The 144,179-nt window shown below is 44.8% G+C and overlaps 1 protein-coding gene and 2 pseudogenes across 1 annotated transcript; all 3 read right to left on the bottom strand.

Moving 5' to 3' along the window:
- Positions 1–2,957: 2,957 nt before the first annotated feature.
- LOC136457997 (large ribosomal subunit protein uL3m-like) lies at positions 2,958–7,567 on the bottom strand. Its single transcript, XM_066458008.1, has 5 exons — positions 6,983–7,567; positions 5,505–5,714; positions 4,456–4,560; positions 3,630–3,743; positions 2,958–3,424 (listed from the first exon to the last, which is right to left on the bottom strand). Exons 1-5 carry the CDS (start codon positions 7,337–7,339, stop codon positions 3,254–3,256), a joined length of 957 nt encoding a protein of 318 aa, XP_066314105.1. The 5' UTR covers positions 7,340–7,567; the 3' UTR covers positions 2,958–3,253.
- Positions 7,568–8,109: 542 nt separating this feature from the next.
- LOC136455876 (protein TRIGALACTOSYLDIACYLGLYCEROL 4, chloroplastic-like) lies at positions 8,110–15,168 on the bottom strand (annotated as a pseudogene).
- A 30,670-nt stretch (positions 15,169–45,838) lies between these two features.
- On the bottom strand, positions 45,839–121,935 carry LOC136457996 (uncharacterized; annotated as a pseudogene).
- Positions 121,936–144,179: the final 22,244 nt, after the last annotated feature.

The raw sequence follows: 144,179 nt of genomic DNA, 5'->3' as shown, positions 1-144,179 counted from the left end.
CCACCAAAATCTGCCATACCACCAAAATCTGCTAAACCAAAGAAAAAAGGAACAAAGGTATGTTGCAAACTTGCAAGCTACATAACGTATGCATGCTGTTGTCATTCCAATCAAAACTAATTGGTTGAATTTTTATTAGCAGCCACAAAACAAAAATGAAGTTGTACAACCCCAAGTTGAATTGGAAAATGATGGCAGCAACAGAGATGAAGTTCAGGAGTCTCAAGATTACAATGTCATTGGTAGTTTTACTCAGCTCATAACAGCTCCAACTTATGCCGAAGAAAACCTTCAGTTCTAGTGTGTATAGGCTGGTTAGATAGCATTTTGGACAGGGCTAACTATAGTCTTTTGGGGTCTAATTATAGTTTTTTGTGGCCTAACTGTATATCTAAAATGGCCTATATAATTTCAGTAGAAGCACATGTGTTGGTTCAGTAATAGCATAAGTTGCTAGGGTACACAACCTGAAGGTGCTTTAAATAATTTTGAACTTGTGGACTTGTGCTTTGGAAGTGGAGCACACAAATCTCCAGGTGTGCTTGATCTGTCTAATAATTATGTGCTTGTGAAAATGGCTTTGTTTGTGTGCAAGTCTGATATATTTTGCCATCAGTGAAAATTTGGGGCTAAACATATACTCAGTGTATTTACTGAATAAGTGTCACTGTGTCTAAACACACACCAACCAGACATCAGTAGAAACAAAATCTTGCATTTTCATTTCCATATTAGAATAAAAATCTCTTGATTCATTATATATAGACCAGAAGGATCTGCCATGTTTACAAGAAGTGGTTTCTATCCAAAAGCTAATTACATTAACCATGGGTTCATCAGAAACCATGGTGGCAGCATGCCTGCCCAGTCCATCTCCATGACAGCAAGGACCTCCACGTCGGTGTAGTGCTGTTGAGTTAATCCATGGAGTCTGGGCCCGAGCTCCATCTTTCCTGGTCGGCACGAGCTCCATCTTCTCCTGACCGACGCGAGTTCCGGCCCCTCCGGGGAGGCGTAGAAGGGTTGTAGTGGTGCGGGACGGGCGAGCTTGCGGTGACATCCCGAGCTGCGGTGGCGTCAGCAACGGGAGGGCTGCGGGGGTGCGAGGCACTGCGTGGGGAGAGGGAGGAGCAGCGGCCGTGCGCGGCATTCGGCGCGGCAGGGCGGCGGCATACAGTGCGGAGAGATGTGTCCTTGTGGCCCGACCAATGAGGAGAGATGGAATTTTTGTTTAAGCCGATGGATTTTCTTTGAACGGTGGATATGAGGCTGAAAGGTATGCGGTGCCTTGCTAGAGGAAAGGCACCGAATCTGAGTCCGTGCAGGGGGCAGCAGGCAGGTGGGGGACCATGTGGAGCACACGAGATCAACCGATCAAAGATCGAGCGCTCAGCAAATCGAGTGAGCGGAAGGAGAAAATCACTGGAGCATCAAATAGTTTTCCGGTATATTTTGTATGTAATGGCAGAAAGTTCTAAAACCTGCTAATTATATATATATATATATATTTAATTTCTGTTCGAACAATGAATGTGTTTATCCAGGTGTCATGTGTTTTGTACATGTGTTGCAACTGTTGTGCATGTTTGAAGGGGGTAACATCACCAGTTTGGGTAGGTGGTGACTGCATGTTCCTTGTCCATCCTTGTTCATCCAACCAAACAAAAAAAATGGCTCGTCTCGTTCAATACATATCCATCGAACCAAACAGAAAAATGATTCGTCCTATCCGGCCAACCAAATAGATAACATGGATATCCACATCTCGATATCCATGGATATCCATATCAATCCACCCTGTCCTCGAACAAACACACCCTAAGAGCATTCTGGTTCGATCATTGTCCAGCGCCTTCAGCTTGAGGATCGTTCTGCTAAAAAAGACATGCAATCGCAAGCTCCAAATGGTTAGGAACTTAGGATGAATGGATGATCACTGAAGCACTCCCTTTCCACATTTTTCTTTGATGAAACAGGAGGCGACTGGGCCCTACTGGCTATATTTATATTCCATTAAACTGAAAACAGAGGAGCAAGCAGATGAACAAAAGCAAAGCAGCAAAATTAAAGGAGTGCATAAAACTGCCTCATGTTATGATATACTCCCTTAGTCTCGTCCCATAATAGATGACGTTTTAGCTCTGGGCATAGGAATCAAGAGGAGTGAAAAAAAATATAGTACACAGAAAATGACAAAGAGAGAAATAGAAATAAAGATGTATAGAAAAAGAGAAAGTTGCATTGGAAAGTCCGAATGACAACTAATTTGGACCGAGTGTAGATGGCTAGAAGGTCACCTACTACGAGATGGAGGAAGTGGAGAAGATTCTTTGGCAGAGACAAAGCCGTTTTGAAAAACGTTTAGTAAAAACAGCTTTAACAGTAGTTTTATAATATTTTATACCAAATTTGTCAGAAGCGAAAGAAGTTACCCTTTTGTGGCTCCAACTCCTTGGCCCTACATCTCAAAATAGAAGGCGTGATTTGACTTGTGTGGATGTGGTCATTAAAATCATACTTTGACCGTTAATTTCTCTTATAATATATCTTGTAGTATATAATGATTTGTGGCAACAAAATATTATTAGAAAACATTTCTGAACACAAATCTAATATTACTGCTTTTGTACTTTCAATTTTATATATGATTAGAGTAGTTATTGATTAGAGATAACAAAGTTTGAATTTTGAAATACATGTGTATTACATTTTGACATGGAGAAGTACAAAAATAGCTCCACGGCAAGAGCCACAAGAAGCCGAAGCCATGTCAAAAGGGCCCTATATATACATGATAAAAAGGAAGGCACCATGTCCATGGTAACGCTAAACACATGTTTTCAATAAAAAATATTAAAATTGAAAAGCGCAACGCATAGGTTCATGTGCAGGTAATAAACTAACAGCTGTCATTAATATAAGCAGCTCGCGCAAAGGCAGAACACAATCTCAGGAGTGAAAATATTCCGATTTTATATACTACCTGTGGCTTCGCGTACAACTTATTAAAAAAAAAGGTTCCATTCAGTCAATCAAAACAATCATCTAAAAACCCTAACTGAATTAAGGCCCTGGTATACTTGCCAGGTAATGTACATGGAACAACATTGATCAGGCTAGCCAGTAACCTGATGAAGCTTGTGATTCAGGAACTGCTCACATATCCATCAAGAATTTGACAATCTCGTGGAATGGACGAGCTCAAGGAGTGCATAAAACACAAAGGGAGTTAACCAGCTTTGTCCATTGCCTTTTAATCAGCTGCCATGAATGGGTCAACATCACCAAGATCAGCAATCAGGGGCTCCAAGTCTTCAGGCTCGCCTTCTTGCATGAAGTATGTAGGAAACGGGAGCAAAGCCGTGTCAGGTTTCTTGTATATAGAATCCTTAACAAAAACAAAGCTACCTTGAGGACCAGGAACCTGCAAAAGGGGCAACGAAAGATACATAGAACACCTAACTTTCTATGGTTGAACAAAATGAATTATTTACATATTTACCATCATTATGATGTGAGTGGTATAAAAAATACCATGTCAGTGACACAGTGTAAGATGTCATCCGTAATAATGGTAAATATGTAAATGCCCCGAACAAAATATGCTGTGACATCAGAAATCAAGTCACCTGCCCCTTCAGATATAGCAAGTTCCTGGCTGGGTCTATTTGGTAAACCCATACATTCTTCACTGTGCGTTGCACACCACCCATGCGTCCAGGCATTTTTCTGTTTTTGAAAACCTGAAATTTTCCAACTGTTATGTCATTACATGTGCAAGGCTGGCTGCTGCAGTACCTCTTTGTGCACACATTAGCGAGCTCCTATCATATTCCACCAACGGGCGCGAATGTAACAAAAAACTAATCCCTGCTATGGAATCAGTTTGTAATCGGACCGTTTCTATCTGTCAATACTCAATACAATGATATGCAGTTCTCCTGTGTGTCGAAGGGGAAAAAGTACACTCCTATGTCCTATCAAAACAATTTAAACCAAGTGCCTTCCTGCATGACAGATATCACAGTCTGGTTTCAAAGCACTAGTTCATGGGCTCTGTGTTCGAGACAAAAAACAGTTCATGAGCTTTGTAATTGTAAACATTACATCTACATTTTTTTTCCAGTGAAGGCCCAGATCTGAACAAAAAAACATACTTCAGGAGGCAAACCATGTACGATGACATCATTTAACAGACTCATTGTTCATACCAAGTAAAAAACATTGACAACATACCAACAATACATAAGGTCTTATCATCTTAAGTATTGAGGAACACGAAAAAACCTGTGAGTAAATACTTAAAATCTATAGTTCATCTTGTTAAGAGGAAATGTAATTCATAGCAAAACCTTACTATTGCCTATCCTATGGAGAGTAAAATGACACTATTGCGAGAAGGGAGATGCATAACATTTTTTCAATACATAAATGTGATACTGTTATATAACGTACCCTTCCAGGAGCATCTCTTTGACCAGTAGAGCCACCACTGCGATGCGACTTAGATGCCCCATGTGATGCAGGCATCCCACTGAAATCATATTTTTTCATTACACCCTACAAGATTAAAAGAAGGTTAAATTGTTAAACATTGACAATCAACACATTATTACTTTGTTCTAGAAGGGAAAGTAACAATCAGCAGAGTCATATTACTTCTGTAATCACAATATTTAATGAAGAATTGACCAGTTTTGCCGAGTTCTGTAACACTAGCACATTTCCCCAAGAAAATTAATCTAGGATCTTGGAAATCATGGGAGAACTTGCACTACCATGCAAAGAAGTCCTCAAGAGCTTGGCCATTTACCAAATATTGGTCCTCCTAGTTTCTCAAACCTCAATAAGACTTTTCCCTTGTGGATGGATGTTACCAGCTAACAAAGCAGCACAATGCACATAAAAATAGGATCACTCACACTGCCTTGCCCTCTCACATGTCCAACCAAATCCTGCTCTTTTATGTTCTAAGAGTTTATAGAAAAGCTACTCAAGATCTGAAAAGACACTGATCCCACAATAGCACTTAGGATAACTATAGTTTCTAAGATGCACACTACTTTGGACATTATGGCATTTAATTCTCAGAAAAAAATCAGTCAGAATCTAATATTTGAAAAAGTGGAAATTTTCATTAACCGGTCAAATTTTAAGTTTTTAACACTACAGCACTCGGTTTGAATATTCCACCAATTGTAAGAAACACATACAGTGTTTGCTTTTATTATCAGAAAGCTAACATATAAATAGCAAGAGAACAATTTTCATCAAATACATGTTTGAAATAGAGCAACTTAAATTCAGGGCATAAACTAGAGACTTAACTATTACAAATATCTGCATAATCCCCTCTGGATTCATTTCAACTAATCAAATAGAGGTGTTGCTGAAAGAAACACAAACTAAAACCCTGGTGATAGCTTAGCTGGTTTACAGCAATATAGTGAATTGTCTTGACAAGTGAAATCACAGAAAATAGATTGGACAGGAAGAATACATACCGCAAAACCTTTCCCCTTCGTGATTCCAGTGACATCAACAAATTGTCCAGGCACAAAGTGGCGAACTGTGATGGTTGTGCCAACAGGAAGAAGTGCATCCTCAGTGACAGGAAATTCCCTTAGCTTTCTCTTCAGAGGCACTCCCTGTGCTCTAAAGTGGCCAACTTCAGGCTTTGTTAGGTGTTTTTCCTTCTTTTGACCTGCGCCAAGCTAACAAACACAAGAAGAATTTAGGAATTTAGCAATACTTTTTCCTTTTGCAAAGTAAATATGAATGGAACAAACAAAGAAACAAATATATAAGTTAACCACTCTGCATTGCATTAGGTCAACTAAACAAAAAAAAAGGCAGGGTACTTCTTACTAGTGTCTTATTCATGGTGCAAGTGCATGAGATGCTTTATGGTTAGTGGTTACCAAAACTTAGCTCCAGTAAATTGTCACAATTGACTTGTGAACCCCTTAGCAGTAAAATTGATCAATTGATACAATAACTTGCATTTACCGATATTATGTTGCTGAAGAGAGTAAAATGGCACAAGAACAAAAGAAAATTGGACATCGACACACCAAGATAACTACCCTTGTACCCATTTATCTTCCTTAATTTTTTATAGTTCTTTCTGCAGGTACTGCAGGAAGAGCCATAACCAGAGCATTGCCGCATGAGTTTAGAAACATGGAAATTTCAAAAACAACCCCACGTCTCTCTTTGGTTTGGAATACCACCACATAAAACGTTTTGTTCCAAAGACCCACCACTACCCAACTCGGTTTTGTAGCAGAAACCGTCCCACCAACATGCAACAATCTGATTTCACCCGCTTTTCCATCCTAGAGTGCCTGATGCATTCTTTAAAGTTAGATACTCTAAAAATACAAGCCCTGCATTTCATTAAATCCATCGATTTATGCTATTTGCAAAATTCTTCACCACAACATGATCCAAGCACCAGAGCAAGCTTTACTCAGTTAGCATGGACTATAGTGGCTCCACACGGGCAAAGACAGGCGGAATCTGCTGAGCCTATGCTCTGTAGGATGGCTTTTGCAACAGAGTCAACAGGGGCTAGGCATTTGCAACAAAAGTCTTATGGGGGTGGAAATCAAAATACAAGTGAATGGGGCGATTTGCAAAAATGGGACTCAAACATCGGTCGTTTGCAGATTTGACACTGGACCCATATTCATAGACACAGATGGAGCCACTTGTCATCCACTCGAGTGTCATCGTAATCAAGGAGTCAATCTTTGGAGTGTCATTTTTGCAAAATGTGGGAAATATTGAGATATACTGTATCAAGAAGATATTATTGAACCCCAACAATACAACATCTCAGCCATTATCATCCAGGTTTAAGCGATATGATTGCTTTCGAGTCTAGCAAGTGAATCGAACCAGCAGCTGTTCAATACTTCATTTGTTTCGGTGGAACACGTTTCACAGAGAGAACTCAGGGAAATTTCGTGTAGCACACCTGTAGGGCGAAGAAACCCTCCTTCTCGGCGGTCTTGACCTGGGTAACAACGTTGTCGTCGACCCAGAGGACGGTGATGGGCACCTTGGCGCCCCACTTGTCCCACATCGCCGACATCCCGCACTTGACGCCGATCAAGCCGGTGCGCTGCGATGTGGGGCCCATCACCCCGGCCCGCGCCTCGATGATCCGACCCCCGCCGCCGCCCTCGCCCCCAGCGTCGTCGTCGTCGGAACGGGAGACGAAGGCCTCCGCGGAGAAGAGCCGGGAAGGCGGGAAGGGGAGGCGCGGGCTCCCGCCGGCGGAGAGTGAGAGGCCGCGGAGGCGCGCGAGCAGGCCCCTCGAGGCGGCCGCCATGGTTGCGCCTGGGCGAGGGCGGGGAGGCGCGACGGCGAGATGGGTGCGGGCGGGGTTTACGCGGCGGCGCGGCGAGATGAGTGGTGCTGCTGGGCAGTAGGGTTTACTGAGCTGGGAGCCCGCGAGGGGAATGAATGGCCCAATGGGGGCAAAGCGAGCACGCGCGCAGGCTCATTTACGAGTGGGCCTGAATTCTACTGGGGTTTCCGCTTTTACGATTTTCTGTTTTTCAGTGCTGCAACGCGAGAATCCAAATTCAGCTAAAAACCAGACACATTTACATGTAGAAATACAATTGCATCGATTTTAAAGTTTTGAGGGCAAGTCACTTTTTTTTTTTTTGAAACAAAGGGCAAATCACTAGAATAAAGAGAATACAAATTCGCTTCAGCATTTGTGACGCATAGCATCCCTCCTGGCTCCTATGAGGGCTATCACAAACAAATGCTAACGCTTCAGGATTTGTTGTTGCATGATTCAACTGAGTCTTGAGTTCTGTCAAAATGATGAACAAATGGATGTCTCAAAAAGGCTAATCCTTTAATTAGCTTATCCTAAACTTCATATATTTAAAAATTAAAAAAATGGAGGGAACATGACTTTTGTAAACCGACAAAAGGCAATCAGAAACATAATCTCACATAGGCTCACCTAGCAAGTTCACTACTCTAAAGACTCCAAACAGTATAACTTCCTTCGTAGCAAAAAAATTGATGACTCAACCGGTAAAAGCAGGTCATAAATAGATTTTACAAGGGGGTCGATTCATCTGACCATCACGGCGTCAACCATTCATTTCATATGATCTGATCCTAGTGAAATCAGCTAACATAGCGATCATGAAGTCCAGGCATTATTTTACACAACGTTCATGATGAACAGCTTCAGGCTTCGTAGAACCGGAGCTCCACCATGGCCTCCTGATGCTTGGGTGAATACCACGCTGTGGCCTTTGCTGAACCCAGGACCTTGAGAGCCCAATCAATTGCAAAGATCGGATCATCCACTCAAACAAAATGGTCCTGGCTTCTGGGGTCAATGGCAACAGAGGATTCAACACGAAAACTGAAGGGCCCAACTATCTGCAGCAAGAACAAAGAAGAGCTTTATTAAACACGAGAAAACTTCCATATGATACACACAATGATCATCTTGTCTATTGTTCTTATAATTTATTGATGGTAGGCAATCAGAGAGAAATGGCCAAAAGATAACAAATCCTATGTTCTAAACTGATACCATCAATTAATACCATCATCATTGGCAATGCTGTATTCATCATAACAAGTTTACCCCCTGGCATTTCAGTAGATGGAATTTGTTCATAAACAAGTGTAAACAGTAGCTGAAGTCATAAGCACTAGTACTTGCATCAAACTGTAACTAATAAACCATAATTTACATTACGGCACAGAAGATAAAGAGTCAGGGTGTTTGCATATCTAAGCATAGCCTAGAGTTCAAATAAGATTAAGCTCCCCTGCAAGGCAGTCATTAATATTATTAATATATAACGAAACTTTCCTGAACCTTAGCCTACCCCAACTTGCTTGGGACTGAAAGGCTATGTTGTTGTTGTTGTTGTTGAAACTTTCCTGAACCATCGTGGTTAGTCCCAAGTACCTCAGTTTTTTTTCATAACTTTCAAGTGCAATAGATTGAGATGTAAGCAGTAGCTACCAAAGCACCCATAGGAAAGAAGACAACACCCCAACCAGTGGTTAGAATTTCTAGTTAACAGGTATCAGAGAACAATTAAACAAAAAATATATGAATTACCTGTTATTGAAGGGAAACAGTCACATCAGGACAAATATCGCAGAATGTCTCTACATCAGGTCTTCTAGAGAAGAAGAAATCTTGTGCAAGGCGAGAAGCACCACATAAGAACAAGGAGCCAGAGGTGATATCAAATCGGGCACTTGCCCTAGTCAAATCCAGAAAAAGCCTCTGAAAATTCCCATATTGAGCAGTGAAAGTAACAGAAGCAAAGAGGTCTACAAAGGCAGCACATCTATTCCTTTCGTCAAACATTCTAAAAGCATTACTCTTGTGTGTTTCATCTCGTATAGTCACTCTCCTTGAACAGTAACCCAAATATCCACTAGCTACTGCACCTGAATAAAGGAAAGGAAGGAAACTTGAGAAACATTGCTGATTACCTATAAATCCAATACAGTGCTACTAAACTGATAACCATTTCACATAGCCATGCAGAGATGCACTAGATGTCAGCACCAACAGAAAACTAGGCAGTAAAGCATATAGGGAAATCAAGTCGTTCATGATACTGTATACCAGCATCTATATGAAGTGAAGGATATTATTGGCTTCCAAAGTCTTGTAATATCACAACAAAATTTTGAAAAGGCGCTAGGCACTGGTTGAGTGGCAAAGTATCGGGCTACTTGGACCCCTAAGCAGTCTAGGAAGCAATTAGACACTAGGCTTGAGTGAGGTGTCTAGTACAGTAGTACCTAGGTGCCACCTAGCCACCTAGGCGAGGGCTAGGAATCCAATTTTTTATACAGTGAGCTCAGCAATGGGAAACAGAAGGACTAAGCTACAATCAGGTTACATTCTGGATATCCAGGAAATGAATGGTGTGTCAATGAAAAGGTTTCTGAAGCAGTTTGAGGGGCAGCAACAGAACCTCCAAAGTCCAAGCAAGTGGATGCAAGGAATTTTCATTAGGAGTATCGACATCAAATGGAAAGTGGACACTTACCAACGATACCAGTAAGAGAAACATGTGAATCCGAGAGAAATATATCATATGGCTGAACGTTTTTTAGCTTATCTTCTTTTTTCCTCCAAGCATCAATGCTTTTCTTGATGGAAATAGCCGCTTTAGCACATAGGCCAGGTAGCAGAGCAATAGGAACATCATCTGTTTCATCACCACCAAATCATTTTGGTTCCCCACTATTCTGCTGCAATAATAGATGATAACTCAATCCAGAACTGGAGCCAACTGAAGCAAGGTCAGCCGATAATGACAATGGCACATCCCAATATGCTCCCCTTTTATCAACAAATAATCCAGGTCAAGATGCTTGGAATGTAATATTATGATGAGGAAGCTGCAATAGGTAAAGAGGTGTCCTTTAATCCAAGCATTTAGAACAGTAACAACATAAACTAGTTAAGTAAACTAAACATTACAACAACAACAACAACAAAGTCTTTAAATCCCAAACAAGTTGGGGTAGGCTAGAGTTGAAACCCAGCAGAAGCAATCAAGGTTCAGGCACGTGAATAGTTGTTTTCCAAGCACTCCTATCTAAGGCTAAGTCTTTGGGTAAATTCCATCCTTTCAAGTCTCATTTTATTGCCTCTACCCAAGTCAACTTCGGTCTTCCTCTGCCTCTCTTCATGTTACTATCTTGGCTTAGGATTCCACTACGCATCGGTGCCTCTGGAGGTCTTCGTTAGACATGTCCAAACCATCTCAACCGGTGTTGGACAAGCTTTTCTTCAATTGGTGTTGCCCCTAATCTATCACGTATATCATCGTTCCGAACTCGATCCCTTCTTGTATGACCGCAAATCCAACGCAACATACGAATTTCCGCGACACTTATCTGTTGAACATGTCGTCTTTTCGTAGGCCAACATTCTGCACCATACAACATAGCAGGTCTAATCGCCGTCCTATAAAGCTTACCTTTTAGCTTCTGTGGTACCCTTTTGTCACATAGAACACCAGATGCTTGGCGCCACTTCATCCACCCTGCCTTGATTCTATGGCTAACATCTTCATCAATATCCCCGTCTCTCTGTAGCATTGATCCTAAATATCGAAAGATATCCTTCCTAGGCACTACTTGACCTTCCAAACTAATATCTTCCTCCTCCCGAGTAGTAGTGCCGAAGTCATATCTCATATACTCAGTTTTAGTTCTACTGAGTCTAAAACCTTTGGACTCCAAAGTCTCCCGCCATAACTCCAGTTTCTGATTCACTCCTGTCCAACTTTCATCAACTAGCACTACATCGTCCACGAAAAGTATACACTAAGGGATGTCCCCTTGTATGTCCCTTGTGACCTCATCCATCACTAAGGCAAATAGATAAGGGCTCAAAGCTGACCCTTAATGTAGTCCTATCCTAATTGGGAAGTCATCCGTGTCTCCATCACTTGTTCGAACACTAGTCACAACATTGTTGTACATGTCCTTAATGAGTCCGACGTACTTCGTTGGGACTTTATGTTTGTCCAAAGCCCACCTCATAACATTCCTTGGTATTTTGTACATAAGCCTTCTCCAAGTCAATAAAAACCATGTGTAGGCTCCTTCTTCTCCCTATACCTGCTCCATAACTTGTCTTATTAAGAAAATTGCTTCCATGGTTGACTTACCGGGCATGAAACCAAATTGGTTCATAGAGACCCGCGTTATTGCTCTCAAGCGATGCTCGATAACTCTCTCACATAGCTTCATAGTATGGCTCATCAACTTAATTCTCCGGTAATTAATACAACTTTGAATATTCCCTTTATTCTTGTAGATCGGTACCAATATACTTCTCCTCCACTCGTCAGGCATCTTGTTCGATCGAAAAATATGATTGAACAACTTGGTTAGCCATACTATAGCTATGTCCCCGAGGCATCTCCACACTTCGATTGGGATACCATCCGGTCCCATCGTCTTACCTCCTTTCATCATTTTCAATGCCTCTCTGATATCAGATTCTTGGATTCTCCGCACAAAACGTCTATTGGTGTCATCAAAAGAGTCATCCAACTGAAAGGTTGTGTCCGTATTCTCACAATTGAACAATTTGTCAAAATACTCTTGCCATCGATGTCGGATCTCATCCTCCTTCACCAAGAGATGTCCCTTTTCATCCTTAATGCACTTAACTTGGTTGAAGTCTCTTGTCTTTCTCTCAGGAACCATAGTCATCTTATAAATGTCCTTCTCTCCTTCCTTCGTACCCAAATGTTGGTAAAGATCCTCGTACGCTCTACCCTTTACCACACTTACAGCTCGCTTTGCAGTCTTCTTTGCCACCTTGTACTTCTCTATGTTGTCCACACTCCTGTCATGGTACAAGCGTCTATAGCATTCTTTCTTCTCCTTAATAGCCCTTTGGACTTCCTCTTTCCACCACCAATGTATCTTTAGCCTCGTCTCCACTTCCTTTGGTTACTCCACACACCTCTGAGGCCACCTTTCGGATGTTGGTTGTCATCTTCTCCCACATGTTGTTTATGTCATCTTCTTCCTTCCAAGAGCCCTCTTTGATAACCCTTTCCCTGAATACCACTGACGTCTCCCCTTTCAGTTTCCACCACTTTGTTCTTTCAATCTTAGCTTGTTTATCCCTATGGGCACGCACATGAAAACGAAAGTCTGCCACCAAAAGCTTATGTTGAAAAACAACACACTCCCCTGGTATCACCTTGCAACCCAAGCATGCTCGTTTGTCCTTTCTTCTTGCGAGGACAAAGTCAATCTGGCTAGAGTGTTGTCCGCTACTGAAGATCACTAGATGAGATTCTCTTTCTAAAGAAAGTGTTGGCTATCATCAGGTCAAAAGCTACCGCGAAGTACAGAACTTCCTCCCCCTCCTGATTCCTACTACCATACCCAAAAACCTCCATGAACTGCCTCGAAACCTGCGCTTGTAGTACCTACATGCCCATTAAGATCTCCTCCTATAAAAAGCTTCTCACTGCTAGGTACAACTCTAATCAGGCCATCTAAGTATTTCCAGAACTGTCTCTTAGCACTCTCATCGAGCCCTACTTGGGGGCATACACACTAATTATGTTCAAGACCATATCACCAATGACAAGCTTGACTAAGATAATCCTATCTCCTTGCCTTCTCACTCCCACCACACTATTCTTGAGGCTCTTATCAATCAAAACTCCTACTCCATTTCTATTCGTGACTGTCCCTGTGTACCTTGTCCACCTCCTTCGCCTTCTGACCTTTCCATTTAGTCTCTTGAACGCATAATATATTTACACGCCTCCTAGTCGCGGTATCAACTAATTCTCTTAACTTACCTGTAAGCGGCCCTACATTCCAACTACCTAAACGAATCCTAGTTGGTTCGACTAGCTTCCTTACCCTTCGCACCCGTCGACTCAGATATGAAGACCCTTGCTCATTTTTCACTACACCCGGGCGCCGATGTAGCGCGCCGCTAAGGATGCGACGACCCGATCCTTGCTCACTTGACACCGTGCCCAGATCGCGACACGGCGCGTCACGGGGGTGACGGCCCGGCCCTTGCTCATTTAACACCATACCCGGGTTCCGATATGGAGCGTCGCTAAGAGGGTTACGCCCCAACGGTTTTCTTTCGGGTTTCATCTCCATTAGAATGGCTAGATTTAACGTTGGCTTGCCACGCCTATCACAACCCTCCTCCTTTACCAGAACTTGGGACCTGCTATGTTGAGACAACATAGGCGGAGTTAAGTAAACTAAACATTCACAAAAGATAAAAGAAAGGGAAAAAAACAAGATAAAACTTCCACAAGCCATTATCAACAGCTAGGTGTTCTAATCAATATACTGAACGGAACGTGATTTATTGAGAAACCATAGTGCAAGCAACAAGAATACCCACAAATAACTAACTGTATACCAAATAGGTTAAGAGCGTCCAGATTTTTTGCCTCGTGGTGAAATATCGCTTTTCCTCGATTGCCTTTCTTGATATCAAATAACTCCAGCAGCAAAGTGGTGTCTGGTGTGATCAAGATTTCCGTGCCTACACCTAGAGACATAACATCATGCAAGTGCTTCTTCAATCTTTGGTCCAAGAGGCCTCTTCCTGTCGATTTGCAAATTTCTCTTTCACGACAGACACAAGCTTGTTAACATTGATTTTCTCCAAGATGGTAGAAGACCTGAACAGATCACAACAGATTGTTCGTTAACATGAGTTTGGTGAGAAACTTGTTGAACATTAAGTATAACCTCTACTAGATACTCCGTATCTACATTGGGCAGGCTATTTAGTCCATTAAATTAACAAAGGAGAAAACAAAAAAATTGGATGGTACTCTCCTCTCCCTCTAAGCCGACAATGCTATACATAACAAACAAGAGACAGAAATGATAGCCCATTTCAGGTCACTTAAAATCAACTACTAATCGAATCGACTCGCATTTCATCCACTGAGACATCAATACCAACATATATTGATAAGGGGGGCACATAATCCTAGTGCTGACATAATGATCCAAAATTAACCAATCTAAATTCATATATGTATCAAATCCAGGGTTATCCAAATCACACTATGCACACCAAGCCTGCATTATCGTTGGCGTCGGATGCTACAAGATTGCACGCAAAAAATTGAGTGCTCCCAACCGCAACATCCTCGGAGCAGTACAGACATGTAATGGGTCTACGTAGTCCGTCACCATACCAGTTGTCCGTGATGTAGAGGATGTGGGCGTGGTTGACGGAGAGGCCGTCGCGGGTGGCGGAGAAGGTGGGGACCAGAGGGGACGCCATGAAGCGGTGGAAGAAGTCGAGCTGCTTGGGGCGGGTGACGCGGTAGCCCCGTGAGAGCCCCAGCGGCAGGGGGTCCCCCGGGACGGGGCGCACCGTGCCCTCCATCGTCACCGGGGTCTCCGCGTCCAGCTCCCATCGCCCGTCCTCGTCCGACATCCATCGCATCCGCCGCAGCGACATCGGTGCCGGGCGGCGCTTTCTGGAGCTGGTGGCCCTTCCGATTTCGCGTCGTCCGGCGTCGGCGTCGGCGTCAGGGTGTGCACACACAGTTGGTGGGCGAGGAGCCGGATAGGGGCCTAGGTGTAGGTGGGTAACGTTGGCTGGCCCTGTTTGGCAGACGCAGATGGCCGGGGCGCCGGCCTGACTGAATTTTTTTAGTATTTGACCCTTTTTTTTCCGAAAGTATCTTATAAATAGACCCTTGATGAGAAGAATTTTAGAAATAGATTATGGGCTCGGCGCCAGAGTGATTGGCGCCGAGCTCGACGCCACGGTCACTGGCGCCGAGCTTCTGGGCATGGGGAAATGGCCTACCAGGGGGCTCGGCGCCAGAGTGACTAGCGCCGAGCTCGGCGCCGTATATCTTGGCGTCGAGCTCGGCGTCAGTCACTCTGGCACCGAGCCTCCTAAATATTTGTCGCCCCACCTTTCTTCTTCTCCATCTCGCCCTACCTGCCCCTGCCGTCGTCGCTCCACCGCCGCGCCCGCCCATGCCACCGCGCCCGCCCGCCCGCCCGCGCCGCGCCCGCCCACGCCCGCCGCGCCGCCGCTGCTCCTCCCTCGCCCGAGCCCGCACCGCGCCGCCGTGCCCTCACACCGCCGTCCTCGCCTTAGCCTCGCCTTGGTCTCCACCGACGGCCTCGGCCTCGCCCTGCCTTGCCCCCTCCACCGCCGGCCTCGTCCCGCCTTGCCGCCGTCCACTGCCAGCCTCGCCTCGCCCCGACTCCCGCGCCCGTCGAGCCGGACTCACCGCGCGGAGCGCCGGGCACCCCGCGGCCGCCGCGCGCCACCTCTGTCGTCGAACGCGCCACCGCGGGCCCGGATCTTCGCCTTGACCTACGCCCGTCGTCCGTCGACCCGAAAAGGTAAAAATTATGAATATGCAATGTACCTATTTAGTTGGTGTTTGTTATTTACTAGTTACTGTGATGACTTAGTTAGTTGATTTAGTGAGATATATATGTAGATAGATAGAAACATAGATACATTGGTAAATAGATATAGTTAGATAGCTACTTAGATATGTAATTATGTTTGTAGTTAACTACATATGATCTAGCTATTTAGTGAGTACACTATAAATATATACGTAGTTATTATCTTGATTACTTAGTTTGTAGTTAGAAAGTACTTGTTAGCAACATGATTATATTACATTTAAAACTAGGCAATGAAAAAAGGTTTTCAAGCACTCACTGGCACATAATGTAGCAACATGCTCGTTCAAGACCTGCATCTGTACTCTTGTCTGCTCTCTTGCCTCATTCCTTGCCCTCTCCTCCTCTAACGTCATCCGCCTCTTCAATCCCCATTTGTTAAGCCCAACATTGATCGGGTTACAAATATAGCGTTGTCTAGTAAACTCATGTATCTTTTCTTTGTGATGTTTAACGAATAGGTTGACGTAGTCAGGTCCATATCCCCTTTTCCGTGCAATTAGTTGCCTCTTCTTCAGTTCATCAAGAACTTAGCTTGACCATCATAACATTCCCAACTGCATTTCCTAGTGCTCTGTTCAAAAGAAATATTATATCATATATGTCTTAGCAAAACAAACAAAATACGATTTCATGTTTACCAGAAAAATAACGAACCTCATCATACTCAATCATATGGCCGTAATAATGACCTATTCCAAGCTCCGAAAGGACTAGGCCATAGTTGGATTTTACACCACATTCGCACATGACAGGAAGTGCTTTGTAGATTACCAGTTCTTTCTTCTTTTCCTTATCCCTCCGCGGTTCTTTCAGCCATTGGTTCTTAGAACCACACAACCACTCCTTGAAACGACACTTCGCCATTGAATACACCTAAATAATGAGACATTAGTACATGAACACATATAGCTCAAGATTTTAACACATACACTTTGCACTTACTTTATGCTTGTTTGGACACACAAACTCCAACGTATTCTCAGGGTTTATCACAGCTCGATCTCCGCAATCGCACAAAGGAGGTTCATCGAGTCGTCTAACTGTGGCTAGGTGCTTCTCCTTAGCCGTAATTGCCGGAGGGTTAGGGGGGGTGGAACCCACCGCTTGAAGTGCTCACGTGGATGTCTCCCTCTAAATCAATCATCGAAAAAGAGGTACCTAGGATCAAACTTGTCTACACCATCGATCTACTAAAAGAAAAAGCACCTTTCATGGTCCTACACAATGAGATTCCAATAAAATATTAGTACCATACTTAAACAAATAAAGAAAAAGGATAGTACAAACAATTTCTTACATTAAACCGACTACATGTGTAGAAGCAACGTGCGGCTGTGTCCGGATGTTTCGATTGAAAAACATGGGCCGGGAAACCACAGTCACAGTTAGGGACAGAAAGGTCAAGAGGGACGGGGGCATCTTTGCTAGACGCGTCGGGGTATAATTCTCGAGGACGACCCCGTTTTTGCCAAAACTCCTCCCGAAATATTTCTTGCATCTAACAAAACGGATGTAATTTAACAAACATAAATAAAAGCATCACAAAAAAATATCAATGAGAACAATAACTACAATACAACTAATTTCATTCTAAGAACCAAAAGCAGTTAACATTATACCATAAACCTAGGGTTTCTTATTTCATCCACAACAATGAACCCATAACATAACTACATGCGCCTTGGTTTACTAGCTTTTTTCATGCCTTGGAATCAACCTACGGTTGTATAATACATATATTGAGGGATACAATGAAACCCTAAGTGATGACGATTCTTAGGTTCAAAAATCCAACTAATATGTACCGAATCGATGCGAAAAAAATAAGGAGGTGAGCGAGTATACCTTGCTCTCGAAGATCTACGGATCAAATCAAGGTTTTTAAGGTCCAATATGTCGATTCATGAGGTAGGGTGAAGTGGCGAGAGAAAAACCCGAGAGGGAGGAGAAAGAAGAGGAAGAATGCTCGGGGAAGAAGGGTGGGCTGGGTTAAATGCAGGTGGCTCGGCGCCATTCACTCTAGCGCCGAGCTCGATGCCAAGATCTACGACACCGAGCTCGACGCCAGTCACTCTGGCGCCGAGCCCCCTGGCAGGCCATTTCCCCGTGCCCAGGAGCTCGGCGCCAGTGACCGTGGCGCCGAGCCAAGGGTCCATTTTTGGAATTCTTTTCGCCAGGGATCTATTTGTGAGAAACTTTCAAAAAAGAGACAAATAGTAAAAAATTCTGCCGGGCTGAGGGCTCCCCTGCCTAGCTTCAGCTCAAGGTTCTCAAACTATAAAACCAAAGTTTTTATCCTCTAAACTTTTTAAAACCGATCAAATAACCCCTAAGGCCCTATTCGTTTGGCAGGGAATCACCCACCAAAACTAATCCTGCCAGGAATACTTCAGTAATTTATATAGCAAACTGTCACCAGCATTGAATCCTGCCAGGAATAGAGCTAAACGAACGAGCCCTAAGCGATTTTGAACGAGGGTTTTACATGGTGGTTTTGTCTTTTTCTTTTTTATTTAATTTGGTTGAGTTTTTGAAATATCATAATAAATCATAGAAAAAGTTATAAAATAAAAAATCTAATTTTGTTGGACTCCACGTAAGTAGATCTACATAGTAAACATATAATATGTTATGCTTTAGTACAAAGTTTTTCTGTAACTTTAGATCAATGCTTTTATATAATTAATTCATAGCTGCAGCTACTATGGTCTAATTATGGTAAAATTTTTATGGTGAGTTAATTATTGTATGCTTGAACTGTAGTAAACATTTTATACTCATTGGATCATGTATAACTTAGTTATAGATTTATTTAGGTTTATGCTTGTTAAATCTATGCTTTATCTATAACTAAGTTATACATGATCCAATAAGTATGAAATTTTTACTATAATTTAAGCATACAATAATTAGTCTACCATAAAAATTTCACCATAATTGGATCATAGAAGCTACAACAATGAATTATTCCATTTAATTACAAAAAACATAAATCTAAAGCTACAACAAAAACTTTATACTAAAGCATACCATATTATATGTTTACTGTGTAGATCTACTCATGTTCAGTCCAACAAAATTGAATTATCTATTTTATGATTTTTTATAATTTACTATGATTTTTTAAAGATTCAGCCCAAATAAATAAAAAAGAAAAAGACAAAACCATCGTCACAAAACCGCTTGGAGTTATTTGACCGGTTTTGGAAAGTTAAGGGGGTAGAAAATCCAGTTTTATAGTTTGGGAGGGGTGAAGTAGTCCACCCTGAATAGTTTGGGGGTTATGTAGACTTTTTCCTTTTTTAGAGGCTTTTCGATCAACTTAATTAAAAGTCCTATCAAATGAGCATAATGACTTCTGAAACTGTCGGTGTTTCGAGTAAACACCAATGAGTAAATTTTTAATATTGTGCGTCTGGCTCAGATGGTGTGCTAAGAGGACATGAGGTTTATACTAGTTCGAGCGGAATATCCCTACGTCCAGTTCATTGCTGCTACTCATGTTACTAGCACTGAAAGTTTATAGTAGGGGTTACAAACGGTCGACAGAGGGATAGGTCCCAAGTCTTTGGTGAGAGGAACGAATGGGTGCCGAGAGCTCGGTCATTGCTCGCCTATGTGTTCGAGGTTCGATGCTAGTAGTTTTTGATCTGATGTCCCTTAATGGGGTGCCCTGCTTTCTTTTTTATAGGGCAAGGGAAAGCGCATGTTACAGCGGGAGAAAAAAGAGGAGAACGAGAGAGAGAAAGTCCTTCAAGGTCGCCAGGCCTTTCTTTTCCTTTGTGCGGGTCCCACTGACACGACAGGTGATGACAAAGATAGCTCCACATCGGGCGCCTGTCCACCGATGATGCCATGCCCTGGCGTTGTCAGCGGGTCGTGACGTCCCACTCCGCCTCGGCGGGCGGCGCGGTGAACCAGCGTGCTGATCAACGGCTACACAGGGAGTAGGTAGCATAGTGACCACGCGTCCATCACTGTGGGCGATGTGAGTTCTCTGGAATGACATGTCACGGGGATAGGTCGTGTTGAGATGTGACCGCTACCTGCACGATGCCAGAAGTTTGACCTTGGGTTATACTTTTTGGCCCGTAGTGGTTGGTGGCGGCATGAGCTTCCGTTAGGAGCCGTGCCCGAGGGATTGAGCGAGACAGAGCTCGTGGTCTCGGTGTCGGGCGAGATGGAGCCCGTCCCCAGAGGTCGAGCAGAGACGGATCGCACGGCCTTGGGGTCGTGCAAGGCAGAGCCCGCGGCCTCAGGTGTCGGTTGGAGCTGTAGTCGCACCCTTGAATGCCTGGATGGATTAACGTATAACGACCATTAGCCTCTCCTCTTCGGGTACCCTAGTATTGGTCTCCGACAGAAAAAAAAAGTTAAACTGAAGTCTGTTTTGGGTTAGAAAATGAAGCCATTAGAATATGATTTTTCCTAGCTTCTTCATATTTTGGAGAAACCCAAGCCCTAGTGGCTAAAAGTTAAGCTAGCCATCCTGTCAAATCAAATGTGGAGATTCTCATGGACTTCAGGTCCTTGAGACTTTTCTACTCTTACCTTTTTAGCTCTGCTTCACCTAAAATTCCTTATGGAGCAATATAGTTTAAAGTAGGTAAATATATTGGCATGCAGCCTAGCCCCATATCTAAAATAGGAGATTTTCTAAGAAATGTCTAATATGCTCTTGGATAATGTTTAGTTTTTGGCAATATAGTTTAAAGTAGGTAAATATATTTTAAGTGAATATATTCATTGCTCTTGGACAATGTTTAGTTTTTGGGCAATGTCTATATTTACCTAAACTATATTGCTCGCGGATTCACATGCTAGTCCACTTGCATCTCTATTAAGCAGGCTTACTTCCTCCGTCCAAACAAAAACATATCTCATCGCTTTGAAGAAATCAAAGAAGTACGAGCATTTATGATGAGTAATGAATATTTTTAGACGTCTAGTAAAATACATTCTTATAATAAACATATTTAGATTTATAAATATTGGTACTATTTTTATAAATCTACTTAAACTTAAAAGAATGATTACTCAAAAAGCGAGATGTGCATTTGAGTCCAGGCTCAACCAACCAGGAGCCGGATTCAATGACTTCACATATCAAAGTCACGCTGTAACTTTCCCTTAATCTCCATCCTCCATCTAAGATAATACTCCGTAGTTCGTAGATTGAAGCAAACATGCCTAGCGGCAGCTCACACTCATGATGACTTATGAGTAAAACTGGCAACCAACATAGTAATATTGCTAAACGACACAAATAACTCTATACTAAATTTTTTGGGCATTTTGTATATACACAAGTACACTACCCTAGCTTTTTGCAGTCCAATGCAGTACATTTTAGTTCACAGCATGCAATAATCTACTGCATGCAGCCATGGATCTTTCACATTTAAAAAGTAATTAGAGTGTAAACTACACTTGTTTGCATACACATAAGTGTGCGCACATGTCTTGCTATTTTCTTCCTCGCCTCAAATTTAGATTTCAATTTCTTAGTTTTTTTCCTTCCACTGTCTTCTCAAAATTCATTACCATGAGAGGGTAACGAAAAAGAGATTTTCTGACTGATGATGTTACTATTCAAATGAACTTGCACTTTTTTGGGTTTCTAACTTATTTTGAACACCTATGAGGTGATAAACACCATAACTACGGACTAAATGTGTGGTTCACTCAAAATTGCTCCGAATTAAAATTTTGCATATGTCCATCAGACTATCAAGGCATCAAATGAGACTCATCCATTTGATATTCGATCCTTATGAACAAGACATGTTTAGTACTCTCTCTATTTTAAATTATTAAGACGTTTTGACTTTTCTAGATTCATAGTTTTTGCTATACGCTTAGATATATAATATGTCTATATTTATAACAAAAACCACGAATCTTGAAAAGTCAAAACATCTTATAATTTGAAACGAAGAAAGTAAATAATAATTCTTGGTCAACAGGCATTTCAAAAGTTTCTTAATCAACTCCTTGCACACCAAAAAAAGAAAGACGCTACATCAGTTCAATAAGTAAAGATTGTCGTTTATTCGCTTCTTAAGATTTTCAGGTCACATAGCGCTTCTCAGTTCCGATGGACGAGTTCATCTATGTTTTCTAATCTTTGTCATTAGTAAATAAATTAATAATTCAATATGTTATATTATTACTTAGTAATTACAATGACAATATTAGTTTTGATAAGTGTTAATATGGTGACTAATATATGTTTTGTGTGCCAATTAGGGTAGTAGTAATGCTAATTAACATATTTTATGTTTAATTAGTGATTATCATATGACATGATTAGTGTTAGTGCATAGTTATTACTCTCTTTATTCCATTCTAAATTGCAAGTTGTTCTAGCTTGTTTTAGGCTCATAACTTTTCATATGCATCTAGACATACATCACATCTAGGTGCATAGTGTCGGTGCAGAAAGTGACCAACACGTAAATATTTGTAGTTTTGCTGTACGTTGTGATCGGAGGTAGCCTAGCACTTAATGACACAGGGTTTATACTGGTTCAGGCAACGTGCCCTATGTCCAGTTTGAGTCGGATCGGTGACTTTATTCCTGAGCCTAGGTGCTCGAAGTTTGCTGTGGGGTTACAAACGGAAGAGAGAAAGATGGGGGGTACAAGAGGTCCGGTCGGGCTCTGGTCTGAAGGGCCAAGAGTGACTGGGAGCTCCGCTATGTGCTAAGTGTTCGAGCGTGTGCTCAAGGTTTGAACCTAGTGGTTCTGTTGTTGTATGCTAGTGAACTAATCCATCCCTCTATTGGGAGAGAGCGCATCCCCTTTTATAGATGAAGGGGGTGGCCTTACAAGTGAGAGAGGGAGAGTATACGTATGCCAAGTCTTGTTGCCCACGTCGTCGGGTACAAAATGATTATAGGCGCCCATAACACTGTTAATGTCAGATGCACGTGGGAGGTTGCATCATCTTCTTTTGGTATGGCAGACGTCGGTGCCTGCCATACTGTTGATGCCGAGAGGCATTGTAACACCTCTGGTGTTTAAACACTAAAACATGCCATGTCATCATATGTATTGCACATCATTCATGTGTTAGTGAAAACTTTGATATGCATCCACTAAAACAAGTTTACTTTTATGTTATATGTGTTGACTTGTATGGTTTGAATCAAGTTCAAAATCTTTGTATTGATTTGGAATTTCCGAAAACCCTAATTTTCAGCATTTAAATTCTACCTTGAAAACCTAATTCAAAATCTAAGCACATTTTGGGGTTAAGCCTAAAAGGAAAAGTGTAGAGCTTGTCATTTTGTAAAAAGTTGGTTTTTGGAGTTTTCAAAGTTGTTATATAAATTTTGAAGTAATTTGAAAAGGCGATATGTTCTCAAAGTGTCCCCTTTTGATTTTAAACTTGCATTTCAAAATGTAGACATAATTTGGGTATGGTTATTAAAGCAAAGTTGTAGAATTTTGAATTTGGAACAACTTTTATTTTTGGAGATTTTTGAGTTGCAATACAAATTTGGGAGTAATTTGTGTTTTAAATCAAGTGGCAATTCGGTAATTACCTAGAACAGTAACCGCGGGCGACACCTCACCGTCGGTGAGCTTCCTCAGTGTTCCAATCACACCCGTGGTCGTCTTCGGCTTTACGCTGGTAGGGGAAGGCTGCTGCATGGCTTCTTCTTGCTTCTGAGCCGCTCTATAAGGCCTACGCCGTCGTCGTTCTTCTCCGTTTTCTTCCTCTGCTTTTCCCGATGCCGCCGCTGTTGCTCCGACGAGCCCATGCCGTCGCCGTAGCGCCTTTCCAGTCATAGCAAAGCCTATCCTAGCTCTGCCTACTCCTTGCGCACCCAGCCGACCAATCCTTGAAGCCTGACTCTGTCGAGAAACGCCGAGCATTGCCTTTCTTCCTCGCGGCTGGCAGCATCGCCGTTGAGTGCGCGTCACCGTGGCCAACACTCTACGGTGCGTCTTTGCTTTTGTTCAGCATGGTTCTAGCTTCGCCATGTTGCCGTGATGCTTTGTGCCCTGTTAATTGATCTTTTTGTCCACCGCAGCAAACAGAACACCACCGTCGACGCAGCTTGCTCCGCCGAGTTTGCTCTGATCGCCGACCGCTTCTTCCGTTGCTCCTCCGGTTCAGCCATCAGCTCAGGCGTGTTTGGGGTGAGCTCCTGAGTCTTCCCGAGCCTTGTGTTTAACCGCTACCGGCCTCCCTTCACCGGCGTGCCGTAGCCACGCCGTCGTGGCCGCCATGGCTGGCGTCGTGCTCGGACCAAGCCGTAATTGGTCTAGCTAGTGCCACCAATTGACGCGCTATGATGTGAGGAATGTGGTAGTACCTTGGCCATCGCCGGAGACCTCATCGTCGGTGAGAAATCGTTGGTCAGCGAGCTTCATCGCCGTGGTCAGCGCGGGGTACTGTGCTGATGGGTGGGGTCACCCTATCAGTGACTGTGTATTTGAAAAATGAATTTTTCTATTTTGCAAAATTGAATGAATAGTGATGAGATTTGTTATTTCAGTGGCAATCAAAAGAGACAGAAGATAATCTATCATCTAGTGAATCACTATCATCCTCCTTATCGCCCGCCGCAGTTCCAAGCCGGTCAACAACCAAATGTTCGTCCTATCGTGACATCCAAACTCACAATAGTTAAATGTTCCTGGTGTTCGTGCTCCAACACCCTAAGGCCATAATTACCCATGTTTCAATTGTGGGAGGTCAGGTCATTTCTCAAGGGAATGTCTATATCCTAAGCAGTATAATCTAAATTTCCAGAAGGCTCCTAGAAATCAACAACAGGGTCAAGCTCAAGACAAGAACAACAACCAAAATGCTCAGAAGGGCAAAAATGAAAAAGAAGATGGGGCGGGTTTTCTATATTCAAGCTAGGGAGATTCTAGAAGGGGAACCCGTGATGCTGGGTATGTTTCCTATCGCTGATCATCCTACAGTTATGCTTTTTTATTCTGGTGCATCTCATACATTCATCAATAGAACCTTTATCATAAAGCATGAAATTCCAATTGGGGAAACAAAGGAAAGTTTCTATATACAGTCACCTGGGGGACATCTGTGTACTAAGGAAATGGTGTACCAGGTACCTATAAACCTGGGTGGGCACATTTTTCCCACCACCATGATTATTCTAAAGGATCAGGATATAGATGTGATCTTGGGAATGAACTGGATGTATCAGCATAAAGCTGTTGTAGATACTTTGAATAGGACAATAAGAGTGAGTTTGCTAGATAGTAATTCTCAGCTTTTTATCCAACTTCCAATCTTAAAGAGATCAGTGGAAAAAGTTTGTGCAACTTTTGTCAAGGAGATTAGAGATATCCCTGTAGTTTGTGAATTTCCAGAGGTTTTCCTAAAGATTTACCCGGTCTACCACCTGATAGGGATGTTCAGTTTAACATAGATCTAAAACCTAGAACAACTCCGATCTCTAGGAGAGCTTATAGGATGCCTCCCAAGGAATTAGCCGAGTTGAAGACTCAGTTGCAAGAGTTGATTGACAAAGGGTTTATCCAACCTAGTTCATCACCTTGGGGATGTCCTACAATTTTTGTGAAAAAGAAAGATGAGACCCTGAGATTATGTGTTGACTATCGTCCATTGAATGAAGTGACAATTAAAAATAAATATCCTTTACCTCAGATAGATTTACTTTTTGATCAAATGGCTAGAGCCAAGGTTTTCTCCAAGGTTGATTTGAGGTCAGGTTACCATCAAATAAAAATTAAGCCTAAAGATATTCCTAAAATGATATTTACCACCAGATATGGATTATATAAATACCTGGTAATGTCTTTTGGTTTGACGAATGCCCCAGCTCATTTTATGTATCTGATGAATTCAGTATTCATGCCTGAGCTAGACAAGTTTGTAGTGGTGTTTATTGATGACATCTTAGTATATTCCAAGAACAAGAAAGAACATGCGGAACATCTCAGAATTGTTCTGACCCGCCTGAGAGAACATCAGTTATATGCCAAGTTCAGTAAGTGTGACTTTTGGCTAAAGGAAGTATAGTTTTTAGGACATGTCTTGTTAGCTGAAGGAGTTGCAGTGGATCCAAGCAAAGTTAAGGATATACTAGATTGGAAACCACCAACCACTGTTCATCAGGTTCAGAGTTTTCTGGGAATGGCGGGTTATTACCATCGTTTTATTCTAGATTTCTCTAGAATATCCCAGTCCATCACGGGGTTGTTGAAGAACCAAGCCAAGTTTGTCTGGTCACCTGAATGTGAAGAAGCTTTCCAGACTTTAAAGAGATTATTAACCACTGCACCAGTGTTAGCACGGCTAGATATTGAGAAGCCGTTTGACGTTTATTGTGATGCTTCGGGTATTGGTATTGGATGTGTATTGATGCAAGAAGGCCGAGTCATTGCCTATGCTTCCAGACAACTTAAACAACATGAAGAACATTATCTAACTCATGATCTGGAGTTAGCAGCAGTTGTCCATGCTTTGAAGATTTGGCGGCATTACCTACTTGGTAATACTTGCCATATTTATACAGATCACAAGAGTTTAAAGTATATCTTTACTCAACCGGAATTGAATATGCGGCAAAGAAGATGGTTGGAATTGATTAAAGATTATGACTTGGAGGTGCATTACCATCCTGGTAAGGCAAATGTGGTTGCAGATGCACTTAGTCGTAAGAGTCATTGCAGTTGCCTGACAATAAAAACAATGGATCTAACTTTATGTTAAGAAATGGAAGAGTTGAATATGGAAATAATTCAACAAGGTAGTTTGACCGATATAATTGTTGAATCAACTATTCAGGACCAAATTATTGCCGCTTAGAAAGAAAACAAGGGTATAGCCCATATCAAAGAAAGAGTCAGGAAGGGAAAAGCAGCATGCTTCAGAATAGATGATGTAGGTGTGCTATGGTTCAAGAATCGTTTAGTGGTACCAAAGGTTTCTGAGTTGCAACAGTCAATTCTCGAAGAGGCACATACAACTAGGTTATCTATTCATCTAGGAAGTAATAAGATGTACCATGACTTGAAATAGAGATTTTGGTGGACCAAAATGAAGATAGAGATTGCTCGATATATAGCCAAGTGTGATACATGTCAAAAAGTAAAAGCTATACATTTGAGGTCCGCTAGAGAGTTACAGCCATTGCCTATTCCAGCTTGGAAGTGGGAGGATATTAGTATGGACTTTATCATCGGTCTACCCAAGACATCTAAAGGTTTTGACTCAATATGGGTTATTGTAGATCGACTAACTAAGTCAGCACATTTTCTTCCAGTCAAGAGTATATATCCTACTATCCAATATGCCAAGATGTATTTAGCAAGAATCATGAGCTTACACGGTATACCAAAGACCATTGTGTTAGATAGAGGTACACAATTTGTCTCCAACTTTTGGAAACAATTGCATGCTTTGTTGGGTACCAAACTTCTGTATAGTATAGCTTATCATCCACAGACTGATGGTCAGACTAAAAGAGTAAATCAAGTACTTGAAGATTTGTTAAGGTATTATGTCCTTAACTATTCCAATAAGTGAGATGAATGTTTGCCTTTGGCTGAGTTCTCATACAACAATAGTTATCAAGAGAGCATTAAGATGGATCCGTTTGAAGTACTCTATGGTCGTAGATGCAGAACATCACTAAATTAGTCTAAACTCGGGGAAAGATGGTTCTTTAGAGTTGACCTTGTGAAAGAAACAAAAGAGAAGGTTAGGCAGATACAAAGTAATTTGAAGATAGCTCAGTCCCGACAAAAGAGTTATGCGGATAAATGATGTAGACCTTTGGCGTTTAACAAGGGAGATTTTGTATATCTGAAGGTATCACCAATGAAGGGAGTTACCCGTTTTGATGTTAAAGGCAAGTTGGCACCTCGTTATATTAGACCATTTCAAATTTTGGAGAGGTGTGGAAGGGTGGCATATCGCTTGAAGTTATCAGAACATCTCTCAGCTGTACATGATGTGTTCCATATTTCTCAATTAAAGAAATGTCTTCGAGTGCCTGATCAGAATGTTGAGGTTGAAGGAGTAGAACTTGAACCTGATTTGACCTATTCTGAATATCCTATCCAAGTTCTAGATCAGAAAGACTATGTCACATGAAGGAGAACAATCAAGTTCTACAAGATACAATGGAGTCAACATTCCGAAGAAGAAGCTACTTGGGAATCCGAAGATTTCTTACTAGAGCGGTTTCTAGAGTTTCTTGCGTCAATATAGACTAATGTTAGTTGAGCTCTGTCGTTGCAAATCAAGTTTGTAAAGGGACCCTAGCTATTTTATGGATAGGTTTTGAATTTTTTGATTGACACATTTCCTTTTCCATTATTTACCCTCGGACTTTAAATCTCGGGACGAGATTTCTTTTAGGGGGAAAGATTGTAACACCTCTGGTGTTTAAACCCTAAAACATGCCATGTCATCATATGCATTGCACATCATTCATGTGTTAGTGAAAACTTTGATATGCATCCACTAAAACAAGTTTACTTTTATGTTATATGTGTTAACTTGTATGGTTTGAATCAAGTTCAAAATCTTTGTATTGATTTGGAATTTCCGAAAACCCTAATTTTCAGCATTTAAATTCTACCCTAAAAAACTAATTCAAAATCTAAGCACATTTTGGGGTTAAGCCTAAAGGGAAAAGTGTAGAGCTTGTCATTTTGTACAAAGTTGGTTTTTGTAGTTTTCAAAGTTGTTATATAAATTTTGAAGTAATTTGAAAAGGCGATATGTTCTCAAAGTGTCCCCTTTTGATTTTAAACTTGTATTTCAAAATGTAGACATAATTTGGGTATGGTTATTAAAGCAAAGTTGTAGAATTTTGAATTTGGAACAACTTTTATTTTTGGAGATTTTTGAGTTGCAATACAAATTTGGGAGTAATTTGTGTTTTAAATTGAGTGGCAATTCGGTAATTACCTGGAACAGTAACAGCGGGTGACACCTCACCGTCGGTGAGCTTCCTCAGTGTTCCAGTCACGCCCGTGGTCATCTCCGACTTTGCGCTGGTAGGGGAAGGCTGCTACGTGGCTTCTTCTTGCTTCTGAGCCACGCTATAAGGCCTACGCCATCGCTGTTCTTCTCTGTTTTCTTCCTCTGCTTTTCCCGACGCCGCCGCCGTTGCTTCGATGAGCCCGTGCTGTCGTCGTAGCGCCTTTCCAGTCCCAGCAAAGCCTGTCCTAACTCCACTTGCTCCTTGCACACCCAGGCGACCAATCCTTGAAGCCTGACTCCACCGAGAAACACCGAGCATTGCCTTTCTTCCTCGCGGCCGGCAGCATCGCCGTCGAGTGCGCGTCACCATGGGCAGCACTCTACGGTGTGTCTTTGCTTTTGTTCAGCATGGTTCCAGCTTTGCCATGCTACCATGATGCTTTGTGCCCTGTTAATTAATCTTTTTGTCCACCGCAGCCACCGGAACACCGCCGTCGACACAGCTTGCTCCGCCGGGTTTGCTCTGATCGTTGACCCGCTTCTCCGTTGCTCCTCTGGTTCAGCCATCAGCTCAGGCATGTTTGGGGTGAGCTCCTGAGTCTTCTCGAGCCTTGTGTTTAACCGCTACCGGCCTCCCTTCGCCGGCATGCTGTAGCCGCGACGTCGTGGCCGCCATGGGCGGCGTCGTGCTCGGACCAAGCCGTAATTGGTCTAGCTTGTGCCACCAATCGATGCGCTGTGATGTGGGGAACATGGTAGTACCTTGGCCGTCATCGGAGACCTCGCCGTCGGCGAGAAATCGCCGATCAGCGAGCTTCGCCATCGTGGTCAGCACGGGGGTACTGTGCTGATGGGTGGGGTCACCCTGTCAGTGACTGTGTATTTGAAAAATAAATTTTTCTATTTTGCAAAATTGAATGAATAGTGATGAGATTTGTTATTTTTGTATAGAACTAATTATAGATCCAAAAATTATGAAAATTTTTGTGTGACCTCTCTAAGATGTAAGCTATTTAGGAAAATATTAAATGTTATTTTTTAGTATATTTTAAATGTGATAAAAATTGCTTAAATTAATTAATAAATGAGTTTCCATGATTTTTCTAGGATTATATAATTATCCAAAAATTATGAAAATTGTTTTGCCACTTAGTTATCATATGATGAGTCTTAACAAAAATTTTGAGCTCATTTGGAAGAAGTTGATTTATTTCATAATTTTGAATTAAATAATTAATTCATAAAAGCAAATAATAAACCTTAATGACTTAGGTTTTGTTTGAATTTTTGGATTGAGCGATGACCTTGGGTCATTAATATAAAATAATTCTTGGTATGTATAGTAAGTGTTTGAGTTTATAAAAGTGTTTAGTTAGTTGTTGGTTTGCAACTGTACCATGAAGGAAAGTTGTATTCCAGTTATTAACTTTTGCATCCATTGTCAAGCATCATGTTTTATATCGCGCATCATTTTAAACATGGCATTGTTACTACGTGTAGTGAACGAAAGTGAGAATGTGGTAGTTAACTAAGTTGTTGAGGAAGTTAATCCACCTGTTGTGGTCGGGTTTGATATCTGTGGAACATCCTCGGAACCTGATATTTTCATCAATCAAGGCAAGCCCCGGATGCATTTAAATCTACCTTGTGTTTTACAAATTTATATCGCTTTTGCTTTTCAATACTACATTAAGTGATTAGGAGTTGAGTGAAAACCTAATTGGTGCATTACCAACCTTGTTTTTCCATATCAACCTTGTTACCCGTTTCAATCCGAGAATGTCTAATTATGCTTAGCCATGCTTAGAACGATAAAAGTCGGGTGATTACCGGTCACCTGCGAGATATAAATGGTTTCCTGGATACGACTAGTTATTTATGTTATCATGAGATATGAGCATGTGGAGTAATAAATCTAGACTGGGCGGACTCGGTGTATGGGAGCCACAAGACATGGAGGTCTTGTGAGCGGGTTCTTTCCACCTGTGTCGATTAAGACACGTTCGTTGTTGAATTGCATGAGGTGAGACTTTGTAGTACTGATCACATACTCTGGTAAGACTTAACTTGGCTATTCTATTACGAGAATGGCTACTCGCGCACTAGAAGTAGAGAGATGGCGAGAGTAGCGTGTACCCACATAGCAATGGGCTGGAATGGTGGAGTACTATATTCTCGGGTGGCGCGGACCCATTCTTGTTTTAGAGGATCTGAGGGTGGATTGGTATATGTAGGTCAGGGACCTGTATATGTCATGTGGTTGGGAATCCCTAGCTGGGTTATAATTGGTTTGAATCATCGTTGCTCCTCGATTATGGAGACTCAACTCACTGTTCATCATCGTAGTTAACAAATGAAACTTGAGCTAGATTTGAGAAAGGGTTTGATATGAAGTTCATGATTTCAATACGGATCATGGTAGATTCATATATAGTCTTGAGGAGGTTCCTATGTTGAAAGAAAGAATCTTGTTGAGAGCTTTTACGCAAAAGAACTTTGAGTCTTGTTATAGCCTTACCTTGAATCCCTGAGCCTGCATTCCTGAGTCTTATTAGTTTTTATTTTGGTTTAGTCTTGTTGAGTACTTTTGTACTCAGGGTTCGTTAACCCTTGCTGCAGGCGAGCCTCATGGGCAGGTCTGTCTTGGACCGTGCTGCATGACGGTTGTTCAAATCGAAGATGATAAGTAAATGTGTGGCCCTTGGGCAGGGCACTTTCACTGTGTGTTATGTTTATGATACTAATGCCACTCCACTACTATGGTTTGTAAAAATAATCATACTTAGTTTGTGAAACAACTGTTTTGTAACTAAGTTATTGTAAGACTTCCGCTATTTCACTCTGATGTATATTAATGAATAAACTATTGTAATACTACAATGACTCTGTAATGGGATCATGCTCAAAAAATCGTGGATGATTCGGGGTTCTCCGAGGACACCTAATAGTCTTCTTAAGTTACTAGGAACATATGCATAGTCATCAGAGGTTATTGGACAGTGACAGGTGCATATGGGCCCTATAATTTAGGAGGTTCTGCCATAGGCATGCAGGAGGTTTTACCATGTTCGTCTGGTATGGTAAATGCAGGTGCCCACAACACTGTTGATGCCTAGAGGCATGTGGGGGGAGCCTTACCGTGTTTGTCTGGTATGGGAGTTGATGGCGCCCACAACACTATAGGGAAAATGTCGGCGCCTACAACACTGCTTGGGAAGGTCGCAGGGCACTGTCCTACAGGTGTACATGGTACGGTCCTTGGTATTGCGGTTGACTTGAGTGCCCTATCTTACTTTCTCCATCCGTTTCCTAGTCCTTACCAAGTAGGCGTCCTCGGTTAGTTGGTCCTAGTTAGCTTTGATTGCGCTAGTTGGAGAAGAGCTATGAGCATGGGTTTGGCGCATCCCTGGTCGAGGACATGGATCAGAGTCGAAAGTGGTGTTTAGCTAGGCCTTCCGGTCAAATACGCCATCTGGAGGCAGGCCAGAGTCGGAAGCGAGGCCTTCTGGTCAGAGAGGCGGGCTAGAGTCAGAAGCGGGCGCTGTTCCTTCTCGGCTAGGCCTTTCAATCGGAGACTGGACCGCCCTTCTGACCTATCGTTTTAGGTATTTGGGCCGGCCCATGAGTTAAGTGTCGTTCACGACGTTGTCTGCTGGGCCGAGCCTTTTGTTGGGAAACCGGTCTATGAGAGACCCTAGGTTTATGAACCCGATAGGAGCCCTCGAGCCCCCGAGCGATTCAGGTAGAATCATCTGGGGGATTTTTGTCTTGACGTCGGGTGTAGCCCCCGAGCCCTCGGGCGATTCGGGTAGAATCATCTCAGGGGTTTTTTCGTGTTGCCAGTGGGGGAAGTTTTCTCCCGTTAGTGGGTGCGTGCGAGCACACCCACGGTTGTAGCCTCCGAGCCCTTGGGCGATTTGGGCGGAATCGCCTGGTGTGTTTTGTCAGCGAGTGTGAGTGTGTGCACTTTGGTAGGTGTAGCCTCCCTTCTCAGTTTCTAGCCCATCGTTTCTAGGAGCGTGGTCCTAGGTGTTTGGTTGCGGTCGAGGGATGGAGCGAGATGGAGTTTCGTCTGTCAGGGCATCGTGGGTGCCAAGGGATCGGATGAGACGGACTCATGGATCCAGGCGTCGGGCACAGCCGAGGTAGTTTAAGGATCAGACAAGACAAAGTTTCGCGGATCTTGGCGTCGGGCATAGCTGAGGTAGTTTTAGGGATCGGGTGAGACAGAGTTTCATGGATCCTAGCATCAGGTGTAGCCAAGGCAGTTTAGGGATCGGGCGAGATAGAGTTTCATGGATCCTGGCATTGGGCGCCGCCGAGGCAGTTTTAGGGATCAAGCGAGATGGAGTTTCGTGGATCCTAGCGTCAGCGAAAGCTCTAGTTTGGTTTTGGTGAATTGATGAAACCCTAAGTGCTAACCTAGTTTATCAAGTGATCATGAGATAGGTAGCACACTTTAAGTGGAGAAGCTAATAAAGATCATAACATGACAATGGTGATGGCATGGCGATGATCAAGGGCTTAAACTTGAAAAGAAGAAAGAGAAAAACAAAAAGCTCAAGGCAAAGGTATAATTCATAGGAGCTATTTTGTTTTGGTGATCAAGACACTTAGAGAGTGTGATCACATTTAGGTTTGATAGCCATACTATTAAGAGGAGTGAAACTCATATCAGAATGCGGTTATCAAAGTGCCACTAGATGCTCTAACTCATTGCATGTGCATTTAGGATCTAGTGGAATGCTAACACTCTTGATAATATTTGTGAAAATATGCTAACATATGTGCACAAGGTGATACACTTGGTGGTTGGCACATTGAGCAAGGGTGAAGAAGTTAGAAGTGAAAACAGAGGAGATGCCAGCGTCGGTCATGTGACCGGACGCTGGATCCAAAAGCACCGGACGCTTACTGCCTGCATCCGGTCGCGTTGACTAGTGGTACAGAGGCTAGGGTTTACCACCGGATGTTGGGCTGTGTCTGGTCAAGGTGGACCGGACACGTCCGATCGAGGAAAACTGGTTTTAGACCCTTATTGTACTCGATCGGACGCTGTGGCTCCAGCGTCCGGTTAGTTTTGCCGGAGCGTCCGGTCAGCTTCATAGCCGTTGAAATCTGACGAATAGTGTTTGAAGCTGGTGACACATGGCATCCATCAGTGGACCAGACACTGAGTCCAGGGTCTAGTCAGTTGGACCGGAGCGTCCGGTCAGAGCGTAGTATGCCCAGTAAAGGGGTACAATGGCTCTATTTTGTGGGGGCTTCTATTTAAGCCCCATGGCCGATTGTGGCTCATATCTTTGGCCATTTTCATTGACATAGCAACCTTGTGAGCCTAGCCAAAGTCCTCCCACTCATTCCATCATTAATTCATCATCATAGTGAGATTGGGAGTGATCCAAGTGCATTGCTTGAGTATTTGCATATAGAGGCACTTGGTGTTCGTGTTTTGCTGCGGATTTTGCTTGTTACTCTTGGTGGTTGCTGCCACCTAGATGGCTTGGAGCAGTGAGGATCGTTGAGCGGAGGGTGGTGATTGTCTCCGGCTCCGATCGTGGTGATTGTGAGGGGTTCTTGACCTTTCCCCGGTGGAGCACCAAAAGGTACTCTAGTGGATTGCTCGTGGCTTGTGTGATCCTCATCTTGTGTTGATTGTGTGGTACCTTATTGAGGGTTTGGCGTGTGATGCCAATTAGCGCGTGAACCTCCAAGTGTGTGAATCGCCATAACGAGGACTAGCTTGCCGGCAAGCAAGTGAACCTCGATAAAAATCATTGTGTTCATCATTGATTCTGAGGCGATTGGTCTTCATTGTTATTCATCTTTGTGATTGATTGGTTCTTCATCTACACGGTGGTATAACCCTCTTGATCACTCTCTTTACTTTACCGCAAACTAGTTGACAAGCTCTTTAGTGTAGCTAGTTGTGAGAGCTTACTTGCTTGGTTGGTGTGGCTCTTTAGTTAGCCTTTGAGAGCACACTAACATAGGGTAGTGTAATAGCACTTGTGTGAATTGACACTGTCTAAACTAGAATTATGGTAGGTGGCTTGCATTTTGAGTAGGCTAGCGCAACACTTGCTTCGCCTCATAATTATCTAACCATTTTGTTAAGTGTTGTTGTAGAAATTTTATTAGGCTATTCACCCCCTCTAGCCATTAGGGCCTTTCAAGTCATATTGGAGCCGAGGTCACCGTTATTTGAGGCTTAACAACCTTCGGTGTTAAAATGGCTCAAATCAACAATACCAAGAAGCCACCCCAATTTGATGGCACAAATTATCCTTATTGGAAGTCAAAGATGACCACACATATCAAGTCAATCAATAGAAAGGTGTGGAAGATGGTAGAAACCAAAATTGAGATTGGTGATCTGGAGAATCCCACCGCCGCCGAAGAAGTGCTTCTCCAAAACAATGACATTGCTCTAAGTGCCATTCATGATGCAATTGATGAAAGAACATTTGAGCAAATCAAGAATATTGAGATGGCACATGAAGCTTGGAAGAAGTTGGAAGAATCATTTGAGGGCACTCAAGCCGTGAAAGGTGCAAAGGCATATATTCTCAAAGAGAAGTTTGCAAGCTTCAAGATGAAGGATGATGAGAGTGTGCCGGAGATGTTCCATAGGCTTTAAGTGCTTATCAATGATCTCAAAGCACTTGGAGAAGAGGTGAAGGACAAGGACTTCTCCCACAAGTTCTTGAGATACTTGCCTTCAAGATTTGGTACATTGGTCACCATTCTTGTGAGAAGCGGTTTGGACACCATGACACCAAACCAAGTATTGGGAGATATAATGACTGATGATACCTATAGAGATGATGATGAGAAGGAAGAAAAGAAGGAGAAGAAAGATGAGAAGAAGAAGAGCGTGGCATTCAAAGCCACATCATCTAAGGGCAAAGCAAAGCAAGAAACATGAAGTGAAGAAGATGAATCATGGGATGATGATGATGATGAGAAGATGGCTCTATTTGTCAAGAGATTTGGCAAGTTTATGGTGAAGAAGGGCTACCGTACTAGAAGAAAGAAGTCTTCATCCAAGAACAAAGAAGTGTCAAGAAGGTGCTTCAAGTGTGGAAGCAAAGATCATTTTGTTGCTCAATGCCCATACAATAGTGACAATGATGATGACAACAAGAAGAACAAGAAGAAGGACAAGAAGGAAAAGAAAGAGAAGAAGGACAAGATGGCCTTCAAGAAGAAGAAGAGTGGTTCATATGTAGTCACTTGGGATAGTGATGACTCCTCAAGTGATGATGATGATGATAGTGATGATCACAAGACCACCAAGAAGAAGGTTCTTGCAAGCATTGCCATCAATGAGAAGCCTTCTCTCTTTGAATCTTCATCATGTTTCATGGCTAAGGCCACTAAGGTACAATCTTGTGATGATGAAAGTGATGAAGAACATGTTGATGATAATGAACATGAAAATGAAAATGATAGTGATAGTGATGATGATGAACCTACTAAGGATGACTTATTTGACATGCTAGAAGATGCTAAAGAACACTTTGACATTAAGAGAAGAGAATGCAAGAGCTTGAATAAGGATGTAAAAGCCCTTAAGCAAGCCCTTGATGAGCTCAAAGCAACTCATGAGAAGCTAGAGGTAGCCCATGAGAAGCTTAGCAAGGCTCACAAAAAGCTTGAAAAAGCTCATTCCACTTCGCTTAATGAACAAGATAAAAATAAGCATATTGAAACTTGTGATGTAGGTGTAACTTGTGATTTAATTGATACATCACTATCTATGCCTATCATTATTACTTCTACTAACCCTTCTTGTAGCGCTTCCACTTCTACCTCATCTAGTAGTGATGGTCTCACTTGTGATGCCTCACTAGTGGTTGAGAATGAGAACCTCAAGAAGGAGGTCACTAAGCTCACTCACACCTTAGCTAAGGCTTATGGTGGTGAGGACCGCTTGCTTATGTGCTTGGGTAGCCAAAGAGCTTCTCTCTACAAAGAGAGATTAGGCTATACCCCCAAGAAAGGCAAGGCAACCTTTGCTCCTCACAAGACTAGTTTTGTGAAGAACAATAGTCGGTTTTGCACTAGTTGCAAGCAAGTTGGTCACAAAGAGCAAGAATGCAAAAACAAGAGTAAAAATGCTAATGTATCCTTCATTAAGCTTGATTCATGCTATATGCTTACTAAGGGTACAAATGGTGTAAAGGCTAAGTTCATTGGCAAACCATGGATGAGCTCAAAGAAGAAAGCCATTTGGGTTTCAAAGAGCTTAGTAACTAACCTTTAAGGACCTAAGCAAGTTTGGGTACCTAAAAAGAATTGATCTTCTTTTGTAGGTCAATTACAAAGCCGGAGGAAGGCATTGGGTTCTTGATAGTGGGTGCACTCAACACATGACCGGTGATGCAAGAATGTTCAACTCAATCAATACCAATGGCAATGATGGTTATGATAGTATCACATTTGGTGACAATGGCAAAGGCAAGGTCAAAGGACTTGGTAAGATTGCAATATCCAATGACTTGAGCATATCCAATGTGTCGCTAGTAGAGAGCTTGAACTTCAATTTGCTATCCGTGGCTCAATTATGTGATCTTGGATTCAAATGCATATTTGGGGTAGATGATGTAGAAATCATAAGTGTAGATGGCTCTAATTTGATCTTCAAAGGCTTTAGATATGAGAATCTATACTTGGTTGATTTCAATGCTAGTGAAGCTAGATTATCTACATGCTTGTTCACTAAGTCTAGCATGGGTTGGTTATGGCATAGAAGGCTTGGTCATGTTGGAATGAAACAATTGAATAGATTGATTAAGCATGACTTAGTAAAAGGCTTGAAAGATGTTGTATTTGAAAAGGATAAGCTTTGTAGCTCTTGTCAAGCCTGGCAAACAAGTTGGAAACACCCATCCTAAGAAAAGCATGATGAGCACTAGTAAAGCATTTGAGTTATTGCACTATGGATTTGTTTGGGCCTAACACAATACACTAGTATCGGTGGTAACAAATATAGATTTGTGATAGTGGATGACTACACTAGATACACATGGGTATTCTTTCTAGTGGACAAAAGTGATGTATTTGCAACATTCAAATCATTTATCAAAGGCATTCACAATGAGTTTGAAACAACCATCAAGAGAGTTAAAAGTGATAATGGTAGTGAGTTCAAGAATACTAGAATTGATGAGTTATGTGATGAATTTGGAATTAGGCATCAATTCTCGGCCAAGTACACACCTCAATCAAATGGCCTTGTTGAGAGGAAAAATAGAACACTCATTGATATGGCAAGGTCTATGCTTAGTGAGTACAATGTGAGTCAATCCTTTTGGGTCGAAGCTATCAACATGGCTTGCTATTGTAGCAACCGCCTCTATTGTCACCGATTGAAAGAGAAGACACCATATGAGCTCTTGAATGGTAGAAAGCCCAACATTGTATACTTTCGGGTCTTTGGTTGCAAATGCTATATCTTGAAGAAAGGCACTAGATTGGGCAAGTTTGACAAGAAATGTGATGAAGGATTTCTACTTGGTTACTCCACTACAAGCAAAGCATATAGAGTTTAGAATTTGGATAGTGGTACTCTTGAGGAAGTTCATGATGTTAAATTTGATGAAACCAAGGGTTCACAAGTAGAAAATGAGAACTTGGAAGATGTTAGATGCATTCAACTTTCAAATGCCATGAAGAACATGGATATTGGTGAATTAAGGCCTAGGCAAGTGAATGATGATGAAGATGATCAAGTGCAAGTGCTCTCCAACTCAAATGTGCAAGATGATACAAATTAAGCTAATGCAAGAGACTCTCATGACATTGATCAAGATCAAGTGGCTAGTACATCATCTCAACCCAATGATCTAGCAAGTGCAACCAATCAAGTTCCATTACTCCAACCAACAAGTATTGCAAGAGATCATCCTTTGGATACAATCATTGGTGATATTTCTAGAGGTGTACAAACAAGATCAAGATTTGCATCATTTTGTGAACACTTCTCATTTGTGTCATCCATTGAACCAAAGAAGATAGATGAAGCTTTGAAGGATGTTGATTGGATCAATGCTATGCATGAAGAGCTAAACAACTTCACAAGAAATCAAGTATGGGAAATGGTAGAAAGACCAAAGAGACACAATGTGATTGGAACCAAATGGGTCTTTAGAAACAAGCAAGATCAAGATAGGATAGTAGTAAGGAACAAAGCAAGATTAGTAGCACAAGGATATACACAAGTTAAAGGTCTTGACTTTAGAGAAACATATGCCCCGGTTGCTAGATTGGAAGCAATAAGAATCTTGCTAACATCAAGCTCTATCAAATGGATGTTAAGAGTGCATTTCTAAATGGCTATATCAATGAAGAAGTATATGTTGAGCAACCTCCTGGTTTTGAAGATGATAAGAAGCCCAACCATGTGTACAAGTTGAAGAAGGCTTTGTATGGCTTAAAGCAAGCACCTAGAGCATGGTATGAGAGATTGAGAGATTTTCTACTCTCTAAAGGGTTCACCATGGGTAAGGTTGACACCACTCTTTTCATCAAGAAGATTGGAAAAGATCTATTTATATTGCAAATCTATGTTGATGACATCATATTTGGATCAACCAATCAAGAATTTTGTGATGAGTTTGGAAAGATGATGGCTAATGAGTTTGAAATGTCCATGATTGGAGAGTTGAGTTACTTCCTTGGTCTTCAGATCAAGCAATTGAAAAATGGTACATTTGTGAGTAAAGGCAAATACATCAAGGACATGATCAAGAAGTTTGGCATGATTGATAGCAAAGTCATTAGCACACCAATGGGAACCAATGGCAACTTGGATAGTGATGCAAGTGGAAATATGGTGGATCAAAAGTTGTATCGATCTATGATTGAAAGCCTACTCTATGTGACCGCATCAAGGCCGGATGTCATGTTTAGTGTATGCATGTGTGCAAGATTTCAAGCCTCACCAAGGGAAAGTCATTTGAAGGCTACAAAGAGAATTTTGAGGTACTTGAAGCATACACCAAATGTTGGTTTATGGTATCCCAAAGGAGCAAAGTTTGAGCTAGTTGGTTACTCTGACTCGGATTATGCGGGATGCAAGGTTGAAAGGAAGAGCACCTCAGACACATGCCAATTGTTGGGAAGATCACTTGTTTTATGGTCATCAAAGAAGCAAAATAGTGTTGCATTATCAACCGCCGAAGCCGAATACATATCCACCGGTAGTTGTTGTGCACAAGTACTTTGGATGAAGGCCACCTTGAGTGACTTTGGAATCAAGTTCAAGAAAGTGCCATTGCTATGTGACAATGAGAGTGCAATCAAGCTAACTAACAATCCGGTTCAACATGCAAGAACAAAGCACATTGATGTCCGCTACCATTTCATAAGAGATCACCAACAAAAAGGGAACATTTGCATTGAGAGTGTAGGCACCGAAAGATCAACTTGCCTGATATATTCACCAAGCCATTGGATGAGAAAAGGTTTTGCAAGCTAAGGAATGAGTTGAACATATTGGATTTTTCAAATATGTGTTGATGCATCCCCATTCATATGATATGCCCTCTCCTTCGAGCAATCAAAGGTAAAAGTTGATTGGCATGGCATACATCCTTGCTAAGGACATGTTTAGTGCATCTAGTCATATTTTCAATCTTATTAGGACCTTTCAAGTGGTTCTATTTTATTAGGCTCATTCATGAAAATCAAATGATTTTGATGTCTATATGGTATCACTATTGCTTCTATGCTTGACTTGATCTAGTGATAGCATATAACATGTTTGTGGGCTTGTAAACCTAGTGTTTAATCTAGAAAATGAGCTCTAAGTGTTTAACTCAATATGGTACAAGATAACCCTTATTTAGAGGTGTGAAGAAGCTTGTCCTTGGATCAAACCGAGTTAAATATCTTTGGCAAATAATCCAGAGTGGACCACATTTGGGAAAATGATCCTCACCCCATTGATTGACATTGATAATCTCAACCCTACAAGTAATACTATCTATATTTAGAACATTTGTGGTCATTGATGACAAAGGGGGAGAGAAAAAGATAGTAGTAGAAATAGTGAAAAGGGGGGAGAAATATCATAAAGGGAGAGAAACATAAAGATATCTTGATATATGGCATAGGGGGAGAGATATGACAAAGGAAAGGGATCAACGAAAATTTTGAGCACGCAAGTAGGGGGAGCAAGCTCATGAACTTGTATGGTGCATTTGAATGTGCATTTTATATGTTTGCTTGCATGGCATAAGTATTAAATTTAAACATGTGATGAATGTTAGTTGTAAGAATGAATGATGAAATGAAATCACTAGATAACTTTCATTTCCAAGCAAGTTTTTACAAGTGGTATCTTTTCAAAGTATGTTTCCAAGTGATATAAAACTAACCATGGTGCTAAGGATGGTATATTGGTGCACTCCGATTGGTATCACACTTCAAAGGTCCATCTTTTATACCTTAGCATCATATGGTAGACATTGACTCCTACATTTCCTATCTAAGCATATGTGCAAGCTATAATCCAAACTCTTAGCACATATGTAGGGGGAGCAATTGCTACCATTTAGGGTTCATGAAACTTGTCCATATCCTTTTACAAATGGTAAATATGCTTGGGCAAGCAACATGGATTCAATTGAATTTTAATTCATATCTTTGTATAAGGGTTGTCATCAATTACCAAAAAGGGGGAGATTGAAAGCTATAGTTTGGTTTTGGTGAATTGATGAAACCCTAAGTGCTAAGCTAGTTTATCAAGTGATCATGAGATAGGTAGCACACTTCAAGTGGAGAAGCTAATAAAGATCATAACATGACAATGGTGATGGCATGGCGATGATCAAGGGCTTAAACTTGAAAAGAAGAAAGAGAAAAACAAAAAGCTTAAGGCAAAGGTATAATTCATAGGAGCTATTTTGTTTTGGTGATCAAGACACTTAGAGAGTGTGATCACATTTAGGTTTGATAGCCGTACTATTAAGAGGAGTGAAACTCGTATCAGAATGCGGTTATCAAAGTGCCACTAGATGCTCTAACTCATTGCATGTGCATTTAGGATCTAGTGGAATGCTAACACCCTTGATAATATTTGTGAAAATATGCTAACACATGTGCACAAGGTGATACACTTGGTGGTTGGCACATTGGAGCAAGGGTGAAGAAGTTAGAAGTAAAAACAGAGGAGATGCCAGCGTTGGTCATGTGACCGGACGCTGGATCCAAAAGCATCAGACGCTGACTGCCTATGTTCGGTCATGTTGACTGGCGATACAGAGGCTAGGGTTTACCACCGGATGCTGGGCTGTGTCCAGTTGAGGTGGACCAGACGCGTCCGATCGAGGAAAATGGTTTTAGACTCTTACTATACTCGACCGGACGCTGTGGCTCCAGCGTCCGGTTAGTTTTTCCGGAGCGTCCGGTCAACTTCGTAGCCATTGAAATCTGACAAACAGTGTTTGAAGCTGGTGACATGTGGCGTCCATCAGTGGACCGGACGCTGAATCCAGGGTCTGGTCAGTTGGACCAGAGCATCCGGTCAGAGCGCAGTATGCCCAGTGAAGGGGTACAATGGCTCTATTTTATGGAGGCTTCTATTTAAGCCCCATGGCCGGCTGTGGCTCATATCTTTGGCCATTTTCATTGACATAGCAACCTTGTGAGCCTAGCCAAAGTCCTCCCACTCATCTCTATCATTGATTCATCATCATAGTGAGATTGGGAGTGATCCAAGTGCATTGCTTGAGTATTTGCATCTAGAGGCACTTGGTGTTCGTGTTTCGCTGTGGATTTTGCTTGTTACTCTTAGTGGTTACCGCCACCTAGATGGCTTGGAGCAGCGAGGATCGTTGAGCGGAGGGTGGTGATTGTCTCCGGCTCCGATCATGGTGATTGTGAGGGGTTCTTGACCTTTCCCTGGCAGAGCACCAAAAGGTACTTCTAGTGGATTGCTCAGTGGCTTGTGTGATCCTATCTTGTGTTAGGTTGTGCGGTACCCTATTGATGGGTTTAGCGTGTGATGCCAATTAGCACGTGAACCTCTAAGTGTGTGAATCGCCACAACGAGGACTAGCTTGCCAGGCAAGCAAGTGAACTTCAGGTAAAAATCATTGTGTTCATCTTTGATTCCAAGGTGATTGGTCTTATTGTTATTCATCTTTGTGATTGATTGGTTCTTCATCTATACGGTGGTATAACCCTCTTGATCACTTTTTTTACTTTATCACAAACTAGTTGACAAGCTCTTTAGTGTAACTAGTTGTGAGAGCTTGCTTGCTTAGGTTGGTGTGGCTCTTTAGTTAGCCTTTGAGAGCACACTAACATGGGGTAGTGTAATAGCACTTGTGTGAATCGACACTATCTAAACTAGAATTGTGGTAGGTGGCTTGCATTTTGAGTAGGCTAGCGCAACACTTGCTTCGCCTCATAATTATCTAACCATTTTGTTAAGTGTTGTTGTAGAAATTTTATTAGGCTATTCACCCCCCTCTAGCCATTAGGACCTTTTCAGTCAGGCATAGCCAAGGTAGTTTTTAGGGATCCGGGCGAGACAGAGTTTCAGCGGATCCTGGCGTTGGGCGTAGCCGAGGCAATTTAGGTGTCTTGAGCCCCTGAGCCCTGTTGGTCTTGGTAGGGGTCGGTTGAGTTTTGTGCGTTACCCCGTTCGTGGTTTCTCACAACCGAAGGGGCTGAGCTAACGTCGCTTGCCTCGATGGCTTCGGGCTCGAGTGATGCACTCGGTGAGCTCGCTAATAGGTATGATCGAGTGAAATATGGGTTCGTCGTTCGTGACGGGGTCAACATAGCCCTCATGTGACATTCCACTGCTCCTTAACCTGCAACCCGGTAGATGCCTGGGTTGTTCGGAGACTGACCCGGGTGGTCCACTGGCCTCCCCTCGATGGAGATTCTGTGGGTTTGGCAGAGGTTAGGATCGAACGAGAAGGTTGAGATGACCCTATCTGCTTTGGGGCAGACTGGTCAAGGGCCGCTCGGGGCTCATCTAGTGTTTTCTCCACTGGCTTTGTTTGACATGAGGCGGCCTCGAGCCCTTCGTGGACAGGCCTTCGAACCCCAGTCGGTCGTTGCTCATGTTGAATGAGGCAACTGCCACTTCGTGACGCAACACAGAGCGTTGTGATGCATTTGACTGCATATGCAATGCTTTGGATGTATAGAATGAATGAATACGTGTATAGATGTATGAATGATTATATAAAGAAATAGTGGGGTTTGGTAATATTACCTTGATGACTCGAGTGATGGGGTTTGAGGAGCTCCAATCGAAATGTCGGACTGAGATCCAAGCTCGTCGTTCGTGACGAAGTCGGCATGGCCCACATGGGGCGTCCCTTTGCTCTTTACCTGTTTCTCATCGTTAACCTGAGCCGTCCGATTGACTCAGGAAGCCCGATGGTCTCTCCTGGACGGAGATCCCGTAGTTGGGCCTTTCCAAGTCCTGCCTGGGAAGGTGGAGGGCCACCTGCGCCCAATGGCGCCTTGTTTCTTGCGCCCAGCGTGTGGTAGTGGTGGGCCATACCCAGGCCATGTCCTGTCTGACCATGCACCATTCCGTCGGGTAGGGTGCGTCCCGTCGGTCAGGGTGTGTCCCGTCGGTTAGGGTGTGTCCATCATTTTCCATCCGCATTGAAAGGGGAAGGGAGATGGTTTTTCGCCCCAATCCTTTGCCCTTCTTTCAATTGCTACATCTCCTTCTTAAATAGGGGAAGGGAGAGGGAAAGGAGAACTCACAGACCCGTTTGTGATTTCTATGCGCAATGTCGAGTTGGAGGCCATCCAGCGTAGATGAGGTGGTGCTGGTCGCCTTTGTCGAGAAGGGGCTGCTTTCATCAAAGGAGGTGGCGCACTGGAGGGTACTGTATGTCGCTAGCTTTGTCACCGTCTACGAGGCTTTCGTCAGGATGGAGCCGCACGTGGACTCCTTCCGACGAGTCTTCTCCGGGCGAGCCTTGTTGGAGAGGAAGACGCTCGAGACTACGCCGGTGGGAGGTTTCGCCCTTGCAGCTGCTCAGGTTGACCAGTTCATAAAGTTTGATGAGACATCTTCCAGCCACGATGGCCATACCTCAGCGGGTAGCGTCCCTTCCTAGGAGCTGCCTCTGACTGCATGAGAAGGTCAGGAGCTCTATGCTCTTCTGCTGAGCATCTATGGGTGCGACGCCCTTGAGGTACCCATTGCGCTCGCCGAAGTTGAGGGAGTGGAACCAAGCAGGGCCCTTGTGGTACCCGTTGCGCTCACCAAAGTCGAGGGAGAGGAACCGGGAGGGGCCCTTGCGGTGGTGGTTATGTTCAGCGGCATGTGTCGTGGCCTCTCCTTTGGCATCAGCCGATGCCGCCGAGCGGCCACAGTAGTATTTGGAGTAGAAGTAGTCAGCGAATATAATCGTTAAGTTTGTGGGGGAGCCCCCGTGTGAGCAGTTTTTGTATCAATGAATACATCGGTTCGGTTTTGTGATAGATTCACTATCCGTTCCTTGTTTTTATCCTAGCATAGCTTTGTTTTTATCCTTTCTTTTTCGCACATGCCCATTCGTTCCGTAGGCTGCAACTTTTAAGAACCTGGGCATGCCCGTTCGTTCCATAGTCAAATCCCATCTAACTTTGCCAAAACCAAACTCACCCTAAAAGACAAAATCTCGTCTTGCGCAGCATCAAATGGCGTGATTTATCACTTATCTTTAGTTCTTTACCTTATCATACTTCACTTCACACCTTACATATACAATGCAAATAGCAGCAGGTACACCAAAACAGTTCACTGTGCCTCCCCAAATGAAACTCTTTTGGTTGGGCACGACAAAACTATCGGACCAATCATTCAGCATGCTATAACTAAAGATTTACTTATACATGCATACAATCATACAAGATGTGTTGATTAATTTGTTCAAAATGACAATTGTTACTGTCTAGCCATCGCAGCCATAATCACAATGATCACGTTCTCTCTTCCCTGCCTAATCTCCACATTGTAACTTGAACAGACGCTCAATGAACTTTGATGGCCTTTCCCCCAGAATAGGAATGGGCATCAAGTGCAAGTGTCTGAGACATTTTTCAAGAATCAACAAGTTAATAGTAAAACAAAAATAGCGATCATGAGTTTGCAATAATATATATGATATGCAATCAACACTAATTTATGTTGATTTCAATTTCAAACAAAACACAAACAAATCATTAATACTATACTTCATATTGTCGCAAAAAAATTACTACACTTCATCTTGATGTAGTATACTATTTCAACTTAATAGTGCACTCTTCTAGTGGCTAGTAGCTTAGTCGGAACACCCTCCTTGCTCACTCTCCATCACCGTTCTCCTTGCTCGCTCTCCATCATTTACTCTTCTTGCTCTTTTATGTATGCTTGCATCACTTTGTTTTCTTATACCTCTACTTGGATGATTGATAACTGTAAGGTCACCACCCTAATGGAAAAATATGGCCACAATATTCCTCCTACCCTAGAAGGGCGGGCCTGGTGCAAGCGGTAGAGTCTTACCGCCTGTGACCGGAAGGTCCCGGGTTCGAGTCGCGGTCACTAACACCGAGCAGGAGCTCTCTGCACTGGGTACGCCCTTTTTTTTAATATTCCTCCTACCCGCATAGCATGTCTTAGTAGCTTAGTCAGAACACCCTCCTTGCTCACTCTCCATCACTGTTCTCCTTGCTCATTCTCCATCATTTACTCTTCTTGCTCTCTTATGTATGCTTGCATCACTCTTTTCTTCTACCTCTACTTGGATGATTGATAACTGTAAAGTCACCACCCTAATGGAAAAATATGGCCACAATATTCGTCCTACCCACATAGCATGTCTTATATTCTTTTCACAAGCTTCAAGGTAGCTGCCTAGCCACAAGCAGCATCTTCTATTGCTCTTATTAGTCTTCAGTCATTGTAAAGAAAATCGGCATTCTTGAATCTAAACCAAAAAACATGACAATAGCAAAACGCCAAAGGTAACAGCACAGCAGAGTGTATGGAGCTGTGTATTTACCTGTTCTTGAGATTGGAAATACATGAATGGAGTATAGTGTAGAAAATTTGAAACCCTTGATGTGTATATACCAGCATATCTACAGCAAATGCAAAATTAGTTGCATTCAGTTTGGAGTCCATACAACATTTTTCCTCACTGTCAAAAAAATTATAGCCACTCACTTTTCAATTTGCCTGGTCAGATGACTCTTATCCCATAGTTTCCAAGCAGTTATTTATGTTAGTTTCAAAGCAGTTATTTATGTAAGAAATATATGGGATAATAGATCTGAACACCCAGATTTGAAGGATTTCCCAAATTCGCTACAAGAATAAGAATTTACATAGTGGTTGATGTACCTTTTATTGAAAAGTTCTCCATCTGCTTCTAGCATGGGCCCAATCTTTTCATCTAATCTTTGCATAACAATGAGCAACTTTTGCATACTTTCCGTAAGCTCCTGGTCATCCATACAAGTTGCAGCAAGTGTCTGAAAAAAATGTATATCAGTGCATGCATATCGAGAACTTAACAAAATTTATCTTAATTTTTGGTTAAGATGTATAAAAATTCATACATGACAGCAGTGCACTGCTGAAAGTAATACAAATGTTAAAGTTTCAAACATCTGAAAAGGACATTCAACATGCTGGAGCTCACTAAAGCATCAGGCTTCACTCTAGTACCTGTGCAGAACGTGAATTAGAGCGCCTCTGCAAAGCCAGGCGAAGCTGGTTAAAAAGATCCCCCACACTTTCTTTTTGTTGTATAAGTGTAACAAGCTTTTCTTTCTGATCATGGCTTTTGACCAGTGCATCAAACTGCAAACACAGAAGAGGAAATTGGTCAACAAGAGGCTACAACTCGATTGGCTACATAGTACCGACAGCATAACAAATTGTGGTCTATCTAGGTTTGCTTCCACATTAAGTCAGAATCAACAGATGTATATACTTGATAATGGTCAGTATAAGTGTGTCATCAGCATATTGGAATTAAGGTGCTGTTTGGTTGATGCAGTGATAACGTAAATGTAAATGGTAACAGATCACACTGTAATCAGCGACGGAATGGGCGATCCCATTGATTGTTTGGTTTCCCCATGTAATGGTATCTGTTACCATGTGGAAGAAAAACAATTTGAATGAACCTTCCTGAATCTCGTCAGGTCTATGGCAACAATGTGCTCTGTCGTTCCTGATCTTTGCCATTGCAGGGGCAGGGTGGCAGGATTTTGGGATGGCACACTCGCGATCCTCATAAAGGATTGCTGCAAAGCGCGGCAGCAGCGGCCCTCTTCCTACGCGCGCCGCCGGCTGAGGCCGCATGTCTGCAGAGCATGGTGGCGGCGTTGCGCGCAGGAAGCTAGCACCCAGGAGGGATGGAAGAGGGAAGATGAAATGGGCGGAGTCATCCTCCTCCTTAGCACCGTCAGTTTTTTTTTCTTTTCTTTTGTAATCGGAACCTGTGGTGTTATCTGTTTACGATCAAAAGGGATTGTGATTGAATAGGACTGGTATCCGATACTGTGGAAACGGATTTAAGGGTATCATGAAATAAACAAATGTAAGGGAATCTGATTGCAGCATGATCTGATAACGCCCAAAAATCACTGAACCAAACAGCACCTAAATGGTATACATGGTGCAGGCTGCTTCATGTAGTTATACCATCATATCACCAGTAGATAGTTTTATGCTTATGTAAGTAGTTTTTCTTCGGACGCGCAGAAGAGCCGGGTGCCATTTCATTAAATAGGAAAAAAGGTATAAAGAAAAAACACTCAAAGATGATGCCCTAACCTCAAAGGCCACCACAAGTCCACAATGGCGGAATGTAAAATAAACGCAACACGGACAACAGAAAGATGGCCACAGCACATCACTACAGCACACAGTTAGAACCAGGGAGGGAGGACTATATTAACCCCATGACCAAGTTCCTATGATCCCTAGTCCCAGCAGCACACCGGACAGTTCCTTCTTCAATCACCGTCCTAACCACCATATCATAGGAGTGGCATTGTTAAAAATGCAGTTGTTATGATGCTTCCACGGCTCCCAAGCAGCAAGGACAATAAGAGCAGTATAGGCACCAACTAAACTAAAACTGATCCAAGAAGTCACCCATATGAAATTACAAGGCAAGGCAAATCTAAGAGTTCTGATACAGTTACTCAAAATGAAATGAATTAAAGATGTTCTTGTCCAAAAATTCCTTTTAAGAAAATTGGAAATGCAATGTGAGATGGAAAAATACCAGACAGAATCAATAAATGTTCAAGAGAAAGCTTCATCCTGCTAGTCGGAAATTAAAATGCTACTGTAATGCCCAATGATCTACACACCGTCATTATTTTTTTAATTAGTGAGAGAAGGTAAGCAAACTAACCTCATCTTCTAGTTCTCTGCAGATTAATGCCGTCCTCCATCGTAAATGAACTTTTGACTGGCTTACATCTGTGTAAATATGGTCCCCAACATATAATATCTCATCCCCATGAATGTCTAGTGATTTCTCAACCATCTGAGCACTACCACCAGAATATAAGCCACCTAAATACCCATTTCATAAAAGGGGTAGCAAGTCAGTCACAAAACTGGCAGTGGATAATAGACAAGAGCATATCGAAGAAAGAAACTAAGGTTGCAGGATCTAGTCTAGTGACATAAGCAATTAAGCATAAAAGTTGGAGTAGCTCTCTTGTTTTATTCCCCAATCCAAACTCTCCCTTCTCCATTTCAGAATAAAAATGGAAAAAAAAATCATATCTGCACTAAAGAAAGAGAAGATCCAAGCACCTAAATGGGAAAACAACATCGGTGCCTGCATATCAGAACACCCAAACTTCTGCACAACAAAGACCAACATGTGGTTCTGCTGTTGATAAGTAGTGATGTTACAACTTTCGCTAAAAAAAGGAACAAGTCCACTTTTTGACCCCTCAACTCTTGAGTTTGTCTAATTTACAAAACCAGGTAATCTTGGCACCTTAACTACCAATACCGTTCAATTTTGGCCCCTCAGCCTAGTTTCGGTGGTTTTCCGGTAACTCGGGCCCAGCATGGCCCACATGTAAGACACCCCATCTTTCTCTCCTCTCACTCCCTCCTTTTCTCACCACCACTGTCCCCATCTCCTTCTCTCCTCTGTCCATCTGCCACTGCCGCCACTCTCCCACTCCACCATCCACAGCACCACGTCCAACTGTACCAAAGGAGACATGCTCAGCCGTCCACCTCCTCTTTATCTTCTCCACCAGTCCGCCATCGCAGCCTCCTCCTTCCCTCATCCAGCGCACAGCGAGTTTGCCCTCACAGCTGTCCCCGTGTCCGATGGTGCTCCATGGCATGGGGGGTGCCCATTCTCTCTCTCGGCCACCCAGGGCATGCAGGCCATGGGCGGAAACTTGAATTGGTGTAGCTAGGGGCTGCATCGAGCTCGGCCATGGCACGTCTCCTCTGTCGCTCCATCTCTCTGGTGATGAGCAAGGGACAGTCTGCGGCAGCACACAGGTACGAGGCAGCGGGGTGGTCCGCACACAGCAGAGGTGAATGCAGCGGCGCAAAAGCAAGCACTCTGGACATAGCTATGGGAAGTGGCGTTGGGGGAAGAGGGAGAGATGGAGCATATGACAGGTGGGCCCAAGCTAATTGAAGACCACAGCAACCAGACCGAGGTGTAAAAACTGAACAGCATAAACTGAAGAGCATTGAAAGTTGAGGTGCCATATTTACTAGTTTTGTAGTTTGAGATTAAAAATAAATAAACATAATAGTTGAGGGGTCAAAAATAATTTGTTCCAAAAAATATGATGTCGGAACTATAAATCATCTTAATTAGATAGGGAAGCTACTATGAAAGAATGTTGGCCCATAGAATCACCGGCTCAGTCTTGTCGAGCACCCGCTAGTGTTTCCGAGCACCCACTAGCCGTGCCGACCACGAATAAGCGTTGTCCGTCCCCACGTACTATGGCTAGAGCTAGAAGAAGAAGGGAGAACAGAACATACACATACAGTACAAGACACCAGCGTTGACCGAAGCACTGTCTGAAAGATGGCAAATCTGAACTCTCTTTACTGAGTTGCTGTGGTAGTCTATTTATACAACTTTATCCAACTGGTCATAGTACAACGCACATGCTGCAACAGTAACTAGATAACACAGCATGACTGACTCTGCGTCGGCCTCTGCATATGGCTACAGTGCTGTAGGTGAGCCGTGCGGTGCCTGCACCTGCAGCTGCTACAGTATCACCGCGGGGGCCTTTCGGCGCCGCCTTCCCTTGCTGTGTTTACACAAGGTAGCAGTAGATTATCTAACAATCTTTTCCTAATCCTACTGCTAACCCTTGTATCCCCTCCATGTCGATCATCTCCTTCAACTCTGTGAGTCGAAGACGTCCGAGCAGCTTGGTGAGGATGTCCGCAAGTTGCCGACCAGTTTCGACGAACTCGATGACAATCTGCCCTCCATCGACACAATCCCTAAGGAAGTGAAACTTCACGTCGATGTGTTTACTCCGGTCGTGCAGAACTGGATTCTTTGCGAGGGTGTTGGCGGGCTGGTTGTCCACCATCAGTGCTGGTGGGTGAGCTTCCACGCCGGTCAGCTTGCCCAGCAGCCGACGTAGCCACACAACTTGGCACGCCGCTGTGGCCGCTGATACGTACTCTATCTCGTACGTAGATAGCGCCACCACCTTCTGTTTCAGCAACAGCCATGAACTTGGGGCCGACCAAAGGAAGACGAGCACGCCAGAGGTGCTCCATCGTCCGTCGATGTCCCCCGCCATATCTGCATCGCTGAACACAGTGAGCTACAGCCTACTCCCACCGATCTTTAGGAAGATGATCCATGATCTACCGCCCCCTTGACATAGCGCAGTAGTCGCTTTACCACAGTCCAGTGATCCTTTCTGGGATCCTCCATGAAGCGACTGACGTAGACCACGACGAACGCAATGTCTGGCCTCATGTGGACTAGGTAGCGCAGACCACCGACGATGCTCCGATAGAGTGTTGCATCCACCTTCGTGGCGGTGCTGGCCTTCGTCAGCTTCAGCCGCTCCTCCATCGGAGTCACGCATGGCTTGCACTCAGCCATACCGCTCCTCTCCAACAGCTTGGAGACATACGCGCTCTGATCGAGCGTGAGTTCCTCCTTCCCCTGTCTCACCTCGATGCAGAGGTAGTAGGAGAGTACACTGAGATCGCTCATTCGAAAACGAGCTGCCATCTCGCACTTGAAGCCATTGATGTCCTCCGTGCGTATGCCGGTGACGATCAAATCATCCACATATACGCCGACGACGAGCTCCTCCTTCCCCATCGCCGCGCATAGAGCGTGTGCTCGGTTGCACACCGTTGAAACCCAAGCTCGCCCAGCGTGGCGTTCTATGCTCGAGGGGCCTGTCGCAGCCCGTAGAGCGCCTTGCGCAGTCAGAGCACCCTATGCTCCTCTCCCTTGACGATGAAACCTGGAGGTTGCCTGACAAAGACCGTCTTCGCCAGCTCGCCGTTGAGGAAGGCCGATTTAACATCCAAGTGATGGACACGCTAGTCCTTTGCTACTACCAAAGCTAGTAGCAAACGGACCGACTCCATACGCGCTACTAGCGCAAAGACCTCCTCGAAGTCTATGCCCTTGCGCTGAACAAAGCCTTGAGCGACAAGACGTGCCTTATGCTTGACAATGGCGTCGAGCTCATCCCGCTTGACCTTGTACACCCACTTCAGGCTGATCGGATGGCATCCTGGAGGTGGATCGACGAGCTGCCATGTCTCATTTTCCTCGATTGCCTTCATCTCCTCCAGCATCGCCCGTCACCAGTTTGCATCCCGTTCAGCTAGCGCAAACATGGGTGGTTCCTCTGTACTGACGAGCAGCAGCTCTGCGTCATTGAGCAGTCGACCACCTAAAAGGTCCTAATGGCTAGAGGGGGGGTGAATAGCCTAATAAAAATTTCTACAACAACTCTTAACAAACCAGTTAGACAATTATGAGATGAAGCAAGTGTTGTGCTAGCCTACTTATATTGCAAGCCACCTACCATAATTCTAGTGTATATAGTTTCTATCCACACAATAGCTATGTCACTACACTAAGTTAGTGTGCTCTCAAAGGCTAACTAAAGAGCCACACCAATCAAATTAACAAGATCTCACAACTAGCTACACTAAAGAGCTTGATAACTAGTTTGTGGTAATGTAAAGAGAGTAAGCAAGATAGTTATACCGCCGTGTAGATGAATGAGCCAATCAATCACAAGGATGAATAACAATGAAGACCAATCACCTCGGAATCAATGATAAACATAATGATTTTTTATCTGAGGTTCACTTGCTTGCCGGCAAGCTAGTCCTCGTTGTGGCGATTCACTCACTTAGAGGTTCATCGCGCTAATTGGCTTCACATGCCAAATCCTCAATAGGGTGCCGCACAACCAACACAAGATGAGGATCACACAAGCCATGAGCAATCCTACTAGAGTACCTTTTGGCTCTCCACCGGGGAAAGGTCAAGAACCCCTCACAATCACCACGATCGGAGCCGGAGACAATCACCACCCTCCGCTCGACGATCCTCGTTGCTCCAAGCCGTCTAGGTGGCGGCAACCACCAAGAGTAACAAGCGAATCTCGCAGCAAAATATGAACACCAAGTGCCTCTAGATACAATCACTCAAGCAATGCACTTAGATTCTTTTTCAATCTCACAAAGATGATGAATCAATAATGGAGATGAGTGGGAGGGCTTTGGCTGAGCTCACAAGGTTACTATGTCAATGCAAATGGCTAAGAGAGTGAGCTTGAGCTGGCTATGGGGCTTAAATAGAAGCCCCCATGAAATAGAGTCGTTATACCCCTTCACTGGGCACAACTCAGGGTGACCGGATGATTTGGCCGGATCGACCGGACGTTGGCCCTTAGCGTCCGGTCACGTGATACACGCCACGTGTCCCCTCCCTTTGAATACTGTTCACCCGATCTCAATGGTCAACAGTCGACCGGATGCTGCAACATAAGTGATCAGACACTGAGCCTCCAGTCATTTCTAGTAAGGTTCCAGAAACGAATTTCTTCGACCAGACGCGTCCGGTCATGCTCGACCGGACACACCCAGCGTCTGGTCACTCGACGACTCCTCTGTGCATGACCATGTCAGTGTGACTGGATGTAGCCAGCCAGCATCCGATCATTTCAGCGCCAGCGTCCGGTCGATGACCAACACTGCGCTTCTTTAGCTGCTACTGACCGGATGCGCCGGTCCTATAGAGACCAGCGTCCGGTCACTTACAGTGACCTCCATCTTTTCTGTCTAGGGCACCGGTGGCACCGTTGGACTGTCCACACTCTACGGGCGGACACTCCACCGGTGAAGTTCCTAACCCTTGCTCAAATGTGCCAACCACTAAGTGTATCATCTTGTGCACATGTGTTAGCATATTTTCACAAACATTTTCAAGGGTGTTAGCACTCCACTAAATCCTAAATACATATGCAATGAGTTAGAGCATCTAGTGGCACTTTGATAACCGCATTTCGATGTGAGTTTCACTCCTCTTAATAGTACGGCTATCAAACCTAAATGTGATCACACTCTCTAAGTGTCTTGATTACCAAAACAAAATAGCTCCTACCATTTATACCTTTGCCTTGAGCCTTTTGTTTTTCTCTTTCTTCTTTTCAAGTCCAAGCACTTGATCATCACCATGACATCACCATCATCATGTCATGATCTTCATTTGCTTCACCACTTGGAATGTGCTACCTATGTCATGATCACTTGATAAACTAGGTTAGCACTTAGGGTTTCATCAATTCACTAAAACCAGACTAGAGCTTTCACCAGCCAGTCCTGAGGATCCTATGCCACCTGATGATGTCATCCAGCTTGCGAAAACCGCACCTCCTCACCTTCGTGGTAGGCATCCACGAACTCAGTGATGTCACTTGGAGGTGGGGCGAACTCAATCGGTGTCGATGGAATTCCCTATTCTGCCGGAGTGCTCGGCATAGCACCTTGAGTGCTCGGCACCCTGGTTGTAGTGCTCGACACTACTTATGAATAGCTCGTCATAACTCCTATAGTGTTTGGCCATACTATAGGAGTGGCCAGCCTCAATCTTGGAGTGGTCGGCACCACTGCAAGACGTCTTGGCTCCGCCACGGAAGTGCTCGGCACCCATCCTAGAGTGGTCGCCACCACTACAGAACCTCCTGGCACCACTCCTGGCATGCTCAGCATCCCTCCAGGAGTGCTTGGCACTGCCCTAGGAGTGCTCGGCATCTCTTCCCCTAGCGTCTTCACCACCGTGGATGACCAAGTGCTTGACGACAAAGGTGCTGGTGAAGCCACCAGCTTCCCCCTTGCTCGGACTGCTCTAGTCCCAAGCCGCCTCCTCGTCGAACACGACGTCGCACAAGACAAGCACCTTGTCTCCACATGGGTCGTAGAGCCGATATGCCTTGGTACGCTCTACGTAGCCTAGGAACACCATGGGTGTGCTCCTATCCTCTAGCTTGGTGAGGTTCGGCTTCATCTTCTTGACGTGGCTGATGTAGCCGAATGTTCGAAGGAAGGACACGCTTGGCTTGCACCCATACCAAGCTTCGAACAATGTCTTGCCCGTCAGGGCCTTGGTCAGAGAGCGATTGAGGATGAACACTGCCATGGTCACCGCATCACCCTAGAACCTTACCGGCATGCCTTTGGCCTTCATCATGGATCGGGCCATGCCGACCACCATCTGGTTCCGTCGCTCCACCATGTCATTCTGTTGTGGCGAGTACGGCGTGGTGTGGTGTTGCCCCACACCCTGATCCATACAGTACACAGCGAACTCCACCAAAGTGAATTTGTCACCGCGATCAGTCCTCAGCACGCGGAGCTTCTTGCCGCTCTTGGCCTCCGCGCGCATCTTGAACTTCTTGATCACCACCGCTGCTTCGTCTTTGCTCGTCAGGAGTTGTAGCCACATGTAGCAACTGCAATCATCCATGAGCAGGAGGAAGTACCTCCGACCACCATTTGTAGCAGGCGTGATTGGCCCACAGAGTTCATCGTGGATGAGCTCGAGAGCGTCCTTCGCGTGATACTTGGCCGCCTTTGGGAATGGTAGCCTCCTCTGCTTCCTGGCTAGGTAGCTATTACACAGCTCGCCTCCATGTTTGATGTGGGGTAGCCCTCGGACCATCTTTTCTAGCTGACCAAGCGCGTCAAAGCTGAGATGTCCAAACTAGGCATGCCACATCCACGGTTCCTCAGAGTGCCTTGCCGCTAGGCACACCGGCTGCTCTACCTTCAGATTGAGCAGGTACAACCGATTCAGGGACCTCTTCACCTTGGCAAGAAGTCACTGCTCTTGGTCCCTGATCCTAAGGACTCTGTCCTTGATCAGTACCTCGCTACCGCGCTCATTCAGCTGACCAATGCTGATGATGCTAGAACACAGCTGTGAGATGTAATATACATCTGTTAGCGTGCGGTTCTCCCTGAGCCGTCACCAAACTTCACCGTACCGGTAACATCGTCGTCGAGCTCGGAGAAGGATTCCTTAGAGCCCGTCATGTGGTTGCTGGCACCTAAGTCCAGATACCACCGCTGCTCCTAGTCAGCGCCCACACATTCGAGGTGGACTTGGGCCTGTGGTTCGTCGAGGTTGATAGTCTTCAGGGCCTTCCCAGGTCCTTCCACCGTCGTCGCCTATTTCCTCTCCTCGGCCTCGACGTCATGTAGTGCACAGAACGTCGCCATCAGGATAGTGGCCTCATCCTCATCATCGGCTTGCGCTAGGTGAGCCTGAGCCTTCTTTTCCTGCTTACTATTTGGGCACTCTCATGCCCAATGGCCCATCTTCCCGCAACACCGGCAGGCGTTGGGGTCGACCTGCTTCTTCTCCGAAGAAGCCTTGCCACGTGCTTGCCATCACCACCGCGGCTGGAGGAGGCTGCCTTCCCAGAGTTCCTCCGAGCAACCCACTCCTCTTCCGTCAGTAGGAGTTTTCCGCTATCCTTCTTTGTTGTCGCCTGCTCTAGGCGCTCGTCCACCGCCCGCAGATGGCCTGTCACATCCTCAATGGTGAGGGTGGACAAGTCCAGCATCGTCTCTATGGAGAGAGCGATATGGATGTACTTTATCGGCATGGAGTGGAGGTACTTGGAGACTGCCTCCTCTTTGTCGATGGTGACACCATGGCTCTTCAGCTTGCTGATGAGCGTCTGCAGGCGGAGGGAGAAGTCCTCCACCGTTTCACCATCCTTGAACTTGAGGTTGGCGTACTCCTGCTTCATAAGCTGGGACGTCGCTTTCTTTGCGCGGTCGGAACCGACGCGCATCGCCGCAATAGCCTCCCACGCCTCCTTAGCCGAGCTCTTCGCCCCCAACGGCTCCCTATACTCCGTCGGTACAATAGCGAGAATAGCCTCCAACACTGACATGTCATCTTCTTTATTATCGGTGCCCTTGTCAACAGTATTCTAGAGCCGTCGGGCTCTGAGCTTGACCTTCATGGTCACCAACCACTCTCTATAGTTGGTGCGAGTCAGCGTCGGCTAACTAGGTGTCGCTGACCTCCCGCACCGTGCGAACAATGACCTCCGGTCGTGGTTGGGCAGCCACAACTAGTGCCACTGCTGTTGCCCATATCTGAACTGCCCGTCATCGCAAGCGGTTAGTCTAGGCGACGGCACTTGTACGGCTCCGATACCACTTGTTGGCCCACAGGATCACTGGCTCATGTGAGTGAACCACTCACCAGTCTTGTCGAGCACCCGCTAGTATTGCCGAGCACCCACTAGCCGTGCCGACCACGAACAAGAGTTGTCCGTCCCCACGCACTATGGCTAGAGCTAGAAGAAGAAGGGAGAACAGAGCATACATACACAGTACAAGACATCAGTGTTGGCCGAAGTTCTGTCTAGGAGATGATAAATCTGAACTCTCTTTACTGAGTTGTCGTGGTAGTCTATTTATACAACTCTATCCATCTAGTCCTAGTACAGCGCACATGCTGCAACAGTAACTAGATAACACAGCAGGGCTGACTCTGCGCCGGCCTCTGCATGTGGCTACAGTGCTACTAGGTGAGCCGTGTGGCGCCTACCCCTGCAGCGGCTACAGTATCACAGCAGGAGGCCTTTCGGCGCCGTCTTCCCTTGCTGTGTTCACACAAGATAGCAGTAGATTATCTAACAAAGAATGCCCCCTATTTTTTCCTTTAAGTTCTATTTTTGGTTTCCAATCATTGAGTTTTGAAGAAATATGAACATAATGCAACAGCATAATACATATTCACAGTTTGAAACGAAACATGTTCCTTCACAGTGACAGAAAAAGAATTATTGGAGGTTCTATGAGTTGCTGGTTCACAACAGTAACGGCGCGAAGAATTTGACCTGACTTTACTTTAAAACAGGGGCGCATTAGTCCATCATCTGTTACAACCTCATATAATGGAAGTGAAAGCTGGAAAAACTCTGGCTTCCTTGCGGAGACTGTAACCTATAGTAAGAAAGAATCAATGGATATTAATGAAGTTTCCAGTATGTTGTAAGCAATGACTGTTAAACAGTCACTTCTACAAAGCTGGTATAAGGGAGAGAGATAAACTTACCATTTCAAAAAGATCTCTCCATCCCACATCATTAGGAAGAAAGCGATTGAATGCATGATACATCATTTTGTTTGTATAATGGTAATCTGAATTAGTAATGAGAAGCAACTTTTTTCCAGCCTGATAGATTGGAAAGCCAGCACATCAGTACAATGGTTCTATTACTTTGAATTGATCATACTGCACCATAAGGTGGAAATGTGCCAACCTCTTTTTGATCAAGAAGAGCTAAAGGAAGTTCTGGATCAGGCTCTACAAACCGCTCAGGCTCGGCCATTATTTCTCTCTACATTTCAACCAGCTAAAGAAGTTTTCAGAAAAAAATAATAGTCATATATCATAATCATATTATGATTAACCGAAGAGTACCTTAAGTAGGCCTTCTACATGTGCTCAAAAAAGTGCTTTGGAAACAGCCTGGAAAAAAGGTACACCAAACTTCGTTTATTACATAGCAAAAGTGGACAAGGACAAATGTTCCACAAGTCAGAAGAGACATTGCTTGGTGGGCAGGACCTTTTTTTCTTTCTGTTTCTGTATAGATATAGACTAATTCTTTTACTTTATTTTTAATATAATATAGTAAAAGCAGGTCTCTACGCTGATGTAATCCCTTCAAAGAGACGAAAAGGAAACAGAAACAGCAGTGCTCATTACATTGTACAGTCCTTTGTAATCCAATGGCCCAAGTTCAGCTGGCACCAATCCCTGATCTAACTTGTCGACCATCTGAAGAAAATAGTAATATCCAGGTTCAGTCCAAACTTGAGAAATGTTTAGTGTGAGAGATCACATGCAAATTCAGAATGTCTAGTTGTCTACATAATCATTTGAAAAACACTACAACTACTCCCTGAATGAATCAAAACAGGATTGATTGTGTTGATGTGTATTGATTTGGAATAAATACATTCAGATTTCTGAGCACACATCATGTTTCTTTGATGGGCTCCTAATTGTGATTTATTCTGCCAAGGACAAATCAAAAGCCAATGTATTACCAACTTCTGTTTGATGCTACTACAGACCCCACTACTAACAAACGGATCTGGTTGTTAGATCATCAAGAGACATGTCTACACTTACATCTATATATTAAATTACTTTCCAAATCAGTGAGGTAAAATATGGCCAAACTCCAAGTCCTTAGAAGGCAAAGGCACGGTTATTCAAGGATGAAAGAGCAGAGAACACCAAACTACTAGCAAAAATATTTCAGCTGGCTTGCTTAGCATAGTATCACATCTGAACTTGTACCATTTCTGCAACTCTTGCCAAGTCTTTAGCTAATCTAGACAAATACTTAGCTTCTGGAAAATATAACTCAGTCACTTGCAAATCAACAGAGAAACCATTAGCTCCCTGGGTATGCTAATGAGAAAGATGGACATGGACTTAAATAGTTGAGATGTCAAGTGACATCACATCACATAAACATTGAAATGACTATATCATATAAAAGGAAGAGGTAAGGAAACCTGCATGAACATGACAGCTTCTGAAACAGAGAAAAGGGTGTTAAGGAACTCCCATCGACTTTCTTTCCGCAGGTCCACCAATTCTCTTCCATATATTTCACTATTCAAAGACATGAATTAGAGTTCTCATCTCTGGAGCCCAGAAACTTTGACGAAATGTGTTACCTATAACTCACAGCACAAGTGGAAAGCATCTGGGTACCATGCATGGCCCTCTTAACGTAGCCAAATCGATCAGCTTTAACCAAGTTTCCCTTCTCTTTATCAATAACAAGACCTCTTATGACCTGTGACACAGCAATTGTATCACTAGAGGTGATGTATGTGCTTCAAGGTATTATGAAAGAAGTGCACAGCAGGGCACTACTAGGTCAGGGTCAAATTTAAGGTCATCTACTGGGAAACCCATGCTCTTGAGGTTGTCCATCCCATAGTCATATGCACGTCCTTCCCAGGCCTGCAGAAATGTTATGTGATTACCATAATATTTGCATTGAGCAAAATTATACTAGCTCCAATCCAAATATAAGCCCTAGGTTTTATCCTATGTCAAACTATTATTTTAACTTTGACCATCAATAGCTAAAATTCATATACATTGACAACATAAGACTGATGTTAGTAGATTCATCATGAAAAAATACTCTCGTGATATATAACCCTTCATATTTGAATTTGACACAACATATTTACATAGAAATTAAGTCAGTGTACTAATGTGAATATAGGGATTGGGGGAAATATTTATATCTAAAATTATCTACATTACAACACATTGAAAACTCACAGCAACTAACCCTGACATGAACTTTATGAACCAAAAATTAAAGGAAAAACAACTTTAATTGGCACTTGAAAATTTAGGTCACCCATACGCCCAACATATTTACAGAGTTTTCTAAAAGTGCAACCCCTGGTATCAGAAAAGTTTATAGGCGAATTAAGAAAATGGGCCATGAAGTACCATCACATTGTAATGAATTAATGTATAATCCATATCGTAGCCAATTTGTCGGCAGTTTCGAATAAACACAAACTAGTAAATTTATATTTGTTGCTGCGTTAGGCCCGGATGGTGTACTAAAGGACACAAGGTTTATACTGGTTCGGGCAGAATGTTTCTACGTCCAATTTGCTGCTGCTCGTGTTATTAGCACTGAAAAAAGGTTCGTAGTAGGGGGTACAAACGGTCGAGAGAGGGACATGTCCCAAGTCTCTTATGGAAAGGTCGAAAGGATGCCGAGAGCTCGGTTGTTGCTCAGCTGTGTGTTGTGTGATGTGTTGTGTGTTGGATTTGATCCATCCCTCTAGTGGGGTGCCCTGCCCTCCCTTTTATAGACCAAGGGGGAGCAGGAACTACAGATGGGAGAAAGAGAAAAAAACCAGAGGTAGAGAAGGTCCTTCGAAGGTGCCAGGTCTTCCTTTTCCCCTTGAGCCTGCCCTACTGACATGGCAGACGGTGCCAGGGATAGCAAGTTCGTCGATCCTGATAAGCCGTGCTCTGGCTTCGTTCAGCAAGTGGTCGCGTCCCATCCTACTCCGGCGGACGGTGCGGCGTGCCAGGGTGCCGAGCCGTGACCCAACGGGGAGCAGACAGGGAAGTGACCATACGTCCGTACTGTAGATGATGTGAGTTCCCTCCCAGATTGTAGAGGTTGTCGTATGCTTATGTCAGGATCCATGTCCGAGGGCTGATGGCGGCGCCCACAACACTATAAGACAAAAGTCGGCGCCTACAACACTGTTCGGGCTCTATCATGCCTAGAAGGGCTTAAAGCGCCCGTCCCGTCGTATCCTGATGGTACTTTCCTGCAGGCGTGCAGGGTATGGTACTCGGTACTGCAGTTGACTTAGATGTCCTGTCTTACCCTGTGCTCGCCATTATGAAGGAGCAGGGTGCAGTCGTAGGGCGAGGCGGAGCCTATCTTGGATCGTCAGGCGTGGCAGAGCCTAGTCCTAGGAGGTCGGGCGAGGCAGAGGCCAATCCTCGGGGGTCAGGCGAGGCGGAGCCCTGCCCTCGAATGTTGGGCTAGGTGGAGCCTGCCTCGGACATCGAGCGAGGCGGAGCCCTGCCCTCGGACGTCGAGCGAGGCGGAGCCTGCCCTCAGACGTCGGGCGTGGCGGACCCAGCCCGGAACATCGAGCGAGGTGGAGCTTGCCCCTAGACGTCGGGCAAGGCGGAGCCTACCCTCAGACGTTGGGCAAGGCGGAGCCAGCCTGGCACGTCGGGTGAGGCGGAGCTAATCTTCAGTCGTTCGGGCAAGAAGCGTAGCTGCATTTTTATCTATTCAGAAGCATTAGCGTTTGATGGTTATTAGATCTACCTCATTGGGTACCCCAGTATTAGGTCCCTGACAGTAGCCCTTGAGTCCCCGAGTGATTCGGATATAATCGCCTGGGGGTGATTTGACTTGTCAGAGGGTGTGCGCGAGCACACCCGATGGGTGTAGCCCCCGAGCCCCCGGGTGATTCGGATAGAATCGTCCGGGGGGTATTTCGTTCCCTAGAGGGTGCACGTGAGTGCACCCATCGGGTGTAGCCCTCGAGCCCCCGGGCGATTCAAATAGAATCACCCCGGGGGGGTATTTTGATTCGCCAAAGGGTGCGCGCGAGCGCACCCGTCGGGTGTAGCCCACGGGTGAGTCGGATAGAATTGTCCAGGGGGTAATTTGGACCCTTCATGGGTATGGCCGTGAGATTTGATGTTTTGGTAACTGGATAGTTTAAAGGGAACCCTGGTATCTCGTTCATGGGGATTCGTCTAGGGTAAGCCCGTTTTGTGACTGTCGCCTCGTCCGCGGTTTTTGCAACTGGAGGGGTTGAGGCGATGTCACTTGCCTCGATGGCTCGAGTGACGTGCTTGATGAGCTCGCTAATGGGGATGTTCGAATAGAATCTGGTCCCATCGCTCATGACAGGGTCGGCAAAGCCCTCGAGTGGCATTTCGTTGCTCCTTAACCCGCCTTCCAACAGATTCCCCCTCAATGGGGATTCTATTGGCTCAGCTAGAGGCTGGATTGAACTAGAAGGTTGAGATGACCCTATCCGCCTTTATGTGGGTTGGGCGAAGGCCGCTGAGGCTCATCTGTGTTTTCTCCCCTAGCTCTTGTTCGACGCGAGGCAACCTCGGGCCCTTCACGGGCCAGCCTTCGAACCTCGGTCTCTTGATGTAGGATTAGGCAGCTCGAGCCCCCTTGGGGTTTGATAGGGGTCGGTCGTGTTTCACGCATCACCCTGTCCTCGGTTTCTACAACCGGAGGAGCTGAGCTAACGACGCTTGCCTCGACGGCTCGAGTGTCGCGCTCAATGAGCTCGCTAACGGGCATGTTCGTGTGGAATCCGGGTCCATCATGTGGCATTCCACTACTTCTTAACCTGCCTCCCGGCAGATGCCCGAGCCATTCGATAGGCTTAGGTGGCCCATTGGCCTCTCCTCGATGGAGATTCTGTGGGTTTGGCTCGAGGTTAGAATCGAATGAGAAAGGTCGAGATGTCCTTGTTCGCTTCTGAGCGGGGTTGGGCAAGGCCGTTGGGGCTCATCTCGATTTTTCTCCCCTGGCTCTGTTTGACGCGAGGTAGCCTCAAGCCCTTCGTGGGCCAACCTTTGAACCTCGGTCAGTTGCCGCTCATATCAAATGAGGCGACTACCGCTTCGTGACATGACGCGAAGCGTTTGAGATGCGGCAATCGCATATGCAACGCTTGAATATATGTACGATGTAATGGAAATGAAAGCGAGGGTCAGTGATGTTACCTTGGTGGCATAAGTGCTGAAAGTTCTTACCGGACATGTCCGTGAGGGGTTTCGAGTCTAGCAGTTTGCGACGAGGCCGGTGCAACCTGCACGAGTATCACAATTGTTTTTTGTTTTTGTCTCTCGGCGGTGATACGAGCTGTTCGATTGACTTAGGTGACCTGACAACCTCTCCTTGAAGGAGATTCCATAGGTAGACCCCTCTGAACCCTTATTGAGAAGGCGGATGCTAAAGCTAGGGGTGCGGGGACAAAGAATTAGATTACGTTGTTGTACAAAAAAAATGCCGTAGCCGCTAGGATGTAGGGTCTAGCGGTTCGTCCTAGTTTTACTTAAAGTTTACACCCACACATCGTGCCTCCGGTTTTTAATGTAAGGAGGGGTTGAGCGAAAGAGAATGTCTAAACGAGTAGACACTCTCGATAGCCCCCGAGTGATGTCTGCGCCCCTACCATTGCTGGGGTCGGAGGCTTGGTAGTAAAATTGACACGCAAAGTAAGTAAACAAGGGTGCTTATCTTTTGGTGGCCTGTTCATTTGGCATTCGCCTAGGCCGTCCGATCGACCTAGGAGGCCCGTTGGGCTCCCCTTGATGGAGGTTCTATCATTGGGTCCTTCTAGGTCCTGCCTAGGGAAGCAGAGAGTCACCTGCATGTAGGGTGCGCCTTGTTTCTCATGCCCAACATGTGGTAGTGGTGGGCCATGCCCAAGCCACATCCTATTTGACCAGGCACCATCTCAGTTGAGCAAGGCATGTCCCGTTGGTCTAGACATGTCATCTCGAATTCCCATCAGCATTGAATTCCCATCTGCATTGAATAGGGGAAGGGAGAGGGTTTTTTGTCCCAACCTTTCGCCTTTCTCCATCTATTGCGTCTCCTCCTTAAATAGGGGGAGGGAGAGGAGTTCTCATCCCATTCCTCTGCCTATTCCTAAGCTACCGCCTCCCCTCCTTCTTCCTATTCACTGAGCATGTTCGCATGTCATGGTGGTTTCTAAGTGAGAGAGGGTAATGCGAGGGAGAGGAGAACTCATAGATCCGTTCATGAATCCAGAGCGTGATGTCGAGCTAGAGGTCATCCAACGTAGATGAGATGGTGCTGGCCGCCTTCGCCGAGAAGGGGCCAGCTTCCACTGGAGGAGAAGGTGTACTAGATGGTGCTAAGCGTCGTCGGCTTTGTCGTCGTCCACGAGGCCTTTGTCAAGATGGAGCCATACGGGGACCTCTTCCAGGTGAATCTTCTCCGAGCGAGCCTTGTTGGTGGGGAAGCCACCTAGGACTGCATTGATGGGGGGTTTCACCCTTGCAGCAGCTCAGATCGGCCAGTTCATGAAGCTTGATGAGATGTTAGAGATATCCATTATCCATGGTGGCCATTCTTCGGTGGGGAGCGCCCCCCAGTCTAGGTGCCATTATCAGGGTTACGGCTGATCATGATGGCGTAGTCCCTGGACGCCCCAGCAAAGGTGCCACAATCACCGATGTGGTGCTCGATGTTGTAGACGATGGCACCCTCAGGGATCCTATGGAGTGATAGGACATTGCTGATGGAGAGCATGACGCGACAACCGTAGTAGTATTTAGAGTAGAACTGGTCAGAAAATGTAATCATTTAAGTTGCAAGGGGAGCTCCCGTGGGAACAGTCTTTTGTATTCATGAATACATCAGTCCCTTTTCATGATGAAATCACTTTGTAAGCAATGAATTTGTGCAAAAATAAACAAGTTCTTAAATTTCGCTACGGCAAACAACTTTTTAGCTCTTCTCCCTCTTTTTTTGTAAAAGAGGTTCAGTGCCTTCTGACCCTTCTCGTAGTTAAGGTCACAAAAAGCTTGGAGTGCGGGCGAGCCAATTTTGATCATGCTGGTGAGCAAGGAGATTGTAGCCGCTAGGGCATGGGTTTCCCGTAGTCCTACCAGTTATACTCAGAGTTTGTTCCTAAAATCCTAGCCCTTAGGACTTACCATAAGAAAAGAGAGGAAAACACAGAGAATGTTTGTAAGATAAACATACTCATACCAGCCCCCTGAGTGAGGTCCTATCCCTCAGCAATTGCAGGGGTCAGACATCATGAAAGATCAGGGATTTTGATGACAAAACTGATAAGAGAAAGTATGCGTTTATTTAGGGGTAAAAACAACGTAGCTGCTCAATGTTTCAGGCGTTGGTGAAGACCTCACCGTCGATGGTTTTCAACTTATAGGTGCCTAGGCCAGAGTACTTCCACGACAACGTACGACCCCTCCTAGGGTGGGGAGAGCTTGTGGTGGTCCTTGTTGCTCTATACGAGGTAGGAGAACTAGGTCCCCGATGTTGAAGGACTCGCTTCCATACCCATCGGCTGTGGTACCGTCACAACGCCTGCTAATACTTGGCCGAGCAGGAGGAGGGCGACAGTCATGGGCTTCGTCTAACTGGTCCATGGTGTCTTCGTGGGATGCCTCAGCTCCCTGTTCAGTCGTATGCTCTGATCCTTAGGTGCTCCATAGTCGAGGTCACTTGGGATGACGGCCTCAGAACCATAGACCATTAAGAAAGACATGTAGCCGGTGGCTCGGCTGGGAGTTGTCCTTAGGCTCCAAAGCACCACTGGGGAGCTCGGCGACCCAGCGTGCGCTAAATTTGTTCAACTAGGTTGAAGATCCTAGGCTTGAGGCCCTATAGGAGCATGCCATTTGCGCGCTCGACCTGCCCGTTTGTTCGGGAGTGCGCGACGACGGCCCAATCGACCCAGATGTGGTTTTCATCGTAGAATCGAAGGAACTTTTTGCTAGTGAACTATGTGCCATTCTCTGTAATGATGGAGTTTGGTACACCAAAGCGATGGATGATGTCAAGGAAGAACAGCAAGACTTGCTCGGATTTGATCATGGAGATTGGCCGAGCTTCTATCCACTTTGTAAACTTGTCTATGGTGACAAGCAAGTGGGTGTAGCCCTCGGGCACCTTCTTGAGAGGTCCAACTAGATCAATCCCCCAAACTATGAAGGGCCACATGATGGGGATCATCTAGAGTGCCTGGGCTAGGAGGTGAGTTTACCGAGCATAGTACTAACACCCTTTGTAGGTGCACATGATCTGCTCGGCGTCGGCTACTGTAGTGGGCCAGTAGAAGCCCTGTTGGAATGCATTCCCAACCAAGGTTCTAGGCGTGGTGTGGTGACCATAGACCCCACCGTGGATATCGCTCAGCAAATGCTTCCCCTGTTCGATGGGGATGTAGAGCTGCATGATCTTGGTGTGACTCTGTTTGTGGAGTTTGCTCTCTACAAGAACAAAGGACTTGGCACTACGTGTGAGCTATCGAGCTTCCATCTTTTCCATTGGCAGGGTGTCATGGAGGAGGTAGTTGAGGTGGAGTGTTCTCTAGTCGACCAAAGGGTCAGGCTCTGTTGCTGGGTCCTCTTCAAGCTCCATGACCTTTAGGCCAGACGGAGCCATTGGTTGGTTAGCCCCCAAAGCTAGATCGAATGGACCGTCATTGGCCTGCTCCGACCCTTCATAGCGCACCGATGACTTATGTTGGTAGCTGGTGAAGACACCTGTTGGCACTGGCTCTTGGCCGAATGCGCCTTTGCAAGCATGTCGGCTGCCTCGTTGACGCGTCTTGGGATGTGATTGAGTTCGAGGTCGTCGAATTTGTCCTCCAGCCATTGGACTTCTTGGCAATACGCAACCATCTTGGCGTCGTGATAGCTTGACTCCTTCATGACTTGGTTGACGACCAGCTAAGAGTTGTCTCGAATGTCGAGGTGTCGGATGCCCAACTCGATGGCGATGCGTAGGCCATTGATGAGTGCTTCATACTCAGACACATTATTGGCTGAGGGGAAATGGAGATGAACCATGTACCTCATGCATACCCTAAGGGGTGATACGAAGACCAGTCCTGCACCAACACCCTTCTTCATCAGTGATCCATCAAAGTACATCATCCAGCACTCTTGATCGATGACCGCCGGTGGTGTTTGGACCTCGGTCCATTCCGCGATGAAGTCAGCCAACACCTAGGACTTGATCGCCGCCCGAGAGGCATACATAATGCCCTGATCCATCAACTCGAGTGCCCACTTTGTAGTTCTTCCCATGGCGTCCAGGCTTTGGATGACCTTGTCCAAGGGGGAACGACATCACAACCATCACCGAGTGTGACTCGAAGTAGTGGCGTAGCTTCCTCTTGGTGATGAGGATGATGTACAAGAGCTTCTGGATTTGAGAGTAGCGAGTTTTAGAGTTGGATAGTACCTCGCTGATGAAGTACACAGGGCGTTGCACCTTGAGGGCGTGCCCCTCTTTCTCCCGCTCTACTACCAGGGCGGCGCTGACCACTTGCGTGGTGGTTGCTATGTATAGCAGGAGGGATTCTTTGTCGCTTGGAGGAACCAAGATCGGGGCCCTTGTTAGAAGCAGTTTGACCATGTCAAGTGCCTCCTAGGCCTCGAATGTCCACTCGAAGTGGTTGGCTTTTTTCAGGAGGTGATAAAGGGGGAGACCTCATTCACCGAGGCGCGAGATGAATCCGCTGAGTGCGGCGAGGCACCCTGTGACTCGCTGAACCCCCTTTATGTTCTAAATCAGGCCCATCCTTATGACAGCTAAGATTTTCTCTGGGTTGGCTTCGATGCCATGCTCAGAGATGATGAAGCTGAGCAGCATGCCCCTCGAGACCCTAAAAACACACTTCTTGGGATTGAGTTTGATGCCATTCGCTCAGAGTTTTGCAAAGGTCCGCTCAAGATCGGCAACGAGGTGGTCAGCCTATTTGGACTTAACTATGATGTCATCAATGTAGGCCTTAATAGTCTGCCCGATGAGGTCTCCAAAGCATTTGAGCATACAGCGCTGGTATGTAGCCCCAACATTCTTTAGACCAAACGGCATTGAAACATAGTATAACACTCCAAAGGGGGTGATGAAAGATGTCACGAGCTAGTAGGAATCTTTCATCGTGATTTGATGGAACCCAGAGTACACATCAAGGAAGTAGACAGTTTCGCACCCCAAGGTAGAGTCGACTATTTGGTCTATGCACAGCAAAGGAAATAGATCCTTTGGGCATGCCTTGTTGAGACCCGTATAGTCTACACACATCCTCCATTTCCCACTCTTCTTTCGTACTAGAACAGGATTAGCTAACCACTCTGGGTGGTATACTTCCTTGATGAATCTAGCAGCCAATAGTTTTGCTATCTCTTCATCGATGGCCCTACGTTCCTCCTCATCGAAGTGACATAGGCGTTGCTTCACCAGCATGGAGCCTTGGTGGATCTTCAAGGTATGCTCAGCGACCTCCCTTGGGATGCATGTCATATCTGAGGGTTTCCATGCAAAGATGTCTTTGTTGTCGCGGAGGAAGTCGATGAGCACGCTTTCCTATTCAGAGGAAAGCATGGTACCAATGTGTACTAGTTTGCCCTCGGTGCTCCTAGGGTCTACGAGGACTTCTTTAGAGCCCTCTGTCGACTCGAATGACCTGATCAACTTCTTGGCATTGGGCGCTTCTTTGCTAAGCTCCTCCTTGAGGATGGTGAGCTCCCCAGAGGCGATGATTACTGTGGTGTGACCGCAGCACTCGACCTCACACTCATTGGCGCATTGGAAGGAGGTGCCGACGGTGATGACCCTGTGGGGGCTCGACATCTTTAGATTGAGGTAAGTGTAGTTAGGGACAGCCATAAACTTCAGGTAGCATGGACGTCCTAGGATGGCGTGGAAGGTTCTAGGGAACCCAACCACCTTGAAGGTGAGGGTCTTAGTCCTATAATTGAAACTAATCCCCAAAGGTAATGAGTAGATCGATCTTCCTAAGTGGCATGGCCTTCTTCCCGAGCACGATGCCATGGAAAGGTGCTCGGGTTGGGCGAAGGCGGGTCCGGTCGACGCCCATCTCGTCGAGTGTCTTGGCATACATGATGTTGAGGCCGCTGCCTCCATCCATTAGTACTTTGGTGAGTTGCTTTGGGCCGATGATCGAGTCAACCACTAGCGGATATCTCCCTAGGTGTGGGACACTATCTAGATGGTCGGTTCGATCGAAGGTAATGGCGGACTTTGACCACCGGAGGAAGTGAGGTGTCGTCGGTTCGGCTGTGTAGACCTCGCGGCGTGAGACCTTCTAACGACGTTTGGAGTCATGGGCTACTGATCCTTCCGTAGATCATAAGGCAGTCATCCGATGTTGGAAAGCCATCATCCTTCTCCTCGGCGTTGTCCACTAGTTTGGGTAGGGTCCTTTCTATGCTCCCCTTTGTTGGAGCCTCCGGACAAGAACCGCCGCATGAGGCTACAGTCCTTGAGCAGATGCTTAACCGGGAAGGCATGGTTTGGACATGGCCCCTCGAGTAGTTTCTCGAAGTGGTTCGGAGTGCCCTCCGTGGGCTTCCGACCACCCTTGCAGTCAGCAGCGGCCACAAGCGAGTCCTCGCGCTATTACTTCTTGTTCTTCATTTTGGCAGAACGATTAGAGGTGCCTTCATTCGGCGCCCTCGTCCTGCCTTGCCTTGCCTTCAAGATGATTCAAGATTGCTCCTACTGCTTCTTCTCCTAAGTCATGGTTGATGGCGATGTCTAGGAGTTACTTGGTGGTTCGCGGGCCCTTGCGTCCTAGCTTATGAAGCAAAGACTCGCAGGTAGTCCCAGACAGGAAGGCTCCTATAACATCGACGTCGGCGACATTAGGGAGCTCGTTGCACTATCGGGAGAAGCGCCGGATGTACCCACGGAGGGTCTCACCGGTCTTCTAATGGCAGTTCTTGAGGTTTGATGGGTTCCCAGGGTGCTTGTATGTGCCGTAGAAATTTCCCATAAAGATCTCCTTCAGATCTACCCAACTCTGGACCACGTTGGATGACAGGTGTTCCAACCATGCTCATACCGAATCGACTAAGAACAGTGGAAGGTTGCGGATAATGAAGTCATCATTATCTGCACCACCGGCTTGGTAGGCAAGCCAATAGTCTTCGAGCCAAAGTCTAGGATTTGTCTCCCTAGAGTATTTTGGGATATTGGTAGGCGGCCGGTACCTTGGTGGGAAAGCAACATTGAGGATGTGCTGACTGAAGGCCTGAGGGCCCGGTAGGCCGGGGCTTGGGCTCCGGTCCTTGCCGCTGTCATAGCGTCCGCCATGACAAGGGTGATAGCCGTGGTGGGCTCCTTCTCTCAGGTCATCGTAGGTGTGTCTGTGGGCGTCGAGGGTGCTGTGTGCGTCGCGGTTGTGGCCGAGATGCTGATGCACCGGGACCGCGGTGCGCTGCCTACCACCCGATGGTGTCTAGTGGACTGACGTGTCCCTACCGGGGCACGTCAAGGTTGTGCACTGACTGGCGTCGAGTTTGTGTCATCGAGACAATGAGCTCTCAGTCTGCTGTGCCGCCACATGCTCAAGTAGCATGCGAATCTCGCTGTGGGCCTGATGATCCTCGGGCATCATGGCCTCTAGAAGGCCATGGAGCAAGGCTAGCGTGACGGCAATGTTCTGGCTCACCAAAGCAAAGCAAGGAAGGGCTTCATCATCGGCAATGATCCTCCAGTTTACATCGCGGGCCATGGGACGTGCGTGCCCACCGTCTCTGTGGCATTCAATCTCTTAATCGAGCTCCACACACTCCTACACAAGCTAGATTCCGGCTTCCTCGATCTCTCACTTTTGGGCTTTCAGCTGCTCCACGCCCATATGAGGTGGGGCGGCTGTCTCCCCTTCGGTTTTGTCACTGAGGTTGCCCACCGGGGTAGCCTCCTCCGTGGGGATGCTTTCCCTGATGGAGTCAGAGCCAGAGAATGACCCCGGGCCCTCTGTGAGGAGGTTGTGGAGGGATTCCATGATGTGTTTGATCACCCCCACAAACTCATTGTTCACGGGTGGCAAAACCATGCGTCATACCACAAGGTGGCTAATGGTCGCTGCAGCATTGTAGAGACCAAACGGAAGCACTGTCAGGCCGCTCCGTATGTGGTGTTCCAGAGAGAGGGACCCTCCTCCGGAAGACCGTGTCATGTCATTGGTGTTGGAGAGGGTGAGGAGGCACTGGTCCTCCCTAGACTGCTGGGGTCTAAGGGAGACACCGAGCTGGCACTCAAGCCTCTTGTGGTTGAGACCGAATGAAGGGGAGAGATTGGATGGTGGCGTGAGCCAATGTCAACTCTCCTCCCACTGTGATGATGAAGTCTAGGTTCCCTGAGGCACATGTGTGCGCCTAGGACCCAGCTGATGCCATGGCTAGCCATCCATGGCCTAAAGTGGAATGCACAAAGGTCCTCTACCTGGCACGTCAACTATCGGTGTTCTGAATAAACACTAGCCTAGTAAATTTATATTTGTTGCGTGTTAGGCCTAGATGATGTACTAAAGGGCACAAGGTTTATATTGGTTCAGGTAGAATGTCCCTACGTCTAGTTTGCCTACTGCTCATGTTATTAGCACTAAAAAAAGGTTCATAGTTAGGGGGTACAAATGGTCGAGAGAGGGACAAGTCCCAAGTCTCTGATGGAAAGGTCGAAAGGATGTCGATAGCTCGGTTGCTGCTCAGTTGTGTGTTATGTGATGCATTGTGTATTGGATTTGATCCATCCCTCTAGTGGGGTGTCCTGTCCTCCCTTTTATAGATCAAGGGGGAGCAGGGACTACAGATGGGAGAAAGAGGAAAAACTAGAGGTAGAGAAGGTCTTTTGAAGGTGCCGGGTCTTCCTTTTCCCTTGAGCCTGCCCTGCTGACATGATAGATGGTGCTAGGGATAGCAAGTTCATCGATCCTGATAGGGCCATGCTCTAGCTTTGTTCAGCAAGTGGTCGCATCCCATCCTACTCTGGCAAACGATGCGGCGTGCCAAGGTGCCAAGCCGTGACCCAATGGGGAGCAGACGGGGAAGTGACCATACGTCTGTACTGTAGATGATGTGAGTTCCCTCCCGGATCGTAGTGGTTGTCGTATGCTTATGTTAGGATCCGTGTCTGAGGGCTGATGGCGGCGCCCACAACACTGTAAGATAAAAGTCAGCGCCTACAACACTGTTTAGGCTCGGTAATGCCTGGAAGGGCTTAAAGCGCCCATCCTGTCGTATCCTGATGGTACTTTCCTACAGGCGTATAGTTCAGGGTCCTCGGTACTGCAGTTGACTCGGATGTCCTGTCTTACCCTATGCTCATCATTATGAAGGAGTAGGGTGCAGTCGTCGGGTGAGGTAGAGCCAGCCCTAGGACGTTGGGGGAGGCAGAGCTAGCCCTCAGTCATTGGGCGAGGCAGAGCCTAGTCCTCAGAGGTCGAGTGAGGCAGAGCTTGCCCCCAAACGTTGGGCGAGGTGGAGCCTACCCTCTGACATCAGGAGAGGCAGAGCCTACCCTCAGACGTTGGATGAGGCAGAGCCAGCTCAGAACGTCGGGTAGGCCAGAGCCTGCCCTCTGACGTCGGGTGAGACAGACCCAGCCCAGATTTTTCAGGCGAGGCAGAGCCCTACCCTCTGACGTCGAGCGAGGTAGAGCTTGCCCCTAGACGTCAGGCGAGGTGGAGCCTACCCTCAGACATTGGGCAAGGCGGAGCCAAGCCCGGGACGTCAGGGCGAGGCGGAGCCAATCTTTAGTCTTTCGGGCAAGAAGCGTAGTTGTGTTTTTGTCTGTTTGGAAGCATCAGCGTTTGATGGTTATTATCTCCACCTCATTGGGTATCCTAGTATTAGGTCCCCTACACAACCACACTGATAGATCAGAGATTTAGTGTCCTGGTGCAAAAAATTCCCGCGAGGAGAGTGTCTTACTGAAAACGGGGCCTACATTTTTAGCAAACTGATGTTAGTATTGTTTTCGGAAGGCTGACTGGTTTTGTCATTGTGATGATACTCAAATAAGATATGATTGGCAAAGGGCAACCAAAAATGGAAGTGCAAGAACAAAGTGCTAGAATGTTAGTAGATAGAATATAACTACAAAATTAATTCTGATTTACAATGAAAATAGTATTAGCGAGTTTGATTATAGCTTGTCTTTTAAAAGAACATATGCTTTTGTCTATTCCTCATTTCCTTGGAATGTGTTAGCATTTCCATGATCAATGTATTCACTAAAGTTATATTCCACTGAATGTGGAGCTTTTGTTGCTAGAAAGGCATGTCTCTTGTATCTTCATTCTTAATCATAAAAAAGGAAACGCCTTGTCAAGGACCATCATGCAAAAAATAATTATCAAACCATTTGACAACAGTTATCTTTGGATGCATTTTATAGTAAATCTTTTTTTTCTCAAACACGCAGGAGAGTTGTGTATCTTTGTATTAAGAAGAAAGAGGGGTCCAGAACCCTTACAACACACAACCTCACACCCATGATTTTTGCTTGTGAATTTGTTATTACATTAGCGCCCTTTTCTTACAAGCATTTTACAGTAAATCTTAAGATAGTCAAAAACCATATAGTTTTGTTGACTCCTTTCCCAACAAAAAAGGCCATAACACAATTTCAAAGCAATGGATACATCTAACAACTTTGAAAACTGAAAGGTCAATTCAAGATAAAATTTTCCTTTCACCAATAAGAGAACCCCCATTCGCTTCTGCCAGGAAGAAAAAAGGGCCGAATGATGCTTCATAGGTTTTCGATAACCATCTCTTTTTGCCATTACTTGATGGTCAAAAACCATAAACCTCAACTGACACATTAGTTTTTCGATAAAAATAAAGGTCGTGTATTTGGCTGAACACAAACTGTGAGACCATTGCCGCAATTTACTGTCAGGGATCAGTGATGACTGCATCCACTACAAGCTAACACTTTGATTCTTACCTACCAGAAACTATAAATGCCTACAATAGTAGAGGTCACACCAGGCATGAAGAGTAGTGACTTATTCTTACACATGACAACTGGCTCTTAGTTGACTAAATTCTAAACACATGAGTGGTCAAGCATCTCTGGCTCAGTGGAATTCTAGTGGTAATGACATTTTGTCAGGTTCATAAACCTGTGGTCCCTCATGGACTAGCTTCCCAACAAAGGCTAGGCCTAGCAGGCAACGTTGCAAACAAAGACGCAACTCATGGGCCGGCCTAATTACCTAAATGATAGGCTAGAAGGGCGATCCAATCACCGACCGGAAGATCTGGCCGAGGAGGAACGGTGCCTGTTTTCCGACTCCGGCCCACCTCTCCGACCAGAGCACTCGCTTCGGTCTCTAGCCCACCTCCGGATAGCCTCTCTGACTGGAAGGCCTGCAAAAGCACTACTTCCGACTCTGACCCACGTCTTCGACTGGGGATGCACCAAACCCCTGCTCACTACTCTTCTCCAACTGGCGCGTTCAGAGCTGACTGGGACTAACCAACCGGGGACGCCCGCTCGGTAAGGACTAGGGAACGAACAAAGAAAGTAAGGCAGGGCGCATGAGTCAAACTGCAATACCAGGGACCGTACCCTGTGCACCTGCTAGGTAGTACCCTATGACCCTCCTAGCACGACAGAACCCAAGCAGTGTTGTAGGCGCTGACATTTTCCCCTATAGTATTATGGGTGTCATTAACTCCCATACGGTAAGGCTCCCCCACATGCCTCTGGGCATCAATAGTGTTGTGGGCATCGGCATTTACCATACTGGGTGAACATGGTAAAACCCCTTGCATGTCTCCAGGTATCAACAGTGTGGCAGGCGCCGACGTCTGCCATACCCGAAGAAGACAACACAACCTCCCACGTGCATCTGACATTCAACAGTATTGTGGGCGCCTACCATCATCCTGTACCCATCGGCATGGGCAACAAGGCTTAGTAGCATACGTGCTCTCTCCCTCTCACTTATAAGGCATCCCCTTCATTTATAAAAGGGGATGCGCTCTCTTCCAATAGATTCAGATTCATTAGATCGATCAAGTTCACTAGCACACAACAGCAGAACCACCAGGTTCAAACCACGAGCACACGCTCAAACACTTAGCTCATAGCAAGGCTCCTGTCACTCTTGGCCCTTCAGACCAGAGCCCGACTAGACCTCTGGTACCCCCCATCTTTCTCCTTCTCGTTTGTAACATCACTATAAACTTTAAGCACCTAGGCTTAGGAATAAAGTCATCGACTGACTCAAACTGGACATAGGGCACGTTGTCCGAACCAGTATAAACCCTATGTCATTGAGTGCTAGGCCACCTTCGATCACAATGTATGGCAAAACTACAAATATTTACTTATTGGTCACTTTTGGCACCGACAGTTGGCACCGTCCGTGGGGAAGACGCTGTATGTTCAACACTTTTTGGTCATCGGATGGCCCACTTTTTTGCCACCTTTGCCATGGCGGGCTTAGGCGATACAACTCGCTTTGGCTCACTGGAGTTTCCTGCACTCTCACCTGTTGGGATGTGGGTTCCACCCGTGAAAGGTCCTAATGGCTAGAGGGGGGGTGAATAGCCTAATAAAATTTCTACAACAACACTTAACAAAATGGTTAGACAATTATGAGCCCGTGAAAGGTCCTAATGGCTACAAAGTGTTCTTTAGCATCTTCTAGCATGTCAAATAATTCATCCTTAGTAGGTTCATCATCATCACTATCACTATCATTTTCATTTTCATGTTCATTATCATCAACATGTTCTTCATCACTTTCATCATCACAAGATTGTACCTTAGTGGCCTTAGCCATGAAGCATGATCAAGATTCGAAGAGAGAAGGCTTCTCATTGATAGCAATGCTTGCAAGAACCTTCTTCTTGGTGGTCTTGTTATCATTACTATCATCATCATCATCATCACTTGAGGAAGCATCACTATCCCAAGTGACTACATATGAACCACCCTTCTTCTTCTTGAATGCCATCTTGTCCTTCTTCTCTTTCTTTTCCCTCTTGTCCTTCTTCTTGTTCTTCTTGTTGTCATCATCATTGTCGCTATTGTATGGGCATTGAGCAACAAGATGATCTTTGCTTCCACACTTGAAGCACCTTCTTGACTCTTCTTTGTTCTTGAATAAAGATTTCTTTCGTCTTGCACGGTAGACCTTCTTCACCATGAACTTGCCAAATCTTTTGACAAAGAGAGCCATCTTCTCATCATCATCATCATCCCAAGATTCATCTTCCTCACTTGATGTTTCTTGCTTTGCTTTGCCCTTGGATGATGTGGCTTTGAATGCCACGCTCTTCTTCTTTTCATCCTTCTTCTCATCTTTCTTCTCCCTCTTTTCTTCCTTCTCATCATCATCTCTATAAGCATCATCGGTCATGATATCTCCCAAGATTTGGTTTGGTGTCATGGTGTTTAAACCAGTCCTCACTAGTAAGGTGACCAACATGCCAAATCTTGTGGGCAAGCTTCTCAAGAACTTATTAGAGAAGTCTTTGTCCTCTATCTTCTCACCAAGTGCTTTGAGATCATTGACAATCACTTCCATCCAATGGAACATGTCCGGCACACTCTCATCTTCCTTCATCTTGAAGCTTGCAAACTTCTCTTTGAGAATATATGCCTTTGCACCCTTCACGGCTTGAGTGCCCTCAAATGATTCTTCCAATTTCTTCCAAGCTTCATGAGCCATCTCAATATTTTTGATTTGCCCAAATGTTCTCACATCAATTGCATCATGAATGGCACTTAGAGCAATGTCATTGTTTTGGAGAAGCACTTCTCTGGCGGCGGTGGGATTTTCTAGATGACCAATCTCAATTTTGGTTTCTACCACCTTCCACACCTTTCTATTGATTGACTTGATATGTGTGGTCATCTTTGACTTCCAATAAGAATAATTTGAGCCATCAAATTGGGGGTGGCTTCTTGGTGTTGTTGATTTGAGCCATTTTAACACTGAAGGTTGTTAAGCCTCAAATAACGATGACCTTAGCTCTGATACCACTTGAAAGGTCCTAATGGCTAGAGGGGGGGTGAATAGCCTAATAAAATTTCTACAACAATACTTAACAAAATGGTTAGACAATTATGAGGCGAAGCAAGTGTTGCGCTAGCCTACTCAAAATGCAAGCCACCTACCACAATTCTTGTTTAGATAGTGTCTATTCACACAATAACTATGACACTACCCTATATTAGTGTGCTCTCAAAAGCTAACTAAAGAGCCACACCAACCAACCAACCAAGCTCTCACAACTAGCTACACTAAAGAGCTTGTCAACTAGTTTGTGGTAAAGTAAAGAGAGTGATCAAGAAGGTTATACCGCTGTGTAGATGAAGAACCAATCAATCACAAAGATGAATAACAATGAAGACCAATCACCTTGGAATCAATGATGAACACAATGATTTTTACCAAGGTTCACTTGCTTGCCGGCAAGCTAGTCCTCGTTGTGGCGATTCACTCACTTGGAGGTTCACGCGCTAATTGGCATCACACGCCAAACTCTCAATAGGGTGCCGCACAACCAACACAAGATGGGGATCACACAAGCCACGAGCAATCCACTAGAGTACCTATTGGCGCTCCGCCGGGGAAAGGTCAAGAACCCCTCACAATCACCATGATCGGAGCCAGAGACAATCACCACCCTCCGCTCAATGATCCTCGCTGCTCCAAGCTGTCTAGGTGGCAGCAACCACCAAGAGTAACAAGCAAAATCCATAGCGAAACACGAACACCAAGTGCCTCTAGATGCAAATACTCAAGCAATGCACTTGGATTCTCTCCCAATCTCACTAAGATGATGAATCAATGATGGAGATGAGTGGGAGGGCTTTGGCTAAGCTCACAAGGTTGCTATGTCAATGCAAATGGCCAAGAGAGTGAGCTTGAGCCAGCCATAAGGCTTAAATAGAAGCCCCCATGAAATAGAGCCGTTGTACCCCTTCACTGGGTACTGATCGGGCTGACCGAACGCTCCAGTCCAACTGACCGGACGCTGCACCTCAGCGTCCGGTCACCCATTGGCGGCCACATGTCTCCTACGTTCAACTATGAACGTTTGATCTCAACAGTCGAAACGTTGATCGGACACTCCAACAGAGCTGACCGGACGCTGGACCCTCAGCGTCCGGTCGTTTCTAGTAAGGGTCCAAATCCTATTTTTGCAGACCGGACACATCCGGTCAAGCTTGATTGGACATAGCCCAGTGTCCGGTGCTTAACCCTAACCACTGTGCCGTCTGACAGTTCGACCGGACACAACCTTTCAGCGTCCGATCGCTGAGTGACCCAGCGTCCGGTTAGTAGACCGACGCCAACATCATTGCGACCAACTCCATTTCACTTCTAACTTCTTCACCCTTGCTCAAATGTGCCAACCACCAAGTGTATCACCTTGTGCACATGTGTTAGCATATTTTCACAAACATTTTCAAGGGTGTTAGCATTCCACTAGATCCTAAATGCATATGCAATGAGTTAGAGCATCTAGTGGTACTTTGATAACCACATTCCGATACGAGTTTCACCCCTCTTAATAGTACGGCTATCAAACCTAAATGTGATCACACTCTCTAAGTGTCTTAATCACCAAAACAAAATAGCTCCTACAAATTATACCTTTGCCTTGAGCTTTTTGTTTTTCTCTTTCTTCTTTTCAAGTTTAAGCCCTTGATCATCACCATGCCATCACCATTGTCATGCTATGATCTTCATTAGCTTCTCCACTTGAAGTGTGCTACCTATCTCATGATCACTTGATAAACTAGGTTAGCACTTCGGGTTTCATCAATTCACCGAAACCAAACTAGAGCTTTCAATCTCCCCCTTTTTGGTAATTGATGACAACCCTTATACAAAGATATGAATTAAAATTCAATTGAATCCATGTTGCTTGTCCTAGCATATTTACCATGTGTAAAAGGATATGGACAAGTTTCATGAACCCCAAATGGTAGCAATTGCTCCCCCTACATATGTGCTAAGAGTTTGGATTGTAGCTTGCACATATGCTTAGATAGGAGATATAGGAGTCAATGTCTACCACATGATGCTAAGGTATAAAAGATGGACCTTTGAAGCGTGATACCAATTGGAGTACACCAATATACCATCCTTAGCACCATGGTTAGCTCAATACCACTTAGAAATATTTGGAAATGAAAGCATTAGATATCCTATGCATGCTAGTTTTCATTTCATCATTCAAACCGACAGCTGGCATACACCACACAAGCATGGATATTGAATTTTAAAACTTGTGCCATGCAAGCAAACATATGAAAATGCACATTCAAATGCACCAAACAAGTTCATGAGCTTGCTCCCCCTACTTGTGTGCTCAAAATTTTAATTTATCCCTTTCCTTTTTCACTTTTCTCCCCCTATGTCATACATCAAGTATTTCTTTATGTTTCTCTCCCTTTATGATATTTCTCCCCCTTTTTCACTATTTTTACTACTATCTTTGTTTCTCTCCCCTTTGTCATCAATGACCACAAAGGTGCTAAATATAGATAGTATTACTTGTAGGGTCGAGATTATCAATGTCAATCAATGGGGTGAGGATTATTTTCCCAAATTTGGTCCAATCTAGATCATTTGCCAAAGATATTTAACTCGGTTTGATCTAAGGACAAGCTTCTTCACACCTCCAAATAAGGGTTATCTTGTACTATGTTGAGTTAAACACTTAGAGCTCATATTCTAGATTAAACACTAGGTTTACAAGCCCATAAACATGTCATATGCTACCACTAGATCAAGTCAAGCATAGAAGCAATAGTGATACCATATAGACATCAAAATCATTTGATTTTCATGAATGAGCCTAATAAAATAGAACCACTTGAAAGGTCCTAATAAAATTAAAATGTGACTAGAATGCACTAATCATGTCCTTAGCAAAGATATATGTCATGCCAATCAACTTTTACCTTGGATTGCTCGAAGGAGAGGCATGTCATATGAGTGGGGGGGTGCATCAATACATATTTGAGAAATCCAATATGTTCAACTCATTCCTTAGCTTGCAAAACCTTTTCTCATCCAATGGCTTGGTGAATATATCGGCAAGTTGATCTTCAGGTGCCTACACTCTCAATGCAAATGTCCCCTTTTTGTTGGTGATCTCTTATGAAATGGTGGCGGACATCAATGTGCTTTGTTCTTGCATGTTGAACCAGATTGTTGGTTAGCTTGATTGCACTCTCATTGTCACATAACAATGGCACTTTCTTGAACTTGATTCTGAAGTCACTCAAAGTTGCCTTCATCCAAAGTATTTGTGCACAATAACTACCGGCGGATATGTATTTGGCTTCGGCGGTTGATAATGCAACACTATTTTGCTTCTTTGATGACCATGAAATAAGTGATCTTCCTAACAATTGACATGTGCCCAAGGTGCTCTTCCGTTCAACCTTGCATCCTGCATAGTCCAAGTCGGAGTAACCAACTAGCTCAAACTTTGCTCCTTTGGGATACCACAAACCAACATTTGGTGTATGCTTCAAGTACCTCAATATTCTCTTTATAGCCTTCAAATGACTTTCTCTTGGTGAGGCTTGAAATCTTGCACACATGCATACACTAAACATGACATCCGGCCTTGATGCGGTCACATAGAGTAGGCTTCTAATCATAGACCGATACAACTTTTGATCCACCATATTTCCACTTGCATCACTATCCAAGTTTCCATTTGTTCCCATTGGTGTGCTAATGATTTTGCTATCAATCATGCCAAACTTATTAATCATGTCCTTGATGTACTTGCCTTGACTCACAAATGTACCATTCTTTAATTGTTTGATTTGAAGACTAAGGAAGTAACTCAACTCTCCAATCATGGACATCTCAAACTCATTAGCCATCATCTTTCCAAACTCATCACAAAAGTCTTGATTGGTTGATCCAAATATGATGTCATCAACATATATTTGCAATACAAATAGATCTTTTCCAATCTTCTTGATGAAAAGAGTGGTGTCAACCTTGCCCATTGTGAACCCTTTAGAGAGTAGGAAATCCCTCAATCTCTCATACCATGCTCTAGGTGTTTGCTTCAAGCCATACAATGCCTTCTTCAACGTGTACACATGGTTGGGCTTCTTGTCATCTTCAAAACCGGGAGGTTGCTTAACATATACTTCTTCATTGATGTAGCCATTTAGAAATGCACTCTTAACATCCATTTGATAGAGCTTGATGTTGTGGGCACAAGCATAGGCTAGCAAGATTCTAATTGCTTCCAATCTAGCAACCGAGGCATATGTTTCTCTAAAGTCAAGACCTTCAACTTGTGTATAGCCTTGTGCTACTAATCTTGCTTTGTTCCTTACTACTATCCCATCTTGATCTTGCTTGTTTCTAAAGACCCATTTGGTTCCAATCACATTATGTCCTTTTGGTCTTTCTACCATCTCCCATACTTGATTTCTTGTGAAGTTATTCAACTCTTCATGCATAGCATTTACCCAATCAACATCCTTCAATGCTTCATCTATCTTCTTTGGTTCAATGGATAATACAAATGAGAAGTGTTCACAAAATGGTGCCAATCTTGATCTTGCTTGTACACCTCTAGAAATATCACCAATGATAGTGTCTAATGGATGATCTCTTGTAATATTGGTTGGTTGGAGGATTGGAACTTGATTGCTTGCACTTGCTTGATCATTGGATTGAGATGATGTACTAACCACTTGATCTTGTTCATTGTCATGAGATCCACTTGCACTAACTTGATTTGTATCATCTTGCACATTTGAGTTAGAGAGCACTTGCACTTGATCATCTTCATCATCATTCACTTGCCTAGGCCTCAATTCACCAATATCCATGTTCTTCATGGCATTTAAAAGTTGAATGCCTCTAACATCTCCAAGTTCTCATTCTCTTCTTGTGAACCCTTGGTTTCATCAAATTCAACATCATGAACTTCCTCAAGAGTACCACTATCCAAATTCCAAACTCTATATGCTTTGCTTGTAGTGGAATAACCAAGTAGGAATCCTTCATCACATTTCTTGTCAAACTTGCCTAATCTAGTGCCTTTCTTCAAGATATAGCATTTGTAACCAAAGACCCTGAAAGTATGCAATGTTGGGCTTTCTACCATTCAAGAGCTCATATGGTGTCTTCTCTTTCAATCGGTGACAATAGAGGCGGTTGCTACAATAGCAAGCCGTGTTGATAGCTTCAGCCCAAAAAGATTAACTCACATTGTACTCACTAAGCATAGACCTTGCCATATCAATAAGTGTTCTATTCTTCCTCTCAACAAGGCCATTTGATTGTGGAGTGTATTTGGCCAAGAATTGATGTCTAATTCCAAATTCATCACATAACTCATCAATTCTAGTATTCTTGAACTCACTACCATTGTCACTTCTAACTCTCTTGATGGTTGTTTTCAAACTCATTGTGAATGCCCTTGACAAATGATTTAAATATTGCAAACACATCACTTTTGTCCACTAGAAAGAATACCCATGTGTATCTAGTGTAGTCATCCACTATCACAAATCCATATTTGTTTCTACCGATACTAGTGTATTGTGTTGGCCCAAACAAATCCATGTGCAATAACTCAAATGCTTTACTAGTGCTCATCATGCTTTTCTTAGGATGGGTGTTTCCAACTTGTTTGCCAGCTTGACAAGAGCTACAAAGCTTATCCTTTTCAAACACAACATCTTTCAAGCCTCTAACCAAGTCATGCTTAACCAATCTATTCAATTGTTTCATTCCAACATGACCAAGCCTTCTATGCCATAACCAACCCATGCTAGACTTAGTGAACAAGCATGTAGATAATCTAGCTTCACTAGTATTGAAATCAACCAAGTATAAATTCTCATATCTTAAGCCTTTGAAGATCAAGTTAGAGCCATCTACACTTATGATTTCTACATCATCTACCCCAAATATGCATCTGAATCCAAGATCACACAATTGAGCCACGGATAGCAAATTGAAGTTCAAGCTCTCTACTAGCAACATATTGGATATGCTCATGTCATTGGATATTGTAATCTTACCAAGCCCCTTGACCTTGCCTTTGCCATTGTCACCAAATGTGATACTATCATAACCATCATTGCCATTGGTGTTGATTGAGTTGAACATTCTTGCATCACCGGTCATGTGTTGAGTGCACCCACTATCAAGAACCCAATGCCTTCCTCTGGCCTTGTAATTAACCTACTAAAAGAAGATCAATTCTTTTTAGGTACCCAAACTTGCTTGGGTCCTTGAAGGTTAGTCACTAAGCTCTTTGGTACCCAAATGGCTTTCTTCTTTGAGCCCATCCATGGTTTACCAATGAACTTAGCCTTCACACCATTTGTGCCCTTAGTAAGCATATAGCATGAATCAAGCTTAATGGATGATACATTAGTATTTTTGCTCTTGTTTTTGTATTCATGCTCTTTATGACCAACTTGCTTGCAACTAGTGTAAAACCGACCGTTGTTCTTCACAAAACTAGTCTTGTGAGGAGCAAAGGCCACTTTGCCTTTCTTGGGGGTATAACCCAATCCCTCTTTGTAGAGAGAAGCTCTTTGGCTACCCAAGCACATAAGCAAGCGGTCCTCACCACCATAAGCCTTAGCTAAGGTGTGAGTGAGCTTAGTGACCTCCTTCTTGAGGTTCTCATTCTCAATCACTAGTGAGGCATCACAAGTGAGACCATCACTACTAGATGAGGTAGAGGTGGAAGTGCTACAAGAAGGATTAGTAGGAGCAATAATGATAGGCATAGATAGTGATTCATCAATTATATCACAAGTTAAACGTACATCACAAGTTTCCACATGCTTCTTTTTATCTTGTTCATTAAGCAAAGTGGAATGAGCCTTTTCAAGCTTTTTGTGAGCCTTGCCAAGCTTCTCATGGGCTTCCTCTAGCTTCTCATGAGTTGCTTTGAGCTCATCAAGGGCTTACTTAAGGGCTTTTACCTCCTTGTTTAAGCTCTTGCATTCCCTTCTCTTAATGTCAAAGTGTTCTTTAGCATCTTCTAGCATGTCAAATAATTCATCCTTAGTAGGTTCATCATCATCACTATCACTATCATTTTCATTTTCATGTTCATTATCATCAACATGTTCTTCATCACTTTCATCATCACAAGATTGTACCTTAGTGGCCTTAGCCATGAAGCATGATGAAGATTCGAAGAGAGAAGGCTTCTCATTGAATAGCAATGCTTGCAAGAACCTTCTTCTTGGTGGTCTTGTTATCATCACTATCATCATCATCATCACTTGAGAAAGCATCACTATCCCAAGTGACTACATATGAACCACCCTTCTTCTTCTTGAATGCCATCTTGTCCTTCTTCTCTTTCTTTTCCATCTTGTCCTTCTTCTTGTTCTTCTTATTGTCATCATCATTGTCGCTATTGTATGGGCATTGAGCAACAAGATGATCTTTGCTTCCACACTTGAAGCACCTTCTTGACATCTTCTTTGTTCTTGAATGAAGATTTCTTTCATCTTGCACTGGTAGCCCTTCTTCACCATGAACTTGCCAAATCTTTTGACAAAGAGAGCCATCTTCTCATCATCATCATCATCCCAAGATTCATCTTCCTCACTTGATGTTTCTTGCTTTGCTTTGCCCTTGGATTATGTGGCTTTGAATGCCACTGCTCTTCTTCCTTTCATCCTTCTTCTCATCTTTCTTCTCCCTCTTTTCTTCCTTCTCATCATCATCTCTATAAGCATCATCAGGTCATGATATCTTCCTAAGATTTGGTTTGGTGTCATTGTGTTCAAACCGGTCCTCACTAGTAAGGTGACCAACAATGCCAAATCTTGCGGGCAAGCATCTCAAGAACTTATTAGGAGAAGTCCTTGTCCTCTATCTTCTCACCAAGTGCTTTGAGATCATTGACAATCACTTCTATTTGATGGAACATGTCTGGCACACTCTCATCTTCCTTCATCTTGAAGCTTGCAAACTTCTCTTTGAGAATATATGCCTTTGCACCCTTCACGGCTTGAGTGCCCTCAAATGATTCTTCCAATTCCTTCCAAGCTTCATGAGCCATCTCAATATTTTTGATTTGCTCAAATATTCTCACATCAATTGCATCATGAATGACACTTAGAGCAATGTCATTGTTTTGGAGAAGCACTTCTTCGGCGGTGGTGGGATTTTCTAGATCACCAATCTCAATTTTGGTTTCTACCACCTTCCACACCTTTCTATTGATTGACTTGATATGTGTGGTCATCTTTGACTTCCAATAAGAATAATTTGAGCCATCAAATTGGGGTGGCTTCTTGGTGTTGTTGATTTGAGCCATTTTAACACCGAAGGTTGTTAAGCCTCAAATAATGGTGACCTCGGCTCCGATACCACTTGAAAGGTCCTAATGGATAGAGGGGGGGGTGAATAGCCTAATAAAATTTCTACAACAACACTTAACAAAATGGTTAGATAATTATGAGGCGAAGCAAGTGTTGCACTAGCCTACTCAAAATGCAATGCCACCTACCATAATTCTTGTTTAGATAGTGTCTATTCACACAATAGCTATGACACTACCCTATGTTAGTGTGCTCTCAAAAGCTAACTAAAGAGCTACACCAACCAACCAACCAAGCTCTCACAACTAGCTACACTAAAGAGCGTGTCAACTTGTTTGCGGTAAAGTAAAGAGAGTGATCAAGAAGGTTATACCGTCGTGTAGATGAAGAACCAATCAATCACAAAGATAAATAACAATGAAGACCAATCACCTCAGAATCAATGATGAACACAATGATTTTTACCAAGGTTCACTTGCTTGCCGGCAAGCTAGTCCTCATTATAGCGATTCACTCACTTGGAGGTTCACGCACTAATTGGCATCACACGCCAAACCCTCAATAGGGTGCCGCACAACCAACACAAGATGAGGATCACACAAGCCACGAGCAATCCACTAGTGTACCTTTTAGTGCTCCGCCGGGGAAAGGTCAAGAACCCCTCACAATCACCACGATCGGAGCCAGAGACAATCACCACCCTCCACTCAACGATCCTTGCTGCTCCAAGCCGTCTAGGTGGCGACAACCACCAAGAGTAACAAGTGAAATCCACAGCGAAACACGAACACCAAGTGCCTCTAGATGCAAACACTCAAGCAATGCACTTGGATTCTCTCCCAATCTCACTAAGATGATGAATCAATGATGGAGATGAGTGGGAGGGCTTTGGCTAAGCTCACAAGGTTGCTATGTCAATGTAAATGGCCAATAGAGTGAGCTTGAGCTAGTCATGAGGCTTAAATAGAAGCCCCCACGAAATAGAGCCGTTGTACCCCTTCACTGGGTACTGATCGGGCTGACCAGACGCTCTTGTCCAACTGACCGGACGCTGCACCTCAGCATCCGGTCGCCCGATGGCGGCCACATGTCACCTGCGTTCAACTGTGAATGTTTGATCTCAACGGTCGAAATGTTGACCGGACGCTCCGACAGAGCTGACCGGACGCTGGACCCTCAGCGTCCGGTCATTTGCAGTAAGGGTCCAAATCCTATTTTTGCAGACCAGATGTGTCTGGTCAAGCTTGATCGGACATAGCCCAGCGTCCGGTGCTTAACCCTAACCACTATGCCATCTGACAGTTCGATCGGACGCAGCCTTTCAGCGTCCGGTCGCTGAGTGACCCAGCGAGTGACCCAGTGTCCGGTCAGTAGACCGATGCCAGCATCATTGCGACCAACTCCATTTCACTTCTAACTTCTTCACCCTTGCTCAAATGTGCCAACCACCAAGTGTATCACCTTATGCACATGTGTTAGCATATTTTCACAAACATTTTCAAGGGTGTTAGCATTCCACTAGATCCTAAATGCATATGCAATGAGTTAGAGCATCTAGTGGCACTTTGATAATCGCATTCCGATACGAGTTTCACCCCTCTTAATAGTACGGCTATCAAACCTAAATGTGATCACACTCTCTAAGTGTCTTGATCACCAAAGCAAAATAGCTCCTACAAATTATACCTTTACCTTGAGCTTTTTGTTTTTCTCTTTCTTCTTTTCAAGTTTAAGCCCTTGATCATCACCATGCCATCACCATTGTCATGCTATGATCTTCATTAGCTTCTCCACTTGAAGTGTGCTACCTATCTCATGATCACTTGATAAACTAGGTTAGCACTTAGGGTTTCATCAATTCACCAAAACCAAACTAGAGCTTTCAACTTGTCTTCGAGCTATCCTAGGCCTTCCTCTTTGGAAGCCTGGACTTCGTCGCCGACCAGCTCGGCGTACTACACCTCCGTGAGGAGGCACTCATTCTAGTGCTCGTCGAAGGGGCACCCTCCATTGGCTCTAGGACGCACGATGACTTCAATGATGAGGCATCTATGCTTTATTCTGAGCAAACTCTCTGCATAAACCCCACTATGAGTAATATGCATACTGTTATTTACTCTCTATTTACTATCTCACGCCGATTATCCGAAGAGACCGTATTGACCGCACCATGAACACCGTACGATTGGTTCCCCTACGGCCTTGCGTCCCTCATGGACATGTGCGCTCGGGGGCTCTGAATGATGCTAGCGCCATACCCTCTCACATCCGAATTTATGGGAATGGTGAGCTATACTCCTACCACTTTCCATGAACTCTTGAATGATGAGGGTGAGAGCGACGGCTCTAGCATCGATAACATGGCACCTAGCCACCGTCTGTCCTAGGAGTGCGCTATGGCAGACGCTCTAGGATAGCTACCTATGGTCGTAGAGTCTACGTAGACTCACACCCCTCCAGACCTACATGTGGGGGCCCTCGCATTTGCACAAGAGCATGTTGAGGAACTATGACAACGGTGGTAGAACCAGCCGCCACCTACGTCGGCGCGCTCAGTGTGACACGTTGCGCCCCATGCGCATGACCTAGCGGGCGGAGCCCAGGGTCATGTCCGCTTGGTCCAACACAACATCATGAACGAGGGGAATGATCCCGCATAGTTCGCTTGGGCTAGCCAGAACATCGCTGCTGCGGTAATGCTTCTACGCGTCGTTCCTAAGCCCGTTGACCCCTAGGAGCGAGCGGTCTACTAGAACCTCTGGGTGCTGGTAGAAGCTGCCGCCATTCAATAGGCAGAAAGCTCCACATTGCGACTCCGACACGCGCCCTCTCTCCCCACAGGGGGAGTGGGGACATGCCAGATTGATCGCTCCATCCGCTCACCGCTACAACCACCAAGTGTGGCTTAGGAGGTAGCGGTCGCGCCGCGGTCTGACCTGGCGCCTGCTCTACATCAATTGCCGATACACGATTGGCCTGGTCCACACCAAGATGCTCACAGCATCATCAGCAACTGGCATCAGGCCTGGCATGATGATGACATCCACCGAGCGGTGATGAGGGCAGGTGACATGGGTCTCGGCCGAACCATCAAGGGGAGCGGTGAAACGCGCCCCAGGCATGGTCACCGGCCAGACGACCGGAGTCCTAGCCCTGAGGGCCTAGGACCATGGGCCTTTGACCGGCGTATCCAGATAGTGTCGTTCCCACAGCGCTTCTGACCACCTACCAACATCACCAAGTATACCGGGGAGACAAACCCCAAAATTTAGCTCGAAGACTTTTGACTCGCCTACTGAGCTAGAGGGGTGGATGATGACTATTTCATCATTCAGTATCTCCCCATCTGCGTGGGGGAACATGTTCGAGCATGGCTTGAATTCCTCCCACATGATAGCATCCATGACTGGGCGACCCTCAAGAGGGTCTTCTTCAAAAATTTCTAGGGGACATATGTCCACCCTAGAAAATCCTGGGACCTCAAGAGCTGCCAGCAGGAGCCCAGCGAGTCCCTGCAGGATTACATCTATAGGTTCTCCCAATGATGCAACTCCCTCCCTGATGTCATCGATGCGGACATCATTAGCGCATTCCTCTCTAGGACGACCTGCGAGTCCCTGATCCACAAGCTTGGCTGCCTGAAGCCCTGTACCACCCGCGACCTGGTCGATGTCACCACTAACCACACCTCCAGTGAGGAGGTGGTCAGAGTGGTCTTCAACGGAGGCTAGGACAAAGGCAAGGCCAAGCACACGGACCAAGACGAGGGCCCCTCCACATAGAGGGGCAAGAAGAACAAAAATAATCAGTGCTGATCAGGACAGCGTCGCGTTGGTCGCCGTAGTTGATAACACTGGGCAAGCAGCCCGAACTAGGGACTAGTCTGACCACTTCAACAAGCTCATGGACCACCTATGCACCAAACATGCCTAGCCCATCAAACACCTCTACAAGGACTATGAGCTCCTCAAATGTTTCCTACAATAGGTCGATGGGCTAAAAGAAGGAGACTGGTAGCCAAGAAAGGAGGTGTGGTGGGCAAGGACGAAGACGGCTCCCCCTGACCCTGGGGAATGCATCATGATCTTTGACAGTTCCAACACCATCTGGTCCAAGCGCTAGCACAAGGTGTGCTATAGGGAGGCATGCGCCGTCGAGACGGTCGTCCGCTCCTTCCTTAGCTAGTCGGAATGTCCGATCACCTTCGATCGAAGGAACCATCACTCCCATGTCATGAGACTAAGATGTTACCCACTCATCGTCGACCCCATCATCCACAAGAAGTGCCTCACCAAGGTGCTAATGGATGGAGGCAACAGCATCAACATCCTCTATGTCAACACCCTCGATGCCATGCGCATCCCCCGGTCGAAACTCTACCTAGCGGTCTCTCCCTTCCACGGGGTGATCCTGGGAGCGCAGGCATACCCACTCGGGCAGATTGACCTGCCCGTCACATTTGGCAACCGAGCCAACTTCCGCTCGGAGGTCCTCACCTTTGAAGTAGTGGACTTTCCAGGGTCCTACCATGCCATCTTAGGGCGGCCATGCTATGCCAAATTCATGGCAATCTCCAACTACACCTACCTCAAGTTGAAGATGACAGGACTGAATGGTGTCATCACCATGAGCAGCGCCTTTTCAGCACGCCTTCATGTGCTACTGTGAGCATTTCGAGCTTGCCACCGCGGTCATCAATTCGTCCGAGCTTCTATGGCTCAGGGGAGTCAGTTGACCCCAGCAGTCCTAGACTGCAACAAACCAAACTCCTCAATGGCCTTCCACCTCACTTGAGGAAACCAAGGCGGTGGGAATCGACCCCATCGACCAAACCAAAATGGTGCAGATTCGGGACCCTAGCTCCTGGCCTAAATAGGAATGCGAGCTCCTTGATTTCCTGCATGCCAATCGCAATGTCTTCGCATGGAAGCCATCTGACATGTCGAGCATACCACAGGACGTCGCCAAGCACATGCTGCGCCTCATCCCAGGCTCAATGCCCACTAAGCAACACTTGCGTCATTTTGACGATGAAAGACTGTAGGGCCATAGGCGAAGAAATCACCAAACTCCTGGCAGCTGGATTTATCAGAGAGGTATTCACTCCGACTGGCATGCCAATCCCGTTCTTGTTAAAAAGAAGACCAGGAAATGGAGAATGTGCGTTGATTATACTAGCCTCAACAAAGCATGTCCAAAGGACCACTTTCCTTTGCCGCGCATAGACTAGATAGTTGACTCCACCTCGAGTTACGGGATCCTCTCCTTTCTGGATGCCTACTCGGGCTATCACCAGATCATGATGAAAGAGTCCGATCAGCTCACAACCTCATTCATCACCCTGTATGGTTCATACTGCTATGTAACCATGCCTTTCAGCCTAAAAACGCTGGCACCATGTACCAAAGGTGCACGTAGCAATACTTCGCTGACCAAATCGACCCACTTGATTAGCCTGATCAAGCCGAGCAGCCAAGACCAATGATCACCATCTATGTTGATGACATTGTGGTCAAAACAACTCAAGCTTGTGACCTGATCGTAAACTTGGCCGCAACGTTCACAAACCTTCAAAGGTTCAACATCAGATTGAATCTCGAGAAATGTGTTTTCAGGGTTCTAAAGGGGAAGCTACTAGGATACATTATGTCCGAGCATGGCATCGAGGCCAACCCCCAAAAAATCATGGCCATTTCCAATATGGGCCCCATATGCAATGTCAAGGGCGTGCAAAGGCTCACCAGCTCTCTGGTTGCTCTGAGACGGTTCATCTCTCGGCTCAGCAAACGAGGGATGCCACTCCATAAGCTCCTCAAAAAGACGGACGCCTTCATCTAGATTGAGGAAGCTTAGTAGGCTTTGGAGAGCCTCAAAGCATCCCTGATGTTGGCCCTAATCCTCGTTGCTCCCAAACAAGGAGAACCCCTCCTCCTCCATGTCTCGGCTAGCAACCATGTGGTAAGCGCCGCCCTGGTTGTCGAAAGGGAAGAACCGGGACACCACCTTAAGGTCCAAGGGCCCATATACTTCATCGGGGAGGTACTCACCGACCCCAAGGTCTGGTACCCCTAGGTGTAGAAGCTCCAATACGCCATACTGATGGCAACCCAGAAGCTCCTGCACTACTTCACCGACCATGAAGTCGCGGTCGTCACTTCATATCCACTCGGAGACATCGTCCGCAACCGCGACGCTATGGGGTGGATCTCCAAGTGGGCATTCAAACTCATGGGCCACGACATTAGGTATATCCCCCGTACCACCATTAAGTCTCAATCTCATGGATTTTGTTACCGAATGGACGGAGGTCTAGCTACCGACCCTAGACGTCACCCAGGAGTACTAGACAATGTACTTCGATGGGTCCGTCATGGCACCCGGATCTAGGGCTAGAGTGGTTTTGATCTCCCTAGATGGGAGTAGGCTCTGCTATGCCATTTGCCTCCACTTTTTAGCCTTGAACAATGCCACGGAGTATGAGGCCCTCATCAACAAACTACGCATCGCCATCGAACTTGGTGCTACAATTCTCTACGTTCATGATGACTCAAAGCTTGTCGTCGATCAGGTCATGAAGGAGTCCACCTGCAAAAGCACCCTCATGGTGGCATACTACCAAGAGGTGCGTAAGATTAAGGACAAATTCTAGGGAATCGAGCTGCATCACGTCCCCTAAAAGGACAATGATGCCGCCGATTTTCTCGCAAAATTGGCCTGCTAGGCGGGATCCATCCCCGAGCGGGGTCTTCATCAGCGATCTCCATGAGCCAGTCCGCCCATGTCCTGGAAGGTCCAATCTAGACACACCTCAATGTCCAAGCCAGCACCCGGAGGCTCCTGACCTCGATGCCAAGTCGATGCTCGGGGGCTCCGACCCCTAGTACCTCTATGACGACATGTCACCCGCTGACATCGCCGTATTGGCACTCGGTCAAACCAACTGGTGAGCGCCGCTACTCGCCTACCTCCTCGAGGACGTTCTTCTGCCTAAAAGGACTGAAGCTCGATGGATCGCTCGACATGCTAAGACCTTCAGTCGTGCTCGGTGATGAACTCTACAAATGGAGTCCATCAGGGGTGCTCATGAAGTGCATCACCACCAACCAGGGGAAGCAACTCCTTGAGGTCCATGCTGGGATCTATGGACATCACGCTGGCCCCAAGGTCACTAGTCGAAAGAAGCCTTTTGCTAAGGTTTTTACTAGCCCACTGCACTACGAGATGTAGAGGAGGTCGTTCGTAGATGTGAGGGATGCTAATTCTATGCTCGGCATGCTCATTTTCCAGCACAGGAACTTCAAACCATCCCCATCGCCTGGCCATTCACGGTCTAGGGCCTCGATATGGTAGGACCCCTCAAAAAGGGCCCAGGTGGCTTCACTCAGATACTCATAACAGTCGATAAGTTCACCAAGTGGATAGAGGCCAAGCCCATCACCAACATCCATTTAGGAAGAGGCGGTCAAATTCTTCCTCGACATCATCTACCGGTTCGGCGTTCCTAACTATATCATCACTGACCACTGAGACTAACTTCACCGAAAAGAAGTTCCTAGACTTCAGTAATGGATATGGCATCAGGATCGACTAGGCCTTGGTCGGACACCCATGAACTAACAGTCAGGTCAAGCGTGCCAATGGCATGGTCCTCTAAGGACTTAAGCCATGCATGTTCGACCGACTCAACAAGTACGCTAGGCTGATGGGTTGTAGAGGTCCCTAGTGATCCTCTAGAGCCTGAGAATGACCCGAAACTGATCCATATGGTTCACACCCTTCTTCCTGGCCTATGGAGCTGAAGCAGTACTGCCCTCCGACCTCGACCATGGTGCCCCAAGAGTGATGGCTTTCGACCACGACTGAGCCACGGAGGCTCAGCAAGATGCAGTTGACCTACTCAAGGAGGCCCATGAGATGACAGTCATCTGCTCCGCTCGCTATGAGCAAACTCTCCATAGGTACCATGAAAGGAAGATCAGGGGGAGGATACTCGAAGTCAGTGATCTCGTACTCCAGAGGACCCAATCAATGAAGCAAAAACACAAACTCTCTCCACCATGGGAAGGACCCTATACAGTAACCGAAGTGATTCAACTAGGCACCTACCAACTGGAGGATGATAATGGCAACCATCTCACCAACACTTGGAACATTGAACAGCTACGTCATTTTCCCCCTAAATTTCATCTTATCGCTTTTTAGTCAACACTTGCTCCTATAAAGCACCCTAGCCCAAACACTTTTAGCCCAGGTCGCTCGGGGGCTCCATGAGGGTACAATACTAAATACTACCTCTCTTTTTTACTATCACATGGTAACAACTTTGTCCCTGAATGGAAGCACATTCCATTCCTTTGATTGCCCTACGTGACTTTGTTCTTACTCCTAACCGAACGTGCCCCGCCATGACCTACGGTTATGAGCAGTCGAGCCCCGCAGGGCCATGCCTAGGTTCTTAAAAGCTTACAGCCTATGGAACTAATGGGTAGGTGCGAAAAAGAAAGGATAAAAACAAAAGTTATGCTAGGACAAAAAATAAGGAATGGATAGTGGTTCTATCACAAAAACAGAACTGATGTATTCATTGATACAAAAACTGTTCACATAGGGGCTCACCCACAGGCTCAACTATTACATTTTCTAACTACTTCTACTTCAAATACTACTATGACCACTCGACGAACATCACCTGATGCCAAAGGAGAAGCCACGACATGCGCCACCAAACATAACCACCGCCATAGGGGCCCCACTCAGTTCCTGCTCCATCGACTTCGGCGAGCACAATGGGTACCTCAAGGGACCCACCCAGTTCTAGTTCCCTCAACTTCGGCAAGCGCAACGGGTACCTCAAGGGCATTGCACCCATAGATGCTCAATAGAAGAGCATGGAACTCCTAACCTTCTCTTGTAGTCGAGGTAGCTCTTGGGTAGGGATGCTGCTATTGAGGTATGGCCACCATGGATGGAAGATATCTCATCAAACTTTATGAACTGGCCAACCTGAGCACCTGCAGGCACGGAACCCTCCACCAGCATGATCCTGGGCAACTTCCCCTCCGACAAGGCTCACCCGGTGAAGATCCACTAGAAAAAATCCACACACGGCTCCATCCTGAAAAGGCCTCGTAGATGAATCTAGCACACCACCTCGAGCAGCCTCTAGCTCGACATCGCGCTCCGGATTCATGAAAGGATCTATAAGTCCTCCCCCTCGCTTACCCTCCCTCTCACTTAGGAACCACCGTGGCATATAGGCACTCTCGATGAGGAGGAAGAAGGGGGAGAGGCAATAGTTGGAGAACAGGCAAAGGACTATGACGAAAAGCCATCTCCCTCCCTCTATTTAAAGAAGAAACATGACAGCCAAAGAAGGGCAAAGGATTAGAGCGAAAAACTCTCTCCCTTCCCCATTCAATGTGGATGGGAAACGATGGGACGCATCCTGGCTGATGGGACACACACTAACCGACGGAACAACGCCTGGTTAGACAAAATGATGCGTAGTCAGACGGGACATGGCTTGGGTATGGCCCACCACTACCGCACGTCGAGCACAAAAACCAAAGCATCACCATGCACAGGTGGCTCTCTGCCTCCCCAGGCGGGACTTGAAAAAACCCAAACAAACAAGATCTTCGCCAGGAGAGACCATCGGGCTTCCTAAGTTGATCAAACAGACCATCGGGCTTCCTAAGTCGATCAAACGGCTTAGAAAAACACACCAAGAGATAGGTAAGGAGCAAAGGGACGCCCCATGTTGGCCATGCTGACTCCGTCATGAACGACGAGCATGGGTCCTGGTCGGACATTCCCAATTGGAGCTCTTCAAACCCCGTCACTTGAGTCATCAAGGTAACACTACCGACCCTAGCTATTTCTTTATATAATCATTCATACACGCATTCATTCCATACGCCCGTGCCCTTAGGATGATTTGGGCCCTGAATCACCTAGGAGCTCGGGAACTAAAGCATCGCACATGCTGCGAAATGCATCACAATGCTCCGTGTTACGTCACGAAGGCTGGCCTATGAAGGGCTTGAGGCCGCCCCATGTCAAACAGAGCTAGGGGAGAAAGCACAGATGAGCCCCTACGGCCCTCGCCTAGTCTGCCCTAAAGCTGATAGGGTTATCTCAACCTTCTCATTTAATCCTAAACCTCTCGCCAAGCCCATAGAATCTCTATCGAGGGGAGGCCAGCAGGCCACCCGGGTCGGTGTCTAAAATGACCTAGGCATCTGTCGGGTTGTAGATAAAGGAGCAGTGGAATGTCACAAGAGGACTATGCTGACCCTATCATGAACGACGAACCCGGATTCCACTCAATCATACCCGTTAGCGAACTCACCGAGCGCGTCACTTGAGCCCGAGCGATCGAGGCAAGCGACAAAGCTTAGCCCCTCTAGTTGTGAGAAACCAAGGATGGGGTAACGCACACAACTCAAACTGACCCCTACCAAAGCCCAACGGAGCTCGGGGGCTCAAGACACCCAAAAAACCTAGGTCTGTGACCCCAAACTCATGCCCATCCCTTGGCTACGCTTCGACTGTACACCAAACGCCTGGGTCTATGACCCCAAACTCACCCCATCCCTCGACTACACTTCGACTACACACCAAACACCTAGGTCTACGACCCCAAACTCGCCCCATCCCTCGGCTACGCTTTGACTCCACACCAAATGCCTAGGTATACGACCCCTGAACTCACCCCATCCCTCGGCTATGCTTCGACTGCACACCAAATGCTTGGGTCTGCGACCTCGAACTCACCCCATCCCTTGGCTATGCCTCGGCTGCATACCAAAACATCTAGGTCTATGACCCCGAACTCGCCCCATCAGGATCCATGAGCTCTGCCTCGCCCGATCCCTAAACTAACTGACTAACTACCTCGTCTACGTGGGATGCACCAAGGCCAGGATCCCTAACTTTGACTCACCCGATCCCACGGTGCGCACTGATGCCAGGACCTATGAGCTCCATCTTGTATGATCCGTAAACTAACTGCCATGCCCGATCCCACGGCGTGCACCGACGCTAGGATCCACGAGCTCTACCTCGCCTGATACCAAAACTAACTGCCTCGGCTGCACAACGACGCCTTGGTTGATGACTCCGTCTCAACTAAAAAACATGCTCACACAATCGCTGAAAAAAACCTTGGACAATTCTGCCCGAATCGCCTAGGGGCTCAGGGGCTACACCCACAGGTGTTCTCGCGCGCACCCGCTGATGAAACAAAAACCTCCCCCGCTAGCAACACGAAAAACCCCCAGACGATTCTACCTGAATTGTCCGGGGGCTCGGGGGCTACACCCACGGGTGTGCTCGCACGCATCCGCAGTCAAGACAAAAATCCCCCAGACGATTCTACTTGAATCGCCTAGGGGCTCGGGGGCTCCTGTCGGGTTCATAAACCCGGGGTCCCTCACGGACCAGCTTCCCAACAAAGGCTTGGCCCAGTAGGCAACGTTGCACACAAACACGCAACTCATGGACCGGCCCAATTACCTAAATACAGGCCAGAAGGGTGACCAAAAATCACCAATCGAAAGGTCTGGCCGAGGAGGAACGGTGCCCGTTTTCCGACTCTGGCCCACCTCTCCGACCGGAGAGCTCGCTTCGGTCTCCAACCCGCCTCTGGACAACCTATTTGACTGGAAGGCCTGGCAAAAGCACTACTTCTGACTCTGACCCATGTCTCCAACTGGGGATGCACCAAACTCCTGCTCACTACTCTTCTCCAACTGGCGTGTTTAGAGCCGACTAGGACTAACCGACCGGGAACACCCGCTTGGTAAGGACCAGGGAACGGATGGAAAAGTAAGGTAGGGTGCATGAGTCAAACCGCAATACCAGGGACCGTACCCTATGCACCTACCAGGCAGTACCCTATGACCCTCCTGGGACGGTAGAACCCAAGCAGTGTTGTAGGTGCTGACATTTTCTCCTACAGTATTATGGGCGCCATTAACTCCCATATGGTAAGGCTCCCCCCACATGTCTCTAGGCATCAATAGTGTTGTGGGTGCCGGCATTTACCATACCAGGAGAACATGGTAAAACCCCTTGCATGTCTCTAGGTATCAACAGTGTGGCAGGCGCCGACGTCTGCCATACTCGAAGAAGACAACACAACCTCCCACGTGCATCTAACATTCAACAGTATTATGGGTGCCTACCATCATCCTGTACCCGCTGGCATGGGCAACAAGGGTCAGTAGCATACTTGCTCTCTCCCTCTCACTTGTAAGGCCATCCCCTTCATCTATAAAAGGGGATACGCTCTCTCCCAACAGATTCAGATTCATTAGATCGATCAAGTTCACTAGCACACAATAGCAGAACCACCAGGTTCAAACCACGAGCACACACTCGAACACTTAGCTCATAGTGGGTCTCCCATCACTCTTGGCCCTTCCGACTGGAGTCCGACCGAAGTCCGACTGGACCTCTTGTACCCCCCATCTTTCTCCTTCTCATTTGTAACCCCACTGCAAACTTCAAGCACCTGGGCTCAGGAATAAAGTCACCGATCGACTCAAACTAGACGTAGGGCGCATTGCCTAAACCAGTATAAACCCTGTGTCATTGAGTGCTAGGCCACCTCCGATCACAACGTATGACAAAACTATAAATATTTACTTGTTGGTCACTTTCTGCACCGCCATATTTAAAGAAAAAGTGCGTAACAGAGTGGAGGTAAAAAAAATTGCTACTACAATTTTATGATGGTAGGGTATGAGAGGAAGGCCCTTATTCCTTAAGTGGATAGTTAGAATCTTTTGTCTAAATTCCACAACATAACACAGTTGTATAGGTTACTAGTAACTAAACATGCATTGGTGACAACATCAATGAGTTCTGCACAGGGAACATGAATTGAAACAGAAGATGCATACTGAACATCAACAAGGACAAGATAATGCTTAAAAGGATAGAACCTTACTACAATTCCCAAGTCATGAAGCAATGTTTTAGCTTCTCATGCATCTTTCCAAGCTATCTCCTCAATAGGACCATGCAAAGTTGACTCGCCATTCCCACCTAAAGTTAAAGCAGCTATGAGAAATTATAAAGTTATCATGATCCAATTTTGATGATGTTGCGATATATTCCAATTAGCTATTAGGAGAGAAGCCATCTACTTATAACCACGTAAGAATATAGTGGCCCATGCTTTTTGTCTCACAATTGTATACTTTATATGAACTAGTGGATATGCATGTGCGACATGCACGTATTTATGTTTATAACATGTGACTTTATAGTTATAGTAAAAATTTGAGATTGTAGGATAGAAGACGACAACAACAACAACAATAACAAAGCCTTTAAGTCCCAAACAAGTTGGGGTAGGCTAGAGTTGAAACCCAGCAGAAGTAATCAAGGTTCAGGCACGTGAATAGCTATCTTCCAAGCACTCATATCTAAGGCTAAGTCTTTGGGTATATTCCATCCTTTCAAGTCTCCTTTTATTGCCTCTACCCAAGTCAACTTTGGTCTTTCTCTGCCTCTCTTCATGTTAGTATCCTGGCTTAGGATTCCACTATGCATCGGTGCCTCTGGAGGTCTCCGTTGGACATGTCCAAACCATCTCAACCGATGTTGGACAAGCTTTTCTTCAATTGGTGCTACCCCTAATCTATCACGTATATCATCGTTTCGAACTCGATCCCTTCTTGTATGACCATAAATCCAACGCAACATACGTATTTCCACGACACTTATGTGTTGAATATGTCATCTTTTCGTAGGCCAACATTCTGCACCATACAACATAGCAGGTCTAATCGCTGTCCTATAAAACTTGCCTTTTAGCTTCTGTGGCACCCTTTTGTCACATAGGACACCAGATGCTTAGCACCACTTCATCCACCCTGCTTTGATTCTATGGCTAACATCTTCATCAATTTCCCCGTCTCTCTGTAGCACTGATCCTAAATATCGAAAGGTATCCTTCCTAGACACTACTTGACCTTCCAAACTAATATCTTCCTCCTCCCGAGTAGTAGTGCCGAAGTCACATCTCATATACTCAGTTTTAGTTCTACTGAGTTTAAAACTTTTGGACTCCAAAGTCTCCCGCCATAACTCCAGTTTCTGATTCACTCCTATCCGGCTTTCATCAACTAGCACTACATCATCCACGACAAGCATACACCAAGGGATGTCCCCTTGTAACCTCATCCATCACTAAGGCAAACAAATAAGGGCTCAAAGCTGATCCTTGATGTAGTCCTATCCTAATCGAGAAGTCATTCGTGTCTCCATCACTTGTTCGAACTCTAGTCACAACATTATTGTACATGTCCAAACTTCGTTGGTACTTAGATTGTAGGATAGAAGACCTCATCTGAAAATTATTTTGTTAATGAAATGTGTAATATAGAAAAGAATTGATAAGATAATACATGAGCAACTTACGTAACAGAAAAATATTAGATTTTCTAGAAGATAAAAATTGCATTTAAAAAGAAACAAATACGCAAACTATTTTTTAGCTCAACTAAAAACAGAATGATTTATATGTAGCACAAGCTACAAATTTGGTATGTGAAACCACATATTACAACACAATATTAAAAATATGGTGGCATGTGATAATCTATATTAATCTAAACAGCAACATGGAGTCAACAAGATCGCTCATAATTTACAAAAGGGAAAGCAAGTGTCAATAATTTCCTTAATCTCTAGATTCAGAGGGAAAAGGTTCTGGAAAAATTCAATGTGATAAGAGCATAAAAACATAGTGTTTTGAGCAACATTGGTATACATTCACAAACTCAAAAGGAATTAATACTTTGAACTTTCATCATCCCAATATTTCCTTATTTATGCATCTGGTCGTCTTATATTGAACCCACAAGCCAATCTACTGTACATTCATTGGCTGAATCCATGGGCTCACATGTACCATCAAACAAAAATTTCATCGACCATGTTTTCATATTCAGTAAACAAATTACATCTGCAAGGACAGTTACTCCAACAAGTTAGAAAAAGATGGGACAAAATCCAAAAAATGAAAATTAAATTACATTAAGGAATAATCCCATTTAGTTTGACCTGCAAATGGCATTGTATCAAAGAAAGTTAATCTACCAATCTATCAAAGTTCTCTATAAGACTCCCAAGGAAAAAAAAGGCTTGGGACAAATGCAGATAAAGGTTATAAACATATTTTCTCTCACTAAGCCCGCAAACCAGGGCATCTCATGAAAAAAATAGATATATATAAGGTACTTAGCTCCCACACATTCTACTTGAAACTACTGAGGTAGGGTATGCTGGCATCACTTGGCAATAAGACTGACCTCAAAAAATAATTGCTTGCTAACACATACAGCATACCTTAGCTCTGAACTTGTCTGAAAAATTCAACATGTATCACCTATGTAGGAATTCAAGATAAGACTGATTTTCTATTTTCTTCACTTTAGTAAGATCCCGTTAGGTAGATAACATCTATGATTCACCTTGTGTTTTGATGTGCTAGCATGAGCAGAACATGACTATCATTAACAATTTCAGGGACGAAACCCCAAATCTAACATCCATATGGCAGTAAGAAGGAAAACTCATCTTACCTTGTGAGTATCTAAAAGAGCCTATAGGTCATTGTAGTGGGTGGCCTTGATTAATGATCTCTAATCAAGCTTGCACGCTCGCTATTTTTCCTGAAAGTAACAGTAGAAATATACTGTTCTGGCTTTTCCAAAGTGAGAATATGCCGAAGCTCTCCGAAAGCATATTATGCAACAAATCTTGATTTACAGCTAGGCGTAGTAAGCATTGGCATAGTGCCAAAACATTGTTTAGCCTAATGTCACATCTAATCAGATGCATCATTAGATCACGCCTTTCCACTCTAGCTGCACAGGCATACTACCAAAACAATACATAATAGAGGAATGAGCAGTGATGTATAAAAAGAAGGAAAAATAAAAGAGAGAAACATTCTCCCCACAACCCAAAGCAAAACATGCATATATATCAAATTAAAATTCATTGAGACATATTTTCAGTCCATAGTGTTTGAAAAAATTGGCTTTACATGATCAGGATAGGATTATCGGTTACCTCTCTAAATAAAAAAGAGGTCATTCAAAGTAACGGTACAAAGTTTCACTCACATACTAAAATACTCTGAACCTGAAAGAGTAAAGCACAAACTCACCTGATGCAAGAATTTCATTCTTCAAGACCACTGCTCAACTTACAATTTCTTTATCAATGACTTCTCAAATGCCCTGGTATTATTGTGGGAAACAATATGCTTTTAGTGTATTAGGCTATTAGCAGCAAAATGAAAAGAGCAAACATTGCCCATTAAGGGATCAAACCTGCTGTGATGGAACTTGCATAATTTGAAATATTGGCATTGGAGAAATATCCTACTCCTAGATCTGAACGGATGCTAGGGAATTAAACAATTGAGTTCCAGAGTTCCATTTTATATTAGTGAATCCAACCCTACTCAGATAACTCTCCGATACAATAATATGAGCAACTATTTCTTCCAGGCAAATATCTATGAAAATATTATCATGAAGACATGGACTGCATTCCATATTGCTTTGTCCTTTTCCATCTACAATTGTACACATGCATGTAAAATAAGCAATACATCTTTATCTTTATAAAATAAAAAAATGAGCAATAAATCAGTAAAAGGATTACTGGGTCCAGTTGTTCCTAAATCCATTGATAGGAAGTCAGATGATTGATAGGAAAGGCTCATATTAAGCATAAGAAAAAATTATGTGCTACTGTTCACCAACTAGTGGACATGCACGTGTGACATCCACGTGTCTATTAAAATATTTTTTATAATAGAGTAACAACAACAACAACAACACCAATAAAGCCTTTAAGTCCCAAACAAGTTGGGGATAGGCTAGAGTTGAAACCCAGCAAAAGCAATCAAGGTTCAGGCACGTGAATAGCTGTCTTCCAAGCACTCCTATCTAAGACTAAGTCTTTGGGTATATTCTATCCTTTCAAGTCTCTTTTTATTGCCTCTACCCAAGTCAACTTCGGTCTTCCTCTGCCTCTCTTCACGTTACTATCCTGGCTTAGGATTTCACTATGCACCGGTGCCTCTGGAGGTCTCCGTTGGACATGTCCAAACCATCTCAACCAGTGTTGGACAAGCTTTTCTTCAATTGGTGCTACCCATAATCTATCACGTATATCATCGTTCCAAACTCGATCCCTTCTTGTATGACCGCAAATACAACACAACATACGCATTTATGCGACACTTATCTGTTGAACATGTCGTCTTTTCGTAGGCCAACATTCTGCACCATACAACATAGCAGGTCTAATCGCTATCCTATAAAACTTGCCTTTTAGCTTATGTGGTACCCTTTTGTCATATAGGACACCAGATGCTTGCCGCCACTTCATCCATCCTGCTTTGATTCTATGGCTAACATCTTCATTAATATCCCCGTCTCTCTGTAGCATTGATCCTAAATATCGAAAGGTATCCTTCCTAGGCACTACTTGACCTTCCAAACTAATATCTTCCTCCTCCTGAATAGTAGTGCCGAAGTCACATCTCATATACTCAGTTTTAGTTCTACTGAGTCTAAAACCTTTGGACTCCAAAATCTCCCGCCATAACTCCAGTTTCTGATTCACTCCTGTTCGGCTTTTATCAACTAGCACTACATCGTCCGCGAAAAGCATACACCAAGGGATGTCCCCTTGTATGTCCCTTGTGACCTCATCCATCACTAAGGCAAACAAATAAGGGCTCAAAGCTGACCCTTGATGTAGTCCTATCCTAATCGGGAAGTCATCCATGTGTCTCCATCACTTGTTTCGAACTCTAATCACAACATTGTTGTACATGTCCTTAATGAGCCCGACGTACTTCGTTGTGACTTTATGTTTGTCCAAAGCCCACCACATAACATTCCTTGGTATTTTATCATAAGCCTTCTCCAAGTCAATAAAAACCATGTGTAGGTCCTTCTTCTTCTCCCTATACCGCTCCATAACTTGTCTTATTAAGAAAATGGCTTCCATGGTTGACCTTCCGGGCATGAAACCAAATTGATTCATAGAGACCCGCGTTATTGCTCTCAAGCGATGTTCGATAACTCTCTCCCATAGCTTCATAGTATGACTCATCAACTTAATTGCAATATCAAGAAAACCTCAATTCTTGGTTTTTTTTCCTAACAATGCAACAAAAAAAACCAGTCACATCGAAGCGAGTATGTGCACAAGATCAACTTAATTGCAACATTCATTACAAGGCTATGATTACTTCATATTTCACTTAGATCATTGTGATATGCATAAAGATTTCGAATACTTTATGAATAACAAAAATTGCACATCCTTCATTGCTGAGTGTTACAAATATGCAAACAGGATCACATGTGAACTTATTATTATTGGAGATAAACAAAATGAGCATTTCTGTTCCATCTTACAAGGACAAACACAAAAGACCCAGTTTAAAATAGGCTACTTGTGAGAATACAACTGCTCTTCATGTTACTTGTAGGGCGTCTTGAGTTTTTTTCTTCAATTATATGACACTTCTAGAGAATATAAAGCTTATGTAAATAAGCGGCTACATAACCAGGGAATACATGGAAGATTGTAAATAATCTGGTACATGACCAGGGAATAAATGGAATATTTTGTACAGATACATTTAGTGAGTGTAGCATACTCCCTTTTCCATCCAAAGGATATAACAACACATAGGCTTATGATCAAACATGTTCTCCATTTTATATAGAAAAACTAATTGAGCATAGTCCTTAAGGTGTTCCAATCTCTAAAATAACCCAAATATGCATTATTTTCTGCAGCTACAAGAGTAACTGAAAATTATCACGCACGCACACTCCGCTAAAGTGAGAAGGGTGGAGGTTTGATTATGCCAAAACATAGCTTTTTAGGTCCCTAAGCCGGAGCACTGATTCAGTCATTGACAAAAGGAATCTCCCCAAATGTTCAAGGCTGCATGTTGAAAGAATATAGAGTGTTTAACATTAGGACCTCCAACCAAAAACAAACTTAATAAAAACAACCAGTGATCTGAAGTAGTTCCACAAAAGGCATATTACTCACTTGACCACTAATATGGTTCATGGAAAGATAAAAGAGCAAAGTAGCAAATATAACTTACTGTCTTACTGAGATATTTACAAGATCATCTTAATTATATCCAAAAACTAACAAGTGAAATGTCAATCCCTAATTCCCTTTCTCCTTTTTCCCTCATACATGAAAGGATGGCTTGGCCTGCTCCACATTCTCAAAGCAAATCAGAAAAAAATACATCAAATTTGTGAAAGACATAATTCTTGTACAAAAATTGTTTTTATCAATAAATATATAGAAATCAGTTAGAAATTTGGTTTGGATTTGATACAAGCTTTTCAAAAATAGACTCTGGGACCAATGGAGAGTATGTACATATTTAAGGCTAACCTTGTTTAGCAGATCAATAAAATCAACTAAAAAATGAATCAGCAGCAATAGATTTTTAGAATCAGATTTGTGAAAAAAAAAACCTGCACATGATCAGCCAGCAAATTAATTTGGATCACATTCTAATCTAAAATGCTAGAGTAGAAAAGTAAAAATAAAATAAAAAACAAAGGTATCATAATCAATAGATTCAACTAGGAAAATGAATCAGACACCTGATCACCCAGCCAATTAATTTGAATCACATTCTAAGTTGAATGCCCTAGAGTAGAAAAGTAAAAAAATGAAGGGAAAACAACATCTGCCATAGAGTGGTAGGGAGACAACAAATGTGAACTTTAGGGCTCCAATGTAGCACTATGAATGCTTGCAAAATATGTCAAGGATTTTCAGAGGCCATGAGTAAATTTTTGTATTATATTTCTTCTTAGATGCTTCTAGATGAACAACATCCTTAGGTGTTTTAGAGTGAACACTTAACCAACTTCAGAAGTGCAATTTCTTGAGAAACCTTTGCATGACTACCTAGGTCAGTAAGCAAGAGATGTTTCATTAGGGTTTCCTAGCAATCAACATGAGATTCAACCTTGATACTGGTAACATGAAAATGACTGACCAATTAATAAAGCCATGATAAATATGATTCTATTAGCTAAAAGAATATCGGAAAAATAAGTAAAAGAGTATAAGCACATTATTTTTTACCACATTAGCTCAATCCACGTGTAGGATCAGAGCATCACATATTTCCACAGTTCCACACCGGCACATCGCCAAACCTTGTGAAACATCAGCAACCTAGCCAACCTAGCACCTAGTGTTAGTGAATCATGATTATAGTCTTAGCCCGCATCATAGTCTCACAAGAGAATTTCATCAAAATATTGGTGATCCCAAATCACAAGAATGCAAAGAATGTGCCAAAACTAAATCACCAAGTGGAGATTTTGGGATTAAAATTGAAGTGAAAGGTAGAATGGAGGTGACACGGTTTAGGTCTTTAGGCTCATGTTGTAATCTGACTAAAAAACCTGTTCCCTTCAAACAAAGATTATCTAGGTAAAAATGTATTAGCTCCTACTAATTTGAACTACTGCATGATCTTGTCCATACTGCTAGGTGGTTTATGTTGTATTGAATGCAAACAAAATCAGAATATTAAGGTATATTTTTAGGGTTCATTCATAAATATTTGAATTGTAGAAATAAGAAAGATAGATGGAACCAAACCGTACCAGTGGAGAACATCACTTCGTTAAGCCAAACAATAGTAATCAATGCACAATCCTCTTGAGCATGAATCCTAGAGGCACCCAAGATGGTCTATCGAGCATTTACAAAAACAAATGATTATGCATATTTTGAGTAATTAATCAAATGCTAATCTAATGGTAAAATTACTTAATGGAAGCATGAAAATTGGCATTCAAAGTGAAATCCAACTTCAATCTTGAAGACTACAATTTGGCAAAAAAATGAAGAAATTTTGGTTAGAGTAACATATGCAAACATATTTTTCACAGGCAGAGGATAAAGTTATGAATGTAACAAAATTACTTCCACATTATTTGGATCTATAATCATTGTCCTCCAATTTTCACAAGTTTCTGCACGGATTAGTACAAATGCGCAAGTTCTATAAGCTTGTAATGTTCATCTTTTGGCCGTAACAGCAAACACAGAGAGAGAATGGAAGAGGAATCCGGGCGGCGAGCATGTATCGGTGTGCTACGAACGTCCGGCCACCAACATCGAAGACCACGTCGGTGCCCTTCTCGCTCAGGAGGAGCTCAGCGGGCAGCGGCCCTTGGCCGCCTATCAGCCAAGCGGGGCCAGGGCGCTAGGCCGACCAGCTGGCCATCGCTAGGGCACTAGGGCTTGGCAGTGGCCGGCGACTGGACGAGGGGCTAGGGTGTACTCATAGCTCGGGGCCAAAGCATATCTTATGGATTAGAGGCAGATCGAGAACACGACGATGCCGATGAGGAGAAGCGAGAAGGCGTAGAAGACACCCCTGAAGGCGTTGCTGAGTTGCCCTTGCCGGCCGGCGCCCACCGCAGGGGAGACCTCGAACTGAGCCCACCATTGGACGCCCCACTGCGCGGTATTCTACGCCGCCACCTTGGACACCAGTCGTCTCTGTCCACGTCGCTGCCGCCATTCCCACCGAATGCCACCATGCTGCATACCCCGCGCGCCCACAGCCGCTTCGCTCGAGGAACGGTGATGGAGGCATATTGGCGAAGGTGGAGAGGCATCTGAGGATAGAGAGACATCTGAGGATAGAGAGGCAGAGGGAGAAATTTAGGGGAGAGAAGAGAGAAATGAGCATTGTGCCACCGCTTCCCTTCCGTGTCGCCGTCACGTCCATGCCCATGCCGCCAACAGTCGGATCCAGCGTGGCGGTGGTTGGGAAACCCTAGCCGCGTCGGGAACAGGAGCGGCGGTGTGTGATGTTTTTTTTCTTCTGCGGTCGCTCTAGATGAAAAAAAGGCAATGTGAGGGATTGAACTGTGTGGTTCTAGGCGTGGGTGTGCGGGGGCTTGACGTGGGTGTGGGAGATGAGGGTAGACACACTAAATATGAGTCATCTGATTTGGATGAGTAATGAGAAAGAATAGCTAAGAGATAATCTGGTGCATCTGTTTAGATGGTGTTATATTTTCTGAATATATTCATAGATGTGGATGTAGCATAGGTCATGACTGTGGAGCAGACATTTGTTGTGTGGCTATAAATTTATTCTAACTGGTGTATTATAGGGTAGGGTAGATTGATAAAAGTAATCACATCTCGCATTGAATTAAATTGAATTGAAATGAACTAATAAAACAAGCATGTGGGCGAGATCTACAACAAACCACATAATGCCATAGTGCTACCAAACTGAAGACTGACATAGTGCAAATTGATTTCTATAAACTCCAATGATCCGCGGACATGGAAAACTACACATACGGAGAGAGGGATTAGAGTATAGTGCAAATTAATTTTCTATAAATTCCAATGATCCACGGACATGGAAAATTGCACATATGTGGAGAGGGATTAGAGCACAGAAGAAAGAACAAACCTTCAATGAATGGGTGTAGGCCTTGGTACACTAGTACCCCCACTGTTATGTGCCAAGGTAGATGAAGCAATTGACGGTGGAGGGAGAGAGATCTGGTAGGGGGAAGTGGTGGCCTACAGGACTCTGGGTTGCGCCCGAGCAACACTTATGCTGCCGAGCGGTTGGAGTAGAGGACGTCGTTGTCGGGCTGTGAGCGTGATGGCATTGCCGAAGTGTTAAACAGCCTCCTCTAAGCGGCTGGCTGTGAATGGCGCGTTGCCCTTCACCACTTCACCTTCGCCTCATCCACAATCGCGGTGGTGGCTGGTGCTGATTGGCGTGCGATCTGGCTCCAGACATCGACACCCAGCTGTGAACACCGCGTTGCCCTTCACCTTCTCCTTGTTCGCAATCGCGGCGGTGGCTGGTGCTGATTGGCGAGCTCCAGACATCGACACCACTGTCTTCCTCATTGGCACGACAGTAGGGCAGCACTGCTGCGGCAACCCCAATGGTGCTGGACAGGGCTGAAAGCATCTAGACCCCTAGTTGGGTTTCGGTGATTAATGACAATACATGATTACTATGACTAACGTGTGTTTTATAGAGGCAATTAAGTTAGGTTATGGTAATGGCAATTGATTGGGCAATTATGATTGTCATGCCCCTACGATGGAAATCGTTTCGGTTTTCAAAGGATGGACGACAAGGTTAAGGATGGACTAGTTCTAAGTGTCATTTGAAGTTGAAAAGATACTTAGAGTAGTTTAAGACTTGTTTTTCCTTTGGCCATACTATTAAGGGGGGTATGGACGGGTAGCTTAACCTAGGTGAGTCTAGTGGGTTAGGTGTGGTGCACACTTGTCCAATCTAGCACTAGGTAGCTCCTAAATAGCCCTAAGATCAATTGGAGCGAACTTCATTCACATATGATTGCGAGTTGAAAGTGAATGGAGGGTCAAATGTTGATCGGACGCTGGTTCCAGTGTGACTGGACGCTGGCGTAGAGTCCAATTAGTTCATTTGATCAAGGTGAAGTCATCTGGATGCGATCGGATGCTGAGTGAAATGTGATTGGATGCTGGGTGCCAGAGTCTGGTCAACTCTAGTAAGGTTCCAGAGAGGGAGAATCCTAATCGGACGTGTCTGGTTAGTGCTGACCGGACGTTGGTCAGGTTCCAACTATTGACCGGACGCTGAGTAGCAAAGTGACCGAACATTGGGTGCTAGAGTCCAGTCAACATCAGTAAGGTTCTAGAGGGCAGTTTTTGTGACCGGACACGTCCGGTCAGTGCTGACCGGACGCTGGTCAGTGTCCGATCACAACTTAACAGCTCAGTGGCAGGGAGAACTAACCGGAGCGTTTGGTCACCTTGACCAGAGCATCCAGTGACCCCGCAGTGGCACATAACGGTTTGTTTTGAATGAGGGGTTATAAATACTTCCTCTATTCACTCAAGGGATCACTTTTGCTCATTTCAATAGCTGAGAAACACCCTTGAGAGTACCAAGGAGAGCAAGATCCTAGTGAGGTGATTGAGATTTGAGAATCCAAGAGAGAGGCCTCATTAGTGAAAGCAAGAGTAGCAAAGTGTGCATCCACCCTTCTCATTAGGCTTGTCGTGGTCAAGTGAGAGTTCGTGCTTATTACTCTTGGTGATCGCCATCACCTGGATGGCTTGGTGGTGATTGGGAATTTGGTGATCATCCAGCGGAGCTTGTGGATGACCCAACTCAAGTTGTGAGCGGTTGTGGGTGATTCATCGCGATGGAGTGTCGAAGAATCAACCCATAGAGAGCATTTGATCCTTACATGGATCAAGGGGGAGCCACAACCTTACGTAGGTGCTCCAATGAGGACTAGTGGGGAGTGGCAACTCTTTGATACCTCAGCAAAACATCGCCACGTTCCTCCTTCTCTCTTTACTTTGAGCATTTACTTTGAGCAATTCAATTATTGTCTTTACAATCATAGAATTGTCATGCTAGAGTAGGATTGGAACTTAGGGTGCAAAACTTTTGTGCGGTAGAACATTAGAAACACTTTCTAGGCACAAGGGGTGAAGTGGGCTAAGTGTAGGGTTTAATTATTGCAAAGAATTTTAGAATTTGCCCAATTCACCCCCCCCTCTCTTAGGCATCTTGATCCTTTCAATTGGTATCAGAGCCTCGTGCTCACGTATTTAGGCTTAACCGCCTAGAGAATGATATCTCACGAGGATGGTCCTCCTCCTATCTTTGAGAGAGTTGATTTTCCTTACTAGAAAATCTGCATGGAGGCATATTTAGAAGCTCTAGATGTTGGAATACTTAGAGCCGCCTTACAAGGATTCACAAAATCTTGGGATCCCACGCACCTTCAAGGCGATGAAGTGAACTACGAAAAGTGGAATGCAAAGGCTAGAAATACCATCTTTAGAGGCCTTTGCAAAGATGTATTTAACCAGATGAGGAACCACAAAGATGCACATGCACTATGGTCGGACATTTGTGTGCTCCATGAGGGAACTAAGAGCGAGCATGAGGAACGCTATCATCTCATTATAAAAAGCTTAATTCTTTTGAGATACTTTCTAAAGAGAGTGCTAATAAAATGTACTCATGCTTGAATGTTCTTGTAGCGGAAGTCAATGGGCTTGGACTTACTCAAATACAACTATCTGATGTAAGAAAAATCTTGAGTGTCCTCCCCATTGACAAATATGGGCATATTGTGACCGTGCTTCATCAAGATGATCTTTCCACCGCTACACCAACTCAAATTTTGGGAAAGATCAACGCTCATGAGATGTACATGCACATCACACCACAAGATGGCTCATCCTCTTCCAAGAAGAAAGACAAAGACATAGCATTCAAGGCTAGCCAAGAGAAGGGCAAAGCAAGAATTGAGTATGAGAGCTCAAGTGATGATGAAGTTGATGATGCAAGTCTTGCTCTCATAGAAGAACTACCAAGATGCTAAAGAAGCTCAACAAGAATGACGTCAAGTTTGATGGAAAGAAAAAGAAGTTCTTCACTAGTACTAGAAGGAAGCCAATCTCGGAGATGGATTGCTACAATTGTGGAAAACTTAGTCATCTAGCACATCAATGCACAAAGCCCAAGAAAGATAAGTACAAGAAGAAGAACAAGGGCAAGAAAGATGACTGAAGTGATGAAGATGAAGATGAAAAGAAGAAAAACAAGCCATACAAGAAGAAAGATGGCAAGAAGAAGGACTTCCACAAGAAGAAGAAAAATGGGAAGGCATACATCATCGGTGATTGGCTCACGGACATTGATTCATATAGTTGCTTATCCGATGATGATAGTGAGAATGAGAAGGTGGCCACAATTGTGATTGATTATTCATCATCTTCACCGACACCACCACCATCATCCTCTACACACCTATGCCTTATGGCCAAGGGTGAACGAAAGGTATCAAATGATGATGATAGTAGTGGTGATGATCATGCTAACAATGATGATAGTGATAGTGATAGTGATGATGAAGAATTTGAATCACCTTCATATGATGATCTTGTTAAATTGCTAAATCAATACACTAAGATCATTAGAAAGACTAGAGCTAACAATCAAAAGCTTGAAATTAAGAATGACTCTCTTTTAGCTAAATGTGACATAACGGAAAAGACTAGCTTTGAGCTTAGAGAAGCAAATGATGCTATGTCATCCAAACTCAAGGAGCTCAAATCTTCTAAGAAAGAGCTTAAAAACATGATAAACTTGAGAGGATACATAATGAGCTCATCACTAGCCACAATATGCTAAAAGAAGAATATATAACTCTCAAGATCAATTATGATAATCTTGTTATTGCTCAAGAATTTTTATCCAATGAGCCACATGATGCTACTAACGATGTTGTTAAGATTGATATAGCTACATCATGTGATGATTTAATTGTTGAGAGCATTGAGCAAGGATCTAGTGGCAAAGGCAAGCAAGTGGTTGAAACTGACAACTATGATGATGAGTATGTCAAGCTCAAGCATGATAATGAAAAGCTCAAGAAAGATCTTGAAGAGCTCAAAATCACCAACACTATAGTGTTAGAAACTCTTGATCATGATGGTGATTTGATTCTTGAGAATGAGAAGCTCAAAGAAGAGAACAAGAGACTCAAGGAAGAGAAAAATGATGATGCGCTCAAAGAAGAGAACAAGAAGCTCAAGTTGGAAAAAGAACATCTCAAGATTGGATTGAGCAAGTTCACAAGAAGCAAACATCTTCAAAGTGAGTTACTAATGAACACCATCATGAAAATGGATAGAAGTGGCATTGGGTACTTGGCAAACCAAGAGAAGAAGGCTCAAGCTCAACAACAACAACACAAGTCAAAGCCAAAGCCAAAGAGGTGTTTTGAGTGTGGACAAGAAGGTCACTTTGCCCATGAGTGTCAAACTCCACCACCACAACCCTTGCCCAAGCATGCTAGACCTTTTGCTTTCAATGCTCATTACATGCTTAGAAAGGACTCTAGTGAAAAGATGAAAGTTATGTTCTTAGGACCTCCTAACAAAAATAGGCCTAAGAAAATTTGGGTAGTAAAGTCACTTGTTGAGAAAGTGAAGGGCCCTCAACAAGTTTGGGTTCCTAAACAAGCTTGATCTATTGTGTGTAGGTGAACTACAAGGCCGGTGGAAATCATTGGGTAATTGATAGTGGTTGCACACAACATATGACCGGTGATCCTCGCATGTTCACCTCACTAGATGAAGAAATAGATGGATAAGAAAGAATCACATTTGGAGATAATTCAAAGGGCAAAGTTAAAGGATTGGGCAAAGTGGCAATATCAAATGATCATTCAATCTCAAATGTGCTATATGTTGCTTCATTGAGCTTCAACTTGCTATCTGTTGGTCAATTGTGTGATCTTGGCTTTCAATGCCTATTCACCGAGAAGGAAGTGGTTGTATCTAAGAAGGATGATGATCAAGTGATATTCATGGGATTTAGATACAACAACCTATATCTAGTGAATTTCACCTCCAAAGATGCTAACTTGAAGACTTGCCTATTCACCAAAACATCACTAGGGTGGCTATGGCATAGGAGACTTGCTCATGTTGGGATGAGTTCACTCAAGAAGCTTATGAAGAATGAATTGGTGAGAGGGTTGAAGGATGTGAAGTTTGAGAAGGACAAGCTTTGTAGTGCATGTCAAGCTAGCAAACAAGTTGTAAACACTCATCCTACAAAAGCTTTCATGTCAACCACAAGAGTATTAGAGCTCCTTCACATGCACTTATTTGGACCAACAACATACAAGAGTTTAGGAGGAAATCTTTATTGTCTTGTGATTGTTGATGACTACTCAAGATACATATGGGTGTTCTTCCTTAATGACAAATCTGAAGTTGCATCATGCTTCAAGAAGTTTGCCAAAAGAGCACAAAATGAGTTTGAAGTGAAGCTCAAAAAGATTAGAAGTGATAATGGGAAAGAATTTGACAACACAAACATTGAAGCTTATTGCGATAAAGTTGGGATCAAGCATGAGGTCTCCACAACATATACTCCTCAACAAAATGGTGTAGTTAAGAGAAAGATACAGTCATTAATCACACTAGCAAGAACAATGCTTGATGAGTACAACACCCTCGAAGCTCTAAGGGCGGAAGCTATCAACACCGCATGCTATGCATCCAACCGCCTATTCCTTCAAAAGTTTCTTGGCAAGACACCTTATGAGTTGCTAAATGGAAAGAAGCCGTATGTCTCCTTCTTTAGGGTGTTTGGTTGCAAATGCTACATCTACAAGAAGCGGCAATACCTAGGGAAGTTTTAAAGACGTTATGATATTGGTTTTCTTGTTGGTTACTCATCAAAGTCCAAAGCATATATAGTATTTAATCATGCCACCGGCTTGGTTGAAGAAACATATAATATGGAATTTGATGAATCTAATGGCTCCTAAGGAGCACATGAGAATCATGATGATGTAGGTGATGAACCATTGAGGGAGGCCATGAAGAATATTCTGGTTGGAGACATCAAGCCACAAGATGATAAAGATGATGTACAAGTGATTAATCCACCTTCTTCATCAAATGTGCAACAAGATGGTGATAAAGATGGGAGAGTAGAAAATGAAGATACTCATGTCTCCCATGAGCAAATGGTGATACAAGCACAAGATGTTGATGCTCCACAACCTCCCCCTTAAGTGGTTGATAGAAAAGATTCACCTCTACTACAAGCTCATCCACAAGATCTCATCATAGGGAGTCCATCAAAGGGTGTAATGATTTGATCTGAAAAACTTGCTTCGCTTAATGAACATCACTCTTTTGTCTCTTGCTTCGAGCCTACTAAGGTAGAAGAAGCCCTTCAAGATCCGGATTGGATAAACGTCATGCATGAAGAGTTGAACAACTTCACCCGCAATGAAGTTTAGACTCTTGAAGAGCGACCACAAGGTACAAGAGTCATTGGAACAAAGTGGGTGTTCAGCAACAAGCAAGATGATCAAGGCATTGTTGTGAGGAATAAGGCAAGACTAATTGCAAAGGGGTTCTCTCAAGTTAAAGGGTTGGATTTTGGAGAGACCTTTGCACCAGTTGCAAGACTAGAAGCCATTTGTATCCTCCTTGCATATGCATCACATCATGAAATAAAACTATATCAAATGGATGTGAAAAGTGCATTTTTAAATGGCTTTATAAATGAACTAGTCTATGTTAATCAACCTCCCGGGTTTGAAGACCCTAGATATCCTAATCATGTTTATAGGTTGTCCAAGGCGCTATATGGGCTTAAGCAAGCCCTGAGAGCTTAGTATGAGCGTCTTTGGGATTTCCTCATTGAGAAGGGCTTCACCATTGGAAAGGTCGATACCACACTATTCACCCTTTTATTGCCTATTTTCTTAAAAAGAATTATAGCCTAAGGCAAAATATTTTGAAATTTTTGAGGGTTTGTGAGAGGTCACTCATATCTGTCCCAATTGGTGTTTATTTGGGTCTTATTGAAGTTAGGACTTGATTGGAAACAGGTAGCATGAAAGAACTTTGAAGATCTATTGAAAAAGAGTGACCAGATGCTGCACTGGACTCTAGAGTCCAGCGTTTGGTCAGTTCACAGGAGGTGAACTGTTGCTGCGAAGGAGTGACCAGATGCTGAAATAGTTCTTACCTTGCATCCAGTCATATGGCATCCCTGCGTTCGGTCAAGCGAAGAAGAAGATCTAAGGATCGACCAAACTCTGGCTGCATCCAGTCAGTGGTGATCGGACACGTCTGGTCGTGACTCGAGATGTTTTGGACCTCTCTAGAGTTGACTGGACTTTGGGTGGCAGCGTCCGGTCGTTGCCACTGGAGCGTCTAGTCAATAGTAATCATGCGGGGTCTGGATTCTTCTCTGTTTCCTTTTCTATCATGGGTGGGCCACCATATAACCACCGCGCCGCTGACCTATTCTCGTATCCATTTGCGCCGACTTTGCTATCACAGCAACCGAGCCACCAAAACTGTGCCCTAGCCACTGAATCCATGCCAGCGCCGCTTCTTGCCTGTGCTGCCCGCTACGTTGCCTCCTGCGCTGCCGTGCTACCCAGCCGTGCCAGCACTGCCATCGCATCCCATGCCGCTGCGCCTACGCTACTTTCATGTCTGTGCCTCTACTCCATGCCGCCACCATGACTACGCTGCTCCCGTGCCCTAACGCTGCCTGCCCATGCCGCACTGTGCCACCATGCCACATTGCTCCACGCTATGCCCTAATCCACTGCCCTACATCTTCTTGGCTGTCACTGCATGTCGCCGAAACCCTAACCTTTGCTGACCCAGTGGTGCCCTCATGTTCCATTCCTTACTCTTCGGTTTGCCAGTTCGTCAGGTAGCAAGCCCTCGTCTCTAATTTTATACCTATTGCTTGCTTCTTAGGGTTTCATATCTTTAGATGTATATTGAAATTATTTATATATCCAATCTATTCCATCATGCAGCGAGTTGATGTTGTTGAGGTCACTTTGGCAGTTGTCAGTTAACTCGGGGCCAAGCTCGTGAGTACGGATCAGGGCCAAGCCTCGAAAGTGACAGTTGGTAGTTGTTTCTTGACAGAGGCATTAGTTTGTTCCAGATGGCACGTGTCAAGAATGTTAGAGGTGGTCCCAATGTGAGGATCCGAGGCCCCCACCTCACCTGCCTTCTGAGGTGAAAGGCAAGGCGACGAAGAAGCTTGCGACAAAGAAGAGGAAGTATGCAGATGCTGATATAGAGAGAGCAGTAGCAGTCGTAGCCGCCGCAGAGCGTGCAAGAGAGGAGGTGCTCGGAGTGGTGTTGTCATTGCATATCAGCTTTCACCAGCACAAAGGGAAGCTATTGAGCAGGTTGAGCATCATCATGATAGTCTAGCTAGGACTATCATGCTTGAGGGATGTTGTGTTGCTTTGGAGGAGACTCAGCCTCAGGAGGAGCCACAACAGCAGACAGAGCAGACACAGGAGGTAGAGCAGACCGAGGAGATAGAGCTAGCATCTTAGCCACTGTTACGCTGCTCTAGTCATACCCATACCTAGGTGACACCGAGGCTAGAGAAACAATAGAGGGGTTCTCATCCGCCTCCTAGACCACAGGGTCTACCTCTAGTGACTCATCTGGATTTGAGGGCCACCACAACCAAGCAGGTGCAGCAGCTCAGATTTGTGTAGTTTGAGGAGTGGTTTCCACCTAGGAGGGATGAGCGTGCTTCTGAGGGGTTCTATACACCATAGCAGGAAGATTTTTATAATGCATATCTTAACAGTGGGGGTGGCATTCAGGTCTCATAGGGTCTATTCCATTAAGGCCATCGTAGCAGCAGGAGGAGAATAGATTTGCCCTTACCTATCTTGTCTACCAGGGCTGACAGATTTACTTGGGTGGACAGACAGATATGTACCATCATGGGTCCTGTGAGTTCTATGCTACACTCTAGATTGACCCGCAGCATAGATTCATTCACTTTGCATTCAGAGGCCATGGCTACAGGCTAATGAGCTTTAGGGTCAGAGAGATTCTTAGGCTTCAGGAGCAGCCCATCTGGCTACATGAGGTGTGCTATGGTCAGACAGAGCCTCCCAGATGTCCTCACAGGCGGTCTTGTACCTCCTACAGATATGGTCTGTCATTGCTTCATAGAGCCTTTTGGCGAGGGGTCGAGCAGGACACCCTAGGGATCTTACTCCTACAGCGAGACTGCTAGATGCTATTATGAGGAGGAACCTACTTCCAAGGATGGGATATCATGAGGGCTTGACTCACATTCAGTTATGGCTACTGAACTCTCTGATGCAAGAGACTATGTTTGATATTTGGAATCTTATTCTATCAGAGATGGAGGATACTCTTGCAGAGGGGTTCAGGGGTCATCGTCAGCTGCCTTATGCTCACTAGATTACATTTCTGATTCACAGGGCAGTTACAGTGAGGCCTCTAGAGATGTTGGTAGAGTATTCTGGTGCTCCTACCGAGTTCCCTACATATAACATGGCCTAAATGCTTCCGTCATAGCAAGCCGAGTGCACCTAGCCAGCCGCGCCATCACCCAGAGGTGCCAGAGACTATAGCCTAGTAGGATGAGACTATCAAGGGCATTGTAGCTACAGAGGAGGAGTAGTTAGATGCTCAATAGGAGGGTATGGTCGAGAGCGACCCCAGCAATAGCTCAGATGATGACTATCAGGATATCCCTCAGATGCCTCCTCGATGACATGATCATGAGGCCAGTAGCTCTAGTTCAGCTTCACCTACACAACAGACAAATCCTGCTCTACTTGCTATACTTGAGCGGATGAGGCAGGATCAGGCTCGCTAGGCTTAGGAGACCGCTGCTACATTTGCATAGTTTTAGGCTAGACAAGACGAGTTCCAACGATAGCAGCAGGTTATACAGTAGCAACAGCAGCAACTCCTCATGTAGCAGCAGTTACTTGGATTTATGCAACATATAGTTACTGCTATTGGGGCTCCACCGCCACAACTTCACCCTAGATTGGCTAGCCTGCCACCACTTCTATGACTCTAGCTTTATAGCCTAGTGGGCTTTAGAGTCAGGGACAGCCAGCGGCATAGTTTCCTTCACCTACAGAGCAAGTGTCTAGTGGTTTGCCTTGCCAGTGCTAGCCCCATAGTTCACACCTCTTCACACAGGCTTCACACTGGCTCAGACTTCCTCGCTGCTTGTGCTAGATACCCTAGTCTCTAGGAGCCTTGGTGCGACATTCAGTGAGTTGATAGGGTAGCCTACTTCACCAGATCTACATGTCTTTGGTTCTTCCATAGTTCCTCCTATCACTAGGACTACAGAGATGCTCCCTTCGTCAGTTGCATCATCAGAGCTGCCTGCTTCAGTGATACCTATAGAGTCATAGGCCACACTAGTCCCCGCTCTGACCCAGACTGCTTTAGCATTGCTTCTAGCCATAGAGGGTCAGACTACATAGAGCTCAGGATTAGATGATGATGGAACACAGTTCTAGATCGCTCACTGCACCTCAGCGCTCGACTCGTCCGCTACAGCCCCGCCAACATACCCTTAGGTTTTGGTGTTTGACGCCAAAGGGGGAGAGGGATCGAGTATGTTAGACTTAGGGGGAGCGACACATCTAGGGGGAGTGACATATCTAGGGGAAGCTTATTTATTATATTTGGCTTTTTATGTGTGATACACTATTATGCATTCATGTCTACTTTTATGCATTGAACTACATAAGTGTGATCATAATCATGATATTTATGTGATCGTGATATTTATGTGATATGTTACATGTGTGCTCTCTACTTTGATCTTTATGCATGTCATATCACTTGGTTACGCTCATTTGCCTTGCTTCTGCATTTTACTCTGATGCAAATGAGCTTTATTTCTTGTACTCATGCTTATTTCATATATTTTGAGTACATTCATGTTGGCTTGGGTCATATAAGCTTGCCTAACTCTTTTGTTCTTACTATCAAAAGCTTATATGAACCAAGCATGTTGAAAATCTCATCTCTTTTACATACTCGAGGTTGTATTGTCATCAATCACCAAAAAAGGGGAGATTGAAAGCATCTAGACCCCTAGTTGGGTTTTGGTGATTAATGACAATATGTGATTACTATGACTAATGTATGTTTTGTAGAGGCAATTAAGTTAGGTCATGGTAATGGCAATTGATTAGGCAATCATGGTTGTTATGCCCCTACAATGAAAATCATTTTGGTTTTCAAAGGATGGATGATAAGGCTAAGGATGGACTAGTTCTAAGTGTCGTTTGAAGTTGAAGAGACACTTAGAGTAGTTTAGAACTTTGTTTTTCCTTTGGCCATACTATTAAGGGGGTATGGATGGGTAGGTTGACCTAGGTGAGTCTAGTGGGTTGGGTGTGGTGCACACTTATCAAATCTAGCACTAGGTAGCTCCTAAATAGCCCTAAGATCAATTAGAGCAAACTTCATTCACATATGATTGTGAGTTGGAAGTGAATGGAGGGTCAAATGTTGACCGGACGCTGGTTCCGGTGTGACCAGACGCTGGCACAGAGTCCAGTCAGTTCATTTGATCAAGGTGAAGTCAGTCTAGGATGCGATCGGAACGCTGAGTGAAATGTGATCGGACACTGGGTGCTAGAGTCCGGTCAACTCCAGTAAGGTTCTAGAGAGGGAGAATCCTGATTAGACACATTCTGGTCAGTGCTGACCAGACGCTGGTCAGGTGTTGGCTACTGATCGGATGCTGAGCACTAAAGTGACTGGACGCTGGGTGCTAGAGTTCGGTCAACATCAGTAAGGTTCTAGAGGGATAGTTTTTGTGACCGGACGCATCCGATCAGTGCTGACCGGACGCTGGTCAGTTTTCAGGTCACAACTTAACTGCTCGGTGGTGGGGAGAACTGACCGGAGCATCCAATCACCTTGACCGGAGCATCCGGTCACCCCGCAGTGGCACATAACTGTTCATTTTGAATGAGGGGTTATAAATACTTCCTCTATTCACTCAAGGGATCACTTTTGCTCATTTCAACAACTAAGAAACACCCTTGAGAGTGCCAAGGAGAGCAAGGTCCTAGTGAGGTGATTGAGATTTGAGAATCCAAGAGAGAGGCCTCATTAGTGAAAGCAAGAGTAGCAAAGTGTGCATCCACCCTTCTGATTAGGCTTGTCATGGTCAAGTGAGAGTTCATGCTTGTTACTCTTGGTGATCATCATCACCTAGATAACTTGGTGGTGATTGGGAGTTTGGTGATCATCCGGCGGAGCTTGTGGATGACCCAACTCAAGTTGTGAGCGGTTGTGGGTGATTCACCACGACAGAGTGTCAAAGAATCAACCCATAGAGAGCACTTGCTTCTTGCATAGATCAAGGGAGAGCCACACCCTTGCGCGGGTGCTCCAACGAGGACTAGTGGGGAGTGGCGACTCTCTGATACCTCAGCAAACCATCGCTGCATTCCTCCTTCTCTCTTTACTTTGAGCATTTACTTTGAGCAATTCAATTCTTGTCTTTACATTCATAGAATTGCCATGCTAGAGTAGGATTGGAACTTAGGGTGCAAAACTTTTGTACGGTAGAACATTAGAAACACTTTCTAGGCACAAGAGGTGAAGTGGGCTAAGTGTAGGGTTTAGTTATTGCAAAGAATTTTAGAATTAGCTGAATTTACCCCCCCCCCTCTTGGGCATCTTGATCCTTTCAAGGGTGGATGTGGATGGGTGTGGGGCTGCGGGGTGGATAGTGGTCGAGGGAATAGAGGCACGCGTGGATTGCGGAGGGAAGTGGGTGGACCTTCGGTTGACATCTCTTGGGGCTAGGGTGGCGGAGGCAGCGGCATGGAAATTGCACACTAGTGCCAATCCATTTGGATTGAGGAGGCGAGGGAGTCAGGACTGGGAAGTTGCGGAGGTGAAGGGTATGGCAGGCGGGTATACAACAGGAATGGTGAAAAAAAACACGAGGAAGGAGTCGTCCGCAACGTGAAACACGCATGTTTTGTCCTTCTCCATTGGGCCCACATGTTAATATAAGGTGTGTAGGTAACTTTTACTATAATAATAGATTTCCAATTTCTTCGCTCCTTTATAGTATAGATTTATGCAATAGTATAGTATCACTCATGAATCAACTTCTATTACCCTGCATGAACTCAAAATTAAGGAGATCCAGAGCTCACCAAGCACCTCGAGGCACTCCCTCCGCACATTCAAATCCCCCCTGGTGCTCTCCCTAATGGTAGTCTACCTCTGAGAGCCCTGACAAGGTGACTAAGAAGTAGGCTCCTCCTCGTCCTCGAGCCCATCCTCCTCATCCTGCTCCCCATCCACCACAACTGGCCTACTAGCAGTCGAGCGCGCTGGCACCAGAGACAGATGGGAGGGCGGAGGCAGGGGGGGCTCTGAAGTAGGCTTTTGTGGGCTGCTGTGTATGTACAAAGAACTATAGAAGCGATGGCCGTGGCGGGGCCCAGAGATAGAGGAGGCAGCATGAAGCTCGGCGACGTCCGCCATTGCTTATTGCGTGCACGGCGGCGGTGGCTATAGCGTTTGGTGAGGATGATGGACGAGAGCCTGCGCGATGATCTGGATAGGGGAAGCGAAGGAGTGGGGCCGAGTAAAATGTCGACAAAAAAGGGAAGCCAGATCCCATGCGTCATAAGAGCATCTCCAGCAATTCTAATACATCATCTCTCCTAACAAAATTTTAAGAGTAAAATACATGGTTAGTAGTCCATTAACTTGTCAGGTTGTGCCACTTTGGTCCATCAGCTTTGAAAGTGCATTTCTAAGTGCAAAACATGATCAGTAGTTCATTAAGGCCTTCCCAACACTGCTTTTTTACAAGTAGCCCCAAGTGCCATGTAGGATTGGATAAAAAAAGTAGGTGCACTTGTCATAGTGGCTTGCAGAAGCTACATATGCTTGGGGAGAGAGAAGGTGGTGCATGCTAAAAAAAGAGGGATTCGAAATAAAGGTGAGGCATGATGAAAGGAAAAGTTTCTGTGCAAACCACAAGTAGTGATAATTTGCATTGTGTGAGTAGTAGTCTCAATATTTCCTAATCTATGTGGATCACTTTATTTATACGAAAATCACTAGGAGTGTTAGTCTCCATCAGTTGTGCCCTAATAATCCATACCCTTTGTTTTATGTTTGGCTCTGCACTGGCCCACGTCTATTTAGCAAATAGCCCCAGGGAAGGTTTCCTCCTCTTATTCCCCACTCCTCCCCTCGCTCTCACCCTCTCTTTCTCCCACATCGTGACGATGGCGGGGGGCAACCACATTGCACCGGTGGAGGAGGGGCGGCAGATCATAAAGGCGAGGTGGCAGTGGAGTAGGAAGGAGAGGGCTCTAGGTGCTAGTTCTTGCAGCAGCCTCGGTGAATCGGCACGATGGTGTCCACCTTGCACGGATAACGGATGAGCCACCTTAGTACGATGAGTCATTCTCTGTCCCAATTTATATCCATTTTGGCTATAGGAGGTAGTACACTGGTTGATGGTAGTGGCAGTACAATGAGTCATCTGCACATACTTATCAGTTGATAGTGATTCCTAGGTAAGGTTGGTTTCTTAATAGAGTTGGTGTAGTAATGTTGCTCTCATGCGGTATGGTAGGCGATGATGAAGAAGAATTCACAGTCGAGTTGCATTATAGGGGATTTTTTGTTGTTCAAGGTGCAAACCGAGCTTATGTAGATGGCAAGGTCAGTTGGTTTGACTTCTGTGAGGTGCATACTTGGTCCCCCTTTGGATAGAGGACTTTTCTTATCAGTTGCATTGCCCCAAGGATCCACACTATAATAACTCAGGTTTTTGTATAACACAAAAATATGAAGTTTTTAAAATTTTCCTTAAACATTGCAAGATGTTGTGTTGCATGTAGTTTCTAGATTCAACTAGGCCAATCTTCAACTCTCTTTACCTTGCTTTCCAAAACAAACCCTATAAAACTACTTGTGAATTAAACAAACCTTTAAAAAGTAGTTAAATAGCTCTTCATGAAAAGTTAAGCTCACACACTTTTCTACGATTCATGTGTCTATGTTCGCACGTTTCTGTATGCTAACGTATTAGGTTGCTCTATTCTTTTTTTCTAAGTCAACTTTATCATTGAGGGTGTCCTTAGTGATGGTTGACTAAGTCAATCATCCCTAAAAAAGATAGGACGTAGTTGTAACTTGTAAGGAAAAAACATAGGTGTGATAGTGCCTATAAATACAATCGACAGGAGTATTTTGAATCATTGTTGTTAGCTAAAGAGTAACCTCAGATTAAATCAAAGTTGAGAGAATGGGAAACGGTAAGTAAACAACCTCCGTAATAAACCGTGTGAAAGCCCTAGTTTGGTTTTGGTTAATTGATGAAACCTATTTGGACTAATCCTTGCATCTAAGTGTGTGACTAGATAGAATGGTCCAATCCAAGTGAAGGAGCTAGGTGGTACTCATGGATGGAGATGGCCACATGAAACGAAGTCCATGGTGGTGGTGTGGACATGTGATGATGATCAAGCTCTGGGACTTGGAAAAGAACAAAGAGAAAAACAAAAAGGGCTCAAGGCAAAGGTGATATCAATAGGGCCTTTTTGTTTTGGTGATCAAGACACTATAGAGAGTGTGATCATATTTAGGATAGATGGTCGTACTATTAAGAGGGGAGCTCTTATCGGACAACTCGATCATCTAGTGCCACTAGGTGTTGAAATACTTGCATTGCATTTTAGGCCTAGTGCACAACTGGTGAGAAGTAAATAACCTTTGAAAAATGATTGTGAAAATGCTAACACACTTGCACGTGATGGTGAGACACTTAGAGCGTTAGCACATTTGCAAAGGTGGTGAAAAAGGTGAAGAGAAGAAGGTGAAACTCAGCTTGGGGTGCTACCACGGGGGCACCACCACCCCTAGGGTGGTGCCCACCTGGATTTGGCTAAGAGCGAGCTGAGTGGGAGCTGGCAAAGTGTTTGTTGCTCGGAATAGTGTTTTCTTAGAGAAAGAGTTTCTCAAAAGAGAGAAAAGTGGACAGAAGGTGTATCTTGAAGAAGTTCAAGATGAGCCAGTTGAGAAGGACTCTACGAGTGATGCTAATGTAGTAGAACAAGTTGAGATACCCATGGCAATAGAAACATCGCCACAACCATGAAGGTCAGCAAGAATCCGTGAGTTGCGTGGGGATTTGTTACTATTAGATGATGACGAACCTGCGACTTATGCAGAAGCAATGATGGACCTAGATTCCAAGAAATGGCAAAGTGCCATGAGATCCGAGATAGATTCCATGGGAAACAATCAAGTTTGGAACTTGGTTGACCCACCTAATGGGGTTACACCCATAGAGTGCAAATGGATCTATAAAAAGAAAAAGGATATGGATGGAAACGTTCACATCTATAAAGCTCGACTTGTTGCAAAGGGTTTTCGGCAAGTTCAAGGAATTGACTACGACAAGACTTTCTCGCCGGTAGCGATGCTTAAATCTATCTGGATCATTCTAGCAATAGCCGCTTATTTTGATTATGAGATATGGCAGATGGATGTTAAAACAGCCTTTCTAAATGGAAATTTGGATGAGGACGTGTATATGATATAGCCCGAAGGTTTTGTTGATCCAAACAATGCTGGAAAAATTTGCAAGCTTTAGAAATCCATTTATGGGTTAAAGCAAGCATCTCAGAGTTGGAACATTCATTTTGATGAAGTGATCAAAGGGTTTGGTTTTCGTCAGAATGAAGAAGAACCTTGTGTTTACAAGAAAGAAAGTGGGAGCGCTATTGTATTTCTGATCTTGTATGTGGATGACATATTATTGATTGGGAATGACATTCCTATGTTACAATCCGTAAAGACTTCACTGAATAATAGTTTTTCTATGAAGGATTTAGGAGAAGCATCATATATTTTGGGCATCAAGATCTCTAGAGATAGATCGAAGAGGCTTATAGGATTAAGCTAAAATACGTACATTGACAAGGTGTTGAAACGATTCAACATGGAACAGTCCAAGAAAGGGTTCTTGCCTATGTCACATGGTATGTGCTTTAGCGATAAACAGTGTCCTTCGACAGCTGATGAGTGGAAGCACATGAGTAAGGTTCCATATGCCTCGACAGTTGGTTCCATCATGTACGCCATGATATGTACTCGCCCAGATGTCTCATATGCTCTAAGTGTTGTGAGCAGGTACCAAGCTAATCCAGGAGAGTCACTGGACACTTGTTAAAAACATTCTTAAGTACTTGAGAAGGACTAAAGATGTGTTCTTAATCTATGGAGGTGAGGAGGAGCTCGTTGTAAATGGTTACATCGATGCTAGCTTCCAAACTGACACGGATGATTCATAGTCTCAATCAGGTTTTGTGTTCACAATAAATGGTGGTGCTGTAAGTTAGAAAAGTTCCAAGCAGGAGACGGTGACTGATTCTACAATAGAGGCCGAGTACATTGTAGCTTCTAGAGCTATGAAGGAAGGTGTTTGGATGAGGAGGTTCCTCATTGAACTTTGTGTGTTTCCGAATGCGTCCAGCCCATTGAATCTACATTATGACAACAATGGGGCAATTGCGCAGGCTAAGGAGCCAAGGAATCACCAAAAGAGCAAACATGTACTGCAGAAATTTCACCTCATTCAAGAGTTCGTTAGACGAGATGAAATCAAGATGTGCAAGATACACATAGATTTGAATGTTACAAATCCTTTGACAAAGGCTCTTCCACAGCCTAAGCATGAGGCGCACATAAGAGCTATGGGTATTAGATATCTTCAAGATTAACTCTAGTGCAAGTGGGAGATTGTTAGGAGTATGCCCTAGAGATAATCATCGAGATGATTATATTGCCTTGTATCCATGATATATTATGAGTTCATTAAAATTTCCATTAAAGACAACCTGTATCGATTAACAATTATGTGAATTGTTTGTGAAACTCTTTTACTTGAATGGTTATTCTAATGTTGTCCCTGGTCAGAGTTCGTGTGAGGACACACATGAATAATGGATCAGCACATTATTAGTTGATGACTATCTTTCACAAGTCATAGACATGGAGATGTCAAACTAATAATATGGGCACATGTATGACATGGAGCTGGACTGACCCAACGTGAGATGTCGTTATTATCTCTATTCACATCATGTACGTTATGTCCTTATCCCTGAGATTGTTGTATGTATTCAAGATGTGAAACGACCTACTCATGGACTATCAAACGCTACTCTGTAACAGGATAGTTATAAAGGTGGTTTTCGGGTTTATCGGGAAACATGCTATGAGACATAGACAATCAAGATGGAATTTGCCCCTCTCCATATATGAGAGAGATATCACTGGATCACTCTGATGATTAGATCAAGAAATGCATGGCCGTGCTTGGGTTAAGTGTTAACCTATGAGTTGGACCAAATATCATGAGGCAAGGGAATAATAAGTATGTGGTTTTGTGGTGGTTCGTCTGATATGATCTTTGTGTATGCATAGGAGTTGACATGCCTTGCTAGAGGCCGCTATCAACTAATGGTCGAGTAGGAGTACTCGGGCCATGTCTATGTGTGCGTGAACCCATAGGGTCGCACGCTTAAGGGGCTGGAAGCCTAGTTCGGATAGGATCTGAATTAGATAAGGCTTAGGGTTACTAATGGGCCTCCAACTCGGGAGCTCATTAGGGATGCTATAAATATGTGGGGTGGGCAACGGGGCAAATCAATCCGCGCCATTTGGTAGCTGCCGCTGCCCATCCTACGCCTGCACCTGCTGCTCCTCACGGACCTAGCAGTCCGGAGGCACAACGCTTCCTCCCTGTATGTGTGGATACCTCGGAGGTGCTGCATCTGGAGCACAAGGACGAACTACGCAGAGGGGATGGATGGACGGACGACCTCGTAGCTGCACGGCACTGCTACGACGCGTTCGACTACATCGAGTCACTTCTGTTGCACCTGCGCGTCTAGTGGTAATCCCATGATCTATAACTAGCAGTAGATCTTGGTTTATGAGGTTGAAATTTTTTGTTTTCCGGCTAGCGTAGCATCCTCATAACCCCACAAGTTGTGCGGCACCTGGTTGTGGGTTAGGCGTGTGATGCCTATAAGCGCGTGAACCTCCAAGTGAGTGAATCGCCATAATGGGGACTAGCTTGCCAGCAAGCAAGTGAACCTCGGAGGAAAAATCATTGTGTCTTGATTGTCTCCTTGGTATTTATTGGTATTCATTGATTGATCACTTGCCATGGCGGTATACCTTTCTACCACTCTCTTGTATTACATTGTGCCTTTACTTGTGTAGAGCTTGTGGTAGTTGTAACTAGTTAGTGTAGCTCTTAGTTGTAGTTCTCTTGCTAGTTTGCTCACCTAGGTGTAAATTAATGACTTAGCTTTTCTGTGATATACTAGAGATCATAGATATTAGAATTGGGTAGGTGGCTTGAAACACAAGTGTAGTGCTAGCGCAAAATTCGCTTCGCCATCTTTTTTACTAATCACTTGTCTTAGTGTTGTTGTAGAAATTTTTAATAGGTTATTCACTCCTCCTCTAGCCATTAGGACCTTTCACCGTGTCGTTTAGAATGTTCTAGAACAATATGCTATGGTGCTCCACTTTTGGTCTTCTAGAATCTGGAGTACAGCCACCACTGGGGTACCGAAAAATGTTGTTGAAGTGCCAAATGTCAGTTTGCAACAAGTGGAAAGAAATTGGGTGTGCGACGGGCATAGCGATGCGTGCATGCGCCCCCACTAGATGGACGCCACGTGGATCTGGTAGGTCGTAGGCAGTGCAAGCGTGGGTATGGGCAACGGCGGCATCAGAGGAGGATTACCATGGGAACGGGCCGATGTAAGCCGGGCCATGTGCCAATCTAAAGCCCATTGGGGAATCTTTCACAGCTACTGTAAGATGGAGTCTAGATCCATGTGGCGTTAATCAGGCAGGGGGGCGCACGCGTGCCTCGGTGTGGCCATCGCGCACCAAATTTTTTCCTTGCAAGCGCATTATCGAAGCTATGACACCATAAAGATAGATTGGAAAATGGAACCTATATGTATGGCGTGCACCGAGCATCTGCTTCTCTATCTTTCAAGCATAGTTCTCCCTCTTCAGAATCCAGAGATGACACATGGATAGGCTATCTTGTATCAGACTCTAACATGTGAGGTGTACCAAAAGGCTTAGGTGTCGCAACCACGCACAGTCCATAGGACCGTAGCTCCTTAAATGTTCTTATAAAAAATCTAAAAAAGTAAAATAAATAGATGGTTCCTAAATTTATTCCAAGGTCTCATTTAGACCGCAGAACTCTAAAAATGTATTTACAAGTCCTCAAATTTATCTTTAGAGTGCCATCTAGATCCTACATTTATCATATGGTGCTAGATTGCCATCTGGGTCCAAACAGGATGACCTGGCCCACTCCGCAACCCAACGTCCCATGTCACTGTGAATCCCCATGGCTCAACATTAACCAGTGAGTCCCACATGAGGCTAGGGTCCTATTGATAACCAAAATTGGTTGTAAAAAATAGAAAAACTGGCTTAGCTAATTTTCTCGATGCAACCTAGCTGATTTTGGGAAAGTATCAAATCACGATATGGATTGTGTCATTGTGAAGTTCTTGTTGTGACAATCGAAATGCATATGTTGAATACCAATTTAGAGTTTAGAAGAGGGAGTTATGACCGTGAGAAGATCACTGAGGTAAACTTGACTTTGCTAGGATTGGATACTCGCTCTCCAGTTCACCCTATTCTACATGCATTTTGGGGGTGGGGATTGAGGTGGAAATTTGGTTCATTTTTCACCTCAACCTTCTCAATCCATGTGGATTGTAGTGTAGCCAAACAAAGCTGGTTTTGTCAGTCTAGTATGAGTTAGAGTCTATGTTTTGGTATGAGATTTGCATTTATTTTGTAATGGGGTAAGACATCCTCTCCCTACAAATATAAAGGGATACAACCCATTGAGGAGATTCAATCACACAAATCAATTTATACATCTACTTTTAATTATATTTCCTTATCACTATTTCATTAATTAGTATAGAAAAAAATTCATTGATGCCTATCTTTTTTCCCACTGACGTCCCAAAAAATGTAGGCGCTATTGCAAAACATTTTGTGGAACTAGGGCCTAAAACCACAAAGATCAATTTCCACATGTGGTCCATCTAGGATGCCATCAGTACAATTAGGTTTCTTCTCATTGGTGGTTGACTTAAGGTTACCACTAGTAAAGATAGATATTTTCACGAGCAGTGAGTTAAGTCAACCACCAGTGGAAACATAACTATTTGTATTGGTGGTATCCTTATGTGGATCGATAGTGAAATGTACTAAAATATTTGGATCCCACACGCTAGGTGCTTTTAAAGTCTTTTTCACCGTGCATGCACCGATGAGGCCATCCCCTCTCTACTTTATCTTCACACACCTCTTTCCTTCCTCTCCAACTTCTCTCCTTCCTCTTGAACCTCTCTCTCCCAAAGGCAGGTAGATAGGCAACCATGGCCACAAGGTGCGGTGTTGCGGGTGTAGCATGGCCTGACACTAGCACGACCACATCACGGTCAAAGCCCAAGCTTGGTTTTGATAATTGAGCGGCAACTAGTGGACTAACCTATGTCTTAAGTGTTGTTTAAGCTAGGTGATGTCCACACCAAGGGTTGAGCAAGATGGCAAGTTGATAAAGTTCTCAACGTTGGAGAGAAGAAAGAGAAAAATGAAACCATATGATGGACTGAAGACAAATGTATATGCTAGGGATTTTGTTCTGTCGGTCTAGATGTAGTAGAGTGTGTGGCCGGGTTTAGGTGGTACACTTGGTGGAGTTGAGCACATTGAAAAAGGCTTTGAAAAACATCTTCGGCAGGCTATTTTAGTGAGCACCAGACTAGTCCAATGACCCCCTAGGGTTTGGAACCAGACTAATACATGTAGTATTAAAGACCACGAAGAGAGGAGTTTGCACAAGGTCCTGTCCACCTGGCAGTTGGACTGGTGGACCTAACAGATAGACCACCAAGTGTCTAGAGAGTGTGGGAGATTGTCTATTTGAAAGTCTACATAGCGCTTGATCCAGTGCCATGAGGGGCGTGGGCATCGGACCAAGCGTGGGCACTGTTCTAGCCCCAGGGCCACCTGGTAGTCTTTGGCAGCTAGACCACCATGGCCGGTGATTGAACAACAATTGGGTAAATATGAGCGTGAAGGCACTGCGTGTTTTTTAAAACATGTAGCGCTTAGTCTGGTGCTTAGCACTATTGCTTAGCAACAGACTAATCCAATGTTACACAGGGTGGTTAGGGCACCAGACTAATAACCAAATCACCAAACTAATGGCAAGGGTTTGAAAGTAGTCGTTGGAGGGCTATCAGCCAACCGTTGGTGGCTAGTGGTCCAACCAGCCCTCCTAGCGGTTGGATCGCCAAGTGATGTTCAGAATGGTGGTGGAGGGAGGGTAATGGTTCTATCTTCCCCCTCATATATAAATAGTCCTTTGGCTAGCTTGGGGAGCTCTTTTGGTCGTTTGATGATCTCCATACATCCCTCTACAACTGAGCAAATATCCCCACTCTCTCTCTCTCTCTTGATTAGCAAACTCATTTGAGAGATACCACCTAGACAACTTGGAGCTTTGGTGATTGGTGAGGGGAATTAGTGATTATTTTCACCCCCCCCCCAATCTATTGATTTGTGAGAGGTTCTTGATCCCACATCGTGGTGTGCAAAGGGATACTCTATTCGATTACTCATGGCTAGTTGGATTGCTCATGGGATTGATTCTTGTGACACCCAAGTTGTGGGTCTAGCTTGTTACTCTAGTGAGCGTGTGAATCACTCACCTTGAGACTGACCACAACAGGTATTAATTTGCCGACAAGGAACCAAACCTCGTTGAAAAAATCATTGTGTTCATCTCTCTTGCTCAGTTTGGTATAAGCTCAACACTTGTCCTTACATTCATACTTTGTTTGTGTTGTGCTTATTGCTTGTGTAGCCTTGTAGTTGTAGCTCTCTAGTTAGTATTAGTTTAGCTCTATAGTAGCTAGTTGTTCTTTATTAGTACTAACTAGTTGTTAGTTGCTCTCTAGTGTCGTGGTTGTGTAGCTAGTAGCTCCTGTGTGGTGAAGTGATTAGGATAGAAATCAATTGCTACTATACTTGTGTAGGAGGCTTGCTTGATTGAACTAGAGCTAGTGCTTGTAGTGGCTCTTAGGATCATATTGTGTCCTAATCACTTGCTCTAGTGTCTCTGAGTTGTACAGAAAATTTTTATAGGCTATCCACTCCCTCAATCTAGCCATTTAGGTCCTTTCACTCGGCTAGGCATGGTGGAACCCAGGCATGGCGTGGGTGCAGCATGGCCTGTCCTCAACGCCGGCGTGGGCGCGACATGAGCCTAATGCTGGCCAGACCATGGTGTGGGCTGAAAGGATTTAGATGGCTAGAGGGGGATAAATAGCCTATAATAAATTTCTTTATAAATGTACAAACACTAGAGCAAAGTGATTAGTATAATTAGTAAGCCTAATAGACACTCACTACTACATTCAGAACTATCACAAGCGGTTTGTAAAGTCCATCACTAGTGCTTTTCGGTCTCGGTAGTAAGCTGTCGGTGGTGATGACATTATCATCACAGGCAGTTTGCAACCAGCGATGATAATAGCTTATCACAGTGTGTTCATATTACCAGCCAGCGGTGATTTGAATTTTCAAAATTTCCAAAAACAGACAAAAAATAGCAAAAAAATTTGTTTCAATCCTAGGAAGCACCCAGGAGCTCTAGCTTCATGGTATTGGAAAGCTGCTCTAGCTCCAACTTCACACTATTTTTCATGGTGCACGGTGCTAGGATTCGAACCTAAGACCTTTGTCCTTTGCTCCTCTAACCACTCCATCCCTAAGTCACATGTGTCTATATAGCATATCTGTTCCCCTAGTTTTCACTTTTTAGGATTTAAAATGAATATTTAGAACCCTAAATAGCTTCAGATGAAAAAGTCATAAACCACAAATTTGTTGTTCTAATCGAGATCTACAACTTTGATTTTGGTTGTTTCACCATCCGATGTCGTTTAACAAATTTGAATTTTAAAATGTTAAAACTTTAGCCAGACTTTTGGGACCTCAAATGATTTCAAATGAAAAACTCATCAACTACAAAGTTGTTATTCTCATCGAGATGTACAACTTTGGTTTTGGTCGATTTTCCATCCAAGGTTGTTTGAAAATTTTGGTTTTTAAAATTTTAAAACTTCAGATATGAATTTAAGACTATAAATGATTTGTAATGAAATAGTTGTCAACTACAAAGTTGTATATCTCATCAAGATCTACAACACTGGTTTTGGCCATTTTTCCATCTAAGGTGGTTTGTATAATTCAAAAAAATTGAATTTCAAAATTTGAGTGCTTCAAAAAGAATTATGGGACCGCAAATAGTTTCAAATGAAAGTCATCAACTACAAAATTGTAGATCTCGTCAAGATCTACAACTTTGATATAAAGTTTGTTTTCATCCGACTTTATTTGAAAAAGTTATGAATTTTATTAAGCTACAGCATAGTTATCACCGCCGTATCATACAACAAGTTGGCGGTAAAAAACATCTTCACCGCTGGTTCATATGACGAGGCGACAGTGATGAGGAGCACATCATCACCGCCAATTGGTGGTGCAAACCGGCTGTGATGATAGACTATCACCGTCGGTTGATAAGACGAAGCGACGGTGATAGTTATGAACCAGGACATTCTTACGAACCGACGGTGATAGTCTCATCACCAATGGTTATGAACCATTGGTCATAAGCATCAACAACGGTTTAATGATATCGACAGTGATAGAGGCATTAGTGATAGGTCAATCTATAGTAGTGACTACTTTGCCTAGCTCTATTTCACACAAGCAAGCCCCTACACAAATCTAGTTGCAAATTGATTCTACTACTAGGCACTCAACCACACAAGAGATAGCAACTAAACAAACTACACTAGTGAGCTAACTAGTGAGCAACTAAACTAACTACTCTACCACTAAGCTACAACTACACTTGAGAGGTACTCTAACAAGCAACTAGTATACATAAGAAATATATATGAATGTAAAGAGTAAGTGTGAGTTGCAAACCGAGACCGGTGTTGATGGTCACAAACACCCATTTTGACCATCAACATTTCAACCAAAAGCAAGGTAAACCATCATCACATGTGCTGAATTTGCTTATTATTTCACCTAGTTCCACTTGTACTTGGAAATATATTTTTGTGCAAGGTTTTTCACAAAAAATGTATAGAAAAGGTGCATAGGTGGCAAATGGACATGGTAGGGGGCTTGGACCCACATGGCCACGTCGACCGATGCCATGTAGCATCACCTGACGTCCCCTAGCCTGCCACATCACTGATCCACATGAAAGGCCAGGTGGCACCCCCAGGAGGCCTCCCACACCATTTATTTGAGGCGATTTGATCTAAAGGTGGAGGTTGAGCTCCCTTGGATCCTTGAGTCCAGTATCATAGACTTAGGGACCATCGACTTAACCACTGCCTTCTAGACCAAAGCAACTAACTTACCATCTAATCTATCACCGTTGGATGCAAAGGCGGTGCAAATGGACGTCGGCTGACGCCCAAGGAGGTTGCCCAATGCCCAAGTTTGCTCCACCGACCTTCTACACTGCCTATAAGTACCCCCACTGTCTTTTCACACTATAAAAGGGGCAATGGAGCTCGGTGGAGAAGTTCCCCATCATTCCTCAAGCATTCCAAGCTTCTCCAAGCTCTCTAGCTTAGTAGTAGCTCTAGAGTAGTAGCTTAGTAGTGGAAGTAGAGCTAGAGCGGAGCTTCTTTAGAGTCTAGAAGAGTCTTCTGGGTCGGGTATAGCCCCTTTGTAATTCTTTCATTTAGCATTTACTTTATTTAGTACTTTCATTTTAGTACTTTATTCAGTATTATTACTTTGCTTTGTTCAAGTTCTAGTTCATTATTGTTTATCATTAGTGAGCTTAGGTGCTTGTTCTTGGAATTAGTATCATAGGTAGTTTTTGTTTAGTTAGGTATTCATTAGTACTGGTTCCACTGTCTGGTTAGGGTACTTCGATCTCAATTCACTGAAGCTCGGATCAAAGTAGTAAGTTTATAGATTAAGCGTGGTGCTTAGGCTATATCTTACATGTGGATACGGTTAGGCCTCTGGATAGGTTGTGATAGTTGGCAGGTGGTGATAGCCCTGTACATCCACTGTATTCCACCATGATAGGTCTAGTTATTAAATCATAGGGCTCGTGGCAGACCTTGCCTAGTTAACCCTCCTAGTTGTTAGGCGGGCTATGCCCCGATGTACTAAAGTCTCTCTTTCTAAGCAAAGGTTAGCTTTGCTACTTAAGATAGTTGCTTGCTCTCCCACTTAGCTATCATACTTCTAGCTTGATTGCTTGTTTACCCATTCATTCCACCCATCTATTCACACATTCACAATATCCATTCACCCACTTTTGGCTAAGGACCTACCTTCCCTTTAGCACTACTATTGACCTAAGCCAACTCAGCCTCCCACCCTCCTTTGGGAAAATATAAATTCGACACTTGGTTCTCACCGAGTGAAGTGCTACCCGATAGTTCTATGCACTTGCATAATTCCTCCACTAGACATACGAACCATCAACAGTCAGTCAAGAGATGCACACAATCAATTTATCCTTGAGGTTCAGTTGCTTGTCGGTAACCTACGTCCTTGTTGTGGCGAGTCCCAATGTGATTCCACATGCCAACTAGCCACCAAGCCAGACTCACAACTTGGGTGCCACAAGAATCAACCAAGAAAGATCACTCCAACTAGCCACGAGCATTCCACTAGAGTTGCTCTTCTTGATCTCTAGCAGGGATGAGCACAAGAGCCCCTTACAATCAACTCGATTTGAGGCGGCAAACAATCACCACAAGCCCCTCAAAAATCCTCCAATTCATCGAGCTATCTAGGTGGCGGCAACCACCAAGAGTAACACGAAAAACCAAGGCTCCAATGATGAACTATGCTACTAGATGCATATGAACTAAGAAAATGCAATAGATCTCTTCTAATCTCACTTTGAAAAAAGCAACTAGCAAAGATATGAGTGGGAGGTGTTCTTGAAAGCTCACACAAGTGTTGGAATGCTTAGAATGCCAAGATAGAGCTCACCAGGAGCCAGCCAACACATATTTATAAGCCCCCAAGAAACTAGCGGTTGGAAGCTCCCTAATGGGCTATCTATGTAGGCACTGGAAAAAGTATTGCGCCCACTGAACAGGCCACCACCGGAGCCTGTGCCACTTGATCGGACGGCTCAGATTCAATCTCTATTTTAAACAGCATAATGCCTTCTCTCGTGCTCACTTAACCGATTCCACCGGACAATTCTTGTGAGTTCGCGTGCGTAGGCTTGAGTCAAACTAGCTGTTGGAAGTTCAAATGGCTATATTTGTTCATCTGGCAACTTTCCAGTGGGGGTGCCAGGCCATCACTAGATAAGTGTGGTGATGCGCACCAAAACCTCTAGTGAGTGTGTTCAAATTAATTTCCCTCTGAGTGAACAATACGACCTATTAATCCGATGATGACTTTGGCAAGCATTGAATAAATCTAGCGTATAACCCAAGCTATAGTGAATGCCCTTACACGCACATGCATCTCTTTCTCTGATGACCCCTTGACCAAGGCATCGGATAATTCTGGTGAGTGTCGAAAATCAGCACTAAGTCTCATTTCTCGCAAGCGTCTCAAATCCGCTAACTCCAATATGTTCCAACATGAACATCTTCACCTTAGGCACTTAGTTAGCTTTTTCAATAACATTCTTCACTTGCATCTCACCATATCATTAGGTCTAATGCATATGGAAGGTTAGTTCACACCTAGTGGCACTTAGATAACCGTTGAGCTTTAGAGAATGGCTATCTATCCTAAACCCGACCACACACTCTATTTCTTCTGGGCTAGCGGAATGAAAACCCCTAGCATATGCCTTTGCCTTTGGGCTTGTTTTCACCTCTTCATCTTCTCTCCGTGTGAGCTTGCTCCATATGGATCAATCACCTTTCATCTCCTAGCCTTGCTCACCACCTTGGTGTGGACTTCACCTAGATCAATCAACACTTAGGCAAAAGGTTAGTCCACTAGAGGTCACTCAATTACTAGAACCAAACATAGAGCTTTCATGGGTGCGATGCTAGCACTGTTGTGACATGTCCCAATGCTAGCCTGGTGTGGTGCAACCCAACTATAGAGCGGGTGTGGCATGTCCATGATGTGGGCGCGACATGGCCCATCCTCGGCACAGCCATGACACAAGCCTGATGCTAGAATGTCCACAGTGTGGGCGTGGTGCTAATATGGGAGATTGACTCTCTACACAAGCTAGTAAAATTCTTTACTCACTTCGACACACTTCTTTATTGGTGGCTACCCTACCATACTTTACTCCCCATGGTGCCTACCTATGTCATTCTTCACATGGCTTCTACTTTCTTGCATGTTGGTTTCTCACATGTGGTGGCTTAGTACCGGGGATGAAGGCAGTGCCTATTTATAGTGTTACATGACCTCTAGAATTGTGCCATGTGGCACATTATACACTCTTATAACAAAAATATCTATACTCTAGAAGTTTCCTCGTACATATCCAGCACATGCTTATGAATCCCTAGAAAGTTCTTGAGAATCATGTCCTATTTATTAGCATGCCAAGGCCTTTAATTTGTAGGTTGTGTATGTTTTTTACTAAAAAAAGATAAGTAAGGTTGACACATTCGGTGAGATCAAGAACTAGCTAGCCACAAAACACATGACATTAATGATGCAAACCAAGACCAATAATTGTAGATAGTATAATAATAGTGCGACGGTTTATCATTTGACATTGTTGTAACATGAAAAAAGAAAAAAGAAAGGGGAAAAGTTATAGTGATGGAAAACATGGAACGATATAAATATTTTTTAATCTGTTGTTTGTGCATGCAACTTTTCACTAATGTTACTATCGGTAAAATAAATTCACAAATTATCTGACTATTTTGATAGTGATCACAATGATTAATTAAATCCGTATTCCATATATCTAAACCAATCGATAACAAAACAATTATATATACATAAAGACGAAGAATGTATAAGCAAATTACAAACAAATACTAGAGGTAAAAATTAAATGGATCGGAATAGTGGGAAATGATTGATGAAAACATAAAAATACACAAGGCTAAAAACAACATATGCTCAGAATGAGAAGATGTCAAGGGCGTTAGTGCCCAAGGTAGGAGGACCTTGGCTCCTTAGTTCATAGCCAAGGCCGGTAATGGCGCTAGGAGGTTGCCGTGGTCGACCTATGGTGAGGGAAATGAGATTAAGAGCCTCTCTAGGGAGATTAAAGATAATTGATCTTTCCTTGATTCATTCTCAACCGAGTTCTGCATACATATTGGAGGTTGGCTCCTTGATTCTAGCCCTGCATTAACTTCTAGCCTTAACTCTAATCTCCCAACCACTCCTTCATTGCTAAATTACTCAACCGCCTAAGCCTCCTCGGGTTCCTGCTGGCCATGCGCGCCCTTGGGGGCAGCCCTAGTTGCACCTCGTGTCTGAGGCTGGCAGCTGTAATGTTGGCCCCACATGACATCTCCCCCCCCCCCTCGACGAGCGGCTCGTCCTCGAGCTTGAAGGAGGGATAGTGGTCGATGAAGCTTTCCATGTCTTCCTAGGTGGCAAATGCTGCTAGCTCACCTTGCCAATGAACCAGCACTTGGCGAACACCTCTGGCCAAGCGGGTCCTAGTGGCGCATTCCGGCATCAGCTGCATGGCACCATGATGAGTGGGTGGCAAGGCTAGAGGTACCGTTGGTAGAGTGCCCACGAACTTCTTCAGGAGACCCATGTGAAAGACATCGTGGAGGCAGGCGCGAGGAGGGAGCTCAAGGTGGTAGGTGACGTCATTGATGATGGCCACCACGTGATATGGCCCATAGAAGCAGGGCCTGAGCTTCCCCTTGGACAACCACCTGCAGGGAGGCTAGGGCATGGTGAAGAAGGCACGACCACACCCAATTTCCCATTGTGTAGTGGGCATCGTGATGATTCTTGTCATAGTGGCACTTGTAGACAGCCTATGCTTGCTCCAGGTGGTAGCGGGCATCGACCAGGAGCTCATCCCGCTTGGCCATGCTCTTGGCCATGGCGGTGGCCCTAGTTTCGCCAGGCTCATAAGAACGAATGGAAGGTGGGTCATGACCACAGATAATGTTGAACGATGTGTCCTTGAGGGAGCCTTGAAAGGCGATGTTGTAGATGTACTCCGCCCATGGCAGCCAGCGCAGCCACTATCGGGGCCGATCACCAGTGAGGCAATGAAGGTACATGGTGGTGACCTTGTTGGCTACCTCGGTCTGGCCATTGACTTGGGGATGGAACACCGACATCATGTGCAGCTTGGTTCCTGTGAGGCGCATGAGTTCCTTCCAAAAAATGGAGGTGAACATTGGGTCATGATCCGAAACTAGTGACTGAGGAACAGCATGAAGCCACACAATCTCAGTGAAGAACGCATGTGCCATAGATTCCATTGAATAGGGGTGAGCTAGTGGAATAAAGTGGCATTACTTACTGAAGCCGGTCAACAACCGTGCGGATGATGGATTTGCCACTGATGTGTGGAGGAGATTCAATGAAATTGAGCCCAAGGTCTGTCTAGACTGATGTAGGCACAGGCAGTAGCAGGAGCAGGCTGGCAGGGTGCAGATGCTCCAACTTGTATCGTTGACATGTGGAGCAAGCATGGATGAAGTCCTGAACCACCGTGCACAGCCACGGTGAATGGAAGTCACAGCGCAGGCGATGCACAGTACGCTGAACCCCTTCATGGTAGTCATTGTGCATGGCAGAGAGGATTTCAGCGAGTAGGGGCGACGTAGGCGGGATGTAGAGGCATCCTTAGAAGGCCACCATGCCATCGATGAGGGAATAGGGAGTCGCACGCTAGTCTACCATGAGTTTGGCTTTGATAGTGACCAGCGCTAGATCCGTGTCGTAGGCGCTCGATGAAGTCAAACTGCGGTCCTGAGATGGCAAGGACCTCTAGCTCCTCTATATCATGCTTGGACAAGGCATCAGCCACTATGTTGGTGTTCCTAGCCTTGTACTCCATCGAGAAATTGAAGCTGAGGAGCTTGCCCACCCAGTGGTGTTGTGGTATGGTGGCCAAGCGTTGATCTAGCAAAAATTTTAGACTATAGTGATCAGTTCTTACTAGAAACCACTGTCCCCTAGAGGTATGGTCGCCAATGTCGGATGGCGAGGACGAGGCCAATGAGCTCCCTTTCATAGGCCACCATGGACTGGTGGCGCGACGCTACTGAGGCAGCTAAAGAACACCACTGGATGTTGGCCCTAGAGAAGGACAGTGCCGAACCCATAAGTTGACGCATCGCATTCCACAATGAAGGGTTCAGTGAAGTCAGGGAGCACGAGGATAGGCGCCATGGTGACCATGAGCTTGAGCACTGATAAAGGCTATGCTAGCCGCCTCTGTCTAGATGAAGCCTTCCTTCTTGAGTGGAGGTCCAGCTTGGAGAAGAAGTGGGTGCCATGGAGCTCATCGAGAAGCTCATCGACCACCGGGATAGGGTACGCATCCTTGATGGTGATGGCCTTGAGGGCACAGTAGTTGACAGTAGAACCGCCATGAGCCATCAACTTTCTTGACGAGGAAGGACTAGAGAAGAGAACGTTGACATGTTGCGGTGAATCAGCCCCTGGCTGAGCATGGTTGCGCACTAGCATTCTAGCTCATCTTTGTGGGTGGCGGGGTAGCGGTAAGGCTTGCACCACCACCGGCGTTGAACCTAGAACAAGATGGATGTTGTGGTCCTTGGAACGCGGAGGTGGCAGCGTTGATGTCTTGGTGAAGACGCTGGTGAAGCCAGCTCAACAGTGTGTCCATGAGATCATCACCTGCGCACACCCATAGCTAGGGGCTGGTTGGACCTGCAATCCCCTTCCAACAGACCCGATGATCGTTGTGCTAGAAAGACATGGTGAGAGCGCTGAAATCCTAGAGAAATGGTCCCAAAGAAGCCAGCCACTATGTGCCCATCACAACATCGTAGCCGGCCAGTGGCAGCACGAAGAAGTCGGTGGAGAAAGTCTCACCCTCGATGGTGAATGCCATGGCGGGGTAGACACCGGGGTAGGGCACGTGCTCGCCATTGGCCATCATCACCTTCATGTTGCCTCGCGGCCACAGTTGGAGGGAGGTGCGACCCGCGGCGTCCTCGGAGACAAAGTTGTGGGTGGAGCCCAAATCAAGGAGGGCTAGGAGGGTAGCGCCGCCCAACTGGATATGCACCTACATCGTCTCACTGGTGTGGACGCCTACGATCGCGTGTAGTGAGATGAGCGAGTCGATAGCAGTAGGCTCCTTCAGCTTGTCTTCTTCTCCTTCTTCAGCCTCGGCCATGTCAAGGAGGAAGATGCGTTGACAAATGCAGTTGTGACCTTGGCCGAATTTTTCGTTGTAGTTGAAACAGAGCCCCTAGCAGCGGTGTTCCTCCATCTCCGACTATGAGAGCCGCTTTACTTGGTGGCCTTCGATGGTGACCAGTGGATGGCTAGGCACCCGCTGGAGGTGCAGGGAGCGCAAGATGGGGCAGTGGCCTTGCCAGGAGGCCGAGCGTTAGAAGGACAATGGGGTGCGAGAGGCGGAACATCCACTGTTGCATACTGATCATGGAGCTCCAACTTACGAGTGAGGCTCATGGCGATGATGAGGGACTAGGGATTGTGGAGCTCGACGTCGAGACTAAGAGGTGGCTGCAGTCCTGGCCAGTGAAGGCTTGGATGAGCTACGCCTCCGAGAGTGTGTCCGCAGCGTGGGAGCAGAGCCTCGAACCAGTCCTAGGTATTCAGCAACAGTGTCAGTTCGCTTGCAGGCCATCAGTTCCCTGATAGGACTGGAGCGAATTGGTGGCTCGAACCTAAGGTTCAAGAGCTCAGGAGAAGTGGCGCCATGAAGGTGTGCCTTTGTCCTGCTGGACTTGGATGAACCACATCTAGGTGCCACCTTCTAGATTGTAGGAGGCCATCCACACTTATTCCTCCGTAGGCGATGCGTTGCTAATGAAAGTAGGCTCACAACGATTGAGGAACGCCAGCGGATCCAATTTGCCATCGAGCTTGGGGAAATCAAGCTTCTGGAAGCGGGGAGGGCGACCGCCATGTGTTGTTCACCGGTGCCCTGATCCCCTAGGAACCAGAGAAGGAGGCTGCCACTGGCCTCGCCTGCTGTAGGGCGGCAACCTACCCTTGCAAGGCACTGATAGAGGTAGTGGGGGTTTGGATGAGCTTGGCCAAATCGGTCGTGGTGGGTTCATCCATGGGTGAGGATACAGAGGACAGCGGGGGAGGAGGATGAAGATGGAGACACGGTGGCTTGGCGTGGCGGTGGCTGCTAGAGGAGGAGGCGCAGAGGTGGATGAGGATCGCCGAAAACCTGATACCAGGTTGTCAAGGGCGTTAGTGCCCAAGGTAGGAAGACCTTGGCTCCTTAGTTCGTAGCCAAGGCCTAGTAATGGCACCAGGAGGTTGCCTTGGTCGACCTTTGGTGAGGGAGATGAGATTAAGAGCAGCAGAGGAAGATTAGAAATAACTGATCTTTGCTCGATTCATTCTCAAGCTGGATACATATAGGAGGCTAGCTCCTTGATTCGAGCCCTGCATTGACTTCTAGCCTTAACTCCAATCTCTCAACCACTCCTTAATTGCTAAATTACTCAGCCGCCTAAGCCTCCTCGGGTTCCTGCTAGCCATGCACGCCCTAGCTGCACCTCATGTCCGAGGCCGACAGCTGTAATGTCGGCCCCACATGACAGAAGAAGTATTAATAATCTATATAATAATAAAAATACATAATATGATTTCTCGCCGAATCACCCACAACCATGCAGGTGTGCACACTATGGTCGACAAAGTCTAGGGAGACCTCCATGTCAAAGTTGTCATAGATAACGACGAGCATCATTCTTTGTACGGAAAGCCTCACGGTTGTGGTAGTCGCTAGAGTGCATGACCTAACCCTTAAAGCAATGGATTCCCACGCACTAGTACTCGTTGTCATACCTGGCACTGACGACCTCTAAGAGAAAGAATTGAGGATGCCCTTTCCTCATACCTAACTAGTATCTACATATTTTTTCCAAAAAAAAAACTAATTCTAGAATATTTTATACTTACCATGAAGAGCCATGAAGCATGTGTAGAATCTTCTTTGTTTTTTATGAAGATAATTCAAGAATATTTCATAACAAATATCTCCTCTCCTATAATTAAAGATGGTAATGGTTCGGACTCAAACTAGGTTGCATGGTCTGGTTTTCTACTGTGCTGATTTAGTTTGGTGAGAAGTGGTCTGAGAAAGCTAGTGGGCTGGTTGGATCTAGGTTTGTGATTAGAGTGGATTGGTTTGTTTTGGATTTAGCCTGAACATCCCAGTTTGCTAATGGTCTGGAACCATAGCTCGAACCTTTGTTTCAACCCAATTGGCTTTGTTGGCTAGCACCAGTCACCCTCATCCCAACCATGGATGGATGGACCTGGTGCTCACTGTGGCCCATGACCCTCCTCACATCACTACGTTCATCCCAGCCACAAAGGCGCGCTCATCGTCGCTGCTGGTGACCTTGTTGGTGCCATTGATGCACCTGCTGGGCAGAAATGGCAATTGTTGTGAGCTCCTACCTGATTCGTTCTTCCACTTGTTGCTTGCTGCATCCCGATGCCGAAGAGTACTGTCGCTTGTTCCGGCCACCAACGTCGCTAAGGCACTAGACGCACACGTCGGCGCTCGCCTCAGCTGGGGTTGTGTCACTGTACATGGAGCACATGGTGGTGCCGACCAAAGAAAGGGGCAGGGATGCAGGCGTTTGCATGGACTGGGTGACCATGTAATATATAATAACCTTGGAGGCCGGAGCGAGGATAAAGAGATTCAATTCGCAGGTTTTGCTATGATTTGGAATCACAGTTTGAGGAAATGGCTTCGACTAATTTGACTAGTTTGAGGAAATGCTTTGACTAATTCGCAGGTCCCGTCCGGCTTGGTAAATTTTGGCTGAAACTGGCTGAAAAATACTGTTCTGACTGAATTGTTGTGAGAAAAAAATATCGTTTCAGGCTGAAAAAAGAAGCCGAACAAGCCGGCTTCTAGGATAAGCCGAACAGAGGCCTTACGGTCTGGTCAGTTGGTTTTGGAGAAAAGAAAAATGGTGCGGGAGAAAAGAATGCAGGGTAGGGTGGGCTGATGTCTAATTCTAAATCGGATTGGCCTGGATATGGCTTGGTTTCGAGGCCATTAACAGGTTTACCTGGAGTCTGCACATCCTTCAAGAAGTTTTCAAGTATGCATTACTATTTCCAACGACACAAAAAACCTTGCATAAGGTAGTGCAACAGTATTTCAATTTGGTGGATGTTTTGACGGCCTAGATAGGGTTGAAAATGGGATCAGTTCAATGTTTATGATCACTAATGCAAAAATACAACACTCTTTGACCACCAACATGTATACGTATCAGAGGTAAACCAAGATCTATGCATAATATATCCTAATTAATTGAGTATTTGATTTTAGGAACAAAATGGAATAAAATGAATCAAGTTGGACCCCACATGGGGATGGCTGACCCCACCATGCCCGACCTCCCCATGTCCCCATTTTATTAGATCAATCTCACCAA

Source organism: Miscanthus floridulus, chromosome 6 (assembly GCF_019320115.1).
Source record: "Miscanthus floridulus cultivar M001 chromosome 6, ASM1932011v1, whole genome shotgun sequence".
NCBI lineage: Eukaryota > Viridiplantae > Streptophyta > Magnoliopsida > Poales > Poaceae > Miscanthus > Miscanthus floridulus.
The sequence above is the reverse complement of the archived record's forward strand: the minus strand, read 5'-3'. Positions and strand labels throughout refer to the sequence as shown.

Bases quoted from the DNA above. Each gene is read 5' to 3' on its own strand.
- LOC136457997 (XM_066458008.1), bottom strand. From the start codon at position 7,339: ATGGCGGCCGCCTCGAGGGGCCTGCTCGCGCGCCTCCGCGGCCTCTCA. The intron at 4,561-5,504 runs GTATGTATTCTT...TTAATCTTGTAG, and splicing joins CGAAGGGGAAAGGTTTTGCG to GGTGTAATGAAAAAATATGA. The intron at 3,425-3,629 runs GTGACTTGATTT...CCCCTTTTGCAG, and splicing joins TGCTATATCTGAAGGGGCAG to GTTCCTGGTCCTCAAGGTAG.